Source organism: Pipistrellus kuhlii, unplaced genomic scaffold (assembly GCF_014108245.1).
Source record: "Pipistrellus kuhlii isolate mPipKuh1 unplaced genomic scaffold, mPipKuh1.p scaffold_m20_p_8, whole genome shotgun sequence".
NCBI classification, from domain to species: Eukaryota; Metazoa; Chordata; class Mammalia; order Chiroptera; family Vespertilionidae; genus Pipistrellus; species Pipistrellus kuhlii.
This window is the reverse complement of record NW_023425584.1, coordinates 33,664,596-33,806,078: the sequence shown is the minus strand read 5'-3', so window position 1 is coordinate 33,806,078 and position 141,483 is coordinate 33,664,596. Positions and strand designations below refer to the sequence as shown.

Sequence of the window (141,483 nt, the reverse complement as noted above, 5' to 3'; positions counted from 1 at the left end):
AGTCTAGGGCATCTGTCTGGCACTCAGAAACCAAGGATTTCCAAGAAAGTCCAATTAAAAGCTTGAAAGAGAAACTTTTGTTGAAGGAAGAATCAGCAACCAGTCATGGTCAGGTAAGGGTCAGTGATACTATGATTAAGGATGATTTATTCACAGTTTAAATAAAGATTTTAGCTATGCTTTTTGTGTTTTCCCCCTTTATTTTTTTTTCTCTTTCCCCCCTCTTTTATTTTTAAAAAAATATATTTTATTGATTTTTTACAGAGAGGGAGAGGGATAGAGAGCTAGAAACATCGATGAGAGAGAGACATCGATCAGCTGCCGCCTGCACCCCCCCCCACCGGGGATGTGCCCGCAACCAATGTACATGCCCTTGACCGGAATTGAACCTGGGACCCCTCAGCCCGAAGACCAACGCTCCATCCACTGAGCCAAACCGGTCTCGGCATCCCCTCTTTACTTTTAATGAAACACATGCCCATTATAGGAAATTAGGAAACGACAAAAGAGTGTAAAGAAGAAAAAGTTATCCATAATCCCAGCACCTAGAGGCAATCATCATTTCTGTGCATACAAAAATATCTTTTCTGTTTATTTTTTCAACAAAATGGAAATCCTTCTGTATAAACTTTGTTCCTTTTCCTTCCCCACTTAATAGTTTATCTTAGGTCTTTTATTTATTAACTATACTGAAAAACATTTTATAATATGAATGGACCATAATTTATTTTTTGTGTTTTAAAATTTACATTATTTTTAAAAAGTTTAGTTTTTGAATGGGTAACAGTGTTCACATGGCTCAAAATTTAAAAAGATAAAAATAAACTGTCTTCTGTCCCTATCCCCAGCCAACCAGTTTCCTCCCTGGATCAACCTTTATGACTTATTGTTGTAGAAATAATTGGTGGGTCAAAAAAAAAAATATATATATGTATTTACAGTTTTGTTAGCTATTGTAAAATTGCTTATTGATAGGGGTTGTATAAATTTACACTCACTGCAATGTATGAGTACAAACTTCCCCATATTCATACCAATACAGTATTATCAGACCTCTTGATCTTTGTTAATCTGAGAGATGAAAAATATTATCTCAATGCAGTTGTAATTTTTATTTTTCTTACTATGTGTGTAGTTGAGACTCATTTGAATTTCCTTTTCTTTTTTCTTTTTGACCATTTTTTTCCTTAGTGGTTTGTAGGCACTCTTTATGTATTAGGATCACATGAAGTACATGTAATTTTACAGTTTATTCCTCCTCACACCCCATTATGGTCGATTTCCAAGTTTGCTTGTGGTAATTTTTAATAATTTACTGAAAACGATCCCTTGTTTGGGGATGTTTCGGTTGCCTTTTTAGTTTTTTTCTGACATACCTAGATTGTATAAAACCTTATATTCAGTTTTGTTCTCTGAATATTATAAAAGCAGTTATATGATTTTTTTATACACTATAAATAGAAAGAGTATTTTGTTTTATGACTATACTGTTCCTTGTTGCTACTTCTTTTTTCTTTTTTCTTTTTTTAATATATTTTATTGATTTTGTTCAGAGAGGAAGGGAGAGAGACAGAGAGTCAGAAACATCGATGAGAGAGAGTCATCGATCAGCTGCCTCTTGCACACCCCCTACTAGGGATATGCCCGCAACCAAGGTACATGCCCCCGACCGGAATCGAACCCGGGACCCTGAGCCGATGCTCTATCCATTGAGCCAAACTGGTCCCGGCCCTTGTTGCTATTTCTGTTTTCAGTTTTGTTTTGCTGTTACCCTTTTTGCTCTGTCTCTTATGATAAGGGTTCTAGAAATGATCGCTATGAGAAATTTCATAGCCCAGTGCACAGAGTATGGACTTGAAGTTTGAATTTTTACTTTTTTGTTTTAGTAACTGTGTACCTTTGAGCAAACCACTTAACCCTCTGAATCTGTTTTTTACATCTGTAACATGGGAATAGCAAGTCAGTAGTTTAATGATTTAAGTGAATTGTCTAGCCAAAGCCAGTTTGGCTCAATGGTAGAACTTCGGTCTGCGGACTGAAAGGTCCCAGGTTCTATTCCCGTCAAGGGCATGTGCCTTGGTTGCGGGCACATCCCCGGTAGGGGGTGTGCAAGAGGCAGCCGGTCGATGTTTCTCTCATCGGACGTTTCTAGCTCTCTATCTTTCTCCCTTTCTCTTTGTTAAAAATCAATAAAATAAAATAAAAAATCAATAAAATATATTAAAAAAAATAAAAAAAATAAAGTGAATTGTCTAAAGTACCTAGTATATTCGGTAAATGGTAGTTCTCTCTAAGGGACTAGAGGGTCATTCACTGAGACTACCTTCTGGGAATCATTATTGCCTAGCATTCTCTTCATCCTCATTATGGGAAAATTGCTGTATGTGAAGAAAAAGCATTTTTTCCTAACAGTACTCCTAGTGATTTGACTCTTTTTCAAATGAAAGGTAATGTTTATAATAACATGTTTTGTTTTTAGTTTTTTTGCAATGTAGAGATGTTTCCCCTTAAAACAATAAACTAACTCTGCAATGATTTATTGTAACTCAAGTTGTTAGCTTGAAAGATTTTAGGGGCCAGAGTTCTAGAGCATAGACTTGTCAAGTTCTAAGTTTGAAACAGTGTCTTTGGAATAGCATGGACGTGGTCAGACTTTAGTGGGTAGCCTTAATAGATTGAAGTTCTTTTACTTCATGAACAGGCCTCAAAATACTACAAATATTAATTGATACTATTTGGTTATAACAAGTAAAATCAAGCTATCTTAATTAAGAAGAAGACTTTATCATAAGGAAACATGGTACCTCATAAATTTTAAAAGAGGATCGTAACCAGTCTGGAGAAGATACTGAGTCTAGAAAATCATCTAATTTTATGTATCTCAATGCTATATTGTATCTACTTCATTCTCCCCCGTCCCCCACAGACTGTCTTCCTTTTCTTCTATCTTTCACATGGTAGATGGAAAATACTGATCCTACATAGCTCTCAAACTTAAATACAGATTACAGGAGATTTACTTTCTCCCAGTTCAATTTCATATTTCTAAGAAAGGAACTTATGGCCCATTTGACGTTAATAGCTCTCACCAGAACAGTTGGCTGTGGCCTGAAGTGGGTATGTGTCACATTGAACAAATGGCTATGATGCTATAATGCAGTGGTTGGGGTGAGGGGCAGTCTTCAGTGAAAAGAGACCAGGTAGACAATCTAGTGAGTGTCCAGTGCAGTCATTAACATTAATTTTAGAGATCATTTAGAACTATTGAAAAATGTTCAAAAATTTTTAGAATAAGGCTGAAAGCCTCCATAATCCTATCATCTAGTGATGTATTCCTTCTTCTTTTCTGTATAATTTTTGTGTTTTAAAGTTAACATGTAAACATTTTCTTATGTTAAAATGATAGATTTCCATTTTTAATGATTAACATTCTGGCTTATGAATTTTTATTTATTTTTAAAAATATATTTTATTGATTTTTTACAGAGAGGAAGGGAGAGGGATAGAGAGAAACATTGGTGAAAGAGAAACATCAATCAGCTGCCTCCTGCACACCCCCTACTGGGGATGTGCTCGCAACCAAGGTATATGCCCTTGACTGGAATCATCAAACCTGGGACCTTTCAGTTTGCAGGCTGACACTATCTACTGAGCCAAATTGGTTTCGGCTGGCTTATGAATTTTTAAACTATTTTTCTATTGCTGGATATTTTGATTGTGATAAACATCTTTCTAAATATAATATAAATATTTTCTTTACTTAAAATTAGTGTCTTTAGGGATAGGGAACCAGAAAAATGTTGGATTAAAGAGTTATAAATAAAAAGGTTTGTTATTTGTTACCAGATTGCTTTTCAGAAAGTCTGCTCAAATTTATACTCCCTCCATCCAGCTGTGTATCAGAATACCTACTTCACTGCAGCCTTGCCAACATAGAATAGTATCTTTAAGAAATAAACAACAATAAACTTACTAATTATATAGGCAAATAATGAAAGTGTTAAATAATTTCACCTCTTGTCTTGGTCTTTGGCTTTTAGGAACTGTGGTAGAAAGAATTTATATTTTTGTTAAATATTTTCTATTGATTTTTATTTTGCTGGAGTTGTTCACATTTGAGACTACTTGGTTGATAGAGATAGCAAAATAGTCCCAGAAATAGGGATTCAGAAAAATATTCACCCTGAGGCAGATTGCTTACTCTATATGAAGGCTATAAAAGCTTTAAAATCAGATGTTAACTGGTTTCTGACATCACTGAGATAATTGGGAAATTGTTAATGAAGATGGAGTGATTATTTTGATAACTGTTCAGCAGGGAAGTAGAGGGTAGTATATTAATGTGTTCATTATTTTTCAATGTCTGATTTTAATTTTTTCAGTTCAGAGACTGGAATTTGTTTTCCAAAAATGATCACATTGTATGTGGGTATGAGAACTGACTTGACTAACCAAACTTCTATTTGACATGAGCACCAAATGACAGTTTGTTAATTTATTATGGAAGAGAGACATTTTTAGTGACTGGAATTCTCAGGTCTATCATCTATTGTATCTCTTTCTAGGATGAGGTATATGGAAACCTGAAATAGTAATCAGAAAATGGAAATTTTAAGAGATGATTCAACTAGTCTAGGGAAAGACTTGATATACTACCAGTGCCTGACAACAGAGGATATTTTTATGGTGACCAGATGATATGTCCATTCACTTTCACTTCTCAGGCCATGGTGTTAATGGCACTGCTTGAATCTAGATCTTTGAATCTTTCTTTTGTAAATATTTTGGTAAACTATCCTTTTCCCATTAACTTATTTCTTCAGGCAGAGAGCTGTCTTGATTAGACCACAGTTTCCTTAGTTAAAGTTATATTGCTATCATGCTTTCCTGTCCACCTTGATTAAATTTGGGTGTTTTAATTGCATTTTGTTTGCTTATTTTACTGTATTGTTTTCATATTCTGGAAGAGCCTCACTTTACCCCTTTCTTCAAATTATTGCTATTGAGGTATAAGTTTAGAAATTAAAAATGGTTTATTGAAATGAAGACATTCTTGGGATATGATGAAATGAATGGTAAGAAGATCATTTGAGTAAACAATATTAACAGTACTGGTTAGAGCATGGATTTTGGAGTTAGACAGGTCCAAGTTTCATTTTTGACCCAAGTCTGTGATTTTGGGCAAATTACTTAACCTCTCAAATTGCATTTTCCTCATTTCTAAAATAATTAATTTCCTCAGAAGTTTCTTGTTAGGACTAAAGGAGATAATGCATGTTAGTGATTATCATAGGCCTGGCATAAATAGGTGCACAATATATTTAAAAAAAAACTTACTCTGGCAAAGGTAGAGATGCTTTAACCTAAGGCAGAAGTGGAGGTATCTTATAACTTCTAAGTGCTTTGATTGCTTCTGAAGCCCAAGGCTTAGTCAAATCATTCTAAGAAGGTAAAATTCTATTAAATGGACACTAGGTGTCAGTATTAATCCTTTTAAAAAAGCATTTTTTTTAAAATTGCTTTTAGAGAGGAAGGGAGAAAAAGAGAGAGAGAAACATCAATGATGAGAGAGAACCATTGATTGGTTGCCTTTTGCACGTCCCCTACTGAGGGTCAAGTCCACAACCCAGGCATGTGCCCTTGACGGGAATTGAACCCGGGATCCTTAGGTCTACAGACCAATGCTGTATCCACTGAACCAAATCGACTGGGCAATATTTACCTTTTTTGAGGTTTCAGGAATGAAACTGGTTTTTCTCTACTGAACTCAAACAAATATGTGACATATTTATTACAATTGTATTTTAGTACTTCTGACAGCTTTGTTCAACCTTTATTTTTCATAATGGCTACATTTCTGATCACAGCTTTATCTTCCCTTAGACTGAAGGGATTCCTGTTTTTTAGTATATTTCTTCATTTTCCTGGGTAGTAAAGAGATGGCTAAACTTGTTTAGGTTATTTATACCCTGTATGAGACCCTCTAAACTTCAGCCAATAGTTTTACATCTATTGGAAGAAGCCGTACAGTTAGGGACACTTCTTCAGAAACCCACCTAAGTTGGCAATAGCTGCTTTTTCTGTGCTCTTCTGTGCACCTATATTTAATGAGTAGACATTTGCAACAACTACCATTAATCAAAGAAAATAGTCTTTTTCTTATCCAGTATTTGTCTGTTATACTTCATTTAAAAATATATCTTTTATTTTAATTTATTTATTTTGTTAATCCTCACCCAAGGATATTTTTCCATTAATTTTTATAGAGAGTGAAGAGAAAGGGACAGAGAAACATTGATGTGAGAGAAACACATCGATTGATTGTCTCCCACACGAGCGCTGACCAGGTCCTGGGCCGGAGATGAGCACGCGATGAAAGTGACTGCCCTTGACTGGAATTGATCCCAGGACCCTTTAGTCCACAGGCCAACGCTCTATCCACTGAGCCAAATTGGCTAAGGCTATTATATTTCTTAAAAGATATCCTTGTAGCCAGATTCCAAAACCATAGTGGCAGATTTCTAGTAAAAGGAATATTTATAACCTTCCTTTTGGAATGCTCTGTGTTATGTCTGTTGTGTCCAGAGAGACGTTTTTCATGGATTGCAATATTTTTCCCAACTCTCTATTTCCACTGAAAACTGGATTTTTCTCTAAATCTCCTCTTCCCACAACAAAAGCTTTATACGTAACTGCTTTACTGAAATCATAATTTGACTCACCATTATTTATGTCTTGTATTTACAAAGTGCATCACATATCTTGTTTAATTCTCATAGCACTCTGTGAGGCAGTCGTTTTTTAAATATATTGTTATTGATTTCACCAGAGGAAGGGATAGGGAAAGACAGAAACATCAATGATGAGAGAGAATCATTGATCAGCTGCCTCCTGCATGCGCCCTACTGGGGATCAAGCCCGCAACTCAGGCATGTGCCCTTGACCAGAATCAAGCCTGGGACTCTTCAGTCCACAGGCCAGTGCTCTGTCCACTGAGCCAAACCAGCTAGGACTAGGCAATTGTTAATATTATTTTAAGATGAGGAAACAGCCAGGCCAGTGTTGCTCAGTGATTGAGCATCAACCTGTGAACCAGGTGGTCATGTTTTGATTTGATTCCCAGTCAGGGTACATGCCCCAGTTGCAGGCTTGGTTCACAGAAGGGGGCATGCGGGAGGCAGCTGATAAATAATTCTCTTATCATTGATGTTCCTACCTCTTCTTCTTTCTTCTCTGAAATCAGTTAAAAAAAAATAAAATAAAAGGCTAAGTGTCCTTCTGACCATTCGACCAGTAGCTATGACATGTACTGACCACCATGTTCTGCTTTCTGATTTAGCTAACTTTTTCAAGCCCACCGAAGCACCCCAACTTCTCTTTCAAGTAATTGTCAGCAACACAGCAGTAAATATCAATACGACTGGGAATATGATTGACTCTTGAGAAAGGGCAAATAGCGATATTAAAATATTTCTTCTAATTAATTTCCTTTCAATGTGCATGAATCAGTGCACCGGGACACTAGTATATAGATTAAAAGATAAAGAAACTAAGTCAGATGTGACTTACTCAAGATTACAGAGTTAACAGGTGATTCACCCATAATTTAAATTTCAGTCTTTTGTCTCCACAAGATATGTTCCTTTGGCTGACACTTACTGACAATGTAATATGTTATTGTTAACTGCTGAGTGATAATGTTGAACAATGAGGTGTGTGTGTGTGTGTGTGTGTGTGTGTGTGTGTGTATGTTTTATAGGAAGAGAAACTAGTTCATCTGTACCTGTATATTTAGGATGTTATGTATTTCTTTGCAGTCTTCCCAAGGTCTATTTGCTGAGGAAACTTCTGAAGAAGGAAACTCTGACCCTGCCCCACAAAGGTAAGATTATATGTTACGGGTCTGAATTCTCCTCTGTTGATGCCAGAATAAGAGAGCTGAACCACATGAGTAAGACTTGGGGGACAGCTTGCTAGGGATCTTTTAGCTCTTTTATAAGCATAGACTAGGAGAAATCTTTGTTGCCTATATACATCTCATAGAAGCTTAGAATATTTGGTTGAAGAAATCTTAGGGATTTTTTTGTTGTTGGTTTTCTTGTCCAATCCAGCCATCTGGTACAAATCCCATTTACACTGTTTCTGAAAAATGGTTATATCCCTCTACTCTCTTAACTAGCTACACTACCTTCCCAAGCCAATATGAAGGCTCTAAACTGATTTCTTTATGTTCCTTCTAGTCTTCCTCTCCCCTTTGTTTCCTCTGCTTACAAGTATGTTTACTTATCTGCATATCTAAACCATATACATTTTTAAAAAAGTATTTTAAAAAAATATTTTTTTCAGAGAGGAAGGGAGAGGGATAGAAAATTAGAAACATCAATCAGCTGCCTCCTGCACCTCCCCCCTGGGGATGTGCCTGCAACCAAGGTACATGCCCTTGACCGGAATTGAACCTGGGACCTTTCAGTTTGCAGGCCAACACTCTATCCACTGAGCCAAACCGGTTTCGGCTAAAAAGTATTTTTTTTTTAAATTAATTTCAGAGAGGAAGGGAGAGGGAGAGAGAAAAACATCAATGATGAGAATCATTGATCGGCTCCCTCCTGCATGCCCCCTCCTGAGGATCAAGCCAGGCATGTGCCCTGATCGGGAATTGAACTGTGACCTGGTTCAAAAGTCGACTCTCAAACACTGAGCCGTATACATCTTTTAAATCTACTCTTACGACTTACCTCCTTTTTGAAGCCTTCATATTATTCAGGCCACACAGAAACTGTATCTCTCTCCCTAACCTATGCCACTTTTTGTTGGTTATATTTCATCTTTCCCTTAAATGGTAATATTTGTATTACCTCCTTAATTATTCTTACTGGTTGATTGATAGGGCTACTTTCTTAGGTCTTCTCACTTTAATATATAGTAATGGATTGATTATAAATTGGATCAGGCTTCCAATTACTTTTTCCTTTATTTGGTTGTTGACCTTTGGTGATGACTTCATCTCCTATGTGGAAGTTGAGACCCAGTTGCTATTTGCTGTAATTTAGTTGGTGTTCTTAGGTTTTTGGTTAATAGTACATACTAGGTATTTCTTCTTGAGCTGAAGAATATGGCTTTGGTTTGATTCTCCTGCTAAGACAGTTTTGGAAGTGGTTTTAACTGGAGTTCTGCTTCCTACAGGCCTCTCTGTTTTGTTGTAGTGAGCCTTGTGCAGAGCAGATGTAGGTTTTAATAAATGATTATACGCTTTGTCACCAGGAGAGAGTTGGAACTGCAGGCAATGTGGTTTGACTTTAAATTGATTAGTCCATTTTATAAATGTCAGCAAATTGTTTTGTGATGGACCCTTTGAATAGAGTCCTAATGTTACATGCAGAGTAAACTGTATCTGGTTTGGGTTTATAACAAATGGTATGAAATACTTTATTTAGAGAAATAAATCACTTGTGGTTTTCTATCAAGGTTTAGTTATTTATCACAAATCAGTGGTGGTTATTTTCTTTTCTCTGTGGTTGATGTGAGGATTTGTGTCCTCTTGTATACTTGATCAAACTAATCGTAAAGCTCTATGGAACATGAGGGGGCTAGCTCAGATCTCTTAGCCATGTGTTCTGTGTCAGGAAGAGATTGCACTCCATGAACAGGCAGGGAAACCAGAAGGTCAGATGAGGGGAGCCATTCATAATTATGTTTTTCTCAGAAGAGATTTTCAACTTCTGTGGAGTTAGGAATTGTATCTTATTTTTGTTGTCTATAAAGCCACATCTTGAGATAAAGTTGAAATTTAACTGCAAGTGTGTTGTCAGGAGAATCTTCATATTTTCTCTTACTAGCTTACAAATCTCTAGCCTTCAGAAGGCTGAGATGGAGACTCTGAAACACCTTTGACATCCTTTTATTGGAATGGAGTTTTTGTCTTCTGTGATCTTCATAGATAGTCCTTACCCTTCAACCTTTCTTTGTGAAGACTCCAAAAGGGTATACTTTTCATTTAGAGATTTCACTGGAACCAAAGTAATAAGCATGTTTGTTTCCTCTATTTCTGGCCTGGAGTTTTCACTACTGATTTCTTGCTTCCCTGTTGTGCTTTTTTTTTTTTTTAGTATTGGACAGCAGGTATCAGATAACCGGTGGCTTTGTGAATGATTCACCATTGCTTTAGGTGCTGTGTTCTGACTTATTTTATTGGCAATTCACTTGAGGTTTGGTTCTTTTTCAGCATTGCTGCTTTGACTAGTAAGAGAAGCTTAGTCCTTATGCCAGAGAGTCCTGCAGAGGAAATCACTGTGTGTCCTGGTAAGTATCCCACTGTGGTTTTACTGACTTTCTGATCCCTAGCGATCTTTGTGCCTATTAATTTGTCTGACTTTTCCATCCCACTCCCAGGAGGTTTATGTGTGATTGATGTGTGTGTGTATCACCACACACATACACATATATATATACTGTTTTTTCTCATGAATAATGGCTCTGATTCTCACTCAACCTTTTCCCAAAGATATGTGAGTTTTGAAATTAACATGGCTTGTTTGTCTTGTTTGCTGACTAGCCTCATCAGAGATGGCAGCAAAGCATCAGGAATACCACTTAATTGTACATTCAGAGCCTAGAGGACTTTATGTTTTGGTTTATGGATTCTCAAAGTTGGGCTGTTCTTAAATCTGCCTGTCATTGAGCAAAATTTTCTGAGGCTTTTACTAGTTAGTTTTATGTTGCCACCCCACAGGATATTATTGCATGGGGAATAAAAAAATTGAATTTTCTTGCATACTTCTATCACTGACTTACATTTTAATCTCAGACAAGACACTTAACCTGGTTAAGTTCTATACTTTGGTTTTGTTAATTATAGAGATGCAAAGACATGTGGACCTTGCTTTAGGTATAAAAGCTGTTCATTAAAAAGTGCACAGCATAGATTTTGATATATAAATAATTTTAGATGAACTAAGGTACCTATGGTCTAAGAGAACTCTTGGGTTGAACAGTATGTACTGTGAAGAATTATTTTGTGATATGAACAACTATTTTCTAAGCAATTTGTTTTAGCTTTTATTATTATTTTTGGCTTTTCTTAAATGTGGGGCCCATTATTTTTATCAGTAACCTACTTCATGTGAGATTGAGTTACTGTCTATTAATGTTTATACTTTTGAGTAGCAAATATTATACAAATATTATAAATCATACCTAGTTTTCTCCTAGGTCTTATTTAACCTGACAGAGTCAGAAAGGCTAATATAAAATAAGTTTGAGTTTTTGTGGGGAAAAACTTGAAAGAAATAAGAAAAAGAAAACTATTAAGTAAACATTTTTAAACATTTGGCACATATCATTAAGGGACTTTCTTAACTTAATTAAATTTTTATATATATTTTGTTGATTTTTTACAGAGAGGAAGGGAGAGGGACAGAGTTAGAAACATCGATGAGAGAGAAACATTGATCAGCTGCCTCCTGCACACCAATGTGCCTGCAACCAAGGTACATGCCCTTGACTGGAATCAAACCTGGGACCTTTCATTCCTCAGGCCAACGCTCTATCCACTGAGCCAAACCGGTCAGGACTTCTTTACTTATTTTAAAGTTTAAATATGTTAGGTTTTTAAAATATATATTTTTATTGATTTTAGAGAGAGAGACAGAGAGAGAGAGAGAGAGAGAGAGAGAGAGAGAGAGAGAGAAACATCGATAGAAATATTAATCGACTACTCCTGCATGCCCCTAGTGGGAATTGATCCTGTAATCCAGGCATGTGCCCTGACTAGGAATTGAATGGAGGACTTCTTGGTGCCTGGGGCAACACTAACCAACTAGCAACACTGGCCAGGCTCTATGTTGGTTTTTTATTGAAAGTGGTTTCTTTGTTTGAAATGTAGTTGGATTATTGCCTACTAAGAAACTCCACTATCTTGTGCTCCAGTTTTGGCAAGAACACTTAGAAATGCTGTGCTATCTTTGTGAAAGAAAGCTTTATCCCCCTTTCTGTCTGGGACTTCTCCCTTATGCCATTCTGCTCAGAGTCAGACTGTCTGTTTAGTATGATGGCATATGAAGCCACCCTGGGATCTTGAAGGAGAATTGTATTGCAAATACAATAATCTTTTTTTTTTTTTTTAAACATTTTGTTTGTTTGTTTTATTGTTTTTCATTTTAGAGAGAGGAAGGGAGAGGGAGAGAGAGAACATCAGTGATGAGAGAGAATCATCGATCAGCTGCCTCCTGCACACCCTGTACTGGGGATTGACCTGGAATCAAACCCTGATTTCCTGGTTTAGGGGTTGATGTCCAACCACTGAGCCGAACTGGCTAGGGCCTAATACAATAATCTTTTTTTTTTTTTTTTTTTAATATATTTTATTGATTTTTTACAGAGAGGAATGGAGGGAGATAGAGAGCCAGAAACGTCGATGAGAGAGAAACATCGACCAGCCGCCTCCCGCACATCCCCTACCCGGGGATGTGCCCACAGCCAACGTACATGCCCTTGACCGGAATCGAACCCAGGACCCTTTAGTCCGCAGACCGACGCTCTACCACTGAGCCAAACCGGTTTCGGCCTAATACAATAATCTTGAAAGCCCTAGTAAATAAGAGAGGAAAAAGCAAGCCCTTTATGACTGAGGTTAGATAACTTTTAGATCATGACTGTTATCACTAGTCTGTTAATTAAATCCAGCTTTTTGCTGACACAACCACTTCTAAAGTAGATCACAAAAGGTTTTCATAACTTGTTCCTTTTGCTAAGAAAGTATTAACTCCTTCATGGAACTGGACTCCTGAGTGGCTGAACACACACACACACACACACACACACACACAATTCTAAATATATAATTTAAAATCTGTGCATTTAAATTGTCTGAAAACTTTGTTATAAATGAGTGAAACACAGTTTGGGTATAGTAATCCATCTTATCTATTTCATTTTATAAATTTCTATTAGTTTTTATATTGAAAATTATGACGTCCTTTTAGAGTTACTCACTTTGTTGAAGAAGCAAATTTATAGCTTTATGTCCACAATGTGCATGACACTAGCATTGTTTATTTCTAAAGCTACATTGTCTTTACAGTTGAACATTTCAGCCATTTATAGAAAGCTTAGGTAAAGACATTTTATTTTTACTGTAGTGCAAGCAATAAGCAGTTATTCTAGCTGAATGAAAGCCCCTACAACTAGGGAATTAAGAAGCCACAGAGACTGGTAGGAGGGACAGAGAGACACAAGGCCAATCAAGGAACTGGCTGGTCCCACACCCACATGTGGCAGTTTAAAATCAGGAGGGATATCTTGGCTGTGGAGGTTTCCCAGCCCCACCTCAGACCCCTTGGTCCAGGATTCCAGTGCTGGGAAGAGAAGTCTCCAAACTTCTGGTTGTAAAAACCAGCAGGATTGTGGCTGAGTGACACGGAGACTGCAGGAGACACAGGCAGTTCCTCTTAAAGGACCTGCCCATGGACTTACTCAGACTCACACCCTCTGAGCTCCAGCACTGGGGCAGCACCTTGAAAGGAACCTAGGACATTTAGGGAGGAATCAACTTGTCTGGAATCAGGGCAAGAGCTGGAGGGGCAACTTTTTCCCAGACACAAGTGCTGGCAGAGGCCAATCTTCCTTTGCTTAGTACTCCCTGCCACAGAGCCTATAGGCAGGCACCATATCTGAATGTCTATCAACCTGGCTCACACTTTTCACCCTGCCCTGGTGATTTCCTGAGACCCCACCCCTCCCTACTTGCAGGCTCATCCAAGCCATTTCCAGTGGCTTTTCTATACAAGTGGCCTCTCTTGTCTCATGCTTCGGACTTTCCTAAAATCTCTCAAACAAGCAGCAGCTGGTCTCAGTGTGCCCTGTACCTCTCAATAAGTGGCCCTAGGCCCAGTATTAGCAGCAGCCCCGCTTGGTTTATAGCTTGGCTTCTTGGGCACCTCCAAGCCCAACACAAGTAGCAGCCATCTGCAGATTATTTTGTAGCTCATGCTGGGTAGCCCTGGGTAGGGCACAGGCAGTGGCTGGCTTTGCACCTCCTGAGAGGCTATAGAGCCAGTGAACCTGGTGGTCAGCTTCAACCATGCTGGATTACAACCCTACCACCTCCATGAGTGACACACTCAAGGGGCATGCTTAGCACCAAAGCCCCACTGAACCTATTCTTGCTCCATAGGGTCGGCTCCTGTACAGTAGTTCTGTTGTAGTCTCAGTCGACCCTCTCAACTGATTGGCCTAGGGGTCAATCCCACCCAGTGACACCAACATAAATCAAGGCTCAACTACAATAGGACAGTGCACACAGTTCACACTGGAGTGCCCAGCTCAAGTGATTGGGAATGCTGAGCCACTGGGCCCTACAGGACACCTACTACACAAGGCCTTTTTACCAGTGTGGGAGATGTAACAGATCTACTGAAAACAGAGACACAAATATAGGGAAGCAGCCAATATGCTGAGACAAAGAAATCTTTCTCTAAAGAAAAAACAGGAGAAATCTCCAGATAAAGACCTTAAGTGAAATAGAAGCAAGAAAACTACCAGATACAGAGTTCAAAATGGTGGTTATAAGGATGCTCAATGAACTTAGTGGGAACTTCTTGGAACTTAGTGAGAATATCAATAACATAAAAAAAACCAAAAAAAAACAACCCACGCCAGTTAGAAATTAAGCATACACAATATGGAGTTTCCTCAATAAATTAAAAAATGAAACTCCCATTTGACCCAGTCATCCTACTTCTAGGAATATACCTAAGAAACTTGAAACACTCAGAAAAAATATATGTACTCCTATATTCATAGCAGCATAATTTTTAATAGCTAAGGCTTGGAAACAGCCTAAGTGCCCATCAGCAGATGAGTGGATAAAAAAACTATGGTACATTTACACAATGGAATACTACATGACAGTAAAAGAGAAAGAACTTTTACCACTTACAACAGCAAGGATGGATCTGGAGAGTTTTATGCTGAGTGAAAAAAACCAGTCAGAGAAAGATAAGTATCACATGATCTCACTCATATGTGGAACCTAATGAACCAAATAAACTGATGATGATAAATAGACCCAGAGACATAGAAGCATGTACACACTGTTGAAACTCAGAGGGAAGTCAAGGGAGGGTGGGTGGGAAGAGATCAACCAATGAACTTGCATGCATATACGCATAACTCGTGGACACAGACAATGGGGTGATGAGGGAGTGGGGGGTCTGAGAGAGGATGGGAGTGGGCTGGGAGAGGTTAATGGGGGAGAAAAGGAAGACCTATGTAATAATTTCAATAATAAAGAATAAAAGAAATTAAGCATAGACTGACTGAAATAATAATTTGCAGGGGATCAACAATAGAGTAGATGAAGTGAAGAATAAAATAAAGAATTTGGAATAAAAGGAAGCAAAGAACACCCAACCAGAAGAGCAAAAAGAAAAAAGGATCCAAAAATATGAAGATAGTGTAAGGAACCTCTAGGAAAATTTCAAGCTTACCAACATTTGCATCATGGGGGTGCTGGAAGAACAGAGGGAGCAAGAAATTGAAAACCTATTTGAAATAAATGACAGAAAACTTATCTTACCTGGTGAAAGAAATAGACATACAATCCAGGAAGCACATAGGTTAAAATGCTAAAGGTTAAAGACAAAGTTCCTTAAATGCAGAAAGAGAAAAGGAGTTATTTATCTACAGGGGGTGCCCATATGACTCAACAGAAATGCAAGCCAGAAGGGAGTGGCAGGCAATACTCAAAGTGACAAACCTACAACTGAAGATTACCCACCAAAGCTATCATTTAGAATTGAAGGTCAGATAAAGAGCTTCTCAGACAAAGAAAAGCTAAAGGATTTTATCACCACCAAACCAGTATTAATGAAATATTAAATAAAGAGTTTTCTTTAAGAAGAAAAAAAGATTAAAAATATAAACAATAAAATGACAATGAATACATGACTATTAACAATTGAATCTAATAAAATAAATGAATAAGAAGAACAGAAACAGACTCATAGATAAGAGAACATTTTGATGGTGCCAGATGGAAGAGGGGCTGTGGGATGGGTGAAAAAGGTGAAGGGATTTAGAAGTACAAATCAGTAGTTATAGTGTAATCATGGGCATGTACTGTAAAGTATAACATAGGGAATATTGTAATAGATCTAGTTAATTTGGATTTTGTAATAAAAGAAAACACGATAATTTCAAGGGAAACATCAAAAGTGCTTTATTCAAATAATGTCCATTGCTAGCTACACATTTCCCCCATCTTTCAGGAAATTTGTGAATACTGACCCAATAGAACTTTTCTTGTTTTGAGGCTAACCATTCAGAGACCCAGTTTTCCACTTTTTCGTATGTTTTGAAGTTCTATTCAGAAAGTGCATGTGCCATTGATTGGAACAAGTGGTAATCTGAAGGATCAAGGTCTGGTGAATAGGGTGGGTGGGTTAATACTTCCCAGGCAAGATCTTTCAACATGTATTTAACTGGTTTTGAAGTGTGTGAGAGTGTGTTATCATGAAGCAAAATTACTTTGCTGTGTCTTCTGGCCCATTCTGGTGGTTTTACAATCAAAGCGGATCTAATTGATTTTTTGTTGTCGGTAGCGATCAGTATTAACCTGGTTTTAGAAGTTCATAATACACCACACCTTCCTGAGCCCACCAAATGCAGAGCATTGTCTTCTTTCTGAAGGCATTTGGCCTTGCAGTCGATGTTGATGGTTGACGTGGATCAACCCATGATTTTGTGCGTTTGGGATTCTCAAAATAAATCCATGTTTCATTGCTTGTCACAATTGGATGCAAAAAAGACTTTCGTGCCATTAAAGTAATATTTTACTGATGACTTTTCAGTTTTCCATTTGTCTTTCATTTAGTTGATGTGGCACCCATTTTCCTTCCTTTAAAATCTTTCCTATTGCCCCAGTAACCCCACTCCTAGGAATATATCCTAAGAAACCAGAAACACCAATCAAAAAGGAAATATGCACCCCTATGTTCATAGCAGCACAATTTACAATAGCTAGGATTTGGAAAAAGCATAGGTGCCCATCAGCAGATGATTGAATAAAAAAACTATGGTACATCTACACAATGGAATACTATGCTGCCATAAAAAAGAAAGAATTCCCATCATTTGCAGCAACTTGGATGGAATTGGAGAACATCATGCTGAGTGAAATAAGCCAGTCAATGAAAGAGAAATACCACATGACCTCACTCATTTATGGATAATAAAGAACATTATAAACTGATGAAAAAAAAGATAGATACAGAGACAGTAAAACAACAAACAGACTGTTAAATTACAGCGGGGAGGATAGGGAGATATGGAGGAGATAAGAGATCAACTGAAGGACTTGTATGCATGCATATAAGCAAAACCAATGGACGAAAAACTCGGGGGTGGGGAAGGGCATGTATGGGCGTGGGGGGGGCAATGGAAAGATATGTACACATATAATACCTTAATAAAAAAAATATTTCCCATTGCTTGTAAATGATAGGAAATTATTTGCTGAGCAACTTTTAATCTTTCTGCAAGTTGTTTTTCAGTTTGTCATGCATCTTCATCCAATAATGCTTGTTATTGTTGATCTTCATACTTTTTCAGTCAACCTGGTTGTTCTTTGTCTTTCACATTGAAATCATCACTTTTAAAGCGTTTAAACCAGCATTCACAAGTATCTTGAGAGGGAGCATGTTCACCGTAAGCTTCCCAAAGTATTCAGCAGCACTTTTTTTCAAAATAAAGTAATGAATTAAAACTTCCCACAAATGCTCTTTTTTGGCACGAAATTTGACATTTTTTAAGCGTAAAAATATCTATGATGTTAACACCTTCAGAAAATTTGACATATGAAGTTTTGAAGCTTGTCAGTACAACAAAATAGCATACATATCAACACATGTGTAACTCCATCTATTGAAAAAAAATCCACATTATTAACCGATACACCTAGTAAATAATATTCTATTAACTATGTATGGTGTTAGATGGGCATGAGATTTTTCTGAATGATCACTTAAAGTTTTTTTAATGTCTAATCACTGGGGGGTACATCTGAAACATATAATATTGTAAACATATAAATTGAAATTGAAAAAATAAAGAAAAAATAAAATAAAGTCATATCTTCCTTGAGAATGTATTTTCTATTTCTGCTCCCTAATTTTGTCATCTCTAATCATTCCTTTTACTTTAGAACTTACATTGGCAGGTTTTTGTTTTTTGCCAAAATAAATATACTTTAAAAGCACAACTATGCTGGAAAGAAGACAAACCAATTGATTGATGAATGGATAAACAAACTGAAATATCCATACAGTGGAATACCATATTAAATAAAAGAGGTCAGACACAAAGACAACACACCATATAATATTCTAGAAGAAGCAAAATTATAGCGACACAAAATAGACTGGTCATTGCAAAGAGCCAAGTAGGAGGGGATTGAGTACAAAGGGGTACACTTTTGGGGTGCTAGGAAGGGAGAACTTTTTGGGATGTTAGAAAGATTTTTTAATATATATTTTAATCCTCACCCAAGGATATTTTTTCCATTTGTTTTCTTAGAGATAGTGGAGTGGGAGAGAAAGAGAAACATGGATTTAAGAGAGACACATTGATTGGTTGTCTCCCAAATGGGGGCCAGGGATCAAACCTGCAACCGAGGTACATGCCTTGACCAGGAATCGAACCTGAGACCCTTCAGTGCTTGGACTGACACACTAACCACTGAGCAAACGATCCAGGGCAGGTTTTATTTTATTTACTTATTTAAAAATATATTTTTATTGATTTCAGAGAAAGAGGGAGAGGGAGAGCAGGACAGAAACATCAATGATGAGAGAGAATCATTGATTGGTTGTCTCCTATAGGACGCATGCTGAGGATTTAGCCTGCAACTTTGGCATGTGTTCTGACTGGGAATCGAACCATGACCTCCTGGTTCACAGTTCAACACTCAACCACTGGGCCATGCTGGCCGGGCCAGGGCAGATTTTATATTTCTTGATTGTGGTGGTAATTACGTGGTATAACTGGTATATGTATGAATTGTATATATTTATCAAAACTCGTCAAATTATATTTAGTAAAATATTTTCAGACTTTGACTTAACAGATTTTGGATTTAATGGACACAATTTTTGGTCCATATGTCATATGTGAAAATTAACACCCTTTTAATTTTAAAATGCTTTTAACCAAGATTTGCTTATAATTAAATTAACAGATTATTATTATTATTTTTAATTCATTTTTATTTTTATTATTTTTAAAATATATTTTGTTGATTTTCTTCAGAGAGGAAGGGAGAGGAATAGAGAGTTAGAAACATTGATGGGAGAGAAACATCTATCAGCTGCCTCCTGCACACTCCTACTGGGGATGTGCCCGCAACCAAGGTACCTGCCCTTGACCGGAATGGAACCTAGGACCCTTCAGTCCTCCGGCTGATGCTCCATCCATTGAGCCAAACTGCTTAGGGCTTCATTTTTATTTTTAACAAATGGTAGTGAATAGGCCATATGTTGGAAAAAACTCTAGTAACTTCTTGCTGACCTAGTTAAACATTACATATTTACAACCATAGTTTATATCTTTAAATCCAAGAGTCATCAATTGTAAACAATGTTTGGCGAATGATGTGATATAAACAATGATCACACAACATTGCCAGGGTAATTGGTTCTGTTGTTGAATGGCGTGACTTTGCAGCAGTTTTAATGTATGCTAAGCCATGCCCCAATCGTGTGCATTTGTTTACTCATGGTGACTGGTGAATGCACACATTTACTATACCTATTCAGTATAAATATAAAATTACAGTAATACATATAGAACACTTCAATGAAATTAAAATTTTTATGCATACTTAATTTTAATTACACAAACATGTCTACATAAATATAAACAGGTAAACTAATTTGTCAATATTTTTAACATGCTTTCAGAAAACCTACTTTATTATATAATGGACTTTCAGCTTTAATGGACACCTCCTCTCTTGAATTAGCCACTTATTCTGTACAGAAAATTGCTGAGTTCTATTGTATGTATATTAGGCCTCAGTAAAGCTTTATGAAGAATCAAGCAAATTGTATGATAAACCACCTCAGTTTTATCATACTCGTTAGGGGAAATAGATGTTTGTTTTTTTTAACTGAAAATACAAAATGAAAATTAATGAGATTTATATTTTTTTTAATTACAGAGACACAGCTAAGTTCCTCTGAAACTTTTGACCTTGAAAGAGAAGTCTCTCCAGGTAGCAGAGAGACCCAGGATGAAGTAACAATAATAACGTCAGATAAGGAGGTGAATATTCTCTCTAATTTTTCTCAGTGTTTTCTTTCTGTTGGTAGTCCTCTGCTTCCTACATGCCCCTTATTGGGGATCGAGCCCTGACCAGAAATCAAACCATGACCTTCTGGTTCATAGGTCGACACTCGGCCACATCCGTCGGGCACTTCATTTCTTGAAGTGAAGTTTCTTTTGAGGCTAAAAAGTAAGAGATCAAGATTTGGTATCGAGGTGCCTCTTTTGAGAAATGGCTGTATAGCATTTTACAGTAGTAAAAGAAAGAAGCATTTTTGCAGAGACTTAATTCCTGATGGCATAGTCCTGATAAAAGTTTCTTTTGTTTTTTGGCTTGGGGTTCCTCCATTATAGTTTTCATTTTTACATTTGATAGTTACATTTTTTCAATTTTCTTGATTGTTGAAAGTATTACATATATCCCTTGTGGTTTTTTTTTTCTTTCCTTCCCAATGACCCCCTCCACTTCATACCCACTTCTCCCAGACCTTCATCACTCTTTGTATGTGTCCATATATGAATATAATTTCACCAGTTTATCACCCCCCTCATAGTTAATATTGTATATAAATAGACCATTTTAATTGTGATAGAAAACTCTTATTTTAATATAAAAATGTTCAGAAACCTTCTGGGTTGCCTATGAGTCTGATTGGAAGTGGTCTTGTCTTCACAATAAGACAGTAATAGACTACTCCCTCTTGAATATATTAAGAGTTGATGGTACATTATCTACATTTTATAGAGCTGGTGATGAATGGAAAGGAGGATAGTACTGGGTGTGAACACTGACATTCATGTCATACAGTATTTCTGTGCTTGGTGAACTTTAGAAGGCCAAGTACTGCGCAGGTGACACTAACTTTCAACAACTCAAGACTACTTGCAAAATATCGAGTAACTTTGATTTTCTTCCCTCTGCTCAAATGGCTTTGCATGTACAAGATGACTTCTCATTGTAAAATTTATGAACAGAAGAACCTGTATTTATAAGAAGCTCAGTGATTAAGCTTGGAATAAATAACACCTAGAACTTCTAGACCTACCTCCTATAGGAGAGTCAGCTTTCCGAAACAAGTGGAAGCGGGTGACTTTTGCTTTTGCCACACCATGGTAGAATGGAAATACTGAAGGTTTGATATCATACAGGCCCGGGTTTGTGTCTAGATTGCCTACTTAGTAACTATGTGATCAGTAGATTACTTTGTCTTTCTAAGCCTCAATTTCCTCTTCTGTAATACTTGAGCTAGATACGCCTTTATCGGTTGGGCTGTTATGAGGGATGGATATGGAAAATGTTTGGTCAAACCTGGCATAGTATAGGAACTCAACCATTGTTAGTTCCTTTCTCATCTTTTCCTTTTCCCCCCTTCCAGAATATTTCTTTTTAAGTATAAAACACATGTGTTGAAACAACATATTTTGGCAATTATAGAAACTGTTTGATTTGGTATTTAGGTGACCTATTTCCCTCTCATGGATCGCATTCACCGGAGATTTCAGGGATGGCCTAAACAAGAGACAACCTCCCTACCCCAAGATCCAGTTGTTTCAGAGCTCAAATTATCTACCAATTGCAGTTTTGGTCCTGTTTTGTTCTTGTACTAGAAGATGGTTTATTTTTTCCCTGTAGTAAGGCATAATGACAGCCCAGGTGCTCTTTGCTTTTAAATGGAAGCAGTGGCTATGCAGGATAGTTTCACATTGATTGGACAGGACATGCTGTCCTTTGAAGCAAATGTTAGGCAGTAGTACTGCAGTGCTTAATGCATACTGTTGAATTAATCACTGCAGAGTTCTCAGTTCTGATCTGTAAGGTAAAATAAAACTGCCTCTGAGAGACACTGGCAACTATTGAAAAATGATGAATATAGCACAAGGAGAGAAACAAGAGAGGTATGCTATAGAATGGCTTCAGCAGGCCTGACTGGTGTGGTTCAGTGGTTGAGTGTTGACCCATAAAACAGGACACATGCCTGGTTGCATACTCAATCCCTAGAGGGGAGTGTGCAAGAGGAAACCTGATGATGATTCTCTCTCATCATTGATGTTTCTATCTTTCTCTCTCTCTCTTCTATGAAATCAATAAAAAATATTTATTTTAAAAAATGGCTTTAGCAGCAATGTCTTAATGACTTTTCTTTGGCTTTCTTAAATATTTGGGATTTAATTGTATTTCTTCTTTCAATCCAAAGTCATAAAACACAAGAGGTGATATATCTTACTGGTTTAAGCTGAGACCTAGGTTCTAAAATTTTAATTGTGCTTCTGTTGCTTAGAGCTCTTTTGTTTTCTAACTCCTTATATATGTCTTACGTAAAATATCACAGTTCTTTTGTGAGATTGAAAGTGTCTTTAAGGTGCTGCTGCTATATAGACTATTGAAAGACTGCAAACAGTACCCTGACCGCAGGAGAACAGTGCCTTGCAGCGTGATAGAAAGAAATGCCCTCAGTTTTTGGCACCAAATAGTCCTTGGTTTGAATTTTAGCTCTGCCACTTATTTGTTCCGTAACTTTGGGCAATTTGCTTTACTATTTTGGACAATGCTTATCTCATGTAAAAAGGATATGTTAATACCTTTGTTAGATTGCTATGAGGATTAAATGAATATTACATGCAGAGTACTTAGCACATAGGGAGCAGGCACTGAATAACTATTGACTATGTTATCTCTCATCTCAGTCTTGAATTTGCAAACTAATTGGTATTGTCTCTGAAAGTAAATAAAGTATAGATAGAATTTCTTATAGTTCTTTGGGGAAAATTTATTTTATAAATTAAAGCTGTTACAATTGCTGCTTGTCATGTTCTTTAGGTTGGCAACAGGGAAGATGCTGAGAAGGAAATACCTTCTTCTTTCTCATCTAGTACCAAGGTATCCTGCCCACTATGTGACCAACGCTTCCCACCCACAAAGATTGAGCGACATGCCATGTACTGCAATGGGCTGGTGGGGCAAGATATAGGTAAGGACTTATCTGTCTGTGTGATGGTTTTGTAATTCTGTTCAATACAGAGCATAAAAAAGAGACAGTTCTTCAAAGTTACAGTTGTTTTTATTGCTATCTAATTAATTTTTAGTATTTTTCATGGTCTTTATTTGGCAGGTATGTTATTTTGTGGCACATACCTGAGGAGAAGAGGAAGGGGAAAATCTTGTATTTTTTTAATGTTTCAATTTGTTCTTTGCCATAGTAGGCCAAAATTCAGTGCAATGCCATGGATTTTGCATTTCAACTTATATATTCAAATATTGAGACTGCTATGGAACTTGAGGAACTAAGATCTAGAGTTGCCCATTTTCAATTCAAAATAAGTATGTGTGTGTGTGTGTGTGTGTGTGTGTGTGCGCGCGCGCGCGTGTAAGTAAGTAAGTAAGTAAACTCTACCTATAAAAACAGTAGCTGAAAAATATTTCTAATTTTTATTCATGTGCTACAAGTCTGCTGTATCCCCCTGAAGCTATTGATTACCTTTGTGTGTGTGTGTGTGTGTGTGTTAATCCTCACATGAGGATATTTTTTTCCATTGATTTTTAGAGAGAGTGGAAGGGAGGGAAAGAGGTGGAGCAGGGTGGGGAGGTAGTGAGAGAGAAACATCATTGTGAGAGAGACACATTGATTGGTTGCCTCCTGCATATGCCCTGCAACCCAGTTATGTGCCCTTGACTGACAATCAAACCCATGACCTTCAGTGCACCGGCTAATGCTCTATGCACTGAACCACATTGGCCAAGGTCTTATATTATTCTGCAACTTGTCTTTTTTCTTTTGTCTTTTTAAGTTTAACAGTAAATTTAGGTCTTTCCATGTGCAGACAATTTTTATATAGTTGAGATCTGATTAATGTAAAGTTTTGTATTTTATTTTTTTCTATTTATAGCATAACATTTCCTTCACGAGTCACTAAAAGTTAGTTGTAAAAATATTTTAATGCCTATGTAATATTTTGTAATCCAAATTGCCTCCATTTACTTACCTGTGTTTAGAATGCTTCAAGTTGCCATGTACATGGTGGCACTGAGCCTCCTGTGCTTAAAATTGTTGCTATATTTTGGGGTCATTTTCCCAGGATATATTTCTAGTTTGGGTGGTAGTAAGAAAGGTGGGCTCTAGAGTTCAATCAATCTGAGATTGAGTCCCACCTCTGTCACTTGCGCTAATTTCCAAGCTTTCCTTTATTCGTCTGTCAAGTAATAGTAGTAATGATCTTATTTGTTTTTTTGTGAGATATCTTAAGGAAAATGGCTAGCACATTGCCTAGCATACAGTAAGTACTTAAGAACTTTCAGGTGCTGTTACTACTCATAATAGTGAATTACTAGGTCAAATATTTTGTCATAATTTTTAAGGTTCTTTATGAATAGCATGTAGTATTAAATACAATGAAAGGTGAAGACCTAAATCTGGTCATCAACACCTTTTAATAGAAGAGCATTGAAGGCCTGGGATTCTAGATGCAGTTTAATTTGACAGCTTTTTAGTCTGATTTTTAGCAGAGAGTTCCAATGGCTGAAAAAATTTCAGGGCTAGGCATTTGGTGACCAGAGAAAGAAAGATACTGTCTTTGTACTTCACCAAACATGCTTACCCAATTGGTATTGTGTGTGTCAACAACCTACTCAGTATTGAGGTCCAGAAATAAATGAGTTTGAGAAGCTAGGCTTAGCCTGGGCTGTAAAGGCTAGATAGGTTTGGATAAACCCATAAGAAAGTAGGGGACCATATATCTTCTGTGGGTTAAATAAGATAGGAAGCAAAAGAAATAGCATTAAACAACAGCTTCCTCTTAATCTTCCTAGTGGTGTTAGCTTGTTAATAACCTAAATTACTCTCTCTGGTGACATTTTAGGCCTTTTGAGAGAATTTGGAGGAGGGAGTCCTCACTAGAACTATTCCATTCTTTGCTTTCCTGGAAACAGAATTTGGGGCTGTAAGTAGGGTGGGGAAGTTAGAGAGGAATTATGCAAAGCACCTACTGGTGTGCCTGGCGTAGGTCCTCGGTAAGTTTGCTGTGTATTTGGTTTTTCTGCCAGCTTGCCTGACCCTGTCATCCTTGCCAGAAGTAGTGATTGTTCTGATTCCTATAAGCTGTATAGCCTTCAGCCTAATTTTTTTTAATTTAAAATCTTTGCTTAAAGGAAGCTTCTCTTAATATGGAGTGGAAAAAGTTACTCTCAAAGATATATGACCCAGGTTGGGAGACCAGTAGTCTAGTGCTTAAGGGTATGGAATAAGAGAGAGCCCTCCCAGAGTTATTATAAATATCCAGCTTTACCCTCCTTCCTGTTTTCCTCTGAATCTGATCCTAGATATGCTTGGTTTGCCTGTGTTAAAAAAAAAAAGTAATTAGAGTCATTTACATGAAGTGTCTACCATTTATGCCTAGTTACTGTGCAGCACAATAACAATTATGCATATCATTAAATATGTGTCTGATTAACTTTGCTGTAAGTTTTATGTTCTTATAATATGTACTACACTGGTTACATTGGCTCAGCTGCTCACTCATTGCTCAATGGCATTACTATCTATTCACGACTTTGGAAAAATTAGAGCAGTCTCTGAAGGCACTGTTTGGGGGAGATAATTTGCTAAATTAATCCAGACTAGGACAAAGGCAGCTTAGCTTCCCTTTGCTTTCTGGAAAATGTCTCTGAGATCATTTTATTTTATTTTAAAATAAATGTTTATTGTTCAAAGTATTACATATGCCCCTCCTTCCCCATCCCCTCCCCCCCCCCATCCTCCACCCCAGGTCTTCAGCACCCTATTATCTGTGTCTGGGATATGCATACATGCATACAAGGTCTTTGATTGATTACTTCCCACCCACTCACCCTCCTCCGTTTTCTCTCCAAGATTCTACACTTTGTTCCATGCTTCCATGTATCTGGTTCCACTCTGTTCATCAGCTTATTTTGTTACTTAAATTCCACATGTGAGTGAGATCATGTGACATTTATCTTTTTCTGACTAACTTATTTCACTTAGCATGATATTCTCCAGGTCCCTTCATGCTGTCTCGAAGGGTAAGAGATTCTTCTTTTTTTACTGCTGCATAGTATTCCATGATATAACTGTAGCACAGCTTTTTAATACACTCATTTGCTGATGGGCACTTGGGCTGTTTCCAGAGCTTAGCTATTGTAATTGTGCTGCTATGAAGATAGGGGTATATATACATTCTTTCTGATTGATGTTTCAGGATTCTTAGGATATTCCTAGAAGTGGGATTCCTGGGTCAAAAGGCAATTCCATATTTAATTTTTTGAGGAAACTCCATATTGTTTTGCATAATGGTTGCACCAACCTGCATTCCCACCAGCAGTACTAGGGTTCCTTTTTTCCCCACATCCTTGCCAGCACTTGTCTTTGTTGATGTATTGATGGTAGCCATTCTGACAGGTATGAGGTGATACCTTACTGTTGTTTCAATTTGCATTTCTCTGATGATCAGTGACTTTGAGCATTTTTCCATATGTCTCCTGGTCATCTGTATGTCCTCTTTGGAGAAGTGTCTATTATGGTCCTTTGCCCATTTTTTAATTGGATTGTTTGCCTTCCTTTTGTTAAGCTGAATTAGTTCCTTATATATTTTGGATATTAACCCTTTATCAGATGTATCATTGCTATATATGTTCTCCCATATAGTAGGCTTCCTTTTCATTTTGTTGATGGTTTCTTTTGCTGTGCAGAAGCTTTTTATTTTGATGTAGTCCCATTTGTTTATTTTCTCCTTAGTGTCTTTGCCCTAGGACAGTGGTCAGCAAACTCATTAGTCAATAGAGCAACGATTGAAATTTCTTTTGAGAGCTGAAAACCGACTTCTGCGCATGGGCCATGAAGTTTCAATCGCACTGTATGTGCCCACCCACACGTGGTATTTTGTGGAAGAGCCACACTCAAGGGGCCAAAGAGCCGCATGTCGCTCTCGAGCTGCAGTTTGCCGACCACTGCCCTAGGAGATATATCCATAAACATATTGCTACAAGATATGTGTGAGGTTTTGCTGCCTATAGCTTCTTCTAGGATTTTTATGGTTTTACAACTTATATTTAATTCTTTTATCCATTTTGAGTTTATTCTTGTATATGGTTAAGTTAGTGGTCTAGTTTCATTTTTTTGCATGTACCTGTCTAGTTTTCCCAACACTATTGAAGAGACTGTCTTGACTCCATTGCCTTCTTTGTCAAATATTAATTGAGTGTAATGCCTTGTGTTGATTTCTGGGGTCTCTATTCTGTTCCATTGGTTGACATGCTTCTTCTTGTGCCAGTACCAGGTTGTTTTGATTACAGTGGCTTTATAGTATAACTTGAAATCTGGTATTGTGATTACTCCAACTTTGTTTTTCTTAAGATTGTTGCAGCTATTCCGGGTCTTTTTTGATTCCATATAAATTTTTGGGTTGTTTGTTCTATCTCTGTGAAGTATGCTGTTGGTATTTTAATAGGGATTGCATTGAATCTGTAGATTGCCTTGGGTAGTATGAACATTTAATGATGTTGATTCTACCAATCCATGAACATGGTATATTCTTCCACTTGTTTATATCTTGTATCTCTTTTTTCAACGTTCTATAATTTTCTGAGAATGGGTCTTTTGCCTCCTTTGTTAAGTTTATTAAGTATCTTAATTAAAAAAAAATATATGTTTTTTATTGATTTTGTACAGAGAGGAAGGGAGAGAGATAGAGAGTTAGAAACATCGATGAGAGAGTCATCTATCAGCTGCCTCTTGCACACCCCCTACTGGGGATATGCCTGCAACCAAGGTATATGCCCTTGACCGGAATAGAACCCAGGACCCTTCAGTCCCCAAGCCAACGCTCTATCCATTGAGCCAAACCGGTCCCGGCTATCTTAATTTGTTTTGTTGCAATGATAAATGGGATTGTTTGTTGTTTCTCTTTCTGAGAATTCATTATTATTATATAAAAAAAAGACAACAACATTGATTTTTGGGTTTTGATTTTGTATCCTGCTATTTTTTTTTATTTAAACATCTAGAAAAACTAAGGCTCATCATTTATTCAACCTACTATATAACAGATACAGTAAACAGAATGTGCAGACTCCCTGTTCTCAAAGGGCTTATATTCTAATAGTGGGATACTGATATTGTTATCATTTCTTTAATTTGATGATAAGTATTTTGGAGGAAAAAAGAAAGCAGAGAAAGGAGGGGGTAGATAAGAGGTAGCAATTTAAATTTGAAAAGACACTTCTGCAAAGTATTTGGATGGCCAGTAGACTATGAAAAAATGTTCAAAGTCACTAATCATCAGAGAGATGCAAATTAAAACCATAGTGAGATATCACCTCACATCTGCCAGAATGGCTATTATCAGCAACTCAACAAATAACAAGTGCTGGCAAGGATGTGGAAAAAATGGAACCCTTGTTTACTGTTGGTGAGAATGCAGACTGGTGTAGCCACTGTGGAAAATGATATGGAGTTTCCTAAAAAAATAAAAAATGGCCGAAACTGGTTTGGCTCAGTGGATAGAGCGTCAGCCTGCGGACTGAAAGGTCCTGGGTTCGATTCCGGTCAAGGGCATGTACCTGGGTTGTGGGCACATTCCCAGTAGGAGGTGTGCAAGAGGCAGCTGATCGATGATTCTCTCTCATTGATGTTTCTAACTCTCTATCCCTCTCCTTTCCTCTTTGTAAAAAATCAATAAAATATATATTAAAAAAACAAATAAAATAAAAAATGCCTTTGACCTAGTAGTCACACTTCTGGGATGTATCCTAAGAATCCCAAAATACTAATTTAAAAGAATATATGTACCCCTGTATTCATTACAGTATTGTTTATAACAGACAAGATCAATAGATGAGTGGATTAAAAAAAACCTGTGGTACACTTACACAGTGGCATACTATGCAGTTATAAAAAAGAAGGACATCATACCTTTTGGGATAGCATGATGGATCTAGAGATTATTTTGCTAAGTGAAGTAAGTCAGAGAAAAACAAATACCATATGATCTCACTTATATGTGGAATCTTATGAACAAAACAAATGATGAACGAATAGAAACAGAGGCATGGATACATTAAATAGACTGACAGCTGTCAGAAGAGAAGGGGTTGGGGGCAATGGAAGAAGGTAAAGGAATTAGGCAAAAAACATAAATGCATAACATATAGACCCAAAAAAACAATGTGGTGATAGAGGGAAAAGGCATGGGGGCTAGGTGGAGGTTGGCATAAGGGGGAAAAATGGGGACCGAGAGAGACTTTGCTTGGGGTGGTGGGTGCATGATGCAGTGTGTAGATGATGCTTTATAGAGTTGTACACTTGAAACCTATATGGTTTTGTTAACCAATGTCATCCCAATAAATTCAATTAATAATAAAAAAATAAGTGGTGACATTTGAGCAGGAGAAAAGAAGTGAGGGAATAAGCTAAGAGATTTTGAGGTGGAGAAGAGAGGGTGTTACAAGCAGATGGAATAGTAAGTGCAAAGACCCTAAGGTGTGAGCAGGCTTGGTATGTATGAGGAATGACAAAGAAGCCAGTGTGGCTGTAGTGGAGTAACTAAAAGAGAGAGAAACAGTGAGACCAGATAGGTAATTGGGGAGGAGACAAGTGAACAGGACTCTTAGGTCATAGTAAGGACTTCATTTTCTACTCTGACCAAAGGAGGAACCATTGGAAGGATTTGAGCAAATAATGAATTAATATTTGAATAAATAATGAATTAATATTTGAATAAAGAATTACTCAGGCTGCTGTGGAATTAGATTGTTGGGATTGGAGACAAGGGTAGAAGCTGGGAGAACAGCCACTGTTTTATTTTTGGCAGTATGATAGAGTGAGAGAAACATGGGCTGTGGAACTAGGTGGAGCTGTAATACTTGTCATCTGGGTAATATTTGAGAAATTGCCTTACCTCTTTGGGGACCAAGTGCCTCGCTTGTAAAATTAGTCTGACATCATTAGGATTGTCATGAGAATCAGAGACATTTTATGAAGTACCTAACACTGTGTCTAGCTTGTAATAGGTATTCAATAAATGATAGCTGCTGTTATTATTGAGTATTATTTTTGCCTGCATAGTCTCAGTGAGGTTGGTGTTAAGATGTCAGCCAGATAGAGTTAAGGGAAAGATGAAAGGCAGGGAAAAGCAATCTGATTGTCAAAGTGGTAAGAATAAGCTAGTGAGAAATAGATCATTGGAGAGTTAGGGAGCTGAAGGCCTTAACTGTGTACACCTCAGGGCTAATTCATAGGGGTGTGGCTTAGAGTCAGGACACTGCCTGGAATGATTATCTCTTCATGGATATCTCCTGGGAAAATAATGCTGGGTAAGTGGGTGGGTGGAGCTAACAAAAGGACTTGACTTGGGTGACTCAGCAAAAATCATTTCTTTAACTGGACAAAATTGATTTTTTTCTTTAATATATACATATATTTGCCTACCTGAATGTAATTTGCACCCCATTCAGTCCTCTCACTTATATTAATGTGGCTTTTGTGATACCCAGGACAATTAGATTAAATATATTGCTGTTGATACCTAACTAAAGAGGTGTTCACTCAGCGCTCTTGGGAAATAGCATAGGTTTAATAGAAATAACATGGATTTGGGAGACAGACTGACCTGTGGGGAGATACACAAGTCCAAACACAGAGCAGTTGAGTAGATAAGATATGCACATGAATAACTGTAATACAAGGTCAAATCTACTAAGGGACATACAGATAAAATCCTTGCTGTTTCAGAGGAAATGTGATTAGAGATTAAGAGGGAAGGGCATTAATGTAAAAGAACAGTAGACAAAAATCACATGAATAGAAGAATGTGAAGGATGTACAGGAAAAAGCAAGCAATTTAATGTGGTTGTAGTGTGGGCAGTATGAAACGGAATAATAGGCAGTTGGAGAACAACAAATGTACCAGTAACTTGAGTTTTATGAATTAATATGAGACAGTTTTTTCCAACTGTAAAATAACTGTATGCTTACCCCATTGTAGTATGTAGGACTCTTTCAGATGCAAATGTTGGAAATATAATTAAGTAACCTTAAGCAAAAAAGAGAAAGTTTGTATAGTAATTGAGAAGTCTGTTATAGGCTTCAGGCAGAGCTGATGTCTTTCTCCCATCTTTTCACTTAACTTGTCCATTCAACACATAGGGTTTTTCTTTTTTCTGTTAAGCCTCATTCCTATAATCTATTGGGATTGAGTTTATTCCAAATTGTGGTAAAATTAGGTTAGTTATAAATATTGTCTTTGCCTTGTCTTTTCAAAAAAAAAATCTTTCTATACAAAGCTTTATTGAGCAATTGCTAGGCTGGAGCCTTTTAGAATCAGGGATGTGACCTGGGATTGCTGCCTGAAAGTTGAGTTGTTTTTTGTTGTTTTTTGTTGTTTTTTAGAGGTAGTGGAAGGTTATGGGCGGTAGGGGGCGTGGTGGTGGTGGTGGTGGTGGTGGTGGTGGTGGTGGTGAGACCTTGACCGAAAATCAAACCTCAGACCCTTCGGTCAGCAGTCCTATGCTCTAACCACTGAGCAACTTTTTAGGGTCAGATGTCTTTTTTTTTTTTTTTTTTTTTTAATATATTTTATTGATTTTGTACAGAGAGGAAGGGAGAGAGATAGAGAGTTAGAAACATCGATGAGAGAGTCATTGATCAGCTGCCTCTTGCACACCCCCGACTGGGGATATGCCTGCAACCAAGGTATATGCCCTTGACCCGAATCGAACCCGTGACCTTTCAGTCCCCAAGCCGACGCTCTATCCATTGAGCCAAACCGGTCTCGGCTCAGATACCTTTATGTGTATAAAACTATCTCTGAAGCCATTGATTAATTTGCTTTGTGTAGTGATTCAACTTAACAAAAATGCTTGTGTCTTGCTATTAGTCCTGGGGGGCAGGGTGTACTTGAGAGGTGATTAGTGATATGGTATAAAGCTGGATGGGACCTCAAATTTATACTCAGGGAATTCACAATGCAGTGAGGCAATCAGACTTGGGCACAACTAAGTATGATACAAATCAGGTGAAGTGCTAAACCAGAGGCCTGAACCACTCACAGAGGAGGAAGGATCTCATCTGTTTCACAGGGGTGTGGTAAGAAAAAGAACAGAGTCTTACTTCAGTGTTACCTAATATCAAGCATGGGTTTTACATCTTTTTTTTTATTATTAAAAGTTTGATGAGCCTTGAAATGTATAAATTTTCTGAATTTCTAATAAGAGTTCTTGCTTTTCTTTCTTTTTTAAACGGGCTTACTAAAAGTGGAATTACTGGGTTATATGTATAAAGTTTTTAGATTGCTTTATTGGAAGGTTATACTCATTTAAATTCTCACTAGTAGCAAAGTGCACCTCTCATCATACCATTCCAAATAATGAGAAATATAATTTTTTAAAAAAAAGCTTGGCATATTTCTGATAATCGATGAAATTTCATTATACTTCTTTGATTAGTAGTAAAGTTGAAATCTTCTTTGTGTTCTCTGAACTTGGTTTCTTAGTATTTCTTATTTATTTATTTATTTATTAAAAATATATTTTTATTGATTTCAGAAAGGAAGGGAAAGGGGGAGAGAGATAGAAACATCAGTGAAGAGAGATAATCATTGATCAGCTGCCTCCTGCCCTTCTGGGAATCAAGCCTGCAACTGGGCATGTGCCCCTAACCGGAATCGAACCTGGGACCCTTCAATCTGGAGGCCGATGCTCTGTCCACTGAGCCAAACCGGCTAGAGCAGTTTCTTAGTATTTTTATTAAGAGTTTACATGAGTTCTTTATAAGGCAATTGCCTTTTGCTTTGAAGGTGCTTTCGAAATTTTCCTACCCACCCATCAGTTTTTACCAAGTTTCCAGATTTATGCAGCTGGGGCAGCAACCCCCTTCTTGTGTGAATGTTGTCAAAGCTTTTATTTCTTGAAGCAGAAGTGGCGCTGATATGAGAAACAGAGTATTAGAATTCATCCAGAATTAAGAAGGGGAGTGGGCAGCAAGGAGAAAGGGTAAAGAATTCATTGCCATTGATTATGGAAGGAGGGAGTTAAGAGGTAGGAAGTGGTGGTCTGGTATAGGGTTGTCTTAGTTGTCTTTTGAAAACTTTTGTTCAACCTCTCTGTGGAACATTTCCTCATAAGCAGCCCCACTATGGCACATCAATAAAGTTGCTGTATGATGTGGTATGTGAAATGGCAGCCTGAATGTAATGTGTCCTTTTGAGTCCTCAGTGCCTTTGCTGTTCCCATCTTGTTCTTCTCAATATGGACTGTCTTTGCTTACTACTACTTAAAAAAAAAAAAAAAAAAAAAAAATATATATATATATATATATATATTATATATATATATATATATATATATATATATATATATATAAATAATTGATTTTTTACAGAAAGGAAGGGAGAGGGATAGAGAGTTAGAAATATGGATCTGCCTCCTGTACACCCCCTACTGGGGATGTGCCCGCAACCAAGGTACATGCCCTTGACCGGAATTGAACCTGGGACCCTTCAGTCTGCAGGCTGACACTCTATCCACTGAGCCAAACTGGTTAGGGCTCTCTGCTTACTTCTACTCACTGTGCCTTGCTGCTGAAGAGCCAGGCTTCAAGATTTCTTTCAGCAATTTTTTTTCCTGCTAAGTCTGCGTATTCCTTCCTTGAAAAATAAAATAGCTCTTATTAACACCTGAGTTAATACCCAAAGCATTATGTGTTAAAGGAATATTAACAGCTAAAAACTACTTTAAAGAAGTTCTCTTACTTTATGATCTAGTCATACTTTTTAATTTAGTCACCCAGAACAATTTTCAACTGGGTGTGCTGCAAGAATTTTAAAAACATCAATACCTGACTATTTAGTCAGGAGCACTGACCTCTTTTCTTTTAGATTGTCAAATAAAAAATGACAACAGCCAACACAACAATAGCCATCATGTGTGAATGAATACAAATTATACTTCTTCTTTTTTTGTCAGATAAAAAAATGTATTTTTGGTGTGCTGCAGAATTCTAATAATTAGTTTAGGTGTGCCATGAGTTGAAAAGAGTTGAAAATTGCTGATTTAGAGCATGTTAAGAAAGAAAATTCAAGGAATTAATATTAGAACAGTCATCTCCTTTAGGACTCATCAGGACTATAATTACCTTACAGGGTGTTATTGTTATTTCCAATTTACCTGTGAGGAAACTGGTATCAGAGAAATTCAGTACTTGTCCAGCATCAGTTAATAAGCAGCAAAGTTTGGTCCCGAGCCCAGGTCTCCCTGACTCTAGAGCTAGCGTCTTTTCATTATTATGTTCTTCTGTCTGTCTTTCCACATGTGGAGACGGGGATATACATAGTCAGGGCAAAGACACCATAGAAGCCTCAGTCAGTTTTGGGAAGTCAGTATACTAAAATCCTTCACTCCTGAATGCAAACATGGAATCTTATCTCATCAGACATGACCTTGTCAGCTTTTCAATTACCTGGAAGAAACAGTTATATGGATTCAGACTATTTCCTAGTAAACTGAGTTAATGTGACATGAGTCACCTCTGTAAAAGCATACGTGCAAAGTCAAAGGATCGACCAGACAAACTATTGGAATTACTTCTGTGGTGGCTATGGAGATTGACTGTTCACAGACTGACTTGCTAATAAGGAATTTTCTCAGGGCCTAATATAAAGGAAACTCTTAATAGCAAGATGTTATTTTTCCATTAAGCAAAAGGATTTAATTTTTCAAGTCTTTATAAATCATAACTAATTGTAACCAACAATAACTACCATTTATGAGCACATATTATATACTGGGAACTATGCTTTTTGTATATTCTGTTTTAATTCTCACAACAACCTTTTGAAACAGATATTATTCCACTTTTATGGAAGAGGAAACTGAGGCTTGACAGGAAAATAATTTCCCAAGATCACATATAGTACTTAGAAAGCAGCTAGAGCTGGATATACATTAATTCAAAAGCTTATTCTCCAAAGAGTTCAGATTAAAAAAAGTTTGAGAATACTAAATCCAGTATGATAGTCAATATATTGTTTTAAGAATTTATGGTAAGACTGTGGTATAAGAACAAAGTAATAACAGTTTTGAGAATAAAGGCTGCTTGTGTGGAGATAAAGGATGGAATCAGGAAGAAGCACATAGCTAATTTGTATTGGTATTGTCTAGTTCTTAAGTTGGATGATTGGTTTATACATATATTTTGTTCATATTATAAAACATTTTAAAACTCACATATTTGTATTATGTTCCATTGTCATTCGTTTCATTTTCATAGGAACCTTGATAAAGGTCACTGTTGATCCTTGCCTAGACTTGTTTTTTAAATATTGAGGTGTCAATATTTAAATAATTTTTAAAATGAAAAGTGGTATATGCTCACTGAAAAAAATTGGCAAAATAGAAAAATAATCATCCCAAATAATCACCCAACACCTCTTCTTCCCACCCACTTAGTTGATATTTTAGTATATTTCCTTTCAGTCTTTTTTTTTAAATTGTTTAAAGTATTATAAATAGTAGTATATATGTCTCCTTTTTTCCCCCCCATTGACCTTCCCCCGGCCTCCTCTACTCCCCAGCAATGTTACCCCCCCCCCCCCCCCCCCCCGCCCCAGGGTCTTACGTCCATTGGTTATGCTTATATACATGCATTCAAGTCCTTCAGTTGATCTCTTACCATTCCCCCAACCCCCGCTAGGCTTCCCAGTTTAATTTAACAGTCTGTTCAATGCTTCTCTGCCTCTGTATCTACCTTTTTGTTCATCAGGTTATAATGTTCTTTATTATCCACAAATAGTGAGATCATGTATTTTTCTTTCACTGACTGGCTTATTTCACTTAGCATAATGCTCTCCAGTTCCATCCATGCTGATGTAAATGGTAAGAAATCCTTTTTTTTTTTTTTTAGCAGCTAGTATTCCATTGTGTAGATGTACCATAGTTTTTTAATCCGCTAATCTGCTGATGGGCATTTAGGCTGTTTCCAAATCTTAGCTATTGTAAATTGTGCTGCTATGAACATAGGGGTGATATATCCTTTCTGATTGGTGTTTCTGTTTTCTTGTGATATATTCCTAGAAGTGGTATTACTGGGTCAAATGGCAGTTCCATTTAAAATTGTTTGAGGAAATGCCATACTGTTTTCCACAGTGTCTGCACCAGTCTGCATTCCCACCAACAGTAGAATCCTCTCCAGCACTTGTCATTTGTTGATTTGTTAATGATTACCATTCTGACAGGTGTGGGGTGGTATCTCGTTGTTTTAATTTGCATCTCTCAGATGATTAGTGACTTTGAGCATGTTTACACATGCTGTAACATGAAAACATACGTTAAATGAAGGAAGCCAGTTACAAAAGCCCATATATTGTATGATTCCATTTATAGGCTATGACCAGAATAGTCAATCCACAGATTAATGATTGCCTAGGGCTGAGAGTATGGGGGGAAATTGAGTATGAATGTTAATAAGAACAGATTTCTTTTTCAGTTAACAAAATGTTCTAAAATTGGTATGGTGATGGTTATACAACTCTGGATATACTCAAAACTATTGAATATATGTTAATTATAGCTCAATAAAGTTTTATATTAAAACAAAAAAGAATGATGACAGCTGAGTAAGGATGGGTATTGGAGGTATGATGATTGTGGAAAAGATATGAAATAAACTCTGGGAGAGTACAAGAATATACTGACTGGAAATATATTTATTGGGGGGTGTGATTGATAGGCAGTACTTGAGGGGCCTATTGAAGTTTGTGGACTTAAATATAATGTGAGCTCAGTTGGCACTGTTGTGCTGCTTAGGTAGGAACAAATAATAGGTGGAGTGCTGGACTTAACTAAAATTGGGTTTTGCCAAGGAGTGCAAAAGAAATTAGAAGTAAGTTGAGGGAATACTCAAGGGAATGATTAGATAACCATGAGATCTAACTTAGGAAAGAAGGAAATTGAGAACATAAGAGGGCAAAGAACACTGAAAAAAGTGATAGTTTGGAATTAGATATCCTAGAGAGGCTGAGAAATTATTGGAGTTAAGGTATTTAGAGGGAGTCAGAAAAGATCAGTGGTGGTGGTCAGAAAATGGGACATCTGAAATTGAGAGCTTATAAGTGGCACTATTACAACCAGGGTTTCTCATTGGAATCATGAAACATAGACAATGAACAGATTGTTATCCTACTTCTCTCAAGGATGGTACAAAACTGGTACCAACTATTCTAGATGCAGCGGACAAAGATCAACTCATCACATACAATGTATGCCTCAAGGCATTAGGCTTACTTCTTTCTCAGAACCCCCCCCCTGAGAAAGGCTGGGATAGTCATCAAGGAACTGAGAGGCAAGAGCATTTGATGCATCATACCTTAGGTTGAAACCTATAAAATCTACAACTTGATATGCTTCAGTGTAATACAGTTTATAGATATTTAAATCACCAAGAATGATGGCAGGAGTGGTGAAGAGAAAGACAGTGATATATTAAAATTTTCATTGAATGGTTGGGAAATGTGGGTGGCTCGTGGAGGGCAGGTGATCAGGAGAACAAGCAATGACTACTTCAGGGTTGGGTAGCAGGGGTAACACTGATTTGTGCTTCAAACTAGGTTTTTCCAGTAGGCTGGAAGCAACGAGGAAGAAGAGGATATCTACCCCAACCCCAGGTCAGTATTGCTATGGTGTGAGGAAGAAGGTACAAGGCAAAGAAGTATCCTCCGAGGACAGCCATCTTTCAGTGAGATCAAGGAGATGAAGAGAATGTTCAGAGGAGGCTGAGAATGTCATGGGAGTGTGTGACGGGGGGTTGTTGATCACTGGCCGGAATTCCAGAAGGCAGAGTCATTTCGAGAGTAGGAGTGGATGATTGGGTCAGATTAGAAAAGCCTTCCCAGAGTCAGAGTAGAGTTTTGTGGGGATGAGAGATGCCAGGGAGGCTTGGATTTCTTGTGGTGTCAAGGTAAACAAACAAGGCATGTTTTATCCTGGTTATCTCTTAAAGAAGCAGTGCTAGGCAATAGAACTGTCTGTAATGACAGAAATGTTCTATATCTGTGGAGTCAAATATGAAAGCCGTAGTCACATGGCTATTGAGCACATAAAATGTGGCTCATGGGACTGAGATGAATTTTAAATTATATTTAACTAGAGGCCCAGAAATTCATGCATGGCGGGGAGTGGGGGTCCCTCAGCCTTGCCTGCACCTTCTTGCAATCAGTGACTTCTTGGACATCCCTCTTGTAATCCGTGACTGCTAACCGCTTGCTTGCCTGCCTGCCTGCCTGCCTACCTGATTGCCCCTAACCACTCTGCCTGCCTGCGGATTGCCCCTAATCACTCGCCTACCTGACTAATCGCCCCTAACCATTCGCCTGCCTGCCTGATTGCCCCTAACCACTCTGCCTGCCTGCCTGATCTCCCCTAATTGCTTGCCTGCCTGTCTGATCGCTCCTAACCACCTCTGCCTCACCCTCTGCTTCAGCCCTGCTTTGTCTGGAAGGACATCGGGAAGGTCATTCAGCTATCTGATCTAATTAGCATATTATGCTTTTATTATTATAGATTCTAATTAAGATTTAAATTTAAATAGCCACATTGCTATTAGGCTAGTTCTTATGGGAGGTCAGCACATTGAGGCAGGCAGCATGCAGGTGAAGTGCACCTTTCCTTCTTCCTCTTACAGCCCACTGAGGAGTATCTGGCTGGGTGAGGGGCACTTTTACTAGGAACATAAAGTCTATGGCCTCCTCTTATTTTCTGCTGAGGTGGTTTTGAGGTTGAGGGAGATAAATTGAGAATGACAAATCTCTCTTCTTTGTATATATAATTTCTACTCCTCAAGGAGCCATTTGTTTCACTCTTATAGTTCTAGGCCATATGCTTTATTTGTGATTGCTTGTCTTTGGATTTTTGGAAACAAATGTGCTGATATTTACATAGTATTGATAATTGTTCTATAATTCTTTGGTTATTTGCTGTTCATTCTGTTTGTACAAATCAGTATGGGAACCACTTAAAACTAAGACCTAACTCAAATTTTAGACAGGTTGAGAAGTGCTTATCTTAAGGATGGGCTTAAATCTTTGGCTAAGGCTAAAAAATAAGTCTGGAGAAATAATAATGATAATTACAATTAACAACTTATGTTTGATGAGTGCTTTCTGTGGGCTGGAAACTCTTACAGCTTATTTGGATTACCTGATGTGATTCTTACCAAAACTCATGAGGATAGATGCTGTATCATCTCATTTTGTAGATAACTCAAACTAATACTCAGCTTAAGTTATTTGACTATGATGAATAGCTAGTAGAGTCCCAGTTTGGACATCATTTTGTCCAACTCTAAAGTTAGTGTACTTTATTCCACAAGCATTACTGCTTTCTTTTGTCTTACCCGGATCGAGGCAAGTCCCAAGGGCAATTCCTTAGAGTGTTTCCATCTCTCAGATCTTGGTGACATCCTTCCTCTCCTCCATTTTGCTTACCTTGCCTGGTGGTTGTTTTCCTGGTAGTTGTTCTCAGACTCCATTGTTCCTTTTTGAAATCTTTGGCTCTTGTCACCAGCAGCAAGGGTTTTGGATTTCAGTTTCATACTGAATTCTCTGCCAGCTCCTGGTTGAAGTGATTGTCCCAACCCTTATAAACTGGAGTTGGAAGCTCCTTTAAGAGCAACTTACACTTTTCTATTTCTTTGTAGGGAAAACTTAGCTGCAAGGCCCAGTCCAGTCCGTCCTGATTCTAACATTAAATAATAGAATTAGTATGTGGTTCCCAGCAATCTGCCAACTCTCTCCCCTCAGATGCTTTTCCACCTGCCTACTCACTTACTACTTAACACTTTTTCTTTTCCCATCCTTTACCCTTTTATTTTCCAGGAGAGGTAGCCTACTCTTATCAGAGAACATATGCCTCTTTTACGTCAGACTTGTATTGTGGTTTGTTGTTGTTGTTTTGGCTTTGTGATCTTGATCAGTTATTTAATATTTAATCATCTATAAAGTATGAATAATGACATATGCCTTGTAGATTTTGTTCTAAGGATTGAGATTATGATTATAAAGTCTCTGGTACAGAGCAGGTCCTCATAAAACAAGAGCTCTTTTTTTCCTCCTTGAATCTATTGCTATGATTTAATTGGCAAATATTTATTAGTGTCTAATATGTGCTAGATTTTGCTGAGGATGCTGAAGAGATCAAAACAAAACTCAGAATCTCTAAATTCAGAAAGTTGCATGATGTACAAAGGAGACTGACATACAAACAAATAACAAGAAATGTGCTAAGTGCAATAGAGGTATATATAAAGTGCTAGAAGCAATTTTTTTCCAGCCCTGTCTGTGGAGTGTTCCCAAGTATTTCTTTTGGAAAAAATACTGGGTAGTCAAGATGGGGGAACAAATGGAAAGAGAGAGAGGAAAAACAACCTTTAAAAGTTTTTGTAATCTGTGAGGTGCCAACCTTTTAAGAATTGATTTTAGCAGTGCCCTTGATAAAATCTCTCATGAAGTCCTTGTACATAAGATGGAGAAATGTGGGCTGGCTGATAGAGTAGCAGGAGGATTTGAAGGCTATATAACTATGTTCAGGATATTTTTCTCCTGCAGTACTTTATTTTTACTTATAAAATCTCTGGGGTGGAAGGAACCTTAGAAATAGATTACCTACTTTCTCTGTACTCTGCTCTCTTTCTCTCCCTTTTAATTCTTAATTCAACAGTACAGAAAGTATATGGTGAAAAACATACCATCTTCCTAATTCAGTCCTCAAGTGTCGCTGTCTTCCTCCACAGAGACAAACGCTATTAATAGTTACTTGTGTGTATCATCTTGTTTTATTATGCATGTCTCTTTATACTTGGTGTTATAGTTATTTGAGTGTATGTTGTCTCCCTTAATACATTGTAAGCTCCTTAGGGCAAGAACCCCACCTCATAATTTCCTATATCTCCCCAAATTACTCACATATTAAAGATTCTCTGTAAATATGGATGAAGATGATTGTCATATATGCAGATGACACAAAACTGGAAAAGAGAGCTAATAACATTAGATGACAGAATCAATATTGCAGATGAACTTGACAGACTGCAATGTTCACCTGAAAAGAACAAGGACATTCCTGGCTGGTGTTGCTCATTGGTCAGGCATTGTCCCATATACCAGAAGGTTGCCAGTTCAATTTCCTAGTCAAGGGCACATGCCAGGTAGGGGCATTCAGGAGACAGCACATAAATGTTACTAGTATACTCTCACATTTTTGATGTTTCTCTCTCTCCCTCTCTTCCCTCTCTCTCTAAAAGTCAGTAAACTATTGCCAAAAAACAAACAAAACACACACACACACACACACACACACAAAAAAAAACTGGGACAAATATAAAGTTCTGTGTTTAAGGGGAGAGGGGCTACACAACAGTGTAGTTACCCAAGTATAGAGTTAGGAGATTTGTCTTGATAACATATTATTTGAAGATGAGTGGGAAGGGGAGGGAATGGACCTTAATTGCCTTATGTTCAATTTAAGCCAGTGAGAATTTTGGTTGGAAAGGTATAAATCTCTCTCTCAGATACTGCAGGTTGGGGTAGTACACAAAAACCTGTCTTGGTGTGGACTAGGTTTTTAGGTACTATGGCAAATAGGGATAAATAGATCTCATTAGCAAACACGGACATATCTTGTAGCTGGCAGTTTCAGTACATATTTCCAGGTGTATTCTCTGTACTAGAAAGTCAGAAGTTTCTCAGACAGTGCATGTCTCAAGACAGTGCATGGAGTAGGATTTTAAACTTTGCTTCTTGTTATACATTTTGTCTTTTATATTCAGAGTCTACTGCTAACTGATAGCTTTTCTTCATTTTTTGTTGAAAGTGTTGACTTGGAGACAAATAGAGGCCCAGAGCAAGAGGGACAGTGGAATAGTGGCCCAGACTTCCTTAGACATTGAGAAGTAAGTATGTACGCTGTGTTTAACATACCATTGCTTGAATCAAAAAACAAAACAAAAAAAAAGACCAATTTTTCTCTTTCCCTGGGTTTCTTTGGCCTGCCAATCACTTTGTTGCTTGGATGACTGAATTTCTTTTTTTTTATTCTCATTTTATGTCAATGTATGTGGCCTCTGTATATCCCTTTTTATTACCCTAAAAAATTCTGCTATCCACTCCACTTCCACATTGTTCTTAACTTTAGAATCAGAGCATAAGTGAAAACAGTAAAGCTAAATTTCAATGTTAGTTTTATAAAAACAGTTTAGATATGGTGATTTAGTAGAATACAAGAAAGCAAGAAAATGTGTCACACATACCAAATTAAGGATGTTGAGTTATGTTACTCACGTCTGCAACTTTAATTTTAACATTATCTACCAAAATAAACTTTATTCCTCATAACTTAAAATGTGTGTGTGTCTGTGTAATAGTTTTTTATGTACAGTTTACCCCACTGTTTTGGTTGCATTAAACTAATTTTAAAATTAAATTTTTTTTTTCTTTGAATTTACTTCTTAGTGCTTTGGGGAAGCAGCGAGCTATTTTGTGATATAATGATAACAGAAGTTGGGTTGCAAAAGGTTGGGCAATATAGAAGACTTCCTTGGGTTGTGGGTTGCAGTTTGACAAGAAAGCACATTTTAAGGGGTTGGGTTTGAGTGCTTTTTCCCAACAGTAAAGATATTACCAATAGTACATTAGAGCAGTTAGTCATTAGGCAGAAATGTTTACCTTAGAAACAGATTTAGACCCTACATTTTAGAGTTTCCTTCTCCAATCCAGTTGAGCAGAGTTGATCCCTTGCTCCTTTTGGAATCACTGTCATGTGGACATTCTTCTAGGACTGTATTCATCACAGTGTATTGCAGTAATTTGTTTTGTTCATTTTTGAGATTTCTGTTTCCTTGGCTAGGCTGTTAGTTATCTGAAGGCAGATACTTGCCTTCATTCATACTCTATTCTTCAGCATCAAATAAAATGTGTCTGAGACAGCAACAACAATAAAACCTATTTGTTGAGTACCTAATACTGTGTACCAGCCATTGTGCTAGGTGCTTTATTTACTATATAACTGTTACAATAGCTTTTAAGGCAGTTATCCTTTTTTCTTTTAATAAAGAAACTGAAGAGAAATTGTAAGTAACTGGTTGAGATCATGAGGGCAGAACTGACAAAGCCTACTTGGACATGCTCCTTCCTCAGTGATGCCATCTTTCACATAGTAGGAGATTAATAAATGTTTTTGCATTAATTGATAAACTGTGCAAGGTTCACTGGTCTGCTTTTCTCCCATCCAAGTACTAACCAGGTCCGATCCTGCTTAGCTTCCAAGATCAGGGTGGTATGGCCGTAGACTGCTTTTCTCATAAGGAAGAGTTTTACTTGCATTCTCCGAGATGATTAAATACTTGAGACTTACTTCTTCTATTTTAAAAACCTCTAGAGAAATTCTTCCCTAGAGCCAATCCAAATTTTCCTTGCTGTAGTAATTGAGTTGTAATGGCCAGAAAGAGAAATCTAAAATAAAATAGCAAACTTTGAAAAGTTTCCTTTAGCTTCTTAAAACTGAGATGATCTTGAGTCAGGCAAACCTGGCTTCTGACATTTATTAGCTATAGAACCTTGGGGGGAAAAGGACCTTCTTAGTAAGGCTGGGAATTAATTGAGAAATTGTATTTAAAGCACCTTCAGCCATTATTAAATACTTAATAATTGTTCATTTTCTTCCTTTGTTCTCAATGATTCCTTTTTCACCAATGTCCAATTCTCCTTATAATTTCATCTCTTTCCACAAACTGAACTGTTACAAAATGATTAAAAAAAAAAAAAAACTATGTGTATGAAATTATGCAGAAGCCTTTGGCAGAACCACATGGTTTTGGTAACTTCCTAGGTGATGTTGCAGGTTGTAGGATTAAGGAAGTCAGCATATGGACAGACTTGACTTACTAATCAGGCAATTTCATCTATGCTGGTAAAATTGTCATCTTGGTTTAATGCTTTTGATGCTCCCTTTTCTGTCTAAATTTTAACTTCCCTTTGAAAAAACGATTAAACTTAATTTCAGAAGAGTTTGACAGAATATTTTATGTCTAAAGAGCAATCAGCATTGTTTGAGATAGTTAGAAGTGCTGGTTTTATTACCATCCCACGGCTGCAACAGCAGGGTACAGAGAAACAGCCTGGGAAAACCACTAATCACTCAGTCCTTTTGATTGTCATTGGGTTAGTTTTATTGGCAGCCCTGCTGAGCAACTCTGCATTGGTTGACATGTCTCCTCCACAGAATAACTTTGAGACGTAAAAACATGATTTGAGACATATCCAGGAGCCCAGTGGCAAAAGCAAACCTTAAAACTGCTTTTTCTCTCTTTCTTCTGATTGGCTAGGAATGAGAAGTGTTATCTGTGTAAATCCTTGGTCCCATTCAAAGAGTACCAGTGTCATGTAGAGTCCTGTCTCCAGCTTGCAAGGCATGACCAGGGAGACGGGCCTGCAGAGAGTGGGAGAGTACACTCAGCTGAGGAGGGGAAGCAGCGGCAGTGGCTGAGGAACCCAAAGGTAAGTGGAGTGTTTTAACAGGAAAGGCTACCTATCCTTCCACAGTTCTGTTCTGGGGTTTTCTCCTCTTTTCTCCCTCCTTTTCTTCTGTTTATCTTAAAACAAAATTTGTACTTTTAAAAATGTTTTTTTCTTTTAATTAAAAATAGTATGTTCGTTGTAGGAAATATGGGAAGTAGTTTTTTTTTAAGTGTGAAGATACTGAATATAAACTATAATAAAAAATTAAGATAAATGAAGAAGTATGAGGAATCAGGGGACATTATCAACTTTAATTTCTTCCAGTCTTTTTTTCTATACATTTTTAATGTTGTTGGCACCATACAGTCTGTGTGTGTGTGTGTGTGTGTGTGTACACTTAACATTGTAGCATAAACACCTTTCCTGGTTTATTTTTAAACTGTTTATAAAATTACTCTTAATGTTTGTATTACACAGTTACTTACTAGTAATCATTTTCGTTACTGAACATTCAGATTCTTTCCAGTTCTTCTGTATTAAAAGACTGTGTTTAAAACATTAATCAGTCTTTGTACCACTGGTTATTTTCTTAAAATAAATTTCCTAAAGTAGAATTCTTAGAGCAATGGATATAAACATTTAAAAATCTCGTGAAACATACTGTCAAATTGCTTTCCAGAAAGGTTATCCAATCATACCCCCACTGCCAATATGTGCGATCAGCTCTCTCGAATGCTTTGTGTGCCTGGCCTTAGGAAGCTGTGGCTCTGGCCTCTGGTTGCTGGGAAGATGGATGTGCTTTCTGGGCTTTGTGATTAGAGATTAGGAAGAGCAAGTCTTGGTTTAGAGAGAAAGATAAAACAGCAGCTCCGTGTTATAGGCTTCCATAGCAATCACTGTATGCTAAGATGAAGAAGCCATTATCTGTCATGACAGAAGCAGCAACCGTTGTATGAATGGGGTGGTTTGTGGTGGTGATTTGGAGTTAGGTTTTATAGGTATGTGCTTATACCGTAGAGCCAATTTATTCTTATCACTGCCCCTAGAATTTACCTCAAAATTGTCATTTTCTATTCGATATTTAAATCTCTCAGAATGTATAGTAGGTCAAAGGCTGCTTGTATTTAATATGATCTTGGTGGAATAATTTGCCTTCACTCGAATTCGTTCCTCGATAATATTGGCATAAAGATATATTCTCTTCATCACGGTTTGCTTTTTAACTTGTATACCCTCATGTATGAGAAAGCAAAAGACTTTCTTAGAGGTCGCCTCCACACCTCGTTCCTTAGGAGACAGGTGTGATCTGGGCTAAGGAAGTTGTTTTTTAGATTCTCTGCTGTGAGGTAATCCTTCCCTTCCCTTTCATCTATTTGTCTCTGCCACAGGAAAAAGGCCACAGTGAAGGCCGACTCCTCAGTCTCTTGGAACAGTCTGAGCACAAGACTGCAGGTGAGGAACCCAGGGCCAGTTTTCTGGGCTTTTGGCCAAGGCCTTCAAGTGAAAAGAAGCACTGCCTATTCCTTATTTGTTAGAGTTGTGTGGGTACACATTTCACCTGAGTAGCAAGCCTTTGAGACTCGGTCTGGGTCATCTCTCCCTAAGAAAGATGGGAGATAGCCTGTCTTATTCATCATGCATTTCATTTCATGTTTTATGAAGCCTAAACTTCCAGGACTGCCTGTTGAACTGGGAAAAAACATTTCCAGATGACAGGGCAATGACACAAGCAGAGGTGGGGAACCTTTTTTCTGCCAAGGACCATTTGGCTATTTACAACATCATTCACAGACCATGCAAAATTAACAACTTAAAAATTATGTTACTATGAAAAAAAGTACCTAGATTTATTGAATTTTAAGTCCTGCCTGTGGTTGCCTTGGCAGTCAGACCAAATGATATGACCCATAGGCCAGATGTTCTCCACTCCTGTTAAAGGGACAGGCATGGGAAATCAGACATACCAATGTTACTGCTTCCTTCTAATGTTATATGCTTCATTCATATGTTACCTTTAGCTTAGTGTTCCAACCTATGCTCCTTTTGTAGGCAATAATTCTGTCTCTTGGTGCCTAGTATTTAGGGATCAGTAGATTGGTTACAAGCATTGCATAGAATTAATAATACCAACTTCACAGATTGCAAGGCTTATATCTAGTAAAACTCCAAACATATTCCCTGGCACAAGTAGGCCCTGGATAAACGTTAGCTGCTACCATTACTGTGGTTGTTATTTGCTATTGTTAAAATTCACCAGATGCAGATGGGAGAGGAACTTTGGCTTAAGGCTTTCGATGACTCTAAAAAGGCAGCCTCTCTGAGTCCCATGTTCTGCTGTCTCCGGATCAGCAGGTTATGATTCTCTGCAGGTGGCGGACTTCCCTTGGCAACTCCTTTTTCCTCAAGTCCAGATTTGAAGTAGATTTATCCAGAGGTTGTTTATTTAAAGTGTTCACCTCCATACTTCTGCAGCTGAGTGTTGGATCCTAAATGCTCACATTCCATTAGTCTGGGGATTGGGGATTAGTCTGCAGCCACGTGGATAAGCCTGATGAAAAGCAGTGCCCAGAATACAAGAAGCACATGATCAATGAGAAGTGCTATGACTACAACACTACTAACAACATTATTGCTTTTTCTCTCCTATCACAGATGCAGAGATTAAGACCAAGTCTTCAGAAACAGTGGCCTTCAGGTGAATTGGGGTGTGCATTGAAGTGCGGCTGTGAGCAATTCTAAAGAAGTAGAGGCCTAGTTCTGGGTTCTGTGAATAGTATGATAGTCAAAATGTAGAAGGTAGAAATCATGTGGAACTCACTCTCTCTGCCTCTGTGACCCCCTATATCTTAGCTAAGGATGGAAAAGTAGCTCAGTTCACTTACAGTGTTAAAACAAACAGAGCAAAAGCTATTTCTTACTCCTTTCTACCTCTCTATCCCCACCCAACCCTGCTCTTCTGATTTGGATTTCAAGCAGCTTGGGAATTTGAATCCTCCTTCTCTTACTGTATAACTGTGTGGCTTTAAGGTACATGATTTACCCAATGTCTTCATCTGTAAAAGGGGAATGATATTACTTATTTGATTGGATGATTACAAAGATTATGTGAATTAATAATATATGTAAAAACCCCTGCTACAATGCATGATGCATGCTTAGTGCTTATTAGTAGCTGAATATTGAATTCTAAAATTTTTCCTTTCTCTCTAGGGTACCCTCACCAGGGATGGAAGAGGCAGGCTGCAGCAGAGAGATGCAGAGTTCCCTTGCACATCTCGACTTAAATGAGTCTCCCATCAAGTCTTTTGTTTCCATTTCAGAAGCCACAGATTGCTTAGTGGACTTTAAAAAGCAGTTTACTGTCCGGCCAGGCAGCCGGACACGGTCCAAAGCAGGCAGAGGAAGGAGGAGAAAATCCTGAATTTCTAGGGTCCAAAGGTTGACAAAACCATTAGCAATAAGGATGGACCATGGTCATTAAGCTTTAGTGGCTCCCAGTTCATTATTGAGCAAGTTTTGACACGGCATTTTGCACCACCAGCACTCACTCAGCATTCTGATTTTTGTGTTTTCTATGATCTATACAGACAATTGTGTATATAGTATTCGGTTTTATAACAGCCTGTTTGAATTCACTTATAGTTAAAAGAAAATTTAAATATATTTATATATGTTTGTATGAAAAGTTATTTGAATGAGATGGAGATCTTCCTTTTCCCCCCCTCTGTGTTATAAGGTTTTGGGAACAGATATTTTACTTGTGGGGCTAGTTCTAAGACTTACAAATTACATTTCTGAATGAAAGTTTTTACTAGTCTTTGATATACTACCTATAGTCACTGAATGTGTAGTGCATGGTTCCAGAACACTGTGTGGTTATTTCCTTGACCTTTACTTTTTAAACTATTGATTTCAGAGAAGGGAGAAAGAGAGAGAGAGGGAGAAGGAGAAAACAGTGATGAGAGAAAATCATTGATCGGCTGCCTCCTGCATGCTCCCCAATGGAAACAAAGCACTAAACCCAGGCATGTGCCCTGACCGGGGGTTGAACTGTGACGTCCTGGTTCATAGGTCAATGCTCAACCACTGAGCCACATTGGCTGGGCCCCTTGACCTTTTCTGACATTGTTGTGCAAGGTGCCAGTTCATTGAATCCTACTCCTTATTCTGCTATCCCTATTATTCAGTGACCTGTTACTTCATCTCTTTGCCTCACCCAGTTAAGAATTCTCAGCCAGCCCAGCCGGGTGGCTCAGTTGGTTGGAGCATCACCCTGTACACCAAACGGTTGCAGATTTGATTCCCAGTCAGGACACATACGTAGGTTGCAAGTTCGGTCCCCAGTTGGGGGCATGGGTGGTTAGGCAACCGATTGATGTTTTTCTGTCACATAGATGTTTCTCTCTCTTCCCCTCTAAACATATCCCTGGGTGAGAATTAAAAAAAAAAAAAAAATTCCCAGCCAGAGCATAGAACCTTTGAGGGATCTGTCCTGCCATTCTTCTCAGGAATTTGTAAGTGAACACTGTTTTTAGTTACTTCCTATGCTATTATTTTCCTTTGTAGATTAACCAGTGGGGATGCCAAGCATATTCATTTGTTAAAACCATAATTGGTTCTCTTGTGGTCAGAGGTCACAGCAGTAACAGGAATAGGCTCTGTTTTAAGTTCATTAGTAGAAAGCACACATTCTTAGCCACATTGCCCAGGAGCTTCAGAGCAGAACAGTGATGTGGTCCGTCCTCCGTGAATAGGCAGTTGTGGAGTGTATTGGATGGCAAAAGCAACTACCTGAGGAAGACTTAGAAAAGCTAGCTTTGGCCCAAACAGACTTGAAGATGTAATGAAAGACTGTGGGAGATGGTTGCTGAACAGGAAAGGATCCTGGGACAGGATGAACAGGAACACATTCAGACTTTCCTAACTTCTGATTTATCAAGTTCAAAGTTACCTTTTCCTTTATTTAAAACTAGAGGCCCGGTGCATGAAAATTCATGCACTGGAGGGGGGCCCCTCTGCCTGGCCTGCCCCCTCACATACTGAGAGCCCTTAGAAGGGGGAGGTGACACCCCATCACAACTCTGCTACTGCTGCTACCGCTGGCAGTGGAAGCCTCGACTAGACCTGGTTACCTGAACCTCAGGTGGCCCTGGTTGGCTGGGCAGTAGCCATTCGAGGCTTGCCTGGGCCTCAGGCCTGCTCTGGGTGGCTGCGGGGCTGAGGGGCCTGGAGGCTTTGGAGGCAGGTGCCCCAGCGGGGTTGAGGGGACTGGGCGCTGCCATCTTCTGGTTGTAGGTGCCACCATCTTTGAGGACACGGCAGTCAATTAGCATATTCCTTATTGGCTGTGGGCACTGCCATCTTTGTGAAGGCATGATGGTCAATTAGCATATTCCCTCTCTATTAGGATGAAAGCGAGGTGTGTGTTAGACTGGGGAGTTGAGAGAAAGGATGGAAGGCACAGCACAGGCCTTTAGGAAGGCACTGTTTCCTGTCTGGGTGCCTTCCTAAAGGCAAGATGGTAGGTTCACTGTCTATTCCTTCCATGTCTTGGTGTCCTTATATTGAAGCCAACATCACAAAATAGTTATTTTTTGAGCAACTACTATGGTTCAGGCAATGTATGTGACTTCATTTAATCCTCACAACAATCCTGTGAGGTAGTATTAACCTTCCCAATTTTCAGTTGAGGAAACAAAGGCTAAGAACAAACAAAGCCACTTATTGTCCATGGCAATGATACTACAATGCCCCTCCTCTTCACTCCTAAAGAAAATGTCAGATTTTGATTCTAGTATTGATTATTTTCCTGTTTGCCTTCTAATGAAAATTAGTTTATCAATTATGTCCCATTAGCTTAACTCCCACTAGTCTTCTCTTTAAATAGCAATTTATTGGAGGTAGAGTTCTATAAATAGGGGATAGTATGCTATTTCTTGCCTAAAGATAAGAAAAGAGAAAGGCCGATTTTACAAAGTGAATTATTTAGCTTAAAATTGAGCAGTCTACTAGAACCTGGGTCAGTGGCAAATTATTGGAGGAGTGTGTAGAATAAGCAGAACCAGGAACAATAGGGAGTCAAGGGGAAACAGCCAACTCCCCAGTGACCCCTCCCCAACCCCCACTGTTTTTGGTACAGGCGCTGCCTATTTGTCTTATTACTCTCATGGTCCTGTGGGAGGGCATTGTTGAAACAGTGAAGAAGTAGTCTTTGGAGAGTATCACATCAACCTGAGTCTGAACCCCTGCTTTTGATAAAAGTTAACCTCTCTGAGATCTAGTTTCCTCATCCATAAAATGGGGAAATAAAATCTTACAGGGTTTTCAGAGTTAAGATAATGCATATAAAGGCACAGTATCAACCACATAGACTCTAGAGGATGTCATAGAGGATGGTGAGGAAGTGACAGTAGTTGCTATTAAACAAGATGCTAGTTTTGTTGTTGTAAGTAGTGTTACAGTGAGAGGTGGGAAAGCCAGGGAGAGGTGGGGTGCAGATGCAGGAAGAAACAGTTCTTAGAGGAGCAAACCCTCCACCTTAGCTCCATCAACCGCCAGCCTTCCATAGCACCCCTGAACCCTGGGCAATTAGAGCTCTCCTAGGGATCCTGGGGGGCTTCCTGCTTCTCCCAAGACGGGAAGCCCCTGTTCTGCCAGTGTTGTGGACTCATGGAGATCTAGGAGCTCCACGAACTTCACAAGGGTTGCCATAAACTGGGAAAGAGAAGCGGACTTCTCTGTGTTAGGCATTACGATTCTTTCCTTTCGTCCTTCCAATAGCCCTCTGGCGGAAGCAGTGCCTTGCCCGTTTCACTGGGTGCTTACATTCTAGTTAGGTACCCCACAGGGTCCTATTGCAAGAACCTATGACTGCTGTAGCGCTTCTCTAGGCTTCTGTGTCACAGGCTCTGATTTCTTCTCGGTTTGAAAAGACCTGGACTGTTGAAGTTGTGACAAGTAATTAGGGCCCTGAAGCAGCCCTCAGCCAGTGAAAGATGGAAGTTGGAGGATAAATACCACAGCTTCCTCGCCTCTCAGGTGGGTTCATTCTAAACAGTCCTATAGGGCTCAGCTCCCAGCAGCAACTTGATTACATCGTGTCATTGACTTCCTTCCCTTTCTACCTCACTGCTCACTCCCCTGCCAGTGCTTACTGGATCAGGGCTGGGACCTGGGTGAGGGATACTCACTCTTGGGTTCATATAAGGGCGGGGTTGACACGTCCGTGAACTTGGAAGGCCTTTTTACATTCTGTAGCAGGACACCTCACTTGCATCGTTCTAATCCCAGCCCTGGCGTGGATTGCTTTCCAATTAAACTATTTACACTCAAATTGGATCTAATGCTGAGGAACCCAAACTGAGGCAAATCGTATGGGGAAATTAGTCTCCATCTTTTACACATGGACAAACTGAGGCTGAGAGAAGTGAAGAAACGAAGGACCTACAGCTGGTAAGTGGGATGGTATTTGAACTCGGGTCTGCCTGACAGCAGAGCTCACGCTCGTCCTTCACTATACTACCTCCCACCTCTCCCTTGAGTAACTAAATCTCCGTGGAGATTTCGGGCTTGGAAGGGCTCTTTCTCACCTGTGAGGGCAGTCTTGGCTCTAAATGACTTAGCAGGGTGAAGGGAAGGTGGGTAACACTAAGTGGATAGAAGTATCAGTGGGGAGATGGAGGCGTGTGTAAACCTAATGGAAAGGCTGAAGCCATATGCACTAGGAAGGCAGGAAGAAGTTACTGATTTCCTCTCAGTTTCAAAAGCCCTGGACTATTGAGGTTGTGGGAGGGCTCTTCAATTTAACAAAAATTAACATCCTATTCCTTGTAAGAACTAGAAGTGGGCTCTGGAGCTCTAAAGATGAGTAAGAAGCATGTGCTTGGAGCCCACAGTTACCAATGCAAAGATGGTACCCAGGGGCCACACCCAGCTGGGGTTAGGGCCGGGAGGAATTACCAGGAAGGTTCTCCAAGCCTTGCGGATGACTGAAGTGTAATTTAAAGGTGGAAAGAATGGGAAGTCATTCTAGACAGACCAGCATGAACAAAGACCTAACAGTAAAGCAGCTTGATGGGTATAAGAAGCACAAGTCATACCTACTGAAAGGGCATGGGGGGAACTGTGGGGAGCTTATCTAGGGCCTGTTTGCCCTGTTGTGGGGCACTGTCTGCTGTGAGAAGCAAGCCAGGGAGTAGCTCAGCAGGGAGGGTCTTGCTCCTAGCCCAGCAGAACTCAGCAGTGCCCCACCTTTCCTCCTGCTGACCTCCTCCCCATTTCTCAGTTCCTTCTGGATAGCTCAAATTTTATCTAATTCTGGGGAACCCAAACTAAGGCAAATTCTGTGGAGAAATTAGTCAGGATTTGTCCTTCCACTTATGAGTCAGAGGCCATCTGGTGTGTGAGGAGAATTGTTGGCCACTACTGTGCCTAGACTACAGCAAGGACTATCAGCTGTTCACAGACCTCAAATCCAGGTTGCCTCCTCCCTCCAAAGGCACACTCAACCTAGGGTTCTGGGATCTTTGCTCCTGGGGAATGGACACAGATTTCCAGAAATAGACCAGGCGTCCTGGCACTCTGGGTCAGGAAACTGCAGACTGGCTGCCAGCATGAATCACAGCTGGGCCTTTCACATTCAGTTTCATATTATCTCCCAACTGAACAAAGTTGAGAGAGACTGGAAATCCAGGCTAGGCAGAACACTGTGTAATGGGTGACTGTCCTGTCCACTCCCATCTCGAGCTCCCTGCCCTTCAGGGCCTATATGCATTACTGGTGCCCAGAGAACTGTGCAGCAGGGTTGATGCCGGGTGTTGCCAGGCCCAGTCAATGCCAAAATAGATACAAGAGCTACTGTCCTGGGTCTTCATCATCCTGGTGGAGGTCATGTACTACCTATGGATAATGATAGGGTTATTGCTGATGAGGAAACATAAAGCTTTAAAGTATCTGCTCACCAGTTTCCCTGAAATGAAAATTGGTGCAGTATGTTGTTTCCTACCATGGTGGGTATCTTAGTTCATTTGGGCTGATATAACAAAATGCCACAGACTGGGTAGCTTATAAACAGTAGAAGTTTATTACAATTCTGGAGCCTTGAAGACCGAGATCAGGGAGCCAGTGTGGTCGGGTGAGGGCCCTCTTCTGGTTGCAGATTTCTGGTGTCGTCCACATGGCGGAAGGAGTGAGCCTCTCTTATGAGGAGACTAATCCCATTCATGAGGGCTCCACCTCGAGACCTGATCATTTTCCAAAGGCCCCACCTAATACCATCGCCTTGGGCATTAGGTTTTCAACATGAATTTTTGGAGGAACACATTTCATGCCATACAGCGAGCACAGTGATGCCTCAAGGTTCTGTGCATTCAAGACTAGTTCAGCCCGGCTGGCATGGCTCAGTGGTTGAGCATCAATCCATGAACCAGGAGGTCAGAGTTTGATTCCCGGTCAGGGTACAGGCCTACGTTGTGGGCTTGATCCCTAGTGTGTGGCTTGCAAGAGGCAACCAATCAGTGATTCTCATAATTGATGTTTCTCTCCTTTCCTCTCTGAAATCAATATATATATATATATATATATATATATATATATATATATATATATATATATTGCTAGTACAGGGGAAAACCAACTTGGTGGCCAACAGCTTGGCTATAATCTGAGACTCCCCTTCCCTTTCAGTAGAGAAGACCTATGTTATGAACCTACTGTCCCCCCTTGGCCTACAGACTAACTGCTAGATTCCAGTCTGGCTCCCACCGCTCCCACCGCTCCCATCATGCAGTCTCATCTCCATGCATCCTCTTCAGAACCTTGGAGCTGTACTCTATTCCATGAAGATGTCTGATGCTTCATCATGTTGTACATGCTCCTCTCTTTTTCAAGGATCACCTCTGCCAGAATACTACTATTCCTTTAAGGCTCAGCTTCCTACTGCCCTGCTCACTCCAAGGCAAGTCTCTTCTTCTTCTGTGCTCACATGACTTCTCACTAGTATTTCCACATTTCGCCAAATTGTCCATTGGATTGCATATTTTTCAGGCTAGGCCCCTCCATTTTCTTTCCAGGGGTGAGCCACCACCACAGAGCTCAGACTCCAAGTTTTTGTAAAATGGACAGAACTCCCAACCTTGCAGAGAGCATGTCCTAGGGCCCTTGATCCATTTCACGGCTCCAATTTCCTGTGGTCATCTTGCTTAAGTTTGCACCATGGCCTTGCCTACCCTCAGCTCCTCTTAGGGCAGACTCAAAAGGAAGTGACTTAGCTGTTGTCTAATAAAAGGGTGGGGCTTGGGGACATGATTACTCAGCTCATTGTGAGTTACACTTTGGGTACAAACCAGGTCCGTGGAAAAGCACCCAGGCCTGAGGAGACTGACCAACTGCTGTTCTCCCCAGGTAAGAGCCGCCTCGTCTGTTACTAAACTGCCTGCCTCAGCCCCAACCCTCACCCTTATCTCTGCTGCTTGGCCCATCCTGGAGGAGTAAAGGCTGGAAAGACTAGCCTTTGGTCCCCAGTCGTGGCCCTCCCCAGCAAACATCTATGGTTTGTGTTTCTAAAAGAAGGCTCATTCCATGTAGCTAAGGGAAGCGAACAGCTCCACAGCTCTTTAAATGTGTGCGACCTGGGCTGGGGTCTGGGGATCTAGTGATATGGGAGACATGTCCCTCTCCACAAAGACTCTCAGCTGGAAGGGACAGACATGGCTGTACTTACTGAGAGGGTAAATGCTAAGGTTTCTTTGGGGGGAGGTTCTCAGTCTCTGGCATGGAGAAGTGCTGAACAAATGCGAAATAGAAGAGGGAATGAATAAGAGTGAATGAATGAATGAACGAATGAATGAGCCAGCCGGGCCTTGAAAGGAGAGTGAAAGCTCACCACTGTGTATAGCCCTTGGCCCTTTTCCAAAGGTAATTGCCTCAGTTACCCCATTTTATCTTTGAAACTGACCTATAATGTATGTGGAACCAACATTTCCATTTGGCAGACCTAGAAACTGAGTGTAGGATTATATGACTCTGGGAATATTTGTTAGAAATAGATTTCTTGATTCTCTGAATAAGACTACCTGCCCACCTCCAAATTCACAAAGCTGTTTAGCGCCTACCTATGCTGAACCCTCTCTTGGGCGTTGAAGATGCAGAGATGAACCAGACATGGTGGTTCCAGGCTCAGGGAACATGGAACAAAGGCTGGACATCAAGAGACATGATAAAGCTTGTAGTCAGTGTATAGCATATGAAGGGCAGTAGGGAGAGGAAGCTTGGTTGGAGGACAGGGTGAAGAGCCTGGAATGCCACAGTAAAGAGTTTTAGAATTATTTTTTTCTGCAGTGGTAGCCATCAGAATGTGACTGTTCCTTTCTTAGGGGGATAGATCTGGGGAATGACATGATAAAATCTATTTTATCACAGTTGTTGGTGGCGGGGCAGGGGGTGGTGGACAGATTAGAGTAGGAGAAGGTGGAGCATAGGAGAAGAATCATGGGCAAAAGTGAAAGAGAAAATGAATGTGGCTTTGACTGTGGAGTGTGAGCCTCTCCAAGTTCAGATCATGATGTTTAATCGGTCATTAGAATTAGCTCAGGACAGGGATATTTAGGATCCCTCATACAGAAGTTTCAATCAGTTCTTGGGGATGAGAGAGAGAAAGAGGGAGTGTGGAAAGGAGAGCTATCAAAAGCCTGGGAGCCCCATTGTTTAAGGGGAGAGGAGAGAAGGAGTTAATGAAGATGATGAGAGATTTAGGAAGGAGGCCCAGTAGAAACGGGCTGTTGAAGCCATGGGACAAGAGGTTTTGTAATGAAGAGGATGCTGAGAGGGCAGTACTAGTGGGGACTCAGCCAAAGGCTGGGGTTGTGCAGTCAGATTACAGGTGACCACAGGGGATGATGGGAGTAGAAGGTGGGAGGGGTAGCAGGGGTGGAAGGTGTATTTCCTGAAGTTGCCTTTCCAGGAGGAGAGGTGGAGTGATTTGTTGGACCCTCCATTGCATTTCTCATTTCCTTCTCCCCTGAGGGCACCTGGGTCACTGAAGGCTCCCTCAGGATCCTCCTGGAACATCAGTGCCACCTCTAGCTTGAGTGAGCACACCTGACATTCCAACGGTCCTTTAGAGCATGCAAAGGACTTTCAGAATCATTAATTCCTTTCATCCTCACAAGAACTGAATTGTTTTCCTGTCCTAGAAGAGGAAATTGAGGTTCATAGAGTTCCCATGCAAATTCAGCTAAATAAATCTGAAGACACTGAGCAAGTTTCTTTTGCTTTCATTATCTCCCTTGCCCCTCCCCAAACCTACCCAGGAGCTGGGGTTTAAATTACATATTTCAAAACATTTTCCAGGTGTTATTCCATGTAATTCTCACCAACCTTGTACAGGTACCATGCATGAGAGGGCAGTCCTAGTGGGGACTCAGCCAAAGGCTGGGGTTGGGCAGTCAGATTATAGGTGACCACAGGGAGTGATGGGAGTAGAAGGTGGGAGGGGTAGTAGGGGTGGAAGGTGAAGGAAAGGGAAGGGAAGGGAAGGGAAGGGAAGGGAAGGGAAGGGAAGGGAAGGGAAGGGAAGGGAAATGACCTGCCCAAAGTTTGTGCCATGAGTAGGAGCCCTAACTGAAGCACACATCCACCCCTCACATCTTCTCCATCTATCTTCTGGAAGAAATCTATGCACCTCAGCTTGGCATAGAGACATGTGTGGTCCAGCCTGCTTTGTTGCTCTAGCACATCACACCCTTTCTTCCAAAAGCTCTAGCACATTCCTGAACTCCTAAGCACAGCAGCTTGTCTATCTCGATTGATGCCTGTCAACTCTACTGGGATTGCTATAGGGGCTGTGAGGTCCCTTTAGGTGGGGCCCTGGTTGGCTTCATCTATACCCTAGCATCCAGCAGAGTTGGCATCAGAAACTGGTAAATGTGAATGAATAACAGAATGAATGAAGGGCATTGGGTATAGAAACCAGCCTTCCTGGTACTCTCTTATGACACATGCTTCTGGAACCTGAAAACCTTCTGGCTAATTACTAAAGGACCTTTGATGGTCAGAGGTTCTGAGCTCTGCCCACAGCTTCCTTCCTGTGCCCTTCAGATAGAAGGAAGTTGAGGGTCTGAGTCACAGCCTCCAAGGGCCTGTAGAGTAAGGGGTTCACCCAGGCTGCCTCTTTCCTCGCATAGGTGGCCACCCCCCATTGTGAAACCACATGGACTTCACTGGGCCTGTAGAGCTGTGGCAAAAGGAAGGAGCCCCTGGCTGCCCCCAGAAGGGCTTGCCCTGCTCCCCGGACAGCTCTGAGCTGGTAAGTTCAGCACTGGGTTCCTGTCCTGTGCTCACTGAGGGCTGCCAAGAGCAGGATTGGCTAAAGATGGTGTGGGGCCATGTGATCACAGCTTGGCCGCCCCTTCCAGTTTTCAGAGCCTTTCATATCTGATCCGGTCAGTGTGTCCTACAATGCTCCACACAACTGCAAGGAAGGGACCAGCTCCTCACTTTACAGCTCAAGAAGAGGAGGCTCAGAGAAGTGGTGTATCTTTGGCTAAGGAGTCTGAGCTGGGCTGCGCTGCTTCAGCCCCAAATACATTGCTTTGGCATGTTGTCACACAGGCACCTCCTCTGCCCCACGTGGGCTGACAGTCTAGAAAGCTGTGTTCCTAAGGACCTTCCTCCCCCACTTCTCTAGTCACTCCTGCAGCTCTCCCGCGCCCCCATGCCATGCAGTCAGACACACGCAGCTGAGATTACAGTGCGGCTTACTCTACACGCTTCCAATTAGCTCAGAAATGAGCCCCTCTTTTGTCCTCTTTACCAAGATTTACAGCCCTTGCGTACCACACCCTTGAGCCGGAAACACTTGTGTAAGTCATTTAATGTCCCTCAGTCTCTGTTTCCTCATCAGTAAAATGGAAGAAAAGAAAAATGAGGCCTCCCACCCCTGGAGGGTTAAGGGAGTTACAGGACATAATAAAGGACAGAGGTGTTCCGAGAGAGGGTTCTTCAACTGTTCCCTGCAGCTTCTTTAGTTTTCCAGCTTGTCCTGACACCTGGGGACTTAGTTTGTTCCCAAACTGCGGGGGCATCACCCCTGACAGCATTTCATGCTCCCACTTCATCTTCATCCAATCTCTGCCCCAGACCCTGCTGTAAACATTTCCTCTGTGCTCCACCCACCACCCACCACCCACCACCCACCACGGGCCACAGGAGGAGCAAGGCCTGGCCTGCCACCATCTCCCACTCACTTTGTGCCCTTGCCCCCGTGTTGGTCCTACCTCTGCCCTGCTGACTTTGTTGCACACACCTGCAGTTTAAAGACATTAAACCAGGCTTTGGGAGACTTCACAGGGATGCCATGTTCCCCAAGGCCCTGGCCCCACCTCAGCACCACAGGCTCCCCCTCAGCCCCTTCCCATGCGTGGTCAGAGCGTCGCCCCTTCTCAGAGTCCCTTCCGCACCCCTCCTCCCAGGTCTCTTGCCACCAGAGGGGCAATAAATCAGGCTCTCCAGGCAGCTGTACCTCATGCTTTGAGGAAATTAAACCCACATTCCAATGAGCATGTCCCATAGGCCAGCCACTGTCCCGCCCCTTCTCAGTCCTCACAGAAAAAGGGGGTGCTATTCTACCTCCTGCTGGATGGAGAAGGAAACCACTCAGAGAGGTGAGGCGGTGAGTCCAGACTGACCCGCATGCAAGCTGGTCAAAGGAGCCAGCTTTGAAGCCATATTGGATCAGCCTCTTTCTAAGGCTTTGCTTCTCGCTCTCCTGGCTGGGCTCTCTCCCCAGTCTTCTCGGGAAGGTGGAGGGGGACAGCCCAGTAGCTTCTCCTGGCTACCATGCACCCACCAGAGTCGGCCAGGGAAGTCCTGTTTTTCTTGTGGCTTCTGCCATCTTCTTGTCATTCATTCCTCTTGCACTTTCCACTGGTTCCGGGAGGAAAAGGAAGAAAAAAAAATCCATCTGCCTAAGGCATCAGCTTCATCATTCTGCTGTTATCATTAAGCAATAAAAACACAACCCTCACCCTGAACAATATTTTACACTTTCACAGACACGATCCCCTTTAATTCTTATGCTCTTATGCCCCCACAACCACTCAATTAGCAAATCCTTCCTGAGTGCCGCCAGCCTGGCTCTGAGATAGAGCTGTGAGTAAACATGGCCCTGGCACTGGGGGCTTGGGACCTTCTGAATATTCCTCTTTGGATTTTGCATAAGAGGTGACTTGTTATCTCAGAGGGAAGTTTGACTTGCCCAGGGCCACACGTCCAGGAAGTGGCAGGGCAACACTCAGATGTAAGTTATCTCACGCCAGGTCCTGTGGGGTTTTCTCGCTGCCGCCTTTATCAGCTTTGGGGTCTTTTCACAAATTGCTAGGTTTTATAAAGCTTTCACATTTATGTAGAAACATCTCTGTAGTCCGACAGACCCAGGTTCAAATCGCACCCTGAACTTTAATAGCTGCCTGGCTTAGGCAGATGACTGTGCCTGTCGGAGTCCCAGCATCCTCATGTGTACTGGGAATAGCTCCTCTGAGCATCATGGCTGCGGTAAGCATCTGCTGTACGGTACACGGACTGAACTCCTGGCACTCCTGTTAGGGTCATTTGTGCCTTAGGCTTCTGTTTCCCATCTCTTCCTAAAGCAGGGGCGGGAGAGAGCCATCCCATCTTCCTCAGCGGGGAGCTTCTCTTCCCAGTCTCCCCAGCCTCCTTATCCAGATGCCCCAGTGGTTCTTTACAAATACAGGTTCTACCAGGGGTGGGGCCTGGAAAAGGCTAAACCCCGGAGAATGGAGTCACGGGCTGGGGCTCCAATGAACCCAGGAAGGCTGGGCCCCTGAAGGATGGCCAGGAGGTTGCCCAGAGGTTTCCATGTGGAGGGGAGGCAGCAGGGTGCTTTCTAAGCTCCCCACAGCGGCTTCTGAGGGAGAACAACTCAGAGTGTCCTGTCCTCTGCTTTCCTCGCCCCTTCCGGCATGCTAATCTATTCCTGGTCCAGTCTTCCCCCAAATTCATCCCCTTGCACTGAAAAAAAATCCCTTTATGCTCTTTCCCCAGATTTTTTTTTTCCTTTTTAAAAACATTTTTATTGATTTCAGAGAGGAAGGAAGGGGGAGAGGGAGACAGAAACACCAGTGATGAAAATCATTGATTGGCTGCCTCCTGTATGCCCCCTACGGGGGGTCAACCCGGGCACGTGCCCTTGACTGGAATCAAACTCGGGACCTTTTAGTCCACAGGCTGACGCTCTATCCACTGAGCAAAACTGGCTAGGGCACTTTCCCCAGATTTTCAAATGGCTCATTCCCTTCCTTCATGTAGGTCACCTCCACAGGAAGACCTTTCCTGACCAGTGTCCAAAAATATCTCTACCTCCCCACTCACTCACTTCTATTCCTGCCTTTTTTTTTTTTTAAAGCTGCCATTACTACTAGACAATCTTACCTGCTTACTTGCTTATTGTCTGTCCCTGCACTGCAGCCTGAGCTGCACAGGGCAGGCCTCAGCTGGTGGAGCAGCACTTGGTGCTGGGAATGGCGCTGGGTGTGTGGGTGGGCTCCCCCTCCCCCCATGCCAGTGGGAGGGATGGCAACGGAGTGGAGGGCTGTCCTCTGCAGGGTCGCCTTCAGATTCTCCTCAGCACTTCACCTCCAGACTCCCTGCCATGTTTTCCTGATTCTACCCTCTTACCTCAGTTTCCCTCCTATTTCATGCTCATGCTTAGTGTGGCAGGTTTTGAGGCATCATGTGACCTCTTTCCCCATGTCCTGCTCCACCCAGGGAGCTTTCTCGGGTGTGGCACAGTCTCAGGCCCACAAGGATTCTGGGATGGGGGAACTCTGAGGGAGGACTTAGGTCCTAGGGCCACCCCCAAACCTCAGAACACACTTGGGCCCCCAGGCGTGTCCCAGTCCCTTATGGAGGCCCAGTCCCTCCCAGTGTCAGCACTGGTTTATTGGAAATAGTGGAACAAAAAATATTGGTGGTGTGTTAAAAAAAGAAAGAAAGAAAGAAAGAAAGAAAGAAAGAAAGAAAGAAAGAAAGAAAGAAGGAAGGAAAGAAAAGGGAGGGTCTGGCTTGCTCAGGCTCCAGAATCAAGTGGATCTGGCTAGGGAAGCACCTGAACGTGAAGCTTGTTCACACATGTGTTCATTCACTTGCTCCTTCAATGACAACCCACTGAGCAGCTTGGCTCCGGGTACTGGAAATCCAGAGCTAATCAGTCCCGGTGTGACAGGAGAAAGCCTTGCCAAACCCTGAATTCAATGAAACAGAAGGAGCCAGGAGTATAATGGTCTGCGGAGCCACGAGGGAATGGAGCAGGAGGAAGTGGGTGGGTCGTCCCTCCTTCTGAGGGCATTGGAGCTGGGTGCAGGCCCTAAGCGGCCAGGGAGCCAGAGTGTGGGAAGAGGTGAGGTGTGGAGCCTGGTGGTGCTGGGAGACCAGGCTCAGAAAAGGGCTCAGGCCAGTCCTGGGGAAGCTGAGGGACGGGCTGGTCGGGACAGGTGAGAGGAGGCATGAGCAGGACAGGGCTGGCTTGTCCTGGTTGGGGTTAGAGTACTTGGCTAGGCCTACAGGGCTCCTGCCCAGATGCCAGCCTGCTTTCCTCCAGGTGCAGGAATGCCTGAACCAATTCAAGGTGACGACCACCCAGCTGCGGCAGATCCAAGCCAGCCTCCTGCGCTCCATGGAGCAGGCACTGACGGGCCAGGCCAGCCCAGCCCCCGCTGTCCGGATGCTGCCCACGTATGTGGGGTCCACCCCACATGGCACTGGTGGGTGACACAGACAGAGAGGTGACCAGGCCTGGGGAGAGGGCTGTCATCTGGGGAGGGGGTAGTTTCTTATCCCTGTCCCCATCTCTAAGGTTCCCATCTCTAAGTTCCCTTGACAAGACTCAAGGGATGTTTCTGGGAGGCAGAGTTTGGTATCAACGGCTGCTGGCCTCTCTGTGACTGCTTGTCCTCAGAGCAGGGAGACTTCGTGGTGCTGGAGCTGGGAGCCACGGGGGCTTCGCTGCGTGTTCTGTGGGTGACCCTGACAGGCGTGGAGGGGCACAGGATTGAGCCCCGGAGCCGGGAGTTTTTGATCCCCCAAGAAGTGATGCTGGGTCCTGGTCAGCAGGTGAGGACGCCTCGCCAGGCGGTGGGCCCACAGGGTGGCTGGGGCTCCGCCGGGCAGAGCTGAGCCCCTCCCGTGTCCCCCAGCTCTTTGACTTTGTGGCTCGCTGCCTGTCTGAATTCCTGGATGCATACCCCTTGGGCAGCCAGGGCCTGAAGCTTGGGTTCAACTTCGGCTTCCCTTGTTACCAGACGGGCCTGGACAAGGTGAGGCGGAGCGGGCGTGGGGATGGCGGGGGGGGGGGGGGGGGGGCTGCAGCCCCGTGAAGGCTGTTGGAGTGATCCCACTTTTCTGCTCCCAGAGTACCCTCATTTCCTGGACCAAAGGTTTTAGGTGCAGCGGTGTGGAAGGCCAGGATGTGGTGCAGTTGCTTCGAGATGCCATTGAGAGGCAGGGGGTGAGTGGGGGCAGGGGCCACAGGACAACCATGTGGCCTGCCCTGTGCTTCTGGGAGGGCCTGCTTCTCTCTCCTGCTGGTGTCCTTTATCCAGTTTAACCTCAGGGTGAATGCTGCTGCCACTCCCATTTTCTAGGCAAAGAGACTGAGGCCAAGAAAAGTCCAATCAATGCTTAGGGCCACAGGGGAGCAAAGACGAAAAGGCTTGACCCTGTCCTCAAGGACCCCTTGGTCTGGTGGGAAAGCATTCAGTGAAAGACTGTCCCTGTTGAGGGGGGTTCCGATGGCCCTGAGAGCACTGGGAGGACTGGGAGGACTGGGAGGACTGGGAGCACTGGGAGGACTGGGAGCACTGGGAGCACTGGGAGGACTGGGAAGGGCCTTTTGTGCCTCAATAAGGACTTGGAGAAGGAGTCTGCCTGTGCCTAAGCTGGGGCTGGGGAAGATGTAGTTTCAGAGAAGGGCATATGCTAAAGTCTTGTTGCCTGAGGAGGCCAGTCTGTTTGGACTAATGGCCGCCGTACTGTGCGCATGGCTGGAAGTCAGGGCTGGAAGGGAAGGGCTTGGGGAGCCAGGCCAGGATGAGGGTGAGCCAGCAAGGGGCCTCTGTGCAGTCTTCCAAGTGTATGCTGGCTTCCCCCGGTCCTGGTCCTGGTTCTGTGGGTGGCACTGGAGTCCTGAGAGGGTGGCTAAGGTTGGGAGCCCCTGAGACCACCAGGGCCTGAGTTGAGGGCGGAAGGAGCCACAGGAGCATGGGGTGGGGGGAGCCTTCCTCTGTGGACGGAGGGCTTAGAGCGTCTGTGACACAGATGTGTGGGGCCCGTGGACACGTGCTTCATGGACCCTGGGAGTCTCCATCATGGACAGGGCCCCAGCCCTGCCCAACCCCCAGTTCCCCTGCTCTGCCCTCCCGCTGTCCAGGCCTGTAGCATCGATGTGGTTGCCGTGGTGAACGACACGGTGGGCACCATGATGGGCTGCGAGCTGGGGCCTGCGCCGTGCGAGGTGGGGCTTGTTGTAGGTGAGCCCAGGGCCGTGCGTGGGGCAGCGGGTGGGGTGCAGTTGCCTGGAGGGCAGGCCCTGATGAGGTCGTCTCTGCCAGACACCGGCACCAACGCCTGCTACATGGAGGAGGCGCGGCACGTGGCGGTGCTGGACGAGGACCGCGGCCGCGTCTGTGTCAGCATCGAGTGGGGCTCCTTCGGCGATGACGGGGCCCTCGGGTCCGTGCTGACCGCCTTCGACCGCATCCTGGACCAGGAGTCCCTGAATCCCGGTGCCCAGAGGTGGCCTGACTTTCTATTCTAAGCCCTTCTCTGCTCCGCCCCCACCCCTCCACTGTCCCCGTGCGCCAGCCCGGAGGGCCAGCCTCTCCCCACCGGGAGCTCCAGCTGCCCCCGCAGGGGCCCTGGCCAGGCTCATAGAAGGAAGGGCTCTGGGTTCTGGAACTCAGAGTCCTCACACCTGGCCCTCCCATACTCCTGAGTCTGGCTGGCCCTGACAGGAGTTTGGAGACTGGGGGTAGCTGAGGAGTGTCCCACCCCCCCTTTTGGGTCCCGCCGCCCTCCAGAAGCCTCCTTACCCTAACCCAAACCCAAACTGGAGGGGGCAGTGGGGTCTGGGTTAACACCCACTGTCTCCCAGGAAGCCATTTGCTTCTGGAGCCTCCGGTCTGGGGACCCTAAAGAGAAGGATGCCTCCTTGAGGGCTCTCACAGGTGGCTCATGGGGCCGAGGCTTAGGAAAGCCTCCTCCAGCCCCCCTTCCGGCCGGCAGGTTTGAGAAGATGATCGGCGGCCTGTACCTGGGGGAGCTGGTGCGGCAGGTCCTGGCTCACCTGGCCCAGCGCGGGGCCCTCTTTGGTGGCTGCACCTCCCGTGCCCTGCTGAGCCCAGGGGGCATCCTCCTGGAGCACGTGGCCGAGATGGAGGAGTGAGTGTGGCAGCCAGTGGGATTAGATTAGACCGTGGCGTCTCTGCTTGGGAGAGGGAGGGTGCTCTGCCCCCCAGGGAGCCACAGGGCTTTGGGAGAAGAGGGACAGGGAGCATCCGGAATATTTGACCCTCAAAGCAGCACCCTGTCCCCCCCAGCGCCTCGGCCGGGACAGCCCGTGTGCACGCTATCCTGCGGGACCTGGGCCTGAGCCCGGGGGCCTCGGACGCCGAGCTGGTGCAGCAGGTGTGCACGGCCGTGTGCACGCGAGCCGCCCGGCTCTGCGCCGCGGCCCTGGCTGCCGTCCTCGCCCGCCTCCAGCACAGCCGCGAGCAGCAGATGCTCCACGTCGCCGTGGCCACTGGAGGCCGAGTGTGTGAGCACCACCCCAGGTACTGGGAAAACACAGACCCAGGGAGCAGGAACCGTGTGTGTGTGAGTGTGTGTGTGAGAGTGTGTGTGTGTGTGAGTGTGTGTGTGAGTGTGTGTGAGTGTGTGTGTGTGTGAGTGTGTGTGTGAGTGTGTGTGTGTGAGTGTGTGTGTGAGTGTGTGTGTGTGAGTGTGAGTGTGTGTGAGTGTGTGTGTGTGTGTGTGTGTGTGTGAGTGTGTGTGAGTGTGTGTGTGTGTGTGAGTGTGTGTGTGAATGTGTGTGTGTGTGTGTGTGTGTGAGTGTGAGTGTGTGTGAGTGTGTGTGTGTGTGTGTGTGTGAGTGTGTGTGTGTGTGTGTGTGAGTGTGTGTGTGAGAGTGTGTGTGAGTGTGTGTGTGAGTGTGTGTGTGAGTGTGTGTGTGAGTGTGTGTGAGTGTGTGTGTGTGAGTGTGTGTGTGGTGAGTGTGTGTGTGTGTGAGTGTGTGTGTGAGTGTGTGTGTGAGTGTGTGTGTGTGAGTGTGTGAGTGTGTGTGAGTGTGTGTGTGGTGTGTGAGTGTGTGTGTGAGTGTGTGTGTGTGTGTGAGTGTGTGTGTGTGAGTGTGTGTGTGAGTGTGTGTGTGTGTGAGTGTGTGTGTGTGTGTGTGTGTGTGTGAGTGTGTGTGTGAGTGTGTGTGTGTGAGTGTGTGTGTGTGTGTGTGTGTGTGTGTGTGTGTGTGTGTGTGTGTGTGTGAGTGTGAGTATGTGTGTGTGTGTGTGTGAGTGTGAGTATGTGTGTGTGTGTGTGTGTGTGTGTGGTGTGTGTGTGTGTGTGTGTGTGTGTGAGTGTGTGTGTGTGTGTGTGTGTGTGTGTGTGTGTGTGACAAGCACCCAAGGGCACTCTGGTCCCATGGCTGTAGGGCAGGGGTAGGAATGGCGCCAGCAGAGTGAGGCCAGGTGGCGGCTGGGAGCCAAAAGAAGTCAGAGGAGAGAAAAGATGTTTCCCCTTGGGTGTGCAAGGGAGGGGTCCCTGGGGGCACTGAGCACGGAGCTGGTGCACAGATACATTTAGAATTGAGCTGATTTGAAACGATGGGGTCCGGGCTTCAGTAAGCCCTGAGGGTCAGCGCCTGGTGCCATGCCAGGCTGGGCCTCGCTGTGTTTGTGCAGGTTCCTCGGCGTCCTGCAGGAGACGGTGAAGCTGCTGGCCCCCGAATGCGATGTCTCCTTCATCCCTTCCGTGGACGGGGGCGGCCGGGGTGTGGCAATGGTGACTGCGGTGGCTGCCCGGCTGGCCGCCCACCGGCGCCTATTGGAGGAGACCCTGGCGCCGTTCCGGCTGAACCGCGAGCAGCTGGCGGCGGTGCAGGCGCAGATGCGGGAGGCCATGGCCAAAGGGCTCCAGGGGGAGGCCTCCTCCCTCCGAATGCTGCCCACGTACGTCCGGGCCACTCCTGACGGCAGCGGTGAGGACCGGCCCGGCTGTGTGACTGGCACAGGGGCTCCCGGGGTCAGGGTGCTGGGGGAAGCCACCCGCTCTGGCCTGGCACTGAGGGCCTCTGTTCCACAGAGCGGGGGCACTTCCTGGCGCTGGACCTGGGAGGCACCAACTTCCGAGTCCTCCTGGTGCACGTGGCCGCAGGAGGCGTGCAGATCACCAACCAGGTCTATTCCATCCCTGAGTCTGTGGCTCAGGGCTCCGGGCAGCAGGTACTCGCAGCCTGGGGCGGCAGCAGGGCCAGGGAAGGGCCAGGTGCCCCTCTCCCCGACGCTGACTTGCACTGCCCTCAGCTCTTTGACCACATCGTGGACTGCATCCTGGACTTCCAGCAGAAGCAGGGCCTGAGCGGGCAGAGCCTCCCCCTGGGGTTCACCTTCTCCTTCCCATGCAGGCAGCTTGGCCTGGACCAGGTGAGGAGGGCGGGCTGGGGGAAGGCATTCCCGGGGCTCCCCACCCACACGCCCTTCGCGGCATCGCAGGAGAGGACTGGGGAGGGCAGGCAGAGGCACCCCTGGGCTGAGCCTCCACCCGGCCTCAGTTTCCCTAACGTAGTGTGTCCAAATGGGTGGAAGTGGTAAAGTGCCTGGAACCCAGGGTCACGAAGAGGCTCCCCGGGGGCTGCCGATCAGCAGGAGAGTGGAGCCAGGGGAAGGTGTGGGCACTTGGGAGCAGTGCAGGCCCAGATCCGGGCTGACCACGCACTGGTGTCTGGCCAAGGCGCGCAGGGAGCAGCGTTGGCTGCAGGCGCTCAAAGGGGCTGTGCCCACACGGGTCCTTTGCTCTCTCTCCCCTTCCCGGCCTTGCCAGCATCCCTCTCCGTGCCTGGTTGGCATGGGCGCCTAACTGGGCTGGCTCTCAGCACACACCTCCGCGCACCCTTCGACAAGAACGCCAGACTTTTCATGCACACTCTGAGGCCTGTCATGCAAAGCTCCTCCTGGACCGCTAGTCCAGGTTTTCAGCAGTTTCCCCCCCCACCCCCCCGCCCCCCAACATCCCAGCTTGTATGGAAAACTGCTATGATGAAGGGTGCCCTGTCCCTGAAGGTGCCCCCTGTGTCCTGCCCTACCTGCGTGTCTGAGCGGCTCTCCCTCCTCGGCTCCAACCAGCCCTTGCGTGGCTGTCGCCCTCTGCTCCAGCCCTGACCTCCCAGATGTGTGCCTCTGTGCTCCGCCTGCCCCTCCCCGCATGGCCGCTGCATCTCTCGGCTGGGCTCTCGCTCCAGGCTGAGCAGCTGGCGCCTTTTGACTATTTCTTATAAAGTGTGAGAAGCAGGTGGGACTCGATGCAAAAGCAGGCGTGCAAGAAACATGATCCTATTCATCTTCTATCACTGAACTAAACTCTTTGGAGGGGTGAACACTTAATGTTGATCAATTTGGAGACCCTCTTCCCCCGAGGGGCCCCTCTTGGCTGCACAGCGATCGTGCTTCACTGTAATGATGTGCAGGCACAAAAGGGAAACTCCTGGGGAGACACCCAGGCCCCCACTGGGAAGAGGTAGGGGGCTACTACTTCCTCTCTCGGGTCCTCACACCTCCCTGGGGAAGGGGGGCAGAGGCCTCTCCGCTCAGACCACCCAAATCCTGTGTCTCCACCCAAATCCCAGTGTGGAGGGCACAGAGCACCACCCTCAGGAGGCCATCCGGAACCTCGCTCTGCCTGCCCCACCCCCTTCCCCAGGCCAGGGTTCTTTGTCTTATCTGGGAGCATGTGAGCTTTGCTAATCCTCATGACCTGGTCTCCCCCAAACTGGCCTCCCTCTCATTCACTCTTCCTGGTTTCTGGCTTTGGGACAATGAGCACAGAACACCCCAGCTGTGGTCACACAGGGAAAGGATAAGACAATATTACTGGGGGGAGTGTTGGTTAGTATTTCTAATCTCCTGCCCTAAAGATTTGCACACCTGCTCTCCATGCTTCTCCATGGGCAGAGCAGTCATTTTCTCCTGCCCCCCCCTCCCCCCAGAGAAGCACACCAAGAAAAGCCAAGCCCCCGTCACTAACTTCACAATTTAAGGCCAATTTCTCACAGTAAATGCTTAGCTGTCTTGTCCCCTTCCATCCTGCCCACATGTCTGGGTTCTGGCTTTCCTATTCGTCCTTCACTCACATCTGGAACACATGTGTGAATCTCCCAATGACACGGCTCTGTCCCAGCTCCGAGAGTTCCTTCTCTCGAGCGACCCTGGCTTTTCAGAAGAGCAGGATCTGCTGCCATGTGGATGGACCTGCTGAGCCTTCCTTGTCCTCCCCTTTCTCACCACGGCACCCATTTGACAAGCTCCCTCCAATCACAAAGGGCCATTCCTTCTGGGCAACCATCTTAAAATGGCCAAACCCCGAGACCATCTGAGCATTCTGGTACTAACGCAGGTTGGACGTTAATAGGTTTCTTCATACTGGAAGGCTTCAGGGGGCAGAGGGCAAGGCCCTCCACTGTATGGGCAGAGTGGGCCTGGGATGCTGCTTACAGAGGGGGACATGGTATGCTGGGGAAAATGCAGGGTTTGGGGAGGCCAAGTGAGATTCCAAGGGATCCCCTGCCTTGGTCCCACCCCAGGGCATCCTCCTGAACTGGACAAAGGGTTTCAAAGCATCAGACTGTGAGGGCCAAGATGTCGTGTGTCTGCTGCGGGAAGCCCTTGAGCGTAAACAGGTAGGGAGTCTGCCTCCAGGCGTGCTTTGGGACTGTGGCAGGCCTTGAAGGGAGCAAAAGGGGTCTCTTGCTTCCTAAGAGGGGACCCTCTGCAGTAGAGACCTCTGGGTCCAGCACTAGTTGCCGTGACGACCATGTTGCCCAGCAACTAGCATCATCTTTGTTTTGCAGGCAATGGAGCTGAATGTCGTTGCCATTGTCAATGACACAGTGGGAACCATGATGTCCTGTGGCTATGACGACCCCCGTTGTGAGATCGGCCTTATTGTTGGTGAGGAGGGCCTTGCTCTTTTGTGCCCCTACTGCCTGATGCTAATTCATGGCACACTCAGTGCTCGGAGCTGGGAGGGTGCCAGGGATTGACAGAGAATGAGCTATGAGGTCATTCTTCAGGTCATCCAAGATTCTAAGTCTTTATTAAGCACCTATCCTGTGGCTAGCTGAGGGATGGATGAAGGGACAGGAAGACACATAAAAGGGGAAAACACCTGCCTTTTCACAACTGACCATTTGGCAGGGCTTGAGCCCAGAATGGCACGTGGCAGTCAGAGAGAGCCAAACATGACACTCTGTGCCAGGGCGACAGGCTGAGGTCAGAAAGGAAGGGGTCCCACAATGAGCGGGACTTGCAAAGAAAGCCTTGAAAGAAAGGATCTGGCTGGGTGGGAAAGGAGGACTTCCACGGGTCCTCAGGCATCAGTCTCTTAGAGCACGAGGTGGGTGAGAGCCACTCGTGGGACTGGGAGCTTCTTGAACATAGAGCCTGGCATGGCAGGCGCTCGGAGGGGTGTGCCCAAATTGCCACGGGAATAAACCCCTGGGTGGAGGAAGTCAAGGTGGGGCCACAAGGAGTCCGCCTGCCTGGAGCTGACCGGGTGTTGGGGATGGAAAAGGGATGCCTTTGCCCTCTGCCTGGAATGCTGTTCCTTTCTGTGCTTCTTGGCTTCAAGGCCAAACCCCAACTTACTTCCTCTCCGTGGTTTTTCTGACCCTCTAGTCAGGATGATTCATCCGAACTCCCAGGATGCTCTTCTTCGCACCTTCGTTTAGGCACATACGGGCAGTCTCTGAGTTGTCTGCTCATTGCCCCGCCTCTGGCCACCCTGGGGCCCCTCTGGCCCGACTCCTGTCTCCATCCTCGGCTCTTGGCCCAGCACCTGCTGGTTTGACCAAAGACTTGAAGACCAGTTTGGGGAGCTGTAGGCGTCTCGCCTGCAGGCGGAGGGGGTGTGATGGTGGGGGGCTGTCACACATCTCCCAGGGGAATGGCATGGCTGGTGGAATTTCTAGGAGCACTCTGGGTAGCATGGGAGATGCACCGATGGTGGAGCTGGTAGGGGAGGCAGTGGAGGCCCAGAGGGCTTGGTGCTGGCAGGGGCTGCAGAAGAATGTCAGGAAGGAAGGGCGACCAGGACCGGAGGTGTGACTGGGGAGATGGAGATGTAAAATATGAGCCCACATTTTGCCGTCTCGGCGCAGGAAGGGCTCAGAGGGGGTCCTGTCTGGTTTAGTAAATGGCTCCTACTCCGTCTGGCCTTCCTGCAGGAACTGGCACCAATGCCTGCTACATGGAGGAGCTGCGGAACGTGGCAGGAGTGGCTGGGGACCTAGGCCGCATGTGCATCAACATGGAGTGGGGCGCCTTCGGGGACGACGGCTCTCTGGACACGCTCAGCACCTGCTTCGACGCACGTGTGGACCAGGCATCCATCAACCCTGGCAAACAGAGGTGTGGGCCGGGCCGGGCCGGGGCGGCGATGGTGGCTTCCGTTGGTGATGGTAGTGGGTGGGGGCTCCTACCCTGTGGGCACACACACTTTCGTGCAGGTTTGAGAAGATGATCAGTGGCATGTACCTGGGGGAGATCGTCCGCCACATCCTCTTGCATTTGACCAGCCTTGGAGTTCTCTTCCGGGGTCAGCAGACCCCGAGCCTTCAGACCAGGGACATTTTCAAGACCAAGTTTCTGTCTGAGATTGAAAGGTGCCGAGCCTCCCACCACCCACAGGGGTCTTCCCGTTCACTGAGTGGAATGCTGGTTGGAGGGAGGTCCACCCAGGAGGACAGAGGCCACTGGAGAGGGGAGCTAATGCCAGACCCTACCTCTCTGTGGTCTATTCCATCCTCTCCCCAGTGACACCCTGGCCCTGCGGCAGGTCCGAGCCATCCTCGAGGACCTGGGGCTTCCCCTGACCTCGGACGATGCCCTGATGGTCCTGGAGGTGTGCCAGGCTGTGTCGCAGCGGGCAGCCCAGCTCTGCGGGGCCGGCGTGGCTGCCGTGGTGGAGAAGATCCGGGAGAACCGCGGCCTGGAAGAGCTGAGTGTATCCGTGGGAGTGGACGGGACCCTCTACAAGCTGCACCCCCAGTGAGTCCGGATGCCAGGCTGGGTGGGAGGCATGCCTGGGTAGGGCCGGGCTGGCCTGGGCTCACCTCAGCCCCTCCCTCCCCTCACAGCTTCTCTCGCCTGGTGGCGGCCACCGTGCAGGAGCTGGCCCCCCGCTGTGCGGTCACCTTCCTGCAGTCAGAGGACGGGTCGGGCAAAGGCGCAGCCCTGGTCACTGCCGTTGCCTGTCGCCTGGCCAAGCAGGCCCGTGTCTGAAGAAATCTCCAGGAACCAGCGGTGCTGGGCCAGGGCTGGGTCCCCAGCCAGGCTCAGCCCCCCAGGACTCCCCTCTGCGGCCACCGGCCTCCAGTTCTGGCTTCCCCGAGAGAAGCAGCACTTGGGTTAGCAATATATATATAATTTATTTACATTCACGTCCGCTAAAATCCCTACGCGCCCCGGCGGCCGGGCAAGGCTGTGTACATAAGGCCAAGTGTAAGTGCGTGAATGCACTTAAGACAGAGTCAGGGCACGAGCTTCACACGACAGGCCCCGGAGCGGGCACGCCACGGACGCACACTCGCCATTGTCCAGCCCAGGACTCCCGTTGCATATTCACACGCCCCGTCGGGCAGGGCTCCTCTTGGTGGGGGAGGGGGAGGGCCAGGGAGGAGCCTTGGGTGTCCCTGGGTGGGTGGGAGAAGGGCAGCATGTGAGAGGCAGATGTGGACTGACACTGGGCGTGAGAGAGGCGAGTGGCCTCCAGGTGTACAGCATGACATGTGTGCCGGGGAGGGGGAAGCCGGTGACATGACACACGAGACATGCGTGGGCACATGCCCGTGTGGGGGTCGTGTGCCTGAATCCAGGGGCCGCCCCCCATCCGGCTGTGGCCCTCAGTCCCACAGGCTTGGAGCCGGGCCCCTCAGACGTGCCCCTACCCAGCAGGCACAGGAATGTTTGCATAAGGTCCAGCTCAGGCAGGAGCTCCAGGGCGCTCCAAGCCCGGTGTGTGCACACATGCTGTGCGTGCGCGGTCCCCGGCCGGGGCGGGGGGAGAGGTAGCACCACACACATACACACACACACACACAGGGGCTGGGCCTGGGCTGGCTTTGGCACTGTCCAGCGTGAACCCCGGGGGCAGGGGGCAGTGCCGGCCTGGCCTGGCAGGCCCTGGAGGGGCGGGAGCGTGGGCAGGTCTGAAGGGCCAGTGTGCAGAGACAGCGTTCACCAGGAGGGGCCTGTCCACACAGCTCCCTGGTGTGGGGGAGGCCCTGTCCGGCTTCTGCCTGTCCCTGGTAGGCCCCAAAGCTGGTGAGAGTGTGGGTGTTGGGGGCCTGGCTGGCCTCAGCATTCGGCCTCCGACACTGTGAAGAGGCCGCCGTCCGGCTGGCCCAGTCCGGCCACTGCCGCAGCCAGCTGGCTGAGATTGCCGTTGGGGAAGTGCCTTGCCTCCCACAGGTTGAGGATCATGGCTGTGGGGCTGGGCTTGGAGGCAAAGAAGCTGAGATGGCTGTGGAGAGAAGGGGAGGAAGGGAGCCCATGAGTGGCCTGGCCTCACCCCAGGCTACTGCCTCCTGCCCCCCAGCCCACCCCTCTGCCAACCATACTGGATGCCCTGGCGGCTGGCGGATGAGCCACAGGCCCCACGGAGGGTCCTGTCCACCCCACCCACCCTACCCTGCCAGGCTGGACTGCAGGTGGCCTTTGCACCCCTCCCCTCCCGCCCATCTCCCATGCACCTGTCCAGGTGGAGTTTCTGGGCCAGAGTCCGCCAGTCGGCCCCTCGGCTACAGGGCGGGTCCAGGCTGGTAATGATCTTCTGCCGAATGAGGAAGGGGATCTTGAAGGCACTGGGGCCCACTAGGGCTGGGACCCCCCCTTCACTCTCCAGAGCCAGCAGCTCCATGAATCTTGTGTCCTGGGGGAGGGGGTGGCAGAGGGGTGAAGATGACTGTTAGAGCTGTCCCTGGTCCAGACCTACGGCAACCTCCTGGGGGAGCGCCCAGGCCTCCTCAGGGCACGCACCACGTGGCATCCATGCTTCCCGGCCCCCACGGGGCTCAGGAGTAAAGACGCCCAGCCACACAGCCAGTGAGCCCGGAGCTGTCTTCCTCCCCTCCTCCTCCCACCGGCCCTGACCTTCCCCTCCTCCCCTTAACCCCGCCCCCAGCCCCACCCCGCTTAGCCTCTGCTGAACACTCAGGATTCACTGTGTTCCTCTCCTTGAACTCAGTGCCCACTGCCAGAAACGCTGCCCTTCCTTCCCTTGCTGCTGCCTGTCTCTTTTTAAAAAATAAATATTGTATTGATTTTTTACAGAGAGGGAGAGGGATAGAGAGCTAGAAACATCGATGAGAGAGAAACATCGATGAGAGAGAAACATCGACCAGCTGCCTCCTGCACACCCCCCCCCCCCCACCGGGGATGTGCCCACAACCAATGTACATGCCCTTGACTGGAATCGAACCTGGGACCTTTTAGTCCGCAGACCGACACTCTACCACTGAGCCAAACCGGTTTCGGCTGCCTGTCTAACTCTTACTGATCTTTGAGGCCCAGGACTGAGTCCTTCCTCAGGGAAGCCCAGGCTGGTCCACCTCTCCTTCCCGCTGCTCCCATATCCTCGTCAGTCCCTTCCCAAGCCAGCCCCGCTGCATCTGTCTGCATCTGCCTGCCTGCACCTGCCCCTCTCCCTGGAGACTCGGAGGAGGAGGCCAAGCGGTGTCTGGTCTCTAGGAGGAGGTGTCCGGGTGGGCAGAGGGTGTGGCGCACACTATGGCAGTGCCGATGCTCTTCCTGCCCACCTTGGTGATGTTGAAGTTGATGTTGAAGCTCTGCCCGTCGCCCTCCACCTGCCACACCCACACCTTGCAGGCCAGGTCGCTGGTGCTGGGGCTGACGCGCTCCAAGGTGAAGGTGCAGTGCAGGTACTGCTGGGTGCCGTTCCAGATGTGATAGAAGGGGATCTCCTGAGGGGGACGCAGAGGGGCAGGGTGAGGGGTGCCCGTGGCTGGTGGGCCCGGTCCAGGCACTGGGAGCGCCCTCACCTGGTAGCTGACGAGGAGCTTGCTCTTCCACAGGGAGCTGGGCACGTCGTGGATGGACAGGCGCAGGTTGTGGTAACTGTCCTTCAAGTGCAGGACGCGAGGCTCCTGGATCAGCTGTCCGCCCAGCTGCTTCTCCAGCTGCACCACCTCCTGCGGTGCCACAGGTGGTCAGCGAAGCCTGGGGGCGGGGAGAGGCCCCCGTACCGCAGCCCGCAGGGCCAGGGGCACCGTGTGGGGCTGGGCAGTACCTTGAGGGCATCTCGAGTGTCCTGTAGGCAGTAGACGCGGATGTTGTACTCCAGGGAGGTGCAGGCCACGGGGGCAAACAGCAGCAGCTTGAGGCGCTTGGCAGCGGCCACGCTGAGGGCCTCTCCCACGAGGGCAAAGCGGCCCAGCTGCTCGGTGAAGACGTAGCAGGTGCCGGACTCCAGCTGGCAGTAGTAGAGGTGGGAGGGCGCCTCCTCACCCAGGTGCAACACGTCCTGCGGGTAGGGCCCGACGGGTCAACTCCTGCCACATGCAGCTCTGAGGGGCGGCCGCAGCCTGGGGACAGGGACCTGGCTCGGGGGCCAGGGGGGAAGCCGGGCTCCGCTCGGAGGCCTGGTGGGCTCCCTTGGGCGGGCATGGGGCTCACCTCCCAGCTGCCCTCGCAGGACTGCTTCTTGAGGCGCAGGCTCCAGCTCTCGGGGCTAGGCTCCCCGCAGTGGTCCATCGCGAGGATGACAGGCCGGGTGAGCAGCACTCCGGGGGGCCCGCAGCTAACGATGGGACTCAGCAGGGTCTGACAGCCGGCTAGGGGCAACCTCAAGTGGGGAAAAACAGGTGGGGAGGGAAAGGCATCAACGGACCACCCCGGGCTGGGAGGGACGGGGCAGGGCAGTGGCCCCTGGGGTCGGGAGCAGAGCTGGTTTGAGCTTAGGGCAGCTCTTCCCTGGAACCCCCTCAGGCCAGACCAGACAAGGCCCAGCAATGACCGCAGGCAGGGGGACCCATCCAGCCTCGGGCAGGGCCCACGCCCACACCTCACGTCCTCCGGCTTGTGCAGCGTGAGGTAGACCTCGTAGATCTTCCCGCGGGGGATGGCGTCTGGGGGGATGAGCAGGCTGATCCCTGTGGCAGAGAGGAGGAGGGCTGGGCTTACCGGGCTGCAAAGACACCAATCACTGCCAGCCCCTCTACGTCTCCCTTTGAGGACTGACCCTCCCGGCCTGCCATAGGGACGAGGTGAGATGGTCCGTGCCAAGCTCTTAGGAAGGGGCACGCACACATGGGTGTCCAGTGACCATTGTGGGGTGTCTGCCCCCCACAGGGACTGCTCCACTATCCACACAGCATGAGGTGGAATCACAGCGACCCCGAGAGAGCTCGGAGACACGGGTGGCAAAGCGTGCCATCAGCCTGGGCACAGATAACACAGACCAAAGGGGCCAGGCATGCGGCACCCCCTCCCCCCCTTGCCCTGCTCAAAGCCTTCCCTTTACTCCTACGAGATGAAGAATAGCTCCCTGGCCTGGCACATAGGTCTTTCCCCTCTGGCCCCAACTGCCTTCCCAGCAGCATCTCCAGCCCAGCATGAGCTGCCCACTAGCTGTTCTGGAACCACTGCCCGGGGCTGCCTCTGTCTGGGTGCCCGCCCTCCTCCCCTGCTCACGACGCCCCCACCTCCACGGCCCTGGTTGCTCTGGGGATGGCAGCTCCCTGTCAGCAGGCATGGCTTGGACAATGGCAATGACTAGGTGGGGCCGGGGCCTTGAACAACCTTGCCCGCTTGGACAGCCCTCCTGGGCCTGGGAGCCAATGCACGTGTGTCCTGCTGTCTGGCTGAGTGGTCCCTGCCCCATGTCTCACAGGGGCAGCATCAGAAAGCGCCTGCTGAGGGAGGGGTGGTTCTGGGGCAGGCAGCAGGGGCTGGGGATGGCGAGGGGTGATCGTGCCCCACCTTCCTGCCCTTTTAGGACAGGGAGCTTCTATGTTAGAAGAGGGAGGACAATTCTATGACTCTGTCCCACCAAATCTGAAGACACAGGCATGCTCTCCAAAGCAGGTGGCTGGCTGAGCCGGCTGGACCGTCACCGTTTCCCAGGGACGGAGGCCCAGGAGAGGGAGCCGGGGATGGAGTTCTTTCAGCTACTGCTCCCTTCACCGACCCCCACTGCCTCCTGAGACCGGCTCCCGGGGCCGGGGCAGTCCCAGAGGCTGAGTGTGAACACACCGGCATTGCTAGGACAGGTACTCAGGAAGGTGAGGCAAAACCACGAGCCCTGCTCTCAAGAAGCACCCAGCCCAGTGGGGTGAACAAGATGGATGGCACAGAGTCCTGGGCGCGGGGGCAGACACCCCACAATGGTCACTGAACACCCAAGTGTGCCTGCCTGCCCCTTCCTAAGAGCTTGGCACGGACCATCTCACCTCGTCCCTATGGCAGAGACATGAGGCACAGAGAGGGAGAGCTGCCAGGCCAAACCTGGGGGTAGGGGGGAGGGGTCGTGTGTGCTTGGGGTGCTGGGAGCCCGCCGGGGCCGCCATGTGCAGAAGCTTCCTCGGGAGGAAAGAGGCCACCACAGTTGGCCAGCAGGGAAGGGGCCACTGTGGCCTTGTCACGTGGGCTTTGCAGAGGGCACTGGGAAGCCCTGGCAAGGAGGGGGACATGGCGAGTGTGGCTGCAACGGGCGAATGCCTGGAGCTGTGACCCGATGGCAGGCAGGCGTGGTGGTCAGGGCCAGGAGAGGTGGCGGGAAGACAGGAGCAGTGGGTGCGGGGACACGTGGGGAGGAAGAATGATGAGATGGGTGTATGACGGAAGCTGGTGTAGAGATGAGGGTGCAAGGGAAGAAGAGCAGGAGGTCAAGGTGACCTCCAGTGTCTGACTCGACGGTGCCGTCCCCGAGGCGGGGAAAGCCGGGAGCAGGAGGCTGTGGGGGAGGGTGGGAGACGGTGCTGTTTTGGCCATGAGGAATGTGAGACTTCCAGATGGAGCTGCCCAGCAGGCAGCTGGGCGTAGGATCCTGTCACCCGGGAGAACTGTGGCTGGGAATTCGGAGTGGGCGTGATCTCGCACAGACACGGCGATCAGAGCCATGGAGTGGGAGCGGGTGCCAGGAGGGAGCTCTGGAGAACACCTACGTTCGGGAACAGGCACCCGGAGCTGCTGAAAAGGGACCAGAAACCCAGGGCTACGTGAGGTCAGCTAAGCCGAGGGAAGAGAGAGTTTCAGGGTGGGAGTGGCCAACCACATCAGAGGTATGCAGCTCCTTTGAAAGCTGCCCATGGAGGTCTGTGGGTTTTTTTTATTGAGGTGTCTCAGAGACCCTGGCAGAGGGGTTCTGTGAGGTGTGGGTGAGGGAGGCCCCCGTCTAGGCGCTTGTCTTCTGCTATTCCTTCACCTGTCCCACCTCAGTGCCCAAGGCCCTCCTGGAGCTGGCACATGTCAACGGGCTGTGTACACGAAGGGAAAGAAGTCCTATGGCAGAAGGAGGTGCCAAGGGCCCAGTAGTTATGGGTGGCTTTTCCTCCCATCAAGGCCACTGAAGGGAGACAGCTCTGGCCACGGCCTCAGTGCCAGCCCCACTGTCAGCCACAACTGGGCTGTCTCCCAGACCCAACCTCCTTTCCTGGTTGGCCTAGCTCCGCATTCGGGGCGAGGCTGGGAAGGCACAGGAGGGACACGGAAGCCAGTCTTGCCTCTCAGAGCTCCCCAGCACATCGGGGCCCTTCCCACCTGTCTGAGGGATCATCAGCCGGCCCCCGAGGAAGTTGAAGGTCCCGTAGGCCATGTTGCTGATGCCTCGCGGCAGGGAGCGGAAGTAGGTCTGGGTGGACAGGCGGGAGACAAAGTCCTCGGCCTCTGAGGTGGGCGAGCTGTGGTGCAGCGTGTGGCGGCCGCCACTCAGCGGGCTGAGCAGGTGCCCGTTGGTCAGCTGGAACTTGGGGCTGGGCCCGTCCTGCCGGGGACACAGGCTGCCCTGGTAGGTGGTGGTGGTGGTGCTGAGGTCCGGCTGGATGGTGAGCAGGTGGGGATTGTCTGCAGGATAAAGGTAGACTCAGGGAGTGGCACCGAGGGCGGCCCAGCCCGGTGGCCGGGGCGGGGGCTGGGGGCAGAGGCACCACACCTGCTTTGCTGGGCTTGATGCTGACGGGCTGGAAGCCGGAGGTGAGGATGGAGGAGTCGGCCACGTCGGAGTCCAGCCCTTCCTTCTTACGGCAATACACGAGGACGAGGACGAGCAACAGCAGGAGGAGACACACGGCCACGGCGACGAGGCCCACGTAGAGGGCCACGTCCTCTGGCCCAGAAGCAGCTGCGGGAGGGGGGGTGGGAGAGGTCAGCGGTTCCCACTCCTTGGGCATCAGCACTATCGGGCGGCGGGCGCTGGCGCGGGAGCAGGGAGTCCACACACAGGCATCCCTGCCCTGCGTCTGCCACCACCTCGTGTGTCACGGCAAGTCACATCCCTCATCGGCTCGACTCAGGCGGACGCTGCTGACCCCCCGAAGAGAACTTCCCCAGACGGTCTTGGATGGGGCTGCTAGACTGAACCCCCTCTTCTGGGGCCCAGGGCAGCTGAAGCCGTGGGGAGCTCCTGGGGACACCCCCCCAGAGCATGGGATCTGCTCCCTGGGGGGTCGGCCAGGGCTCTCTCCTCGCCTGCCTCTCCGGGCCTGGGGCACGGCTGGGGAGGGTGATTGACTGCCCAGAGGAAGCCGTATTGATTTCAGAAGGGCTTTGCATAATGGAAGAAATGTCCATCAGAAAGGAATTGACACAGATAATTAGGTTTTTAATTGAAAGAATGGGGGAGGGTGTGTTCTAGAGAAAAAATCCAACAGAGATCTTTAATTGTTAGTTATGGCCTTGTAATTAACAGGCCTCCCAGGCCCGGTGTCCCCAGTGGGCTTGCCTGTGCACTTGGGGGACAGGGAGGAGGCGAAGCTTCAGGAGAGGGGGAGGGGACATGTGCACAGGTAAAGCTCGAAAATAGGCATGTGTTGGGGGAGACGAGGAACGTATTGGGGGGTGGTGGGCACACGTGTGGCTGTTTGTGAGGGGAATCCCTGAGGTCCTGAGCTTTGGAGAGGGGGTGCAGCCTGTGGCCGGGGACTAAATCCCTGAGCCACCACCTCCCTGGAGCTGGGCAGGGCCAGTCCTGGCAAACTGAAGGGGCCTCCCAGGGGGGAGGAGGACTCACTGTGCACGCAGAGGTCGCTGGTGCAGTTCCGGGTGTCCAGGTCGGCGCCCCGGCACTCCTCGCCTCCGTTGCGGGGTGCTGGGTCAGAGCACTCGCGGCTCCGCCAGTGGGTGCAGTCCAGCCCGCAGGCCGACCACTTGCTCCACGGGCTCCAGCTGCCGTCCACTGGGGGAGACAGACACACAGGGAGGAGATGACGCTGTCAGCCTGGGGAGCCAGCTCCGGCTCCGGGTGCAAGGCCAGGGCCAGAGAGGCGCCCCCTGCATGCCCTCTGGTGTCCAGCTGGCCTGGGTGACACATGCTAATGATGGGAGGTGCAATGACACCTGCCTATTTGGCTCTGCCCACGCCAGGGGCCCGTGTGGGCGCCCCAGGCCGAGCCCTGCCCTTGCCCCGCTGACTGCGCCTGTCCTGACTGCCTGAGACTCCGGGGCTCAGACCCTCTGCTGAGACGGAGCCGGACGCAGACCGAGCCCTGCCTCCATCACACGGAACCCCGTCCCGGCCTCGGACTGAGCCTGGCCCTGCGTGCGGGCGGGCGGGTGGGATGGAGCCATGGGGGGCAGGCTGGCGGGTGTGATGGAGCCAGGGCGCGGAGATGGCGAGGTGGGGAGCGATGCAGGAGGCGGCAGCTGCGGGTACCTGGGCACAGGGTGGCGCAGGCTGTTTTCTGGACATTCTGCCCCTCACAGAAGGCGCCCCCGTTGAGAGGCGCCGGGTTGGTGCAGCTCCGGCTCCGTTTCTGCCAGCCGCGCCCACAGCTGGCGCTGCAGACGGACCACTCGGTCCACGTCGACCACCCACCGTTCACTGGCCGGACAGAGAAGGACTGGGGTCAGGGAGCGGGGGCTTCCTCACACACGCTGGCCCGGGGGCCAGGGCAGGGGGCTGGCGGGGAAGCCCTGGAGGGGCGGCCACACTGTGCCAACCGGCCCTCCTTCCACCAGCAGGCGCTGCCGACACCAGGGCAGCCAGTCCTCACGGGCAGCTCCCAGGCCCCTCCAGCTCAGACCCCCGCCTTCCGCCTTCAGGGGGGCAATGCCTGCATCCCCTCCCTCTGCCTGCTCCTGGGGGCGCCCCGAACACTACCTCCCGCCCCAGGTCGCCTTCCTAGTCTCCCTCTGAACCCTCATCTCCTCACAGGGCTCCCTGCCCACAAGCCAGCCATGGGACGGTGTGACCACAGATGCCCAGCCCACCCTGCCTCCGCCCAGACACATCCTTTGGCTCCCCGATGGGCACAGGAAGGCCCTGCCCTTCCCAGGCAGCCCGCAGCCCGGCCCGCCGGGCCCCGCCTCCCGGGGGGCGGGGCACAGGGCCGCCCCAGGACCCCCCGCCGGGCCGGGGCCCACCGTAGACGATGACGGCGGCGGAGGCGCTGCGGCGCCGGGCCACGATGTTCTTGGCCACGCAGGTGTAGTTGGCCGTGTCGGCGAGGCGCGCCTGCCGCACCACCAGGCTGTGCTCCCGGGTGATGTACACGTTGGGGTCCAGGGTCGGGTCCACCAGGTCCTCGTTCCGCAGCCACTCCACCTGGGGAAGGCAGCCATGCCGCGGCCCGTGAAGGCGTGAGAGCGGCCCCCGGGCCGGCCGGGGGCTGGGCAGGCGGGGCCCGAGCTCGGGAGTCAGTCCCCTCACCTCTGCCGGGGGGATGCCCTCCGGCGGGCGGCAGGGCAGCACGATGCCCTGCTCCAGGGACACCTCCTTGGCCAGCGGCTCCTGCTCGAAGTTCTTGCGCAGATCTGGAAGCACAAGAGCATCCTCCAGCCCGGGCGCCTGGTGCCCGCGGCCTGGCCCGCTGCCCCCGGCCCCACGGGAGCCGTGACACGCGGCAGAAGGAGGCGCCAAGGGGCCCGTGGTTCTGGGGTGGCCCTTCCTCCCATCAAGGCAGGACCGGAGGCTTTCTGACAGGACCCCCTCCCCTGGGACACCCGTGGGCCACCCCCACCTGAGGGCAGGGCCCTGCACTCACAAGCTATTCGGATGTAGGCCTTCTGGCTCTTGGTGGTGCCCGAGGAGCTCCAGGCCACGCACTGGCACCAGTACTCCTCCAGCCCGAACACCTTCTCCACCTGCTGCCTTGAGACGTTGATGCGGACCTCCATGGCGGGCAGGCCTGGGGACGGGAGGTGTGGGTAGCCAGGGCCCAGGGCCACACCGAGCCTCCCTGTTCCAGGCCAGAGCGGTCAGCGGGGCAACTCTCAACCTGGAGGGAACCCCGGGGGCTCACGGGAGCTCAGTGTGTATGTGCCCTGAAAGCCAGCAGCAGGTTCTCAGCGTTTCCGTTCTTTGTCCTCCATCACCCAAGGGCCCGTCTCCGGAGTCACTCACAGAAATGCCCCTGGCAGGGCGCTGGCAGCAGGGCTGGCCTCCCAGGACCCTGGGAAGAAGGGGTGTGGCAGGCTGGCCAGCCCGAGGGCCTTGTGAGTAAAAGGGTGAGGGAGTATCTGGCGGGGCTCCCTGGGGGTTAGCAGGTGGATCCTGACATGTGATAACGTAATAGCAGCTATTAACAGCATAATTGCACCCATTGCCTAGTATGATAATAGACCCCTGGGCTCAGCAAGCCATTCCCACGTGCTGGCTGTTATCTCCCGCACATCCCACCATCCATCCCAGCCTGGACCGCACTGCTCCCACGATGGGCAACAGACAGAACAGGCTCAAGGCTATCGGGATCCAAGCATGTTGAGGGTGTCCTGTAGACACCGTGGGTGGGCTGGGAGACCCCGGCCACAGGGAGAAGTGTCCGCAAGGGGGAGGGGTGGCCCCCAGGGGGAGGCTGCCTGGGGTGGGGGTCGGGGCCTGCTCTGCACCTGCTGAGCTGAGGACCTCTCTCTAGAACGGACGCAGCCCTGTCCTCGGCCACACCAGGGAGTGGGGGTACGAGGAGGGCCCAGACCTTCTGAGGACCCAGAAGAGGGGGCAGCAGCCCTCCTCAGCGTCCTGGCGCTGGGCCAAAACCAATGTCCCAGGAGTGAGAAAAGACTGTTTGCTTCCAATTTCTCCTCCTTCTGACCCCAATTTCCCTCGGGTCAGCGGCTTATCAGAAAGAGGGAGAGAGGCCGGGCAGCAATGTGTTTCCATTGTTAACAGAGAAATTCAATTAGGGCCGCATTGCGGGGGGAGGAGCAGCCGTCCAGCTGAGCAGGGAGGCTGTTTTCTCTCTTAATTTCTCTAACCGCGTCTCGTGTCTCCCTGACCCCTGCCCACACCCTCCTCACGAGCCCGCCGCTCCCCCCTCGGTCCTATCACTGGCCCTGCCTCTGGCTAGTTCTCACAGGAGCCTGGGGGACGGTGTCGCCTCTGCCTGAGGTCATTCTCGGGGGTTCTCTGGGGGTGTGTGGTGAGGGCTGAGGACAGAGGTCTGTGTACGGGTGTGTGTGTGTGTGTGTGTGTGTGTGGAGGGGGGGGTGAGGGGCCGCCCTGGACACCAGCCACCTGTCAGGCACACCAAGTCTTGAAGCATCTCAGTAGAAGCCATGCGCACACTCAGGGCGCAGACCTCCAGAACATTCTGAGCTGGGAGTTTTTCTCTCCGGGCAGACAGGTCTAGGGGCGGGCCACGCCAGCCCGCAGCGGGTGGGGGAGCTCACGCACCGCCCGCAAGCCAGCCTGGGAGAACGGCACTAAATTTAAGCCTGCCTATTTCTCTCCCCGCCTCCTCCCACTCCTGTCCCGCCACCTCCTCGGCTCCTTCCTGCTGCCATAGACGAGGCCAAGTTTGTCCTCTGTGTCCCACTTCCAGGCAGCGCCCTGCAACCCCACAGCTCCAGGAGGGCGCTGGGCCCAAGGGGAGACTCAGGCTCGCCCCGACCAGTCCGGGAGGCGAGGGCTGTGCCCGGTCCCTGCAAGTCTGTCTGCACCCGCCTGGTAACTGTGAGCAGATGCCAGCCTCGGGGAGGGACGGGGCCCAGGAGCGTGTGGGGTGCGAGCAGGGGGCATGTGGGGAGACGGGGGAGTGTGGGGAGACGGGGGGAGGGGGGGAGAGTGGGCTGAGTATTTATGGGAAGCAGAGGATTGGCAAGGTGGGGGTCGGGATTCTGAGGCCAAGTTTGGGCTCAGGTTCTCGCCAATCTGTGTCTAATAACCGTTCAGTTTATGTAACAGTAAATTACACCCCCAAACTGGACTCCAACGCTTGGCTTCAAACATTACAGGCTTTCCCAGCATCAGCAGGGCTGGGGTGAGGGCTTTCCGGCTTTGGTTCCTAACCCTGGTCTCCTGAATTGGGGAGGGGGGCAAGTGAGGGGGGAACAGGGTGCTCTCTCCTGTCCTGGGTGTTCGCCCAGCCACCTCAGCCCCACACGGGAATGGGTGTGGCTGCAGATCTGGGCTGACCTCTGATCACTGCCCTCCCTGCCTGAGCATAGAATGTTCTGGGTCAGGGTCTGCTCTGTGGCCTGCAGGGTGTCCCGGCATGAGTTGGTGAGCTTCAGAGCACTCAATGGCTCTGCGTTGAGAAATCAACAAGATCAATGACAGTTCAGATGTGCTGCCCATGGAAGACCTGAGGTCAGATGCTCAGGGCAGGGGAGGGTCCTGGGGGTGAGGGGTGGGACCTGTGCCATGAGCTCTGCTGCTCTGGCTGGCTGGAAGGGGCAAGGCCAGCAGAGTCAGTTGGGGGCTGTGGGCTGGGGGCCCTCAGCCTGTGTGCTGGGCCTGGGTCTCAGCTAAGCCATGGATTCCAGACCTCGTGACAGCAGGAGACAAAGCGGGGAGGCTGGGAGCACAGGGGCTGCCTGGGCCTTCCAGGGTCCTAGGACAGACCCTCAAGGCCGAGGAAAGGCAGGCCTCTGGCGGTGGCTTCCTCTCCTCGCCTGTCCTCTCCCTGGGGCCCTGCCGCAGCAGTGGGAGGACTCACGCAGACGCGGCGCAGGCCCCGGGCCCGCCGTGGGGAGGAAAGGCCCGAAGCCGGGCTCTGACCGGGTGTGCGAGATTCATGGCTGCCCCCCAGCGTGCAAGGGGCCCTCCTCACCCCCGTTTACAGGTGAGGAAACTGAGGCTCAGAGAGGGGCGTGCCCTAGGGAAGGCAGACTCTCCCCGGGGGACAATGTGGGCAGGAGGGTTCTGGCACCACTGCGGGGACCGTGAGCCGAGGCCCTGGCTCTGGCTCTGGGCGGTGCTGACGGCGCCAGGGGCTCTCGGGCCACAGAGATCACAGACCTTCTCCATCCCCTCCCCTGAGGCCGACGTCCCAGCACCAATCCAGGCCCGGCACAGCGCGGGTGCTCAGGTAACGCCGGACTGAAGGAAGAAAGCTGCCCGCTGCAGGCGCCCATGGGCCGGGGCACTGCCGGGCTCAGAGGCCTGGGCAGGACCCGCTGGGCTGGGGGTGCAGAGGCTTGCGGGGAAGAAGGCCAGCCCCGCTGACCCTGGGAGGATGGGGTGTGCGTCTGTGGGCCTGTGGGGGGCCTGCAGGAGCCAGAGCCAAGGCCTCCATCCCATCTCCACCCGACAGGCTGGGAGGACTGGATCACACTCAGCCTACACCCGGGCGGAGCACTGTGAGGGCCTTCTGTCCTCTGGGCAGGAATTGCCTCCCTCTGGCCTGGCTCCGCCCAGCACCAACTTCCCGCAGTGCCAGTCTAGCCACAGCCCACTTCTCCCGCCCCACTCTGGCCCCACTGCCAGCCCGCCATTCTTGGTCCTTGGCCTGGGAAATGCTGGCTCCAGGTGGGTCCTAAATGAAGCTTGGATGGTGCTCCTCCTGGTCACCCAGCGGCTCCTGCCTGGAGCGGGGGTCACTTCTATGGGCCCGCGGCCCCCTGCCTGCCTGGGCATCAGCGTGAATTATCCTGGGCACAGCCTCCTTCCCCCAGCTGCTCTGCCACTCTGACCTCACACGTGGCCGTACCCCACAGGGAGTGTGTGCTGTCTCAGAGTGGCTCAGGCCCCTGAGGTAAGGAGGACTCAGCCTGAGCGCACCACAAAGCACCGCCCCAAAGGGAGGGGAGAGGAGCTGCCCTGGGGGAGGTGAGTGAGCAGGAGAGGCTGTGGTCAGCCCCGCCGGCCTGCTCATTGCCCACCAGCAACCGAAGGCCAGGCTGGAAGCAGGGTGTGAGGTCTCCTACAGAGGGGCACTTCTCCGGCCTGCTTCCGGCCTGGACCCCCTCTCTCCACGGCTCAGCCAAGTTCCCTGGCTCTCTCCTCAGCATCTCTGGATCTGCCCCTCACTTCAGCCTCCCCCCCCCCCCCACCGCACTGGCCCCCACGTGTCGCCCATAGCTCTGTCCACGTTAATGGCAGCTGGAAATCCCATGGGACTGTGACCTGCCAGCACCCAATGGGTGAGGCTACCGGATGACACCGCTGCCCCCTGTGCACAACCCCACTTTTCCTGCTGACCCCGACTTGCACACTGCCCACTGCCTCCAAGCCTTTGTGTGCTGGGACGCCCTTCCCTGTTCTCTCCCTGACCAGCTCTATCCCCTCCTTTTCCATGTCACCGCCCCAGGCCGCCTCAGTCCTGCTCTCCTCTGGCTGCCACAGCCGCGGCCTCGCTGCGAGGTCCCCATGCTGCCCCCTCCCTGCGGGCTGCGTCCCCAGCACAGAGAGAGTGCTCAGAGGATGAATAAACGAACCAAGGCAAACATTAAGTAACCAGGCCGGCACAGAGCGGTGCTCAGGACACACCCGAGGACTGGAGGAAGCAAGGGTGCTAAATAACCAGGTGTTGGGCCCCCGAGTTCTTCAATAATTTGCGACCCACCCCCTCCAAACCCCTGTTCTTTGCTGGCACAGCTACCCAGGCAGTGCCTGGGCTTACACAGCGGGGGGACCCACTCCTCCACGGCTCCAGGGTGTTTTCAGGGTCTTCCCTGTTACCCTCCACCAGGCTGTGCGGTCCGGTGGGGACCTCCCAGGACGGGCACCGGTGTACGTGCAGAAGCCCTCGGCGTGGAGTCCCGTGTACATCCTGGCCTCCTGCTCGCAGGCTGCAGCGGGGGCCCCCCTTCCCGGGGCCCGCCCGCCCGCCGCCCCTCCCGCCTCACCGCTGCTCCCCTCCATGCTGCGCTCGATCACGTGGTCCACCTGGCGCACCCACTCCCCGTTGCACTTGAAGAAGATCTGCGTGGCCGGCACGGCCTTGCACACCAGCAGCACCGGCTTGTTCTTGACGATGTACACGTCCTCAGGCTCCACCAGGAAGTTGGGGAGCAGTTCTGGGTTGGCGCCGGGCACCGGGTTGGCCACCGTGGCATTCTGCTGGGCACCTGAGCAGGGCAAAGGTGGAAGGTGAGCCAGGCCTCCGCGGGCCTTTCGGGGCCCTCCGGTGTTCCCTGCCCATTCAGGGGCAGAGCCAGGCGTGGGAAGCCGGCTGCTGGGGCTGAGGGAGGAGGAAGGCAGGCTGATGCTCAGTGCCCCCGCCTGCCTCAGTGTCCCCTCTGTAACCTGGGAGAAGAGCAGCCACCCACCCCGGCTGAAGACGGTGGAGAAAAAGAATGAGACAGGGTGACAGTAGTCGGGCTTGTTTCCACGCTGGTAGGAGTTCTGGGATCTGGCGAGGCAGCCACTGCCCTGGGGTGGGGGTGGCCCGGGACAGGACGGGAACCAGGAGAGCGTGTCTGGGAGCCGGAGGGGCCACGTCCCATCCTTCAAGGAGACCTGCATACGGGTTTTCTTCTAATTTTAACTGAAAACCACAACCATCCCACAAGTCATTTGTTGCTAATTACACAGGTAATTGGCTCTGAGGCTTTGGCAGAGGTAACCCCACAGCAGTGTGACAGGCTGCTAAGCCAGCAAGAGCCCGGAGGGGGCGGGGGCCGGGGGAGTGGGAGGAGGGAGTGAGGGCACCCTCAGCCTCCACACACCCCCCTGCCGGTCGGGCGCCCTCAGGGCTGCAGCAGTGTCCCCACCAGCACGCACTCAGCCCACATGGGCCTCTGCCGATCCTGCTGTCTGCTGTGGTGACCTTGGGCGAGTTGCCGTTTCGCCATCTGTGCGACGGAGGCCAGTCTGCCCGTGGTGGAGCCGGGAGCCTCACCAGGTCAGCCTCCGGGCTCCCCTGCCCTCCCACAGGCAGCCTAAGCACACCGCCCGGGGCCTCCTGCCCGCACAGGGACCCTCTCTTTCTAAGGTGGGAGTGGGCCCTCCCTCCAGGACTGCGATTTGGGGGAGGGGATCTGCGCTCGGTCCTACAGGTGTCCTGGGCCAGGCGGGTGAGCTGGGAATGCCTGCCGAGGGGCTGAGAAATCTGGGGTGACTTCAGGAAAGCCCCAACCCTCCAGCCTCTTTCCTCACCTGAAGGACAGGGAGAGTGGGCCCAATCCTTAGGTTCTGAGGATGCAATTGGGCTGCTGCCAATGCCCAGGGGTTTTGCACGGGTGATGGCCAAGTTCATCTCCCTCAGCTCAGGAACCCTCACAGCAAGCTCTTCGGGGGTGGGTGCTGATGAGGAAACTGAGGCAAGAGCTGGCAGGCGCCTTGCCCTCAAGATGGGGGCGGTGGAGATGCAGGCGGAGAGGAGAAGTCGTTTAGATAGCTTATAAATAGGTAAGGACTCTGAGGCCCTGGACTCAAAAACTGCCTTGGAGCAGCCTCGTGCCCCTGCTGTTATTACGTTTGCTTTTCACTGTCACTCGGTAGCCACTTGCAAGTCCCTGACCCAGGCAGCAGCTCAGCCAGGGTAGGCTGCATCCGGCTCCGGCTGCACGGCCTGGAGAATGCATTGGATGGCGAGCTTCTGACACGGATTGGGAGTGGGGCCTCTCTGGCATTTACTGGGGAAGCCTCAGGGTCTCAGCCCATCCCACGCAGGGCCTGCAGGGGGCGCAGGGACAGGGGCCACAGGCTCTAGAGCGGGTGGGAGCCCCCAGGGGCAGGGCCTGCCGGGGACCTCACCTTGCAGAGACTCAACGCGATGGCCTGTGCTGTCCACCGGCTGGGGGTGGGTGGGCAGGGGTCCTGGCCGGGGGTGTGGGTGGGGAGTGGGTGCGTGGCCCTCCGGCCTCCCTATCGATCACGGCGCCAAGCACTGCTCACGTCAGCCGCCTGCTGAACCCAGCACAATCCCTCATGTCTACATTTAACTGCTAATGAAAAATAAATGTACTGTGACCAATAAGGGACATAGCTCACTTCTCCGGGGCCTCCGTCATGCCACACTGGTGTGACCGCCCCTCCCCACCCCGGTGGGGGGACTTTTATTGGGTGGAACCCAAGGGGCACCTCTAGGTTACAGCTATGCCCTCCGGCAAGGACACTCCACCGCCATGGGTGGGGGTGAATTCAGGCCCCACTGGGTGACCTCTAGGGGCTACCGAAGCTGCTTGGGGGGCAGAACTGCCTTCCCCGCTGGCCCCTGAGCCCTCTATGTGACCTTCACCCTTGTGGTCAGCACCTGCCGCCTGCCTGCCGCCTTCCTGTCCGCTTAGGCCCCTCGTCTGAAGGAAGGCCCAGTGTGAACCTGAGGTCTCTCCCCTCCACGGTGCAGGCCACTAGGGTACTTGTCTTTGACAGGAATCCTGTGCTTGTCTGTCAGAGACCACACCAGCAGTGCGTGCTCACTGCCAAGCGACCTGTGATCCTTTCAACAGGGCAAACGCTCCCGTTCTCCTCAGTCCCCGCCGCTCTCTGTTGTCCCGCCCTGGCCTTGCTTCTGTGCCTGTCATCTGCTTGGCTTCCGTGGGCATTTCAGAATGGTGCCAGGGCCTTTGGCTGTATCTCTGAGCCTTCTGTCGCGGCTCAGTCACATCTCCTGTGCAGGAACACCACTGATCCCTTCCAGGCATGGCCTCCAGGTCTCTGCCGTGGTCTCCGTCTGCCACGCCCCTCCTTCCTCCTCTACCAGCTCCTTCCTGCCTTCTCCTCAGGGCCCAACTCCATGGTCACTGCTCTGGAGAGAGGGGTCCCCACCTCGCTCGCCCAGGAAACCACACATCCTGCCCAGCCCTCTCTGCCCTGTCTCCAGTAGCTCCCACCACGGGAGAAGCAAGCGAGTGGCTGAGGCCCCCATCCCCCCACCACACGTCCAACCCTGGCCTTGCCACCCAACTCAAGGCTGCCTGGGCCACGTTAGAGACTGGAGACTTGGAGTGGGGTGCCTGTCACCGTTCCTTTCGACAAATGTGGAAGAAATGCTCTGCCAGGGCAGGTGCACGGGGCTGCAGGGGGGCAGGTGCAGAGCCCGCTGGCTCTTCAGGCCCTGCTGCTTCCCGAGTCCCACCCCGCTCTCCAGAGGCTCCGGCCACCACACCGGCCACGGCTTTCCCGCCCTCACGCATGTGGCCCCGCGGCCCCCGGATTTCCGATGGAAGATCTCCTTCACTCACTAGCGTCCTGATGGGCTCTTGGTCGCCAGGAATTGCAGACGGGGCTGTGCGGATGGCTCAGGCCCTGAAGGGGGAACCCCACTTCTAGTGAGCCCCAGGGCTAGTCTGTGGCCCCCACCTGGCTCAGGACGGCACTGGCACCCCTGCTCCGGCTGCTCTATTCAGGGTGGGAACAACGGTCCTAGCCAGGATCCTGGGATCCATTGCTGGCCGAGGGAAGACCACGTGTGTGTGTGTGTGTGTGTGTGTCTATGTGTAGGGAGGCTGGGGGCCAAGAGAGAGGGTAAGAGACCAGTGGAGTGGACCATGTGGGCCTGCCTCACCTGATACATCTGGGAACTCCTACTTGCCTTCAAGTTTCAGCAAATGTGTCACCTCCTCCAGGAGGCTTTCCTGGACCTACACTCTGTTACCTGCCCAAGTGCCCACCCTGTCCCCGCAACCTCCCTGCAGGAAGCACACCCCGTTCAGGACTAGGATGGACGTATTTGCACACTGCCTCCACGCAGGGAGGGAGCCCAGGTCCGGCCTGGAGACGGATGGCGTGTTTGCTGAGTGACTGCATGACCACCGCTGCTTCTCCCTTGAACTCCAGAAGCTCTGCCTACGAGTGGTCCTTTTACTCTTGTTCTGTAGGGAGGCCCCTACAGAGGGGTGCAGAGCTGCCCACAGGCAGAGTCAGGGGCAGGGAGAGGGATCTGCATGCGAGGCTGCCCTGCCACACCCCAGCGTGCCACTGCTCCGAGGCTGAGCCCCCTTTCTCACCTGCAGCCTGGGATGGTAAGACCTGCCCGTGTAGCTGAGGCCCAGGGTGGGTGTGAAAGTGCTTTCGAATGTTTTATTTTTAAAGGCACCATGAAAATATGAGGTGTGATTAATCAGGCTATTAATGAACTTGTATTTACTGAGTGAGGCCTCGGTCCCTGGGAGCGGGGAGGCAGGCTGGGGGCAGGGTGTCACACCGCGGCTTCTCGGAGCAGTCATGCCCAGCTCCTGCCCGCCGCCTGCTCCTCCCACCCTCCTGACAGCCCACACTGAGGGGCACAGCAAGGCGGTGGGGTGGCAAGCCCGTACTTACTCCACTTCCTCAAGAACATTCTGGATTTGACATGCGCTGGGGGAGGGGGCAGGAGGCCCAGCAGCCTCCGTCTTCCTGACCGGAGCAGCCTGACCCTCTTCTGGCTGCTCGTGCAGCATGGAACCCCCTCAGCAGCCGCAGGCTCCTGCCGCCATGGCAGGTGTGGGTTTGGTCCCTGTGGGGCCGGGTGTGGTGCTCCTAGGCCCAGGCGGGGAGAGCAGAATGCCAGAGGCCAGCGCCCGTGCCCTTCGCCTGGTGTTGGAGGCCGGAGCGGCCATGGCCTTGCCTCCAGGCCCCCCTCCGTGTGCGTCCTGTGGGGAGGCCTCTTGACTGTTTGCAACTCCTCGAGGGCTTGTGGACATGCTGTTCCCAGCTCTGACCCCTCCCCCTTCCGCTAACAGCACTGGCTTTTCTGCAGAAAATGCCCACGCCCACCCCATTCAGGCCATATCTGCCTGGGTGACTTCACTCGCCCTTCAAGTCCTGCTCAAACACCCTTCCCCAGGGAGTCCTCCCGACCCCCTCACAGAGCCGGCCACACCTCCCCTGAGCCCTCACAAGCCCTGATAGAACTTGCCTCAGCACCTCACACATCATACCGTCACCGTTTCTGCATCTGTCAGCACCTTGAGGGCAGGGTCTGAATGGTGTCGTCCCCCATCCTTAACGTATCCCTACAGGCTGGCCATGGCCTGACACAGTGAGTGCCCAGTGAGCGTTTGTTGAATGAATGTTGAACAGCATTACCCTATCCAAGACCAGGCACCAGGAGAGAGGATGGAAGTAGAGGACACACACTCAGATCTGGCTGGGAGCGAGCTCTGCTCATCTTCCAGTCAGTCAATCAATCAATCAATCAATCAACCAGTCAACCAGTCAATTTCAGAAACCAGTGCTGGACTCGGGAAGCAGAGGCTGATGTGCAGGAGCCGGTGGGGCTGCAGGGTCAGACAGGTGTGTGTTGGGGGCATTCTCGTTCTCCCGCACTGGTGGTCTGAGATGGCTTCAGGGTTATTTTTCAAACTCAGGACAGTATATACTGAGGGAGCGTTGCTCAGGGGCTCTGAGAAGCAGAGAAGGAATCCCTGCTTGCTGTCAGACAGACAGACAGACGGCTGTGGGCGTCTGGGGGGTGAAGGAACAGTAGGATGACAGACTTGGGGGCCACACAAAGAACCTGAGGTTCCAAGAGGCAACTCATGGACCTGCCTGGAGGTGAGAGCAGATGCCATGGGCCTGAGCAAGCTGGGGTGTGCGTCCCAGAATTCTTCAAATCAACACGAACCCTGTGCCCTGCCTGCCAGCTGCTCCACCCAGGACCCTGCTTCTCAAGCCTCAGTTTCCCCATGTGGGGCGCACCCTGCACCAGGACCAGTGGGCTAGGACGGCTCCCTGCCCAGGGTCTCGAGGTGCCCGCCTGTCCTACCCCCTTTCTTCCTCCCTTTGGTCTATCCCTTGTCACCTGTCGCCTGCCTGTGGCTCCCAACAGCAGGGCTTCCTGGAGGGCAGCCGCGGGCCCAGGCCCAGGCTCTTCGCCCCAGAGGGGTCCATGCAGTCTCTCCTGCCAGGGGGGTGAGCGGGTGAAGGTGACCGGGTGGGGGTGACGGCCCCCATGGTGTCCCTGTGAAAGAAGGACTGCTCTCCTGACCTGTGCTCACATCATGCGCGTACAGCCCTCTGGTTTCCATGGCAATGTGTGTGTGAAAGTGTCAGAAGCAGCAGCCACCTCCCTAAGTCACCCTCTTCTCCGGCAGGCTCCAGGGGTCCACCCTGCCACGAGGACAGACACAGGCACCACGAGGAAGACATGCATCCAGGCTGCACTGCAAAGGACGCAGGGGCCGGGGCGTGTGGAGAAAGTGCCACCTCGCCAGCTCGGAAGACGGTCGCACTGAGCGGGGTGCAGGCTGGGCAGCTCTGCCCGCACCGGTGCACAGGCGCACTGCACGCAGGACCCTTTGGCCCTCAATTTGCAGACGAGGACCTTCGTGAAGCTCAGGACTTCAGTCACCGAGGGCAGAGGGGGCACAGGGTGGGCAGGGGTCTGGGTGTCTCCTAGATCAGTGTCTGGCCTGCCCACCCCACTGCCCTCTGCTCACTCCATTTACTCCCTGACCCCGTTTCTCAAACCCTCCGCTGATCCTAGGCCTGGGCCTCTGCACCTGCTCTTCCCATTGTCCCTGCTCTTCAGGGATGCTGATCCCTTCTAATCCCTCAGCTCTCGGCTCCGCTCCAATGCTGCCTCCTGGCAGAGGGTCCCCTGACTGCCGTGCCCCCACCCCTTTCCCGTCTGTTTTCCTCAAAGCACTCACCACCATCTGAAGTCACCTTGCTCCTGTCTGTGTCCCCTTCCCCTGAAATGGGTCACAGCAATGGGGACCACATTTGTCTTCATTGTTGTAGCCCAGAGCCTGGCACAGGGGCTGGCACTGGAAGCATGAATGAACAAATACGGGTCTTCCTCTCTGTGCCCAGAGCCACACCAGGTGTCGCACCTCTGCCCTTGCTCAGAGCCCCCCAAACCACCAGAGACTTCACAATTACTGGGATGCCTGGGGGTGAGTGCCGCTACGGGCAGGCCCCACGAACTTCCTCCCAGGGCCCCTTCCTGCCCCAGGGCCTTGCTTCAGGCCAGAGAAATAGTTAATAAAGCTGAGGCCTAAATAAGCATTTGATTAACAAACGATAAAATAGCTATTGTGTCCCGGAATTAAGCTATAATTGTGGCTGATAATTGGCTGGTTAGAATTTAATAAGCTGCAATTAAATAGAATGGAATCCAAGGTAATTATGTGGTCGCACAGCCCAGAGAGAACTGGGGAAGGAAGGCTGAAGGCTTTCTCCTGCTTTGGGCTCTTCTGCTGGTGCAGTGTATGCTGCTGTGGGGTTTCTGGAGTGTATGTGTGTGTGTGTGTGTGTGTGAGAGAGAGAGAGAGAGAAAGAGAGAGAGAGAGAGAACACGGCAGGTCTCTTCCACCTGTCACCTGGCAGAGGTAGCCAGGTGGGTGAGGCCCAGCTCATTCACACCACTAGGCTGTGAGCCTGTGGAGCCCCAGCGGAAAGAGACATAGGAGGCCTCCTGGCACAGCTCCCTGCAGGAGGGCGGACCTCCTGACTTCCTAATGAGAAGCCTGGGCTCAGAGAGGGGAAGGACTTGCTCAAGGACACACAGCAATCAGGGCCAGGCTGGGCCAGATTCCTCAGTTTGCCAGTGGAGCAAAGGTAACTCAGACTGGCCCCAAGCTGGAGGCTGCGCCCCCACCCTACCAGGTCCCCAGGCACCTCCCCACCCCCATTTCCATTCATGTCCTTCCCCAGGTAAACGTAGAAGCTAAGTAAGGACAGTGTGACTGTTCCTCACACGCACCCTAAGACCAAGTGCCCCCGCCCCAGCTCCATCGCCCTCTCCCCAGCTGGCCCCGGGGGCTGCAGAGCTGCCTGTGGCCTCAGGGCAGCACGCCCTCCCCCACCCCTGCCCCCAGCAAGTCCTCGGGGATGATGAATGGCACGGCCAACTTGCCGTTTATGACCCATCAGCATTTTTACACTGTTGCTGGCAATTAATTTAATTAAAGACCCTGTCCCAGATATGGAGGCATTTCATATCTCACTGGTTTAATGGGAGTCTGGCCGGAGCTGGAACCGGGTGTGGCCCAGGAGCGGCTGCACTGGCTACCAACCTGGCTCAGCCGGGCAGGCACACAGCAGGCAGCTGTGGCCCTGGGACGAAGGCAGAGACAAGAGGGAGGCCACACAGTGACCTGCCATGGGGAGACACTGCCCACATGCACACCGGCAGGGGTTCTCACACACGTGCTCGTGTGCACATGCTCTCACATGCAATCACACCGTCTGTTTTCCTCACAGCACTCACCACCATCCAACGTTACCCGGATTGTCTTACTTAACTCTCACGACCATTCTAGGAACCAAGGAACTATTTTAAATTTTCAACTTCTGGAAAATGACACGGAGGCATGGGGAGGTGGAGAAAGCAGTGAGGGCTGGATCCCTGCCCAGGCAGGCTGGCTCCCGGGCCCCGGGCTCCTAACCAGGGCACGGCAGTCAGTCAATACGTGACGGGCACAACAAGCCAGGTGCTGTGCGAGCCACAGACCACACACCTGGGCCCGAGATGGACTCCAGTCTCCGCCCCATGGAGTGTCCAGGGGCCACAGCCCCACCCGGCAAGCCCTGGGCACACGGCATCCCTGAATCACGCTCACCATTTCCGGGCACACACATCTAGCCCCTTACACACACACTGCATGCCACCACTGCCCACTGTCCTCCAGGCTAAATTTGGCTGGGACAGCCGATGCCCTTACAGGATGGTGACCCAGCAGCCCCTGGTCTCTAGTCATCCTGTGACCCGATTCTCAGCAGCTGGCCCTGTGGACCCCTCTCTTCCCGGAGCCACAGGGGAGCCCACAGATGGCAGCACCTCCTCTGCTCAGCCATGTAGCCACCTGGCTGGGCGCTTCCCTCTCCCAGGGAACCTTGCTTCCTTGCCCCCCACCCCTCCACCACGCTGCCTCCATGGCTCCCAACCAGGGCCTCAGCTCTCCTCTCTGCTGAGCTCCATCCTGACACTTTGTCTCTGGGCGTTCCCTATTACCTCACAACTGCCCCCATCTTGGGCTCAGCAGCTCCTCCAAACCTGTTTGCTCTGTCAGCAGGGCCATGCCCCCCAGGAGCCTCAAGGGGCGTCTCACAGCCTCCCCAGCCAACCACTACTGCAGCCCAGCGCCCCCATGCCTCTCCTACCCACCCCCTCCTCTCTCATTTCATGGCTACCCACGTCACTCAGCCCCCCACTCACTGAACCTCTCCCCCACCCCCAACGTGCCTTCCTGTGACCACCTGCTGGCTTCCGTGCCATCGTCAACTATGCCACCATAGGCTATTTCTAGAAAGAAAATCTGATCCTACACCTCAAACCCCTGCAAGGGTTTCCAATGACTATAGGTTAAAGGTTAGTTCCCCCCCCCCCCCACTCCCTCCCTAAACTCAACTCAGCAGCCTCCTTTCTGGGCACCTACCCACAGCTTGCAGCCATCTCGGTGCACCCACTAATCCCCTCTTCCTGCACAATGGGCCCTTCACCCTAACTTTCCCCTGAACCTGCAGAGTACCCTGCCCACTCCCAATGGCCCCCAGTCCAGTTAATTCATAACTCAAGGTGTCACCTCCTCCAGATGCCCTCCCTGGTTCCTCTACACATGCTCCTCTGGCTCTGCGGCTGAGAGACCGTTATCTAACAGATGTAGGCTTGTTGGGGGAGCGGGGGTGGGCTGCCTCCTCCATCAGACTGTGCACCCTGAAGTGCATGCAGCAGGCTCCAGCCACCTCTTCTCAGTAGTGTCCATCTCAGGGACTGGTAAGTTGGGGGTCAGTGACTATGGTTGAGTTGAAGTGCCCCCTCCGCGTCTTTGAAAGCCCTGGAGTGGGCACTGCATCCTTTCTGCCCCATCAGCACCTGGCCCACGGCACGTACTCCCTGAGGGAAGGGGGCAGAGACCCCAGTTGGGCGTCAGGGGACTGGGGCTCCAGCCCTTACCCACTCTGCCTTACCTGGAGGTGTGGCCTTGGGCAAGGCACTGTCCTCTCTGGGCCTCAGGAAGTCAGGGTGCAAACTCAGCTGCCTCAGGGGCTGCTGTGGCTGGAACAAGTGGAGGGTAAAGTGCCTGCCTGAAGGGTCAGCTCAGTCCCGCCAACTGCTGCCACCAGAGGCAGGCCAGCCGAGAGGTGACAGATACTTTCCTCTCCCGAGAAGCTGGAAATCCATTTTTATGTGAAACTTACTGTTTAAAATGATGCCAACTAATTTAAACATTTAAACACTGCGTGGACCAAACAGGCTGGCAAGCCAAAGCCAGACTGGACAATGTCCAAGGTCTTCTCTGACTACAAATCTAAGGATCAGGGTCATACACAGCCGGGCGAAGCGGGGAGTCCCCCTCCAACACGACTCTGGTCTCCGCCTCCTCCCCCATTCTCACCATCCTTGCCAGCATCCCACCACCCTTTCTCTTCCCCAGGGACCCGCTTCATCACAGCTCCAGGAGGGAGTCCCCCGGCATCTGGACAGAGGCTGGAGGGGCCACCTGTCCATCACCCCAGGTGTTGGGATTTAATTGTCAGCATAAGCTGCACCCTGGGCTGAGGCCTGAGGGTCTTAGAAAGAGCTGTTGCTTGAGGAAGTGGTGGGGTCAGAAGGGGACAGGCTGTGGGTTGTCCTGCCTTTGAGGGGGCCTCAGATCCTGACCCAGGAGAAGGCTGCTGGAGAGAGAGACAGGTAGGTAGGTGTGTGTGTGTGGTAGGAGGAAAGTCACTCCACAGGGGAGACCCCCTGCAATGACCCCACAAATCTGGGTGGGCAGGAGCCCAGGCCTGGCGGTGGCCTTCTAGTTGGAAAGAGGGTGTTTGGCCACGCCCATCGTACCTGGGACTAGACAGTAATGAGCCCTTACCCCACCTTAATTACCTGCTGTCCAAATAATTACCAGCTTGTTTATTTCACTTAATGGCAGCCATATTTTCCCTCCTGTTATTGATTTCATGTTTTCCTGGTTTGTTCATTATCTTTCCTGCCCTTAATGGGCTCTGAGGTCTTGCAGGTGGAGGAAAGGGGGCTGGAGGAAGTGGGAGCTGGGGAGGGGGAGGCAGGAGGGATGACAGGGAACACACGGAGCAGAGAAAAGAGTGGTGGCCTCGGCCTTGCTGTGCAGCCTGAGGCAAGCCATTGCCCTCCCTGGTTCTTGAATCCAGAACCCCAGATCCCTGTACACCCTCTTGTTCTTTTTTTTTTTTTTTTTTTTTTTTTTTAATATATTTTATTGATTTTTACACAGAGAGGAATTGAGAGGGATAGAGAGTCAGAAACGTCAATGAGAGCTTGGGAGAGGCCTCTTGGTCCCGTCCCCGTGGTCTGATGTAGAGGGAGCAGGAGCCTCTGCCCTCCTAATGCCCAGCCCCTCCCTGGGCCTGACCTTCATCCTTGGCCTCTGCCTCACCTGCCTGCCATCGCCATGGAAACGTGGGTGATGCTGTGATGTCATCCGGGCTGAGGAAGAGCAGCTCATTTCTCTGATATGCAGGGGGACAGTAAGGAGAGATGGGGGCAAAGGGTGAGGGAAGGGCCAGAGTCTCTTTGGGTGAAGATTTAGAGCCTCTTAAAGGTGTCATTAGCTCTTAATAAATCACTAATATTGCATGAATATTTAAATCTTAATAAAAAAAAGAAAAGGGCCCCGTGAGTCTCTGTGTGGGTATTTATTGCTATTGGGCTGGAATGCATAAAAGTTGGTATCGGTCTGATTGAACTGCTGCTATCACCACAGCTAAATGGGTAATTGGGAGTGAGAGACGCTATCAGTGGATATAAATTATATACAGTAAACCAAGGGCATTAACTGGGGGTTTATTATCAATTATCTCTGTGTTTTAAAATGAACTTTAAGTATATTAATGAGAAGTTTACAGGTCTTAATGAATGGAGGGAAGCTAAGGCTGCTGAGTCCCCCCCTGGAGGAGGGCTCACAGGTCAGTGTGGGGCCGCACACACCAGCTGTCCTGCTTGGCCCAGGGGACAACGCACAGCCTCGGAGGCCAGCCCTGACCCTCTTCTGAACCTCCACTGCAGAGACGGCCGCTGTGCGGAGAATCAGCTGGAGCCTGATTCTACCGTGTTTCCCCGAAAATAGGACATCCTCCGAAAATAAGACCTAGCGCATAGAAAGATAAGACATCCCCTGAAAATAAGACCTAGCGCAACTCTGGGAGAAAAAATTAATATAATACACTGTCTTATTTTTGGGGAAACAGGGTAGCTGGACACGGACAAGGCAGACTTATTGCCCTAAAGCCAGAACATGGGCGCTGCCATTAGAGCAGCACAAACGGAGTGGGAGGTCGAGAGCGGTGCGCAGCTGGGTGGGGTGGGAGCGGGAGTCGGGTGCCCCTGTGGGGTGGGCAGGACATTTGCGCAGCGGGCCACATCCACCCCCTGGTGAGATGCACGCTCAGCCCACAAGCCAGCTCACTTCAAGGTCAGCACGTTCACCCCCCGGCAGCCTCGGCTCCCTCTGGGGTCTGCCACCAGGACCGTGCCCCTTCAACCTGGTGTCCTCAGCCTCTCCTGACAGACCCTGGGCTGCGGCCTGGATTTGTCAAGGAGGGCAAACCCCGGCCCCTCTCTCAGGAGCTCTCCCACTCGTAGGAGACAGACACAGGCTGGGTGTCAGCGCAGTAGGTTCAAGGTTACAGCTCAGGCAGGTGCATAGGGCAGGTCCTGGGCAAGTCGCTGAGCCTCAGCCCTGCTCGGGCCTCTGCCTTCCAGCTGGGACAACCAGAGACCAGGCTGGCTTCCAGAGGCTGAAAACCGCTGGTCCACAGGTTTAAACCAACATTTAAAGTCCAGGAAGTTTACACAAACGGTGGTTTCCAGCTCCTGTTGAAGAAATGGAGGATGGGGCCACCCCAGGCCCAGGGTCCCCTGAGCCACAGCTGGTATACTCTGGAGAGCTTGTTTGGAGGTTCTAGCAGGGGAGCACAGCTTCTTGTACACTCTCAGCCGAAGACCAGGCCTCTTCTCTGCGGGGAAGGTCGTCCTCTTCAACCCTTGGCCCCCAGCTTTGGGAGGGACGCATGCACATCGGCGAGAAAGGAGGGGGAGGCCTGCCTAGCCAGTCAGATCCGCTGAATCAACCCTGGCGATCAATGGGGTGACAGATATGGTGGAGTCACACCCTGGCTACACTCTTTTTAAAAATATATATTTTATTGATTTTTTTTTCAGAGAGGAAGAGAGAGGGATAGAGAGCCAGAAACACCGATGAGAGAGAGAATCATCGATCAGCTGCCTCTTGCACATCCCCTACTGGGGATGTGCCCGCAACCAAGGTACATGCCCTTGACCAGAATTGAACCTGGGACTCTTCAGTCTGCAGGCCGACACTCTATCCACTGAGCCAAACTGGTTTTGGCTGGCTACACTTTTTAGGTGTGTCACAGTTCACCAAGTTCCCTCTTTCCCTCATCGGCCTGCTAGAGTCAGTAGCCACCCACGTTGGGCTCATGCAGGCCTCTACTCCCACCTCCGTGGGTGGAAATAAACTTCCCTGTACAGGAACAGGGAAAACCCAAGGAGACAGCGAAGCTGGGTCTCGGTGCAGACATGCACCTGCATCCCTGGGATTCCAGGGGAGGGGGATCCCCTATGTGCCCCACAGGGTGCTCCCTGGTGTCCGTGGGGTCCCAGTCCGTCTCGAGGACATGACAAGGCCAGGCCTCTGATCTCTCTGCTGAGATGCTTCCATTAGCTTGGACCTGATTCAGCGACAGCTTTTATTTTAAAAGCGCTTTCCCCCTCCAAACAGCCTCATTTGCTTAACTCTCTCCAGCTTTCCACCTGGTTTCCATGCCTCTGGGCCCCTCTGCCTCCCTGCTGCCTCCCGCTTGTATATAATCCTGTCCTCTGTGCCTATAATTAGCCCTAAGTAGTATAATTCATAACAAACTTTATTTCTCGTGGCATCTTTCTGGATAACGTGTTGCTGAGCGCCTCACAGGATCAGCAGGAGGGAAAGCAGACTCAGGAAATAGCTGAGTGCCCTCCCTGAGTGCTCCAGTCCGCACCCACGGGAGCTGTGTGGGCCAAGAAGACCCTTCATGCCCCCCCTGGCAAAGTAGGGGGCAGGTGGGAGCCAGGGCAGGGCCATGGAGCACATGACCAACCCAGAGACTCTGCTGGGTGGTCATGACCCTAACAGGAACAACTACAACAGCCAGCACACAGCGTCTGCCGTGTCCAGCTCTGCCTTTTCAAAATCAGGGTTGTCTTTTTTTTTTTTTTTTTTTTTTTTTTTTACAAATGAAATAAAACTCACTCCCTTTAAATCTATAGTTTGATGAGTTTTGTCAAATATATCCATGACCACAATCAAGATAGAGAAATTCTGTCCCCCCAAAACACCCCCGAGCCCCTCTGCCATCAACCCCTTCTCCCAACTCGAACAACCACTAATCTGCTTTCTGTGGCTGCAGTTTTGCCTTTTCCAGAATGTCACGGGAATGAAATGGTACAGTATGCAGTCTTGTGCTGGCTTCTTTCACTTAGCACCGTGCTCTGAGGGCCAACGAAGTCGCTGTGTGAGTTGGGAGTTGGGCCTTTTCATTGCTGAACAGTATTTCACTGCAGGCGTGTGCCACAGCCCGTTTATCCAATCACTGATGCCTTTGTGGATTTTGGTAATTACAAAGGTGCCATAAACTTTCACATACAAGCCTTGGGTGGACACATCTTTGTTTCTCTTAAGAGGGGAATTTCGAGGGCCTAAGATAAGAATGTGCTTCGTTTGATTAGATATTCTGTCTTTGTTTCATACACTACATATCTTTGTATATAACATCTCACTTAATTCTCTCATCTTCTTGAGTGATCTATTCTCTTTATTCCCGTTTTACAGATGACAAACTGAGTCTCAGAGAGAGGAAGTAACCTGCCCGAGGTCACATTACTTGACCTGGCAGAGCCAGCAGCCTGGCTCCTGGGTCTGTGTTTTAAGGCTCCAGCTGCGCTGCCACTCAGCTCTGCATGAGGCTCGGGTTGTGGGCAGAGCCCTGTCCTGGGCACCGAAGGCCTGAGTCTAAGTTCCAGCTCCATCTCTGGCAAGCAGTGTGCCCCATCAAGTGCCTCAGACGCCGGTGCATCCTGGTCTGCAAGCAGCACCCGCAATTGCCTGCATCACTGAACAGCTCTGTGGCTCAAAGGAAATAAACTAGAGCAGACATTTGGTGCTCCCTGCAGCTTTAGCTTTGAGGTCATTACCATGCTGTCCTGACTCCAAGGGCTTCTAAGTTTAGTAAAAGAGACAAGAATGGTTCCCGATATTCCCATGCCTGCTATGGCTTCCAATGCACGACCAAGCCACACTGCATCCATTCAATGCATAGCCATTCATCCCCTCTGCTACAGGCTGAATGTTTGTGTCCCCTCCCAACTCCTACACTGAAATCCTAACCCCCAAGATGATAGCATTAGGAGGTGGGGCCTTTGGGAGGTGATTAGCACATGAGAGTGAAGCCCTCACGAATGGGATTAGTGCCCTTATAACGAGGTCTTAAAGAGCTCCCTCGCCCCTCTCACCATTGAAGACAGAGGGGAAAGACGGCAATCTATGAACCAGGAAGCCAGCTCTTGTCAGGCACCAAATCTGCAGATGCCTTGGCTTTCCAGCCCCCAGAACTGTGAGAAATAAATTTCTGTTACAAGCTACCACGTCTGTGGCATTTTTGTTATAGAAGTCCAAACGGACTGAGACACCCTGTCTGGAGGAAGAAGATTTCCGGTGAGGAAACCTGCACAGACGCTAAGAGTGAGGGGATTAGAGGGCACAGCCCTCCTTACCATGGCCGCTCAAGGACAGCTGGCACACCCAGGAGGAGGGCATCAGTGGGGGAAGCAGGACGTCCTCCCTAGCTCCACCCCTATCTTTGCAAGACCATTCATGTGGGGTCACCTGTCATCTGGTCCCGCGTGTCTCACTGCAGGATGAGATTCCCCTGAAGTTGGTCTGGGCATACTAACGCCTCTTGGTCAGTGACTTAGAAGATGGTCGTCAGGGAGGCTTGGGGCAAGGTGGGGAGAAGCCTCTCTCTTGTTTTGCCCACTAGCTCCCTCAGGAAGTGCCCAAAGGGCCCATGAGGAACAGAGACTCTGCACTTGCCCCTCACATACCCCCGGCTACCATGAACTCTGCTCCAGACCAGCGGCTGGTGGACTGGGTGAGGATCCCTGTTCAAACAGAGAGAGATCAGGAGATGTGGGCGCCCCCTCGCAGAGCCTCACTCATGGTTAACACACAAGCACAGCAGGGAAGTGCTGCTGTGAGTGTTACCTACTGAGGGAAGCTGCAAGGCTTGGTGGAAGGAATGAGTAATGGTTCTGGCCCTCTCCCGACGCACAGCCCAGCCCCTGTCCCTGCACCTTCTCACATCTGCCACTCCAGCGCCTCGGAGTTGCTTCCCTCCTTCTTCTAGCACGCAGCATGTTCCTTACAAGTCCTTCCTCTCTTGCCAACCGCACCCCTAGCCAATCCCAGAGAGGCCTGAAGAAGGTTAACATATTGAGGAGACAGGAAGAGGAACCCAGGGTTCTGCCTGCATCAGTGTCTGCTCTGGGATCCCCAGGGACGCTTCCCCAAGTGCTCCCCTCTCCGGTTAAGCCAACTCCCCCATGCACATCCTCTGTCTTCCTGTCACATTTAGACTGGCCCTGCCCACAGACTGGGCAGGTGCGAACTTTCCAGGGGGGTTGGTGGGGACAGCCAAGGTTGTGTGGACCTGAGCATCAGGGACAGCCCTCAGTCTGCCCTCCTGGCCTGCCTGTGGCTCAGCGATGTGGTTATCCTGCACCACTGAGTCAACGTGACAGCATCCATCCATCACCCAGCTCCTGCACATGTGCCCTGGGACACATGTCCACTCCTCTCACTGCCTGCGGTCAGGGAATGGTGAGAAGACAGAAGGGAGAGGTGAGGCAGGGAGCAGAGCAATAGACATGAAGGGAGTGGCAGGACTGGTGTTGGGAAGTCAGTAGCATTTGAGAAGGACTTTGAAGGTGGCACAGGGTTATCAGCAGGTGGGATGGCAGGGGAGCAGCAGATGCAAATTCTCAGAAGCAGAAAATGAAACAGTGCACTCAATGTTTGAACATCTGTGGACTTCTCCCCAGCTTTCATCCCTCCCATCCTCCCAAACAGCAGCCCCATTTCTTTAGGGACCCCATATTGTTCCTATTGTATTTAGTTGTGTGGTTGGATAAAAATGATATCCCAACCAGTGCCAAGAGTGGGCCTGGTTGGCTTAAAGCAACTATATTCCCTGTCCTGACTGTGGTGATTGATTTGGGAGAGACATAGGAACCAGCCAATGAGGGCATTTGCTCCCCTAAATGATGGGAAGGGGTGAGGGTGTAGGGACTTGGCTGCTTTAGTCATTTTATTTCCAAGGCAGGGAGGGTATGGAGTTGCCAGGGGCTGCCATGAGGGGGCCAAGGATGTGGCCAACACCAGCGAAGGTAGAGCAGAGACACAGAGAGAGCAGTTCCAGAGCAATATTGCTTAAGCTGGTGGATCAAGCCTCGCCGGAAGTCGCCATACCTTTGGGCTTTCCAGTTACAAGAGTCAATAACATCCACTTACTATTTATGTCTGTTTGAGTTGAGTTTTCTGTCATATTGCAACTAAAATATTCTTAACTGAGAATCCATTTTGGCTGGAGTGTAAGAAACTGAGAAGAGAGGTAAGAAACTACAACAGGCAAGACGGAACAGGAATATTTCATCAAATGGCTTGAGTGACGGGCATTGCTCTTTATTTCCATAGGCACCTGGAAACCATGGGAGGCTTTTCATCAGGGGCATGGCTGGATCACACTAGAATTCTAGAATCCTAAAATATCATCTGAACTGGGCATCCCGATCCCCACTCCCTACCTCTCCAGCCCCCTCACACGAGTTGAGCAGCAGAAGCAGGTTTACAAAGAAGCACAACCAGTTCACCCTCCGTGGGCCTTCTGGGCAGCGGAAGCCTGTGAGATGGGAGTCCACATCCTGGAGAATGGAGTCTTCACAGGGCAAGTTTGAGTTTCGTTCACTAAGGTGCTCCCAGCGTCTACAACAGTGACTGGCACGTAGTAGGCAGGTGCTCAGTAAATCTTGGTAAATGGATAAATGAATTCTGAGGGTGGTGGTGGTGGGTATCTCCCCAGGGGAGCTGGCAGAGGTAGGTAGTGAATCCGGGAGAGGAGCAAGCAGCCCCAAGAACTGGCAGCTGTGCTGAGCGGAGCTATCCACGGTTCTGAAAGCGTGCGCTGTGTCCAAGACCGCTATCCGTGGTGCTAAAACAGAGCTCCCAGCAAGCTACACAGCCCATCCGAGGCAACTTGGAAAGAGCTCAAAGCATCTTAGGAACTACGGTGGGAAGCAGACTTCATAAGCTTGCTTCACCTGCTAACACCAGTCCCCCAAGACCTTCTGTGCGAGACAGATAACCTGGCACAGATCCAAGCAGGCCTGTTACCTGGTGGTGACTCTGTCTCCAGTGTGAATATAAGTCCATGTGCCCAAGCTCTCCAGGTTTGTGGGTCTCTGAGGGGCTTGAATGTCAGTCTCCATTCAGCTAGCCTCTGTTGGGGTCCCTGTGAGAGGCAGTCAGTCAGACACAACCTCTAGGCAGGCATCTGGAGAGAGAGGCTGCATGCCAATAGCATTAACTGTGGGGCCTAGCAGGAGCTTCTAGTCCTCACTGGCCTACAGGCACCACCAGGCAAGGTGCCTGCCCTAGAATTCAGTACACAGAGGGAAGGGCTGGCTGCTCTGTGATGACAGGTGAACTGGAGCACAGGTCAGCACTGTGAGAGTGGGAATCTGGGAGTAGGGGTAGGGAACTCTGTAGAATGGAGTTTAATAGAGGTGTGGGAGTGAAAAGGGGGTGAGGGACTGTGGAGGAGGTAAAGGGAGTGGTGAGAGGGAAGGAAGCCATCCTCATCAGGTAAGGACAAGCTGGTCCTAAATTCAGACTCTCTCACATGATACATAGAAATGATAAAGTTACAGGTTGCTAGGCCTGGCCCGGGCATTTGGCTCTGCTAGAGACTTTCCCCATTACACATCATCCTCACAGGGCAGAGGCCCCCAAATATTCTAATCTGGCCAAGAACTAGTCTGACTCTCCTATCCATGAACTTATCTAAACCTCTCTGAAGCAATTTATATTTCCAACATGTATCACCTCCAGGGAAACGATTTTCAAAGTTTATTCCCTGCGGAGTGCTGTAGGAAATTTCATGTTACAGGTTTTAAAACACTTACCTCTCCTGAGCTTTGGATGGGGGTGGGCAGGAGTGGTGAGGCATTCCTGCTAGGCTGGGATTTAGTGAAGGAGCCCATATTTCCTTCTCTGTGCCCTTTCTGATTTTATAGACTTCTACCGATTCCTTCTTATCCTCTCTCTCTGTACACTGAAGTTCTCCCAGACGGGCTAGTGATTTTATATGACAGTTCCCTTCTCATCACAACTCTCTTGATAACCACTCACAGTTGTAATGAACTTTATAGTTACCTACACACTGTCATCTGTGTGAGATCTCAGCCTCCCTCCCACCCTGCGAAGCAGGCCCTTGGGGATCTTTACCTCCATTTCCCAGAGACATAAAGTGAGAGTCAAGGAAGGGAATCACTTACTTAATCAGGTAAGTCTGTATTAAAACCCTAGTTCCCCCCACCCCTGATCTTTGGTTGGTGCTCCCTTAAAAAGCCACGACCACAGGCACACCTGATTGTTGAATGCAAGTGGCCCTCATTCATGTGTCGGGAGAATGGAACATTTATGGTTTGTTCCAAACTCCCTCCTCAGCCATGTGCAGCCTTCTATGGCCCATCTGGGTCCTTCTTTAGGAAAGAAGCTCCAAATAACCTCCTCCGGACACCATCCACATAATTTTCCCCAAACTAAAACTCATCAGCCATTCTTTGCCCAGTCTACTGCCTCTCAAGATAAGATTTTCCTAAAGCTTATTCCTCATCAGCTTGGCATTTTACTACCACCCAGGAGAGTTTAGATTTCACTGCAAACTTGGTGGTTTCACTGTACACAGCCTTTTCCAGATCTTTTATTTAAATGTTAAAAAAAAGATGAGCTCTTGGCTGTGCTCACATCTTACACTTCTCTATCCTGAAGACTGTTTATTCATTCAGACCTTTTGTTTCCTTTCTTTGTCAGCACCTTATCAATGATGAAACAGCTGCTTTGAATTCCAGAGAATCCGTTTTTAAGACTCACTTACACATGGAACCCACACCCCAGAACACTTTAGATAAACACAGTCGGAGGACAGACACACATATATACATTCTTTATCAAATCATCCACTGATACTGACGCGGGCGCCCTGACAACCACGCTCAGGCAGGCACACACCCGCTCTCCCCTCCCTCACACACCCGCTCCCCCCTCCCTCACACACCTGCACACTCAGGGGGGACTCACACTGCCCTTTGATGAGCCCAGTGATCTCACCTGTTTGACAGGAGGGAAAGGGATGGAGCCAGGCAGGGAAATGCCAGCACATGGGAGAAACGGATCAGAGGCTCTGGGGCACCTGGAACTATTGGGAGAGGATCAGGGAGTTCCCTGAAATTTGGATTGGGCAGTTATTCCGGAGAATCCTGGATGAAGACCTCTCAGCCATGGGCAGGGTGCCCAGTCAGTTGCCCAGCTGCCTCCACCTGGAACATTTTTGTGGAACTCCACACACGGAGCACTCACCAGACCAGGAGGGCAGCCTCTGCTCATTCTTAGAAGAGAGACAGGCCTGGCAGGGGGTCCTGAGCTCCAGGGGCCAGGAGCAGGCATTCCTGCTTTTCAAGCTTGCAGTGAGGTTACCCATGGGTACACACTTCCTCAGTCACAACAATGCCAAGGTCCCCCTCCAGGTGTACAAGCCGGGCCCGAGCCAGAGGCTCATGTAGTGCGTGAGAACACTTGTCACTCCACCAGGCCACCCTGAGACCATCTCTCTCTCCCTGTTCGCATTGCCTGTGGAGGACAGGGGTTGCTCATGGGGTGAGGCAGGGGCCTAGAATTCCCAAATGCTTCCATGAGAAGCAGTTGCCTCCAGAAATCCCAAAGGGGTGATGACTCCCAGCCTAGAGAGTCATGATAACAGCTACAGCCTCTTTGCCCAGCTACGGAGGATGGAGCACACGGAGGCTGGTCCCCACAGGAACCCTCACAACACACATGTGGTTCCTCAGAGAGCTGGGAGGGATTGGGGGGGGTGGGCACTGGCAAAGTGAACTCTAATCAGGGACACCGTCTCCCAGAACCTGGGGAGAGCTTCCCCCTGAGAGGCAGGACGCGGGCTCACACTCCTGCAGGGACAGGCAGAGGGCGAGAGGGAGGTGGGAGGCACTTACACCTCTAGACAGAGCCGCCTCTGAGCAAGCAGGGCCCCGCTCCCCTCTGCATCTGTCCTGCTGCCTGGGAGTTCTGAAATCAGATCCTTTTCGCTCTTTTTCCTGCTCTCCTGGCATTTTTCTTCCTCTCGGGGTCCTTAGAGGAAAAGGCTCCACAGAAAGACCTTTAAATGAATGGCCCCTCCTGGGCCCCGGGGAATATATTAGAGCCCTGAAGCGATGGCCAGAACGGGGGAGAAATCCAGGGAAGACAGGGAGACATATGGGGCAGGCTGGGTCGCCAGTGCCAACCATGCATCTCGGTGGGGCTGGGGAGCACGAGCCACTGCTCACAGGCAGACAGGACAGCGACTGAGAGGAGGAGAGGGGAGGGGCAGCCGTCTCAGCCCCCTCTGTGCTCTCCTCTGCATTCCCGGCGGCCCGCAGTGATTCCGTTTCTTCATTTGTTCTCTGGCGCGCTGCCCATCTCCTCCGGCAGAACACCGGCTGCGAGAGGGCACGCGTGCAGGTCCCCCACTCTCCCCGGCCTCTCCAGGTCTGGCTCAGAGATGGTGCTCAGCACATGTTTGTGGGAGACATGAGTTGAGGAATAAACAAATGGGTGGGTGATGAAGGAATCAGTGAGTGAAGCCATCCTGGCAGACCTAAGCTCTCGAGCCTGCTGCACCCAAGCCGGTCCAGGAGACAGAGCCAGGCTCCTGCGGTTGCTCAGAGAAGCCACACCTCAACCCCAGGCAATGATTCTCTTGAGTTGAGTCCCTCCCTATTCCGACGTGGCCTCAGCTCCAGATGTCCCTGCTGGGCCCCGGGCCTTAGCCAGTGACCCATGCCCCGGAGGCAAGAGTGGCCACCATGCGTGCCCGTCCGTGCTTGGCACCGGGCAGGAAGAGAGGATATGAGGAGGTCTGAGTCCAGGCAGAGGCCATCCCCTGGCGGACCACAAACTGTCCTCTTGCTCCTTTTCTGCCTGAGGAGTGACCAAGCCCTGCTTGTCCACGTTCACTCTGGCTGGTACAGCCCCTGCCATGCCAGCCCTCATGTGGATCATTCTAAGACATAGCTTTCTCTCTCACTCATTGATCTGCCACCAAGATCCTTCTAACACCTAGATGTGATCACATGGCTTTCCTGATTTTAAATCTGCAGCAGCTTCCCACGGTCTCTGGGATGGCTCGAAACCCTTCGGTGTGGAGTTAAGAGCGTTGCATAATGTGGACTCAACTTGTCTTCACAGCATTAACTTCAGGCCACCATTACCATGGCAACAGCAGGGACAGCAGCTAACGGGCCTAGAATTCCTGCCACACGCCCTGGCCTCAGCCACACACACTGACACACTGGCTAATTTGATCCTCTCATCCCGTGGTACAAGCAAGCACTGACCCATTTTACAGATGTAGGAAGTGAGGTAAGTAGAGAAATGAAGTGATTTGCTCAGGCTGATCACAATAACGACCGTGAGAATTATTATTAGAGCTGAAATGCACTGGGCATGAACTCTAGTCCTGGCACTGTCCCAAGTGTTTCACAACTGTTTTCTCATTCAGTCTTCAGACCAGCCCTCTGAAGTCAGACTACCAGCCAAACATTTGCCTTTCCCACACCTCAGTTTCCACATCTGTAAAGTGGGAGCATGATGACAACACTCCTCAAAGCTCTGTTGTAGGCCTCAATGAGACAGCATGTGGAAGTGCTTTAGAAAGATGCAGGCACATGCCCTAACCGGTTTAGCTCAGTGGATAGAGCGTCGGCCTGCGGACTGAAAGGTCCCAGGTTCGATTCCAGTCAAGAGCATGTACCTTGGTTGCGGGCACATCCCCAGTAGGGAGCGTGCAGGAGGCAGCTGATCGATGTTTCTCTCTCATCAATGTTTCTAGCTCTCTGTCCCTCTCCCTTCCTCTCTGTAAAAAATCAATAAAATATATTAAAAAAAGAAAAAGAAAAAAAGAAAGAAAGATGCAGGCACAGCAGTGGGGCCAGGTTGCTTGGGGACAGGATGACAGATGAGGAACTCCACCAGAAGGCTGTGGCCAGGGGTCAGGCTCTATGAGGTAAAGGGGGTAGGGAGGAGGAGACAGGTTCAAGGTCACCAGGTTTATGGGGAGGACCTAAGATAGGATGTCCAGGATGGTGCCAGGGCCTTGGCCCTGAGTGGCTGGAGGACTGGGGGTGGGCACAGCAGAGCAGAGCTGTGGAGAGAGGGCCTAATTAGGAAGACAGGCCCAATGTGCTAGCCCCAACCCCAACACTGGCATGTGTTCCAAAAAGCAGAAAGAGGGGCCGACCCAAGTTCACCTGCAGGGGGTGGAGCCTCCAGGACACTCCTGTGTATAAGCCGTCTTGAGCACTTCTGGGCCGAGAAGGCAAGGGCCCCTGTGTGGGTAGAAGTGTGGACACAAAGGGTGCCTGGCCCCTGGAGCAGGGAAACGGGGCCCCAGGGCTCCACACTCGCCAGCTGCAGTCCCGTAAAGCGCTCCCTGGGCCAGGCTGGCAGTCCATTAGCGTGAAAGGTTTTATCGTACTTTACAGCCTTGCTGTCTTGTATGTGACAGCAGGTAATTAAAACAATAATTGTTTTCTGATGTTGCTTCTGCTGAACAATAAAAGCGCCTAGTTATTTTCCTTTCACTGGGGTTGGTGGCGGGAGGGGTCTATCTGTGGGAGGGGTGCAGGCCCACAGAAGGTGGGGAGGCCTCCCGGGTGAAGAAGGGCCCCTGTGTGGCCCTGACAGAGAGAGGCCTGCAGGACCTGTCATGCCGCAGAGCTCCGAGCACATCCTGTCGCACCAGCACACAGGCAGGCACACGCCACACATGTGCCCCCTGCAGGCATGTCCTTTATGCCCGGACCTGAGCTGTCCTGTGAGCTGCTGGAGAGGGCCACCCTGCCTGGGGGCTCCCAGGAGAGGAGGAGGGGGTTCCTGGCCAAGAAGGCTGGCAGCAGTTGGGACCTGGAGGAGTTGGTTTGTCCAAAGTCCTAGGGAACCCTCAGTAAGTCCCATCCGCCCAGAGAGGGAGGTGCAGACAGGCTCTAAAGAGTGGGGGGTGGGGGTGGGCTGAGGAAGAGTGAGGGGGTGGAAGCTTGTGAGTACCAGCCCTGCTGCGAATGAACTCGTACCTCCCAGGTGCCTGGAAGCCTGGCATACCAGAGGTCACTTGTCTGGGTAGGGCTGGGGTTCCTCAAGTCCCAGAAGGTGCTTGATTCAAAGATGATAGGACACATGGTATGGTGAGGGTCTTCTGTGTCTCCTGAACAACCATCTACCCTCTCTCCATCCCCATCATCTGTCCACTTACCTACCCATCCCTCCATCCACCCACCCACCCACCCATCCATCCACCCATCCACCCACCCATCCCTCCACCCACCCACCCATCCATCCATCCACCCATCCACCCACCCATCCATCCATCCACCCATCCACCCATCCACCCACCCATCCCTCCATCCACCCACCCACCCACCCACCCATCCATCCATCCACCCATCCACCCATCCATCCCTCCACCCACCCACCCACCCACCCATCCATCCATCCACCCACCCACCCACCCATCCATCCATCCATCCACACACCCACCCATCCCTCCACCCACCCACCCACCCACCCATCCATCCATCCATCCATCCACCCACCCACCCACCCATCCATCCATCCACCCACCCACCCACCATCTGTCTGTTCAGCCGACGAAGAGTGAGCTTCTAGTGCCAGGCATTGCTCTAGCCATGGGGGACACAACAGTGAGCAGGCACAGTCCCTCAAGAAGCTTGTGTTCTAGTTGGGGAAGAGGGGAGACGTGTAGAAAATAAAGATGTAAATAAGTCAATAAAGATCATTCCTAATGTTGGTAAGTGCCACGAAGAAGCTAAAACAGAGAGAGCCAGGCTGCTACTTGAGGTTAGAAGGCCAGGGGGAGCCTCTCTGAGTGAGGCTTGAGTGATGTGGAGGAGAGGGAAGAAGATGGGGGGGGGGGTGCTGAGGCATCTGGGGCCCAGTGCCCTCTAGAGACCCTTAGACCATACACTCCCCTCCCCCCAGGTCCTGTGACTTGCCCACTCCTCGCCCCCTCCAGCCCCATACCCAGCAAGCCCACCGCGGGCACACGGGAGTGACTGGCGTGAGCTCTGCTTGCGCTGGTGCCCATGAATGACATCGCACTTGGGGCTTCCCTGCCCCCTTTGCCCCCCGGGCCTGCAGTAAATCACCCTGATGCTTTAAGACAAATACTTCTTAATCACTAAAAATTGAAATGATTTCATGTGAAAATGTTAATGTATTCGGAATCACAGCCGTGCACTGCGTCTGACAAATTAGCACCCGGCCCGCCGCATTGTTTGTAGCCACATTTATCCCGGTGACGAGAGAGACACACACACAAGACGGAGCAGGGGGGCAGGGAGGGCAGTTCCAGGCGGGGAGCGTTGGGAGGAAGAGGGAAGGGGGAAGGGAGCAGGGGTCCCAGAGGAGAGGCAAGGCCCTGCCCTCCCCTGACAGCCAGCCTGACCCACTGCTGAGGTTAGAGGGCCTGGGAGAGCTAGAGGCTCTCATGCCCCCAAGGGCCCCGGTCCCCCAGCCTGCCCTTTGATGCCAATCCTGGACAGTGAGATCCATACCAGGGGGTGGGGGAGGGCTGGATGGCCTGGTGGCAGGCTCCTCTCCCTGCCTTCCCACCCCCCAGACCCAAGCAGGTATAAAGCATGAGCACCAAGAGAGGATAAAAATAATGTTCACAAGAATTTAATATCAGAAAGAAGCATGTGGAGAAATGGGGACCTTGTGCTTTGCTGATGGAAACAGGAAAGGGTGCAGCTCCCAAGAAAAACGGTTTGGCGGTTCCTCAAAAAATTAAACCTAGAATTACCACACGACCCCAGCAATTCCACTCCATGTGCCCAAGAGAACCGAAAGGAGGCGTTTAAACAAATACTTGCACGCGAATGTTCAAAGCAGCATTATTCACGACGGCCAAAAAAAAAATGGCAACAACCCATGGACGAGGATGGATCAACCAGACGGGGTCTCTCCACACAACGGAATATCACTCAGCCAAGAAGAGGCATGTGGTACTGACCCACGCCACCCTGCGGGCAACATGATGTGTGAACACCACGCTAAGTGAGAGAAGACAGTCACAAAAGCCACATGCAGTTTGATTCCATTTACATGAAAGACCCAGGAGAGGCCTATCTACAGCAACAGAAAGGCACAGGTTGCAGGCTGGTGTTTGCCAGGGGCTGGGGAGAGGGGGGAATGGGGAGTGGCTGCTTTGGGGCTGATGAACATGTTTTGGAACTAGATAGAAGTGACGGCTGCACAACACTGTGAATATACTAAGTGCTACTAAATTGTAGGCTTTAAGATGGTTAATTTTACGTTATACAAATTTAACTTAATGCATCAAGTGCTTGAGAGGAGGGTGAGATGCCATTGCACATCAGCTCATTTTACAGGCCAGTGGTTGATACTGGGAGGTGGTGGGGACAGAGGCACAGGTTGCAGGATGGCGCAGAAATGGCCCGTCCTGCCTTCTCCCCACACGCTCCCCCGTCCCTGCCTCACCCCTGCCCTGGCCTCGGGATCTGCTTCATGATATCCCGGACTCAGTCATACTAGATCATTCCCCCCATTTCACAAATGAGTCAGAGTGTGTCTGGTCGGGGGCTTGCTTATATTCTGAACACAGAGCAGAGCTGGGACCAGGCCTCCTGACCCCCCCCCCCCGCCCTCCCCAGTCCAGGGCTGTGTCCTGCCATCCCAGACCTGGGCTCTCTCTCCCAGCACCCCGCCTCTGAGTCGTCTTCCTCACACCCACTGGCCGTACCAGACCTGCCTCAGCAACTTTGTGCCTTTCTGGAAGCAGAGGGGGCATGTGTATAAATGAGCACAGCGATGTCATGTCCTTTCCCTTCACCCAACTCCACACCTCCCCGTGCCCAGACTACATGGACTCTCCAGTAACCAGGCAGCTGTACCCACAGTGGTTCCTCCCAGTCACTTGGGTTTCAACTCACATGCCACCTCCTCTGAGAGGCCTGACCATCCAGGCTATCTTGCCTAATTTGCCACCCACCATGCCCGCATCTAGTTCACGTGTGGCCACATGGTCACGTGGCCTTCTCTGCTCGCCTTCCAACTCCTGAAAAGCAGTCCTCATTCTCTGACTCTGACAATGGTCCTCACCTCCCACCAGAATATGAGTTCCCTGAGGGTGGGGATGGTGCCCGCCTTGTTGCGTATCCGCAGTGACTAACACAGGCCCGGCACACAACAGGGGTTCCACCAGTGCTTACTGACTGACTGAGGTGCCCCATCTCACCCAGCCCTGCCCCCCAGCCCATCCTCTCCATTTCCCTCAAAAGCTCATGGGGCCCAGGGCCTTCTACCCCAGCCCCTCGCACAGATGGATACCCAGAGGGGTTGGGGCTGGGACCAGGCTCTAAGGTGGCTGCTGCCATGTGATGTGAGAAAGTCACTCCCCCTCCAGGCCTACCTACAGGGAGCTTATGTGCAAGTGCTTTATACATGCTAAGCACTCACACTTCTGCTGCTCCTCCTCCGCTGCAGCCTCCAGGGACCCAGCCTCTCCTGGCTACAAGAGCCTTCCATCCCAGCTCTACAGATTCCGAGTGGCCTTTACATCCGGCCCACCCACCTCTCCCCCAGTTCTCTAACGCTGGCTTTATGCCTCTGAGCACCGGCCCTCAAGCGGCTCCTCCTGCCTCCCATGGGCCCAGGCATCCTCCAGGCCTCAGCTGTGTGGCCTTTCCCCTCAGCCTTCCTCGCAGCTGCCTCCCCTCCTCCCGGACTCCCACTGCTCCCTCCCACGGCTCTCTGCTGGTAGGAAGGTCTTCCTTAGCCTCCTGTCTTATCTGCGGGCCCTGGCCCTGCCCTCTAGGGCTACACAGAACATAGCAAATCCATGTCCCTCCTGCCTTCGGTGCCCTGAAGGCAGGTGACCGCCCACTGCCACTCTGACCTTTGAGGACCTCTCTCCTAGGACATGACTTTACATCGGTCCCGCCATCACCCGTTGCATCTGCAAGCTCTCACCACCATCACATTCCCTCGACTTAACCCGGCCAGAGTCAGTTTCTGTTGCTTATGGCCAAAGTGCCCTGCCTGATGGACATGCTCTGGTAGGGCCTGGCAGGGGGAGTTCCCCCTGGAGCCCCCCACGCCCCTGTGGAGCTCTCTTGCTCTTTTAGCTTTTCACTTGCGGCGCCCGATCATGTTCTGTTTCTGACATCACTTCCCAAGACTCAGAATCTCTGAATCATGTTTGTCTCTCCCCCAGCCCCCGGCCTTCATCCCCCATATGCAACATCCAGAGGCTCCTCCTTTCCAGAGTCTCCCACATCCATCTCTCCTAGCCCATCCCTGCTGCCCGCCTGCTGGAAAGGGAGCCCTCATCATTTCTCGCCTGGATGACTGCCGCAACCTCCCGGCTGGTCTCCTTGCCTCCAGCCTCTCCCTGCTCCCATCTATCCGCCATGCGCCGCCAGATAAATCTTCCTTAAACACTGCTCACTGCCTGTCACCCCCTAGCTCAGCGACCTAGCCAGCCCTGTCTCTGGCTGGTCCCCCACAGGCACTATCTGCCCCGACTGGGCTGTGCCTCCCAGCTCCCTGCACACACGCTGCCCAGGGAATGCCTGTGTGCTCCTCGCGCTCCCTTCAATTTCTGGCCCAATCTCACCACATGCCACGGTCCCAGGCAGAGTCCTCATCCTCCTCTGGCCCTGAGTCCCCACAACCTGGGATTAGAGGCCAGGGAGGCTGGCCAGGGACCAGTCCTGAAGCCACAGGCCACCCTGCAGGCCAGCACGTAGGCTGTCCTTGCCTGGCCTGTGTGGGCTCCTCAATGTCACTGCAGCCCCTGCAAGTCCTGGAGACTCACCTGGCTCCAGGAAACAAGTCACATCCTTTACCAAGTCAGCCTTCCTTCTCAAGCCCTCTCATGAAAGCTCGTCACCCCAAAATGAGCACTCCCCAAGATTCCAGACCTTCAGGCCCGACCTTTGATGCTCTCTGCCAGTGCTGTCAACCAAGGACCCTGCACCCCTCCAACACCCACACGGACACATCCACACAGTCCCTCCCTCCCTCCTCCCTCCCTCCCCCCTCCCTCCCTCCCTCCTCCCTCCCTCCAGGGGTGTGCCACAGAGAGAGGACAGAATGAGCGTAGATGCTGCTATCCACACAGCATGGAGACCACTCCTATCCATGGAGCAGTCATAGGGGCCTGGCATGGAATAACCCATTTCATCCTTGAGACCCTCAGAAGCAGGAGCCTTTCCTTCCCCATGTTTTCTGGATGAAACCGAGGCACTGAGGGCAGAAACCACCTGCCTGAGGTCTCCCACTTTAGGATTCTAACCTACACCATCAGCTCTAGAGCTCTGCCTCTCAGCCACAAATCTTTGTTCCCTGACTGACTCCCCACGCCTCAGCCCAGCAAAAGGCCTGGTGCCTGGAGGCGCATCCCCCTCCAAGCCTAGGAGGTCATTGGTCACGTAGGTAGAAGGTTAGGAGCCTGTATTGCTCTTCCTATGGCCGGGGAACAGCCATGTGCTGGAACCAGCGCAGCTGGATCAGGAGAGCCTATCATTAAAATTTCTGGAACTAGGCAAGAGGTCGACATGACATTGGTAACCTGAAGTAGGCCATGGCGGCAGAATTTACACCATGAAAATTGGCCCCCCAGCCCGCCCAGAGAGCCACTGTTAAACTCACTAGCATGTCTGGCTGGAAGGAATGCTGGTCCCACTCAGAAGGGTGTTCTGATCGATGGGAGGTGGGCTTCAGGCAACTCACACCAAAGACAAGCCCCAGTGGAGCCAGGGTTATGAAAGGGACTTGAGAGACCGGTAGGTCTCAAAGCTGAACCTCTGGCTGTGTGACCCCCCATGATCTGGAGGAAGAAGGAGTCTAGAAAAATGCCAGGAGAGTGACAAGACTTCTAGGGAGGCTCAGAGTCCGGCCAGACATGCTCAACGTGGACAGGTGGTCCGAAACCAAGCACATAGTCACCAGTGAGAGGCAGGGGCTAGAGAACAAGGAAGGTTGAGGCTTGTGGGAAATGCCAGAGCTACGTAGGAGCGGAGGGGGCTTGGAGGAAGGGGACCAGGAAAGGGTGGGCCACCATGCCACTATTTTGCACCCGAGGACACGGAAGTGGGAGAGTGAGGACAAACTCCAGTAAGAAAGCACACAAGACCAGAAGGCGAGGTCAGCAAGCGCGAGTGGTTGTCCTGAAGGAGGTGAGGCCTCCTGGTCCTGGTCCCTCGCCAGGTCCTGGCAGGGAGCCTGCAGAACCCACTGCTGACCCTGAGAAAGGGGGTGGGAGTGGTCATGGAGCAGGAGAGGCAGGAGCCGCAATCTAGTTTTCAAAAAAGAGTTGGATTTGGTGAAGGCATCATTTAGATTCATTGAGTGCAAGCAACACAGACCAATTCTCATAAATTTAAGCAAAAAGGGGAAAGTACTGGCGAGAAATTGGGTTGTTAAGAGAAGGAAAAAGAGGCTTAAAAGGGGGCTCTGAAGCAGAAAAGAAGCTAGGACAGGGGAAATGACTTACTTGTCTTGCATGGTGCCTGCTGCTGAGATGAAGGGCCCCCCAAATACCCACTAAGCCGCATTCTGGCGGGACTGGGACTGAATGCTGAGAAGATATAAAACCCCACAACTGGAATAGCCATCCAGCCTGGGGACCCGATACAAACCACAGGCACGATTCTGGCGGGCTTCTTTGTCGGCGGCAGAGGACCCAGGGAGGCAGGGACATGGGAAGTCACGCTGGGGCCCATGGACCCAGCTCACCAGACCTGCTTCCCTTCCTACAGGCTGCTGTTCTGGCAGATCGTGGCCAGATTGGAAGCAGTGTGTCTGGCCTTCAGCCAGGCACCTGAGAACGTATCTCAGGATCAGCAAATGAAGATGCATGAACCAGATGACAGCGCATTTAGGGGAATGCAAAACCTGTTGAGCGCCCAGCATTGTTTTCTAGCACAGCCCGTGTGTGGATCCAGACTCCGGTCTTTACCGTTGAGCCTCAGGCTGTGTCCCGTGTGCAGTTTAACATTTCTATTAAATACTTGGCCAAAATGTATTGATGACAAACTGGTTAAATCCGAGGACAATGTGCCCAGCCCCATTCAGTGGACACGAAGCTGTGAGTGGCGGCACACTGCCTGAGGAACGGTAGTGGCATCGGTGGCGTGGGCCCAGGCTCAACGCCATAACCATAACCCCTGGCTGTGTGGACTGACTCATCCACGGCACAGCGCTTGAGCTGGACCAATGAGGAAAGACCTGGACATCTGTTGGATGGCTGAGGGAAACGATGCTCTCCATCTCCTCACTCTCCACGCCCCCCAGATTGGGCCTGCAACGATGTAGCTCTGTCTGGTAACTCCTGGCAGTCACCTTGGGACGCTGAGGAGAGAGGCTGCTGCTGGAGAATGGCACCAGCCTGAAGTCACAGTTGCTGCCCATGGCTTTTCAGTGCACCAGCAAATCTCTCTCTCTGCCTTCTTTTTGCCTTGAGCTAATTTGAATTGGGATTTCCAATACTTGCAACAGACACACTTAGTAGCCTATACTAGGCTAGTAGTCCATGTTGGACCATTGTGTCCCAGTGGGATGAGGGCCTGGGATTGACATCCAGAGGCAGGTAACAAGGATGTGGGGGTAGAGATGGGGGGAGGGGGACTCAGAACCATTCTACACCAGGAACAGCTGAGAGGCTGGAGTGCCAGGCAGGAGCTCTGCCTTAAAGAAATAAAAAGGGGGAAGCCATCCTGGGTGGCCCCCCGAAGAAACAGCCAAGAGCCACCTGGGAGAGCTTGTGGGGAAGGATTCCTCCTCGTTGTGAGAAAGTGGCTTTGAACCTGACCTGTGGCCTTAAGCAAGTCAGAAAAATAACCCCCAGGGGTTTTGTAATAACAATTCCTGTGATCTGGACAACAACCTTGCCTGGGTTTAGGAAATGAGGGGGTGGGGGTTCAGAAGGCAGGATGTAGAGGGGGAAATAGGCTCGGAGATGAGGGGATTAGCCCCAGAATCTAGGGGAGGGCTCAGGCCACGCAGTACCAAGCTCTGCCACTTCTGAGTCTCCATGTCCTCATCTGATAAATGGGACTAACCTCACCTAGCCTGTCACCAGGATAATTAAAAAGGTGACAGCCAGGGAAGGCTTCAGCTCTTCCGGCCCCAGGCTGCTCTCCTCTCAGCAGGAGAATGCGCTTGGGTGTCAAAGACCCGGGTTGGAACCCAGGATGGCCAGGAGTTTGCCCGCCTCATTCCGGTGCACTAGAAGCCTCTGGCATACAGGAGGAGGTGCTCAGAGGATGGGGCGCTCTCTCTCCTACCGTGGTGAGGTCAGTAGGGGTTCTGCAAGCCCTACACGCCCCGGGCTGCCAGGGGGGCCGGGGAAGGCGGCGGGGGCGGGGCGGGGGTTGGCGCGGGAACCGGGAACGGAGGAGCTGACAGCCGGGTGCCTGGAGGCTGGACGCCGGCTCCCCGGGCAGCAGCCGAGCGCTCAGCCAGGAACTTGTTAACAGGCCCCGAACAAAGAGCCGCTAATCCGGCGGGCGGCCCCGGGCGGGCTGGCGGGCGGAGGGACCCGCCCCTTCTCTGCACCGCGGCCGAAGGCACCGCGCTTTCCCGAGGCGGGGGCTGCGGGCAGGACGCGCAGGTCCCACCCCGACTCCGGCTCCCATCGGCTCAGGCGCGGCCGCCCCACCGCGGCTCCCGCGTCCGCAATCCACCTGGCCGGAAGCCTCCGGACCCCGCCCGCCCAGTACAAGGACAGCGGGGTGAGGGTGTGTTAGGGAGGGGGTTGGCTCTGGGCAAGCACGGGCGCTAAGTTAGCACTCCAAAAAAAGGCACCACCCCTATTTTTTGGTTGGTGGGGGAGGGGGGGGGACATTGCAAGGAGGACTGGAAAGATGCAGACATGGGGAAAAACGAGCAGCCCCTCAATTCCATTTGATCTCTGCCTCCGTGAGGAGGGGTGGGGTCTAATTCGGGGTGTACCTTCCTGCAGGCTGCCAGCTGGCCACGCTAGGGTGGGAAGCCAGGAATCTCACCTGCCACCCTGGCTGGAGAGGTGTGGGGCACAGGTGGGACCCAGCGCCCAGAGCCCTCCCCAGACCCTGCAGCCGTCCTTCAGGCTCAGTCCATCTAGACTGACTTGCCCTCCACAAATCCCAGCCACATATTTGCCTGGAGCTCAAGGTGACCCTGAGCCTTCCAGACAGACACAGCTCTGACATCCAGGCCTGGGGAGGGGCTGGTCTGGGGGACTCACCCATCAGGATGCTGGCACCCCACGATCTCACCATGGCCCCACTCCTAGGCAGGGATCCCAGGGCCCCCTCCGCCATCTAAATGGGAGCTAAAACTTGTTCCTTTGTGACCTACTCTAGGGATGGGCAGCTGCCCCTTAGGCCTTTCCTTACTCTACAGCCTCCCCCTTTCCCCATTTCAAACAGGGTTGGGATGGGCCAGCCAACAACCACACTTGGGGGTACACCTCAGGCTTCTACATGCCCCACCCCTGGATGTCAAAGGGGCAGAGAAGACACCAGGCCTGTTCTCATCCCAAAATGGAGGCCTCCCCTCAGGCCTCTGTCCTGCCTCCTGAACTCCTAGCTGCTCTCTCTCCCACAAAGAGGACCCCAAGGACTATCCCACGTCCAAGGAAGGGACAGACAGTGCCCTCTGCTGTATCCATTACCATCAATTGCAAGTATTTATTGAGTTCCTACTGTATGCTAGGATTGACATGCATCAGGCTGTCTAATCTGCACAACCAGCTTTTAATGACTCTATGTGAGTGGCAGGGAAACTGAAGAAGTATAAGGAGGTGTGGATCCATAGCCAGGACCAGGGTGAGGCATAGCGGGTGCTAAGGGCACTTACTCTTAGGCACTTACATGACTTAGAGTCTGCACCCGAGGCACCTCGCTCACCTCACCCTGGTCCCAGCCTTGGTCCAGACTAAGACCTTAGACCCTGCCAACTCAGCCACCACCTCCTCCACATGCCCAGGGTTCTGCCTCAGGAGGCCAAAGGCTGCTTGCTACATCTGACATTAGTGCCTGGGAAGGGGATGGGCCTCAGGCACTGGGGGCTTACGCAGGGCCGTTTTTTTTGCCATTGGAGGGGTTCATCAGCTAAAGCAGGACCCTGCTTCCTGGCTTGGATGCAGGGACCCAAAACTCCTGCTTTACCTCACAGCCACCTAGCAGACACCTGGCTTCAAGGGAATGCACCAACCACTCCAAGGTGGTTGGTGGCTTTAGCAGGTGCTGGTGTGAGCAGTTCCTGGGGGAACCTGCTGTTAAGTGCACAGTCCACCCTACCCCAGACTCCCAAAGCAACCTCCCTGGGCACCAGCCTCTGCCCCAATAGAGTCATCAAGTCCAATCTTTTAGTATACAAAGCAAACAGCCCAGAGAGGTCAAGTGATTTATCCAAAATCACAAAGCAATAAAATGGCAGAGCTAAGACTAGAACTGAGTTTAATCCAGGGCTCCCACCCTCGCTTTGCTGCCACATTCTGTGTGTCAAAGATGATCATCAGCACACAGTTCCAGGACAAGCTGAGCCCAAATCATCATCTTCACAGAACCCCCTAACAAAGCTCTGTACGCAGTGGAGGATTTTGTGTCTGAATCAGGCCTGAGTCCCTGCAGGGGTTGGTGAGTGTGCAGATGGGCTGGAGCAGTAAGAAGTGAAGCTGTTTACAAGAGGGACCTTCTCTCCTACCTCTGAGCTTGGGCCGTGACACAGCTTCGGACCTCACCAGTCTTAAGTTGTGCCCCTTCAAATGCCAGGAAAATGGAGGAAGGAGACAATAAGCCACAGGTGCTTGCTCCAAGTCGGGGCCCACCCTGGGGTGCTCTCTGTATGTTGCCCATCAGCTTATTACTGTAACCCCATGAAGCAGATGTGACCCCATTCAACAGATGTGAAACAGCTGGGGAGTATCCGTTACTTGTCAGGTGGCTTAGACTGAAACCTGGGCCCATCTGCTTCCCAAACCCCTGCCCTTCCTACTCCACCTGATATGAAGAGGGCCTGGGGCTCCCCAAAAGGCAGGAGGATCCTCCAATGCCACTCCCAGGGGAGCCGACAAGAAGAACAAAGAGGTGGGCTGGTACCATTGGTCACAGGAAGTGGAGCACTCATGTGGTGGGAAGGATGACTGGGGATAGGGACCAGGCTCTCCTGGGGCTCAGCCTAAACCAGGAGCCCCAAGTGAGTGCTTCAGAGCAGCCCAAGTCTTGTTGTCAACTCCAGCCCTGAGGACGGGGGTGGAACGGAGTGTCCCTGCAGGATGAGTAAGCCCATTGCTCAGTGCCCCTCAGCTTTGCCTTTCAGAGGGTTGAGTGTGCAGCTCTGGGACCCAGAATGACATACTTCCCACAAGAAGACACCCATCTGGGATGTCTACGCCCGGGAGGGGTGGGATGAGCAGGGAGGTTCCTAGTCAACAGACACAGACACACAACCTGTGTGTAGGACCCACAAACACGGACACTCATGAGAGGGGCCGGAGCATAGCCACTTCATGGTGGGGTCTCACCTTGCTTATCCCTGTCCGTTTCCAGTCACCCCGGAGCAGGGCAGTCTGTGTTCGGGGACAGGGACAAGGAGGGCTGCTGAGGGAGGGCAAAGCAAACTTCTCCCCAGCGGCAGCAGCCCTCCCTGCCTAGCCAGAAAACCCAAACTCAAGCAGAGGAAATAAAGAGAAACAAGAAGCACGTGACTAGTCATGACTGGGAGCAGGTTGGGGGCTGAGAGCAGCGTCCTAGTGCCATAGACAGTAGCAATACTTATGAGAGGCACCAGAGTGAACAAGGTGGCTCAGGCCAGAAGCTTCTGGCAGCTGCCCCAGGCGGTGTGCTTCCCCAGGGCCGAGGAACTAGTACCTCTGTCCTGTAGCCCACTCAGAGCTCCTCACCATGCCCTGGCCCCTGCATGGGCCCTGGGAGGAGTTGAGGAGGCCTTTGGAGGGGGCTGGATTAACGCTGGGGCCGAGATAAGCATACAGTACAGATAGAGCTGAGGATGCTGGGGTGGGGGTGAGGGGTATGGCTGGCAGGGTCGAGGGTACAAGGTTCTATAAGGCAAGGGAGCTACAGTGGAGAAGCTGGAGCTTGTCTGGAGGAGCCCACCAGCAGCAGTGCCAGAGAGGACACCTCCCTCCCAATGGATCAGCCCAGCGAAGCGTGGCTACTCGGAGCTTCCCCGAGGGCGCCTGGCTTGGTACTGGAGGCGGGCACTGGGGAGGCACAGGTTCCAGCCTGGGCACCAGGAGCATTAGTCTAATTGGAGGAGGCTCAGGAGGGGGGTGGGTTGGGATGGCTATGGCATTGGCCTAGGTAAGGGGGGTGAGGAAGGAAGGAGCTTGGGGGGAGTGACAAAGGAGGAGAGGGACACAAGCAATGTCACAAGTAGGACTGAGCTGGAGGACTCGGTGACAAATTAGAAATGAAGCATGAAGGAGAAGGGAGAGGCGAGGGAGACTCTAAGGTTTCAGCCCCGGGCTTGGGGAATAGGGAGAGGGGGAGACAGGGCCCATGGAGGGAGGGGCAGCGGGAGATGTTTGGCCTGGAAGGAGCAGGCCCAAGCTTGTATGTGTGTGGACATGTGTTCCCAGGCCGCAGCCCAGCACTGAGGACTTTGTCTGGAGAAGGGGTCCCCCATCTTATAGATTGAATGATTTGAGTCTGCAGATCTGTGGCCCAGGGATCTGCACCAGGCAGGAGGAAGGGAAATAAGATGGTGGGGGCCCTAGGAGTTTGGGGGGGCTGGCTCCTGCCTGAGGCCAAAGTTGGCTGCTCTCAGGAACCAGCCAGCGCCTCTTGGTTGGGGGTTGTTACCTGAACCAATGCCAATCCCTGGGCTCCTAAGAGAAGTCCCTCCCAACACAGGCAAAGGGAGTCAGATCAGACCTCTTCTGGGACACCTCAGGGACCCCAAAGCCTAGCCCACTCCATCCCCAAGGCAGAGTGAGTGAGAGCAGTGTATTTTTTAGCCCTAAATAATTAAGATACCCCTCCCCCACAACCAACTGTTCCAGTCAGGGGGGTGAGAGGTGGACAGAGGAGTCTAGGACCAGCCCGGAAAATGGGGGTGGACCCCGAGGAAGAGGCCACCAGGACAAATTATTTGAAAAAATATGTATCTTTATTGATTTCAGAGAGGAAGGGAGAGGGAGAGAGAGATAGAAACATCAGTGATAAGAGAGAATCATTTATCAGCTGCTTCCTGCACAATTGGGGATCGAGCCTGCAACCCAGGCATGTGCCCTGACTGGGAATTGAACCATGACCTCCTGGTTCATAGGTCAACGCTCAGCCATTGAGCCACCGTGGTCAGGCCACCAAGACAAATTATTGGGGCCAAGTCCCCATGGCACCCCGTCCCCAGGACTGCAGAGATCTGTGTGGAGAGAAGCCTACAGGTGTGTATGGCCCACAGGGGCAGGGAAGCAGGTGCCAGCTGTGTGACTGGCTATGAATGGGGAACCCGGTGAGACAGATGGGTCCCTGTGCTCAAAGGCACAGAGCAGGGCCTACTGGGTGAGTGTGCCGAAGGGAAGGCTTTTGTGTGACCCAAGGTGGACGCTTAGCCTGGGGAGCAGGAAGCTGCCATTGTGCTGGCCCCCCGGCGCCCCCTGCTGGCCACTCACACACATCCATCCATATATTCCTCGCCCCCCCCCCCCCCCCCCCCCCCCCCCCCCATATTGCTGGGGAGTTGATGGGTGGTGCAGGAGGAGCAAGGGTCATTGTAGGGCCAGCCTACAATTAACTGGAGCTTGTGGAGGACAATAGTAAGAGGCCCAGACGAGAAGGAGGCGCACTCTGTGCCCTTCAGCAGCTCCTCCCACAGGCCTGTGAGTAGATGCCCGGAGGCTCTGCTCCAGGACAGTCCTATGGCACAGGGGCCCACCAGCCAGCTCCCTGGACAACCGTGGGCCAGGCCTCAACAGGTGCCCCACCAGCCCGGGGTTTGAATCACCTCCCGGTCCCCCAATTCTGCAGCCTCCCAAGAATCCATGTGGCACCTTCCCCCAACCCCCAAGGTTATGGTTCTCTGTTTCACCAGCACCATCACCCCCTTACCTATATATGCTCACCTGTGCAACTGCTCACAACTATCACACATCTGAGGCAGGCTACACACATACCAGTGTTGCATACACTGCTAGGCCCTGTCATCACCAGGACACACATGCCAACTCACAGCCCTCACACATGCTTGCATGGGCAATATGCAGATATGACCGACCACACAGCCCCCTCGCACGTCTGACTCGTAAACCTTCCCCTGGGCACCTACTCGTTATCTGGCAACACCTTCCCTTGCAGCTCATGATGGTTAGTGGTGCAGCTGCCCGCTGAGGGTGGCACACATACTCCTCACATGCACATGTGTACAATATGAACACACACGCAGAGGCAGTGCAGCCGCCCAGCTAGGCCAGGTTTAGAAGGGGAGGTCATGGGGCAGAGGGTTTGTTAAAGTGAGGACTGGGGGGAGGGGGTGATGGGATGATGGAGAAGGGATATAGAGTATGGGATGTGGAGGACTGAGGGGCAGCATAGGAGGATGGCCAGCCAGCGGTGGGCGCAGGATGTGCTACACAGAGTCCCTTTAAGGAAACAGCTATCAGCCTCAATCATCTGACTGGTCTCTGAGCAATCACGCATTGATGATCTTCGATCAGTCTGGCTTTGAATCTCAGGAACCCCAATGCTCCCTCCTGACACTCCTGGGATTAAAAATGGCCTGGCCAAGCAGAGGGGGCACCAAGAATCAAGAATTGGTAGGGCAAGCCCCATGGCCTCTTGATCACATATATGACCCCACACACACACACATACACACACACACTCATAAATAAGTTCAGCTCTGCTAAGTGCATGACTGGGGGGCAGAGATTAGGAGGACACAACAGCTCAGCCTGAATGGAAGCTCAGGGAGAGCAGACAAAGGATGCAGGGGACCCGCCCCCCCAAAGGAGGTGGGTTGAGGGCTGAGTTACCAAGCAGGTTAGGGTGGCCAATGGGACATAAAGGGAGGAGGAAGGGATGTGTAGTAAACGGGAGAAGGGGAAGCGGCAGTGAACCCACCATACACAACTGTGGCCCCCGCAAACCAGGGGGCCCAGGAGCCCCAGCCCCAGCGGGGGACCCGCAGTGCTCTGTGCAGGCTGCAAAGGCTGGGGGCTCGGGTATGCGCCTCCACGCCTGAGTGTGTACGTGTGCGAGCGCGTGTGGGGGGAAAGAGGAGGACACTGTGTTCTGGACGTGGGCAGAGACCAGGTGCCCAAGCTAGGAACTGTGAGTAGCTGTTTGAGGCAGATGCTACCAGGAAGAGGTATCTTAACCGCCCTTCTCGATTTCCTGGGGACCGGGAGGTGATCAAAGCCCTCTAATCTGGACCCTCAAAGTCAGGCTCCCCCCGGGGCGTTGATTCAAACCCCTGACCCGGCTCTGGGGCCGGCACCCACCAAACTTCCCTCGCCCTGAGGCGTGGGGCGTCTACACTCGCCAGCCCCGCGCGCCGACAGCTGCTCCCGGACTTGGCAGAACCCAGGCTTCCGGGGAAGCGCGCGGGGAAGCTGCGCAACAATAAGAGGCGGCCCCCGCGTCCCGCCTCGCAAAGTTTGGCCTCGGGGGGCTCCCAACTGGATCTGGCAATGCGGGTCAGGGACAGCCCCCCTCCCCAATTCCAGAGCGGCGAGCGTTCGAGCACCCTGTCCCCCGCAAACCACCACCGAGCGTGCATGTGACTCACCGGAACCGCGGAGCCAGGCGGCGAGGACTATGCCCAGGAGCGCTGGCCACAGGCCGGGCCGGACGGCCATGGCCGCTGGCGGGCAAGCCGGGCGCGGGGCCCCGCGGGCGGGAGGGCGACTTTCAGCGCCTCAGCCCAGAGCCCCTGCCCGGGGCGCCCTCGGGGCCCATGCCAGCGGACGGCGCTCCCACGGGCAGCCGGTTACGGGGCGCACGCGGCGCGTGGCTCCCCTGGGCACCCGGAGCGCAGCAATGCAGCCAGGGCGGAGCGCAGCGACAGCCTCGCCGCGCACCCAGCCCGCCGCCGTGCGGAGCCCGCAGCCCGGGCGCGGGCCGGCGCGCGCCTTAAAACCCGGAGTGGAATCGCGGAGCGGGCGGCGGCAGGGCGGGGCGAGGGAAGAAAGGAGGGGCCGGGCCGCCTGGCGCCGTGCGCACCGGCCACCGCCGGTGCCCGGGGTCCCTTCAGGAGGTGCCCTAGGCTCTCCCGGGGACGGGTGGAGGTGGTGGGCGGGAAGGCCTCCCACCGCCCCTCGCGATCTCCAGGGACAAGGACAGGAGTCTGAAACCCGGAATGGATCGGTTCTCGGATCCGGCCTCTCCCGGGCCCGCCAGCCTGCGCACAGGTGGCTCGGGAGGGGCCCGAGACTGCGGCGACACGGAGAAGTAGCCCCAGCCTGCAGAGAGCGGCCGGGTGCAGGGGTGCCCGGGGCAGATTCCACTGCAGTCCTCTTCCTCCATCACACCCCATTCCCGCCTCCCAGCCGCCTCCCAGCGCGCCGCGGCATGCCACCAGCCCGCGGCTTGGATAGGGGACTGCGGGAGAGCGCCCGGATTCCCGGCCAGCCCGCAGAGGTGCTCTGGCTGGCCAGAGTCGGGGGCCTCCCGCAGTCCCAAGCACATAGGCTGGTGGACATCAGCGTTACCCAAGGTTTCTATAACCCACGGCGCGCCGTTCGCCTAAGGAAAACAACAGGGTGCAGCATATCTGACCGGGCGCGCGGGGTTTGCGCCCTGAGCGCGCACAGCGCTGGAGACGTGGGCGTAAGGAAACCAGTTGGGCTTTGGAAGCTAGAGAGACCTGGGGTAGGGCTTAGGCGCTTCCGCCTTCTAGCTCTTTGACCTTGGGCAAGTCACGTTGTCTCCCGAAGCCTTCCAGTAATGACCGCTGCTGGAGTCTCCGGTTCCCCACCCCCTTCCCTATTCGAGTTAAAATAAACAAGAGTGTTGCCTTGAAAGGAAAAAGAAACGCGCACCGTGTGCACGGGATGCGAGAGGTCAGAAAAAGAGGCCCTATGCTGGGTCGGGAGGGGGATGAGAAGAGAGGGCAGAGTCGCAAACTAAAACGCCTACAGCGGCCTGAGGGTAATATATATTGGTACTGCACGCTGGGCGATACAAGAATGGTCTTGGCTTCCACAAAGAGATATGAGGTCTACTATATTTCTTGAAACACGAGGCCCTCTCTCGGTCTGTCTTTTGTTTCCCAGTATTGATAGAAAAGAGTTATGAGAAATGTTTTTGCTTTTCTCTTAACTCTACTATAAAAATCACCAGCCAGTGTCCAGATACACATTTGCAGGCGCTAGGCTTCGGTGGCAGGGAGAAACGCCAGCACTGGGAACCGGGCACAGGGTCCCATCTAAATGTAGAGACAGCTGGCTCTTCTACTCCAGGGGCCACTAGGTGTGTGTGTGTGTGTGTGTGTGTGTGTGGAATATGGCTCAATGCTGGCCACATCTCCCAATTTCCTCATAGACTTCAATAGAAGCCATTGCATGTGAAATCTTCTGACCTAAAATCTGTAACTGAAAAATAAAAATATTTAAACTTCATGTGAGCCCAGATGAAAATGTGCATAAGTATGCACCACTTCTGGTTTTTGTACTCTGCTTTTGGGGTTGCTTGTTTGTATTCTGTGCAAGGAGGGCTTGATCTAGCCCATTGATGTGTGTGTGTGTGTGTGTGTGTGTGTGTGAAGCAGTGTTTGCCTGGGCCCCACCATGCTCCCAGGGAAGAGGTGGGTAGGAACAGTAGCAGAACCTGCATTTGGGCTCCTAGGAGGGGAAATGATTAGGAACTAGGGTTTGAGCACTGGTGGGGGTGTTGAGGATGAAGGACTGATATTGGGGACTGGAATATGAGATGATATCATAATGGTGTGCTGGACTCTGCTATGTTTTTTCCTACATTTATAATTTGGTTTGTTCCTTACATACAATCCTGATAAATAAACATTATATTCCCATTATACAGATGAGGAAACTCAGGCTTGAGGGAAGGCACCTTACTCAATGACTGCAGAGCTCGCTGAGATTGGTCCTTGGGAGGTTTGATTTCAATGTCACCCTCTTTACATTTCCTCCCGCAATTACTGCCCTGGAATTGAAATTTGGGAGTAAGGTATTGGGTGCAGGAAAGCCAAGGTTCTCCTTTTCTGTCCAGTTTGGTTGATCTGTTCACTTCTCTGGTTCTCTCTTTTGCTGTGTAGCAGTTACAAACAGTGGTAACAAACAGTCCTCAAATATAAGTGGCTTAAATCAACGAAGGTTTATTTCTCACTTGTTTTTATGGGGCTGCTGCTCCAGATCGTCCTCACTCTCCAGCCCAGGCTGACAAAGCAGCCACTCAGGAACACTGCTGGTCAGTGAAGAACAGGAAGCGGGAGCTTTGAAAGCACGCCCACCAGCAATCAATGGCTCAGCCCAGAAATGACACATGCCACTTCCAATCACAATTCACTGGCCAGAACTGGCCCCCCCAGCCTGACCCCAAAAGGGCCAGAAAGTGCAATCCTGCCATGTGCCTAGAAGGCAGCACCTGAAACACATGGAGTCTGGTGTTCATGGTGGCCACAGTCTTCAAGCCCAGCATGGCTTGTGCCCCGCCTACCTCTGTCCTGGCCTTGTGGCCTTGTGTTTCTCCAGCAACCAAGCTCACCTCCACCTTTGTACCTCCCATTTGCTTTACTTCCCGGAACACTCTGTCCCCAGATTGTCACATGCTGGTGCCTTTTTACTTGTGCAGATCTCAGCTCAGCTGTCCCCTTCCAAGTGGTACTCAGCGGGTGACAGGAAAGGGGGCAGGATGTCCTTGCAGAGACGGGGGAGTGCACATTTCACTTGAATTCTGCTTAAGAATCAGGAGGACTGTTAGCAAGGACTTGCCTCAGACCTGAGGGTAAGTGGCCAAATGGAAGGAAGGCTCCTGACATCTCCAACCTGCTTTTCCCTTGAGCCCGACTTGAAGGGAGTGAGGGGCCAAACCCCATTGAGGTGGTATCTGCCAACAAGGGTCTGTAGCCCTCTTGCAAAATCCCAGTGACAGGGCACAGGTTTCACCTGACCATTCTGCTGGCCAGGAGTTTCTTCTCTCTAGGGAACAAGAATCTGCCCCTCACTGGGTTCATTTTCTGAAACCCCATCAAGGATGCCTGCTCCCTCTTTTGCTTCTGTTATTTCAGACCTTTTCTTTTACTTTAGAACACAAAGTTGGGCTCTATCATGAATTTTCTTCCTCCGGGCCAAATAATTCTGCTTCTGTAACTGGCATGGCAGCTGGGTTCCGGGGCCCTGTCTTGGGAACCCTGGCCCCTCTGAGGTGCTTTACAGCAAGGCTGCTCCTCTGAAGGCACTTCTGGAAGAGGGTGGCACATCTCTTGCCCGCAAGGCTGATGCACAAGCAGGGTCCCAATCAGCTGTTGGCCATGACATTGCACTGTTAACGCCCACTGGACTGAGGGACCTCGGAGCCTGTGGTGAGGCATCACTGACTTAGAGATGTGCCAGAAGGTCCTGTGATGCTAGTTACCATGCAAATCTCCAGGCCATGCTCTCTCCCAATATCATGTCTAGAAGGCGTCTAGCAATCTGTGCTTTTACCAAGTCCTCCCTCTCCCCCAGCTATTTCTGCCGGTGCCAGTGATCTGAAGACCACACTTTGAGGCACACTGCCATAGGTGCTGCCAACAACTGGGTGCTTCCCGTCTACCATTGAGTTGCTGGCTTTCTGAATTTAAATGCAGAGACTTCATCTCATCACATTTCTATTCCATTGTATTGCGACTAATTCCTCTTTTCCATATGGAGCGTTTTCAGAATGTGGAGGCTGTGATGCAGGGTACTTGTTATTTTCTTCAGCTTCCTGTCACCGTCAGCAGAGATTAAGAGTCATCCATACTTTCAGCCAAGTCCTTACTAGACAGGTGGCTGAGGGCAGGACCAAGGACAGAGCCTACCAGGTCAATTGCTCCAGGGCAGTAAGTCAGCTTCTCTTTTCATCCACTTGGGAAACCACAAAATAATTAAACAAAATAAATGGAAATGCCCTGCAGAACCCCAATCCAGGAGCTTCCAGCATTGCCCTGATCCACCAGGCCCATAATCCAACCCAACAGGAAGTTAGTTCATCAGGCAGGACTTGCTTTTGGCAACCCCACATTGGTTCTTGATGACCCTTGCCCCGATCCCAGCATTCAAACCTGCCCAATGCTCAGCATCCAGCTTCTGTCTTTCAGCATCCCCCTGTATTTCCTCCCCACTGTCAGTGCACGAGGTTTATGTGGTGTTACCCCATCCCCGTTCCAGAGGACTGCTCATGCTTCAGTCCTGGCCACTCAGCATTTACATCCCTGAACCACAGGGATTCTTTTAGGGATGCACACATGACTCAAGCCAAGCCACGGAGGCTCATTTCCAGGACTTTTGTTGGAACTAAGGAGAGAGAGAATTTTTCTTTTCTTGTTGGACTTGGAGCAAGGAAGAGGAGGTTCTGGAGCTGCCATGATGTGAGGAGAAGAGGAGATTTGGAACCCTGGTTATCATTCAGGATCCAGCTGCTCCTGAAGCTGTCAGATATGTCCCTAATTTTCCAGTTACTTGGGTCAATATATTTCTCTCTTTTTTTTTTGGATTGTTTGAGCCCATTGAGTTTCTTTTATTTGCACTTGAGAGAATGACACAGAACTATGTTTTCTAGATGCCTGTTCTAGAGCCTTTCCCGGGCTAAGGCAGGCATCTATTAGTGCATACTGCTTACAGGGCTCAATGCCACCCAGCGGGGACAGCTGCAGCCTGTGGGAGAGGACACGGATATTCTCCCAGTTGTAAGCTAGGGTGTCATCCCCACACATTCTTCACTCGCCAGGTCACCAAGCAAGTGAAGAAGGTTTGGAGGCTGAGAGGGGAAAGAGAACTAGAAACAAACCCTTTCAGAGGACCCCCCCCAAGCAACATCTGGATAAGTCCCTTTTGTACACAGAACCCCAACGCCCAACCCCAATATCCTGAATCAAACACACACACAGCATGCCAACACCAAATCTCTACTCCTAATATACATGCATTCCCCACACCCAACTCACACATGTGTATACCTGCAACTGAACACAATCCCTAAAAATGCCTACGTTCCCTGTATATATTTACATACATGCAAAAACACTTCCACATATCCCTACTGCCTTCCTGCACAGACTATTCACGTTCATGCCTGGGCCTCTGCCTCAGCACAGCAACGGAGATCATGGCTTGCAGCCTTCAGCACCAAGGACAGCGCCAGGCATTTCTTGAGCCCTCGCCGAATGCCCTACACAGGACTGAGCTCCTTTATCTCTTTCAATTCTCACAACCCCTTATGAAGTAGATGTGATTATCGTCCCCATTGTATTGGTACAAAAACCGAGGCACAACGAGGGAATGTAACTTGCCTAAAGCCATTCGCTGGTCAGGGATAGGACAAGGATTTTAATCTAAATGCTGCTCTAGAAATGTTTGCTGGGTGAATGAAAGAATATTCAGTCTAACCAATGGTTCTATTGGAGATGCATGTTCCTATGATATATATGCTATTACACATACACACACACACAGCGAGAGTGAGAGAGAGAGAGAGAGAGAGAGAGAGAGAGAGAGAGAGAGAGAGAGATGCTCACACCCAGAGACAACCTTTCCAGATCCAGGAGCTCTGTGGCATCTCAGACTCAGGTTTCCCTGGCTACGCAGCCCCCATTTCTAGTGGGCACTCGCAGGCAGGTTTGAAGGTGAGGTTTTCCTGCCGAGGGGCCTTGTGAAAAGGAGGGGGCAGGAAATTATCAGGAAGGGGCAGGAGGTGTTGAGGAGGAGAAGGACAGGATTGGACCAAATGGAAATCTGGCACCGTGCCCTCTGCAGATGACCTGATGAGCATTTTGCAGAGTTAATTTCATTAGCGTCTCTGGGAGATGAACAATTAGCAAGATGTTCTGATGCCTTTAAAAGCTTAAGAGAGGGAGAAGGACGCCTTCCTGGCTTCCCCACCAGACTGCAGTGTCCCCCTCTCCCTCTCTTTCTCTAGGCTCCTCCATCTCCACCTCCCATCCACGCTCATCTCACCTTCCCCTCTCCTGCCATCACGTCCTGACTCACTTCTCCCCCCAGTCCACCTCACTCCTCAGCCACCCCAATGGCCCCTCCCTCCCTCCCTCTTCCAGGCTCCCATCTGCCCCGTGGTGACTCCTTATCAAGCCACGACCCACAGCGAGCCAATCGGTCCCTCTGTCCTGACCACTCAGACACCCAGGGCCGGGTTTGGTGCCAGGCCAGTCTGCCAGAGTTAGAGGCAGAGCGTTTCTTTGGCCCACAAAGGGCAGGGCCAGGAAGGAGGTCTCCGTTTTTAAACAAATTTGTTGCCAGTTCCTTGGCAACTCCCAGACGGGGTTCCAACCCTTGACGGCTTGGAGCTCCACTTCCAATTCCAGGGCTGGGCTGGTGGGCAGGGCGAGAAAAACTGCCTGGCACATTGACTCCCCAGGAGAGGGGGCAGGTTGGGGCTTCTGGAAGGGTGGCCCCAGTCTGTGGAGAGGGGAATCTGTGGCTCTATCAAACAGAGGGAATGGGGTACAGGCACAGGGTCAGTGCTCTGACTCAAGCCACATGGTCCTGGTCAGGGGGACACACGCTTCATCATGTGTCCTCTAAGTCCTGGTCAGCATGATGGGCTCTGGTCCAGCCACCGAATCTCCTCTGAGGAGCTCTGGGGCTGCTCTGGCACAGCCTTTGTGGGTTGATTCCAAGTTCAAGGGCAGGCACTCTCCCCTCAGACTAGGTGGCCCCTGGCTGCTCTAAACTCTCTTCTGCCCCAGAGTCCTCCCTCAACCAGGGTGTCAGAACCCCCTCAGAGCTTGTTAAACCCAGATTTCTGGACCCCTTCCCAGGCCGACTATGAGATCTCCAGGCGGGCCTCAGGAATCTGCATTTTCATGGGGTTTGACTGGGGCATCTAATGTCAGGACCACAGGCCCTTGAAACCGACACTCTTGCTCCACATCAAGAACTCTCAAGAGGGGCCTATTGCCCCCCAAGAGGGACAGAAATTGGCTCTTTGAAGTTGAAGGTGGGTGAAAAAGATCTTTCTTTACACAGTACAAAGCACAGATCTGCATACAGCACATAAGCAGATATACAGTGTATCTGTGCCATTACAATCTCCGAGAGGGGAAAAAAACATGTCTTCTGGGCTCCTTCTGGGGACAAGAGTGAAAAAGAGGCTGGAAAACACAATAGGTTGAGAAAGGTCCTAAGAGGAATGAGCGTAGCATACACCCCACCCTCCACACCCGGACACACACATGCACACGCAGACGCACACAGGCCAGTGCACCTTACACACAAACGCATGGAAAGGCTTCTCTCTCACGCATATGCAGATATACATGCTCCCGTCTTCACCCTCCCACACAGACACTAGGAGGCTCCAATCACACTGCACTAGTGCAGGAGATGAGGTGGGGATTTTAATAAGCTTTCAAATAAATAAATATAGCAAAACCCTTTCCCGGGGCCTCCTCACTCCCGAGAACAGAAACGCCAGGCACGTGGGCGGTTTCTGAGATGCTGTGTGTTCTGTTCATGGCTGTAAAGAAGAATGCGTGTGCCCCGTGTGTGGTGTGCAAGTATGTGAAGAGTGTGCTGAATGGGGGGTGGGCGACTGGTCCGGGAGGGGTGTGTGTGCTCGTTGGCGTGCGTGTGCATAGGGGTGACTCTTGGGTTCTCAGCCAGGCACTTGGTCTCTAAATTCCCCCTTTCATCGTCGCTTACGTTTGTTAACACGTCGTGCACGCTCCAAAAAGATGTGCTATATGAATGGATGGGTGGATGGACAGGTATCATTTACAAGGCATTTTTAACTCTTTTCTCTTTATTATTATTATTTTAAAATATATTTTATTGCTTTTTTACAGAGAGGAGGGGAGAGGGATAGAGAGTTAGAAACATCGATGAGAGAGAGAAACGTTGATCAGCTGCCTCCTGCACACCCCTTACTGGGGATGTGCCCACAGCCAAAGTACATGCCCTTGACCGGAATCGAACCCGGGGCCCTTCAGTCCGCAGGCCGACTATCCACTGAGCCAAACCGGTTTCGGCTGAACTCTTTTCTCTTAATTAAACCTCATGAATTGTCCCATGTCCTACATATGACCGTATTACCCGGCTCATTTTACAGATGAGAACGCAGAGGCTTGGGGCGTTCAAGGCAGCTCCTGCAGCATCATCGTCCAGTAAGTGACAGTTGAATGAAGTCTTCTAATCAGTTCCAGGCTTTTCCCAGGGCCCATTGCTACCCAACAGGCACTTGGGAGACCTCCGTGGGGTGGCCCAGGCTGAGTTTTCTGCAGCTACCTTGTTCAGGGTCACCTGCAGAAGGTCTGCTGAAAAGGCAGCCATGTTGGAATCCAGAACCCACAGCAAGGCCCTCCTCAGAGGTTCCTGACAACCCCTCCCCACATTTGTCTCTGCGCCGCCCTGGTCCTCAGAGCCCGCTGCCCAGGCCCTGGAGGGCAGCCCATGACAGATGGGTGATGCTCAGCCAGGGCGGCAATTCTGACTCAGTCCCTCGAGGGCTGGTACATACTGTGTGCCAAGGTTAATTAAACTGGTAATTAGAAGGAGAGATGCTTAATCTATCTGGTTAATAAAATAACCCCCTTCCCCGAGCACACGAATGCTGTCACTCTGCCGGCGGCCGCGGAGGAAGCCGCGATGCTGCAGCCCTGCCTGGCGCGATGGGGTCAGCGGAGCAGAACGCTCCCGCAGAAGCTCCCGGGCCTGGCTCCCCGCTCTCCCTGCTTCCTTAGTCCTGGACTGGTTCCTGGCTCTGCATCAGCCACCGGGGGGCAGGGAGGGGGGAGCTGCTAGGAGGGCCAGGTCTGGGAAGGAGCCGGACGTGCTCTGCCCCAGGGAAGCTCCAGGGTTTGTCTGCAGTAAGGCCCAGGGGAGGGGGTGCTGAGCCAGTGCGGACCCTCTCATGACCCTTCATGCCACTTCCTTCAAGGGCTAGGTCTGACCCTCACACTCTAAATTACATTTTTGATGGATATATTTTAAAATTAATTTAAAATTTTACATATAAAACATGTCTCTTTATTTTTGTTTAAAAAAAAAAGGGGGGATGAGGGGTGGGGAGTGGGGAGGCGCTACAAATAACGCTGCTTCAAATCTCAGTTTTTTCCAGAGAGGGAACCACTGGTGAAAGTCTGGTGTGTAGCCTTCTGGGCTTTTCTCTGAATGTACACAGGTATATGTGATGATATAATTAGACACAGCTTTGTTTGGCCCCAGATTTTTTTTTTTACAACATGGCCTCTTACTATATGTGTCTTTATGCAGTGTGCTCTGTCCCCACTGCCCCTCCCCCCAAAAAACACAACAACAACAATGAGGTGGGGAGTGGATGTTTTCTTCAATCAGACATCACCGAGGTGGAATTTTCCAGATAGGGAGAGGAGCTCCCTTGTCCTCAGGACCTCATGCTAAGGATGGCCGGGGACATGTGTCAAAGCATTCTCTGAGTCTGGTCTCAGCCCAGTGGGTCCATCCTGTTCCTGACAGGGTCATCGCCCAAGTCCTGCCTGCCTGAGTTCCCCTGGACCCGGTTCTCAGATCAGAGTGAGCCAAGGTCACAGCAGTCCCCTTCCCCCTCCAGCCTCTGTCGCCAAGACAGCAGCACTAGGGCGCTCACAGAAGGCTGTCTGCACGTGAGGCTGCCACAGTGCCGCCTCAGCAGCCACCCCTGCCAACCTCGCGGTCCCCCCAGCTCAGGTGTGGAGTCCTCAAAGAGACAGGCCACCTTCCACTTCTCACCTCCCAGAACAGCCCTGGAGGGACAGGGCTGAGTGACACACCGCCCTGCAGGCTGCTGTGAGGACTCAGCTCACCTGCATGGCTGCCAGGCGGGAGGTGGTGGAGGGGGGAGAGGAGGAGGGAATAAGCTCTCTCTCAGCTCCTGGCAACAGCAAAGCAGACCCAGCTGATGGGCAGCAGGTGAAGGCGGAAGTGTGCCCATGCAGAGAAAGGGGTTTTATCAACCTCCTAATGATCGGTTTAATGGGCTTTGAAGTCAGCTGCATTCAGAGGCTAGAGCAGGTGGCACTAAGGCCGCAGTGTGTGAGCTGAAGAGAAGTGGGGGTCTGGAGGTTCTTTAGCTAGCAGAGCTCCAAGTAAATTCCTAGTCTAAAGGGGGTAATGGGGCACACTTTTTTAAAGGGCGAGAAACAGGTTAGAGAGTGAGGGCAGAACTAAATAAGATATGAGCTCATCCAGCCATCTATTCACCTGTTTCCTCATCCACTCACCTATCTCCCCATCTCCCCATCCATCCACCCAGCCATCCACCATCTACCCATCCATCCATCTACTCACTCATTCACTCACCTATCTCCCCACTGATCCATCCACCCATCCAGCTGTCCACTCAATCATTCACCCACCTACCATCGATTCACTCATTCATTCAACAAGTATGTCTTTTCTTTTTTAATCCTCACCTGAATATATACTTATTGACAGAGAGAGAGAGAGAGAGAGAGAGAGAGAGAGAGAGAGAGAGACTGCATTGATATGAGAGAGAAACATTGATTGATTGCTTCCTGTGTGGGGCCTGACCAGGAATTGAACCTGCAACCTAGGTATGTGTCCTGACTGGGAATCAAACCTGAAACCTTTCGATGAACAGGATGTTGCTTCAACCAACTGAGACCCAGCCAGGGCCAACAAGCATTTCTCGATCCTCGACTGTATGCCAGACCCTTGTATTCTGTGTAGATCCTGTTTTCTTGGACCTGATTATCCCAGTGGGGGTGACAGGCAAGATAGGAACTAACAACAAATAAGCCAACAGAGAAACCAATGAGACCATTCCAGCGGGGGAAGACTATAAAATGGGTAGAGTGAGAGCGAGTGGAGGGAGAAGGTGTGGAGGGGGTCAAATCCAAATGTGACCAGGGGAGTGAGTCTCTAGAAGGTGATGTTTCAGCGGAGACAAAGAGTGACGAGAACGTAGCAGCTGCTGGAAGATTTGGGGAAAGGTGTTTTTGGGCGAAGGGAACAGCAAGTGCAGAGCATCCAAGAAGTTGGCTTGGAGTATTTGTGTGGCCGAAGGAAAGGCAATGCAGCGGAGCACAGGGGATGGCAGGAGGGGACAAGGCGGGCGGGAGTCCGCATGGTGGGCAAGGGCCCTTGAGACGGGAAGGGAATCTCAACTATCCCAAGAGCAAAGGAAGCCAGGGTTTAGACAGGGGAGGGACAAGAGGGGATCTCTACCTGAAATTCATTCGCTGGCTGCCTTGAGGTGATGACTAAAAAGGCAGGAGTAGGGGGAGGTGGGGGGGGGGGGGGAACGGCCAATAATTTCTAAGCTCCTCTCAGCCCCAGAATCCTGCAGTTTCCCGCCCTGCTCCTATTTCAAACAACGTTAAGGACGATCTCTAACATTTGGAGGGTGTTTTCACTGTTTACAAATCACATTCGCAGAACAATTCTGTTTAACTCTCACAGCTGCCGCCCTAGTCAATACTCTCCCAAGGAAGTGGCCTCCTCGCAGCGGCGGAGTGGAGTCTCCTGGGACCTGGGGCCTTAAAGAGCGCTGCTCTGCAGGGCCAGCTGGGGGAGGACGATGCCACCACGGTCTTGTCATCAACCGGCTCCCAGCCCCTCTCTTCTGGTAGCAGAACCCCATTTTCCTTTGGAGAGCCTTCACTGCCCTCTTTCAGTGTCTTCATGGTTCAAATGGAGCCAATTCTACCCCTAGCTCCAGCCCCAGGGGTGGCCAGTCGGTTTCCCAGTATCCTAGCCTCCAGAGTGGCCCAGATTGGGCCCCCGGTTTGTACCGATGAGAACCGATCTTGGGCCTGCTGGGGCTTCCGCAGGCGATGCTCCCTTTCAGGTGGGATTGGTCAGCTGTCCGTGGGACCTGGAGTGGCTAATGGCCACCCATTGGTGACAACCTGCCTAGGAAGGGAGCCCCCAGAGGACAGAGACTTGCTCTGTTGGAGCACCGTGATCCAGCTATGCCTGAAGCCAGACCTCCCCCACCTTGAGGACTTTTAGTTGTAAAAGTCAATGAATACCTCTTGGAGTTTGAGCCAGATTGAGGTGGATTTCTGACCCTTGAAGCCAATGAGTCCTCATCAGTTCACATTTGTACAACTCTTGAAGGGTTATGAAAACATTCTCATAAGATAGGGCTTGGCTCATTCTTAGAGCAACTCTGTGAGGATGGGGCTGGAGTGGGGGTTAAGGCATATTATCTCCATTCCACAAAGGAAGATAGTGAAGCCAAAGAAGAGATGTGTGGCCAGAAGCAGGGCTAGGACTGGGATTCGAGACTTTGGTCATTCTTATCCTGGAGGTCCCCTCCAGGCCTTCTTTCCAGGCAAAGCCAGACCTCTGTTCACTCTTGCTTTGCCCACCAAGGACTGGGACCCAGCCTCCTGGCTTCTCTTTCCTGGCCACTGCCCCCTTCAGCCTGGGGCCCTTGTTAGCTTCTGTCCACAACTTCTCTCGGCTCCCTCTTCAGCAGGCCCTCTAAGGAAGGTGACTGTGAGTGACCCAAGGGAGTCAGAGGGGGCTCCTAAGACCTTTCTGAACCAGCTGGGAGGCCAAGTTCCATGGAGAGAAAGTGTGTGATGAGGAGTCACAACCCCGCTCTTTTATGTAAGCGGTATGACTTTGGACATTTGTAGCCTCAGCTGCCTCATGTGTAAGATGGGGGTGAATAATATACCATCTTTAGGCGATGAGCGTTAAGTGAGGTGAACCAAGGAGGCATGAGGGAGATGGGCTTTGGCATCATGAGCCCCCGGAGGTCTGGCTGGTCCCGGCCCCTCCTCCGGCCGCATTGCCTTCCGTCCTGTTCAGTTTCTGGGCCAGTGCTCCCTGTCCAGGGCCACTTGGCCTCTTCCCCTGTGACCCACTCACTCCTGGAGGAATTTATTAAATGCCTCTTGTGTTCCAGGCTCTGCCACGGGCAATGGGAAAGAACAGTGAACAAGACGGGAGCTTGCATCTTAGATGGAAAAGACCAACTAAAAACATGCAAAAGAGATATTTTCACAGAGGGGTATGTGCTACGCAGAAAACAAATGAGCAAAACCCAGGGAGATCTGATAGTGCCTTGAGGAAGGAGGGAGGGAGCACTAATCAGGATGTGGAAAACCTTCTCTCCTGAAACCTATATGAAGAGAAGGCAACTAAGGTAAGAACTGATGGTTTGAGCATCCCAGTCAGAGAGCATAGCAAGTGCAAAGGCCCTGAGGCGGGACCAGGCTGAAGAAACAATAAGGCCAGCGTGGATGGAGGGCAGTGAGTGAGGAAGAGCTGGGACGTGAGGCTGGAGAGGCAGGCAGGGCAGATCCTGGGCCTTGTGAGCCATGGTTGAATTTGAGCTTCATTATGTGTGCAATGGGAAGCCACGGGAGGGAGGAGGCACGCAGGAAAGAGACAGATCTGACAGCCATTCTCCAAAGAGCAGTCTGGCATTGTGGGAGGATGCAGGGCAGGGGCACAAGGGAAGCAGGGTCACTAGCCTGAGCCTCTGCCCTACCTACACCCTGCTGGAACTGGCACCCCCTCCCCAGTCCAGCTGACCCCCACCGATGCAAGAGTGTGGCAGCCCCCAGCTCTGGGCATGGGGGTGAGGGGGAGAGATGCACTTTGACAACCTTGAGCAGT

The 141,483-nt window shown here is 50.1% G+C and overlaps 3 protein-coding genes across 14 annotated transcripts in view; 2 read left to right on the top strand and 1 right to left on the bottom strand.

The window, feature by feature from the left end:
• Positions 1 to 48,533, top strand: part of UIMC1 (ubiquitin interaction motif containing 1) — a 70,274-nt gene extending 21,741 nt beyond the window's left edge. For 4 of the 11 annotated variants that reach the window (XM_045576782.1, XM_036425263.2, XM_045576783.1 and 1 more), the window contains 11 exons: positions 1 to 113; positions 7,818 to 7,882; positions 10,223 to 10,299; positions 20,213 to 20,316; positions 23,135 to 23,285; positions 37,924 to 37,980; positions 42,182 to 42,260; positions 44,691 to 44,862; positions 46,212 to 46,275; positions 47,476 to 47,518; positions 48,034 to 48,533. The exon at positions 1 to 113 is cut by the window's left edge and continues 627 nt beyond it. In XM_045576782.1, coding sequence (XP_045432738.1) covers positions 1 to 113; positions 7,818 to 7,882; positions 10,223 to 10,299; positions 20,213 to 20,316; positions 23,135 to 23,285; positions 37,924 to 37,980; positions 42,182 to 42,260; positions 44,691 to 44,862; positions 46,212 to 46,275; positions 47,476 to 47,518; positions 48,034 to 48,244 — 1,136 coding nt within the window. In that variant the 3' untranslated portion in view covers positions 48,245 to 48,533. Of the gene's footprint in view, positions 114 to 7,817; positions 7,883 to 10,222; positions 10,300 to 20,212; positions 20,317 to 20,439; positions 20,507 to 23,134; positions 23,286 to 37,923; positions 37,981 to 42,181; positions 42,261 to 44,690; positions 44,863 to 46,211; positions 46,276 to 47,475; positions 47,519 to 47,799; positions 47,865 to 48,033 lie in introns of those variants that run through there. The other 7 variants (XM_036425265.2, XM_036425267.2, XM_036425264.1 and 4 more) reach the window with 7 other exon arrangements.
• A 6,642-nt stretch (positions 48,534 to 55,175) lies between these two features.
• HK3 (hexokinase 3) lies at positions 55,176 to 72,534 on the top strand. Its single transcript, XM_036425256.2, has 19 exons — positions 55,176 to 55,224; positions 58,005 to 58,126; positions 62,438 to 62,600; positions 62,795 to 62,949; positions 63,033 to 63,152; positions 63,248 to 63,343; positions 64,265 to 64,364; positions 64,446 to 64,629; positions 65,119 to 65,274; positions 65,433 to 65,666; positions 66,789 to 67,084; positions 67,189 to 67,328; positions 67,410 to 67,529; positions 69,683 to 69,778; positions 69,950 to 70,049; positions 71,324 to 71,507; positions 71,606 to 71,761; positions 71,913 to 72,146; positions 72,236 to 72,534. Exons 2-19 carry the CDS (start codon positions 58,031 to 58,033, stop codon positions 72,378 to 72,380), a joined length of 2,775 nt encoding a protein of 924 aa, XP_036281149.1. The 5' UTR covers positions 55,176 to 55,224; positions 58,005 to 58,030; the 3' UTR covers positions 72,381 to 72,534.
• On the bottom strand, positions 72,507 to 127,832 carry UNC5A (unc-5 netrin receptor A). 2 transcript variants are annotated; one of them, XM_036425260.2, is made up of 16 exons: positions 127,503 to 127,832; positions 87,339 to 87,560; positions 82,316 to 82,459; positions 81,982 to 82,085; positions 81,696 to 81,876; positions 80,986 to 81,153; positions 80,344 to 80,508; positions 79,267 to 79,455; positions 78,876 to 79,178; positions 76,180 to 76,267; positions 75,792 to 75,960; positions 75,406 to 75,639; positions 75,158 to 75,307; positions 74,915 to 75,079; positions 73,850 to 74,028; positions 72,507 to 73,620 (listed from the first exon to the last, which is right to left on the bottom strand). In XM_036425260.2, exons 1-16 carry the CDS (start codon positions 127,570 to 127,572, stop codon positions 73,455 to 73,457), a joined length of 2,697 nt encoding a protein of 898 aa, XP_036281153.1. In that variant the 5' UTR covers positions 127,573 to 127,832; the 3' UTR covers positions 72,507 to 73,454. The 2 variants fall into 2 exon arrangements, with proteins under 2 accessions (XP_036281153.1, XP_036281154.1); XM_036425261.2 differs by lacking the exon at positions 80,986 to 81,153 and having other exon boundaries at positions 127,503 to 127,830.
• Positions 127,833 to 141,483: the final 13,651 nt, after the last annotated feature.

Excerpts from the sequence above, each read along its gene's own strand:
- HK3 (XM_036425256.2), top strand. The coding sequence starts at position 58,031 with ATGGACTTCACTGGGCCTGTAGAGCTGTGGCAAAAGGAAGGAGCCCCT. Across the intron at positions 58,127-62,437 it reads CCCCGGACAGCTCTGAGCTG|GTGCAGGAATGCCTGAACCA; the intron begins GTAAGTTCAGCA and ends GCTTTCCTCCAG. Across the intron at positions 72,147-72,235 it reads CTCTACAAGCTGCACCCCCA|CTTCTCTCGCCTGGTGGCGG; the intron begins GTGAGTCCGGAT and ends CTCCCCTCACAG.
- UNC5A (XM_036425260.2), bottom strand. The coding sequence starts at position 127,572 with ATGGCCGTCCGGCCCGGCCTGTGGCCAGCGCTCCTGGGCATAGTCCTC. Across the intron at positions 79,456-80,343 it reads CAGCGACCTCTGCGTGCACA|CTGCTTCTGGGCCAGAGGAC; the intron begins GTGAGTCCTCCT and ends CCCCTCCCGCAG. Across the intron at positions 76,268-78,875 it reads GCTGATGATCCCTCAGACAG|GGATCAGCCTGCTCATCCCC; the intron begins GTGGGAAGGGCC and ends TCTCTGCCACAG.